Consider the following 110,499-nt stretch of genomic DNA (forward strand, 5'->3'; position numbering starts at 1 on the left):
TCTGCTGCGCTATATAAGACACTGTAACGGAATCTGCTGCACTATATAAGAAACTGTAATGGAATCTGCTGCGCTATATAAGACGCTGCAATGGAATCTGCTGCACTATATAATACACTGTAACGGAATCTGCTGCGCTATATAAGACGCTGTAACGGAATCTGCTGCACTATATAAGAAACTGTAACGGAATCTGCTGCGCTATATAAGACACTGTAACGGAATCTGCTGCGCTATATAAGAAACTGTAACGGAATCTGCTGCGCTAAATAAGACACTAACGGAATCTGCTGCGCTATATAAGACACTGTAACGGAATCTGCTGCGCTATATAAGACGCTGTAACGGAATCTGCTGCGCTATATAAGACGCTGTAACGGAATCTGCTGCGCTATATAAGACGCTGTAACGGAATCTGCTGCGCTATATAAGACGCTGTAACGGAATCTGCTGTGCTATATAAGAACCTGTAATGGAATCTGTTGCGCTATATAAGACGCTGTAACGGAATCTGCTGCGCTATATAAGAACCTGTAATGGAATCTGCTGCGCTATATAAGACGCTGTAACGGAATCTGCTGCGCTATATAAGACACTGTAACGGAATCTGCTGCGTTATATAAGACACTGTAACGGAATCTGCTGCGCTATATAATACACTGTAACAGAATCTGCTGCGCTATATAAGACACTGTAACGGAATCTGCCGCGCTATATAAGACACTGTAACGGAATCTGCCGCGCTATATAAGACACTATAACGGAATCTGCCGCGCTATATAAGACACTGTAACGGAATCTGCCGCGCTATATAAGACACTGTAACGGAATCTGCCGCGCTATATAAGACACTGTAACGGAATCTGCCGCGCTATATAAGACACTGTAACGGAATCTGCTGCGCTATATAAGACACTGTAACGGAATCTGCTGCGCTATATAAGACACTGTAACGGAATCTGCTGCGCTATATAAGACACTGTAACGGAATCTGCTGCGCTATATAAGACACTGTAATGGAATCTGCTGCGCTATGTAAGACACTGTAACGGAATCTGCTGCGCTATATAAGACACTGTAACGGAATCTGCTGCGCTATATAAGACGCTGTAACGGAATCTGCTGCGCTATATAAGACGCTGTAACGGAATCTGCTGCGCTATGTAAGACACTCCAACGGAATCTGCTGCGCTATATAAGACACTGTAATGGAATCTGCTGCGCTATGTAAGACACTGTAACGGAATCTGCTGCGCTATGTAATACACTGTAACGGAATCTGCTGCGCTATAAAAGACACTGTAACGGAATCTGCCGCACTATATAAGACGCTGTAACGGAATCTGCTGCGCTATATAAGAAACTGTAAAGGAATCTGCTGCGTTATATAAGACACTGTAACGGAATCTGCTGCGCTATATAAGACGCTGTAACGGAATCTGCTGCGCTATATAAGAACCTGTAACGGAATCTGCTGTGCTATATAAGACCCTGTAACGGAATCTGCTGCGCTATATAAGACCCTGTAACGGAATCTGCTGCGCTTTATAAGACACTGGAAATAAAGAAATAATACACACTGATGATAGCGTTAATAAGCCTACCTCAGTTTGTCAGCTCCTCTGGAATCATAGTGCCCTACAGTATCAGCAGTACTACAGTCTCAGTAGTATATCACAGCGCCCTACAGTGTTACTGTCACTATCAGCGTCACTATCACAGCACCCTACAGTATCAGTGTAAATATCACAACACCCTACAGTATCACTTTCACAGCACCCTATTGTACCTGCGTCACTATCACAGCGCCCTACAGTATCTGCGTAACTATAACAGTGCCCTACAGTATCAGCGTAACTATCTTATCGCATCACTATCACAGTGCCCTACAGTATCGGCGTCACTATAACAGCGCCCTACAGTATCAGCGTTACTGTCACTATCACAGCACCCTACAGAATCAGCATCACTATCGCATCACTATCACAGCACCCCACAGTATCAGCATTAACATCACAGCACACCTCAGAATCAGCGCTACTGCCACAATGCCCTACAGTATCAGCATTACCCTCACAGCACCCTACAGTGTCAGCATCACTATCACAGCACCCTACAGAATCAGCATCACTATTGCATCACTATCACAGCACCCTGCAGTATCAGCTTCACTATCACAGCACCCTGCAGTATCAGCTTCACTATCACAGCACCCTACAGTATCAACATTAACATCACAGCACCCCTCAGAATCAGTGCTACTGCCACAATGCCCTACAGTATCAGCATTACCATCACAGCACCCTACAGTATCAGCATTACCATCACAGCACCCTATAGCATCAGCAGTACTATCACAGCGTCCTACAGTATCAGCGTAACTATCACAGCACCATACAGCATCAGCGTTACTATCACAGCGCCCTACAGCATCAGCGTTACTATCACAACACCCTACAGTATCAGCGTCACTATCACAGTGCCCAACAGTATCTGTGCCACTATCACAGCGCCCTACAGTATCTGCGTCACTATCACAGCACCCTACAGTATCTGCGTCACTATCACAGCGCCATACAGTATCAGCGTCACTATCACAGTGCCCTACAGTATCTGCGTCACTATCACAGCGCCCTACAGTATCTGCGTCACTATCACAGTGCCCTACAGTATCTGCGTCACTATCACAGCACCCTACAGTATCTGCGTCACTATAACAGCGCCCTACAGTATCAGCGTCACTATCGCAGCTCCCTACAGTATCTGCGTCACTATCACAGTGCCCTACAGTATCTGCGTCACTATCACAGTGCCCTACAGTATCTGCGTAACTATAACAGCGCCCTTCAGTATCAGCGTCACTATCACAGCGCCCTACAGTATCACAGTTACCTTTACAGCATCCTACAGTTTCTGCGTCACTATCACACTGCCCTACAGTATCGTTGTCACACTCACAGCACCCTACAGTATCTGCGTCACTATCACAGCGCCCTACAGTATCTGCATCATTATCACAGCGCCCTACAGTATCTGCGTCACTATAACAGCGCCCTACAGTATCAGCGTCACTATCGCAGCGCCCAACAGTATGTGCGTCACTATCACAGTGCCATACAGTATCAGCGTCACTATCACAGTGCCCTACAGTATCTGCGTCACTATCACAGTGCCCTACAGTATCTGCGTCACTATCACAGCGCCCTACAGTATCTGCGTCACTATCACAGTGCCATACAGTATCAGCGTCACTATCACAGTGCCCTACAGTATCTGCGTCACTATTACAGTGCCCTACAGTATCTGCGTCACTATCACAGCGCCCTACAGTATCTGTGTCACTATCACAGCGCCCTACAGTATCTGCGTAACTATAACAGCGCCCTTCAGTATTAGCGTCACTATCACAGCGCCCTACAGTATCACAGTTACCTTTACAGCATCCTACAGTTTCTGCGTCACTATCACACTGCCCTACAGTATCGTTGTCACACTCACAGCACCCTACAGTATCTGCGTCACTATCACAGCGCCCTACAGTTTCAGCGTAACTATCACAGCGCCCTACAGTATCTGCGTCACTATCACAGCGCCCTTCAGTATCTGCGTCACTATAACAGCGCCCTACAGTATCAGCCTCACTATCACAGCGCCCTTCAGTATCAGCGTCACTATCACAGTGCCCTACAGTATCACAGTTACCTTTACAGCATCCTACAGTTTCTGCGTCACTATCACAGTGCCCTACAGTATCGTTGTCACACTCACAGCACCCTACAGTATCTGCGTCACTATCACAGCACCCTACAGTATCTGCGTCACTATCACAGCGCCCTACAGTATCAGCCTCACTATCACAGCGCCCTACAGTATCTGCGTCACTATCACAGTGCCCTACAGTATCTGCGTAACTATAACAGCGCCCTACAGTATCAGCGTCACTATCGCAGCTCCCTACAGTATCTGCGTCACTATCACAGTGCCCTACAGTATCTGCGTCACTATCACAGTGCCCTACAGTATCTGCGTAACTATAACAGCGCCCTTCAGTATCAGCGTCACTATCACAGCACCCTACAGTATCACAGTTACCTTTACAGCATCCTACAGTTTCTGCGTCACTATCACAGCGCCCTACAGTATCGTTGTCACACTCACAGCACCCTACAGTATCTGCGTCACTATCACAGCGCCCTACAGTATCTGCATCACTATCACAGCGCCCTACAGTATCTGCGTCACTATAACAGCGCCCTACAGTATCAGCGTCACTATCGCAGCGCCCAACAGTATGTGCGTCACTATCACAGTGCCATACAGTATCAGCGTCACTATCACAGTGCCCTACAGTATCTGCGTCACTATCACAGTGCCCTACAGTATCTGCGTCACTATCACAGCGCCCTACAGTATCTGCGTCACTATCACAGTGCCATACAGTATCAGCGTCACTATCACAGTGCCCTACAGTATCTGCGTCACTATTACAGTGCCCTACAGTATCTGCGTCACTATCACAGCGCCCTACAGTATCTGTGTCACTATCACAGCGCCCTACAGTATCTGCGTAACTATAACAGCGCCCTTCAGTATCAGCGTCACTATCACAGCGCCCTACAGTATCACAGTTACCTTTACAGCATCCTACAGTTTCTGCGTCACTATCACACTGCCCTACAGTATCGTTGTCACACTCACAGCACCCTACAGTATCTGCGTCACTATCACAGCGCCCTACAGTTTCAGCGTCACTATCACAGCGCCCTACAGTATCTGCGTCACTATCACAGCGCCCTACAGTATCTGCGTCACTATAACAGCGCCCTACAGTATCAGCCTCACTATCACAGCGCCCTTCAGTATCAGCGTCACTATCACAGTGCCCTACAGTATCACAGTTACCTTTACAGCATCCTACAGTTTCTGCGTCACTATCACAGTGCCCTACAGTATCGTTGTCACACTCACAGCACCCTACAGTATCTGCGTCACTATCACAGCGCCCTACAGTATCAGCGTCACTATCACAGCGCCCTACAGTATCAGCCTCACTATCACAGCGCCCTACAGTATCTGCGTCACTATCACAGTGCCCTACAGTATCTGCGTAACTATAACAGCGCCCTACAGTATCAGCGTCACTATCGCAGCTCCCTACAGTATCTGCGTCACTATCACAGTGCCCTACAGTATCTGCGTCACTATCACAGTGCCCTACAGTATCTGCGTAACTATAACAGCGCCCTTCAGTATCAGCGTCACTATCACAGCACCCTACAGTATCACAGTTACCTTTACAGCATCCTACAGTTTCTGCGTCACTATCACACTGCCCTACAGTATCGTTGTCACACTCACAGCACCCTACAGTATCTGCGTCACTATCACAGCGCCCTACAGTATCTGCATCACTATCACAGCGCCCTACAGTATCTGCGTCACTATAACAGCGCCCTACAGTATCAGCGTCACTATCGCAGCGCCCAACAGTATGTGCGTCACTATCACAGTGCCATACAGTATCAGCGTCACTATCACAGTGCCCTACAGTATCTGCGTCACTATCACAGTGCCCTACAGTATCTGCGTCACTATCACAGCGCCCTACAGTATCTGCGTCACTATCACAGTGCCATACAGTATCAGCGTCACTATCACAGTGCCCTACATTATCTGCGTCACTATTACAGTGCCCTACAGTATCTGCGTCACTATCACAGCGCCCTACAGTATCTGTGTCACTATCACAGCGCCCTACAGTATCTGCGTAACTATAACAGCGCCCTTCAGTATCAGCGTCACTATCACAGCGCCCTACAGTATCACAGTTACCTTTACAGCATCCTACAGTTTCTGCGTCACTATCACACTGCCCTACAGTATCGTTGTCACACTCACAGCACCCTACAGTATCTGCGTCACTATCACAGCGCCCTACAGTTTCAGCGTAACTATCACAGCGCCCTACAGTATCTGCGTCACTATCACAGCGCCCTACAGTATCTGCGTCACTATAACAGCGCCCTACAGTATCAGCCTCACTATCACAGCGCCCTACAGTATCTGCGTCACTATAACAGCGCCCTACAGTATCAGCCTCACTATCACAGCGCCCTTCAGTATCAGCGTCACTATCACAGTGCCCTACAATATCACAGTTACCTTTACAGCATCCTACAGTTTCTGCGTCACTATCACAGTGCCCTACAGTATCGTTGTCACTATCACAGCGCCCTACAGTATCAGCGTCACTATCACAGCGCCCTACAGTATGTATTGGACGGCGTCTCTGCCACGACAATCCCTACATGAAACCCTTCTTCGGTGGCAGTCAGTGACTTTGCTCGCTGCGTGGAATCTCTGTTTCTGCTGATCGCTGTGAGATTGCGTCGGGCTGTGGTGGACACGAGCTGTCACATCTCCCCTTACCGGCTGTGACAGGCCAGACGTGGAGCCGCGAGACGGGGAAAATAGATTTTGCAATGTGGCGCTGTCTGATCCCACTCAATGTTGAATATTTCACAATTACAAGCCTGACTTGCTTATAATGTGGCACAGTTATACCTGACGCTGTCATCACCCTGTCCCTGGTGTGTGTGTGTGTGTGTGTGTGGGGGGGGGTACCGTCATCCGTGTCCATCAAGCCCGCACCGCGGCTGAAAGCACAATATTCCACTGGGGGTAATCCGGGACAAATCTGCCTTTTACCTATTGTCAAAATCTTCAACAACAGATAAAGGGCAAATCCACCTGCAGGCGGCTGTGCGTAACGGGCTACGGATCTCATTCATAGCGGTATCACGAGGCCCGTGACTCACCTGCGCTCTCTGCGGCTCAGCCACGTCTTTATATCATTCTCGCAGGCTTCTGTAATACAGGGGGACAAGTGCGGAGAGCCTACATTATAATTATTATTACCGCTTATTTATATGGCGCCACAAGGGTTCCGCAGCGCCTGAAAGGAAAACATATAAGCAATAACAAGAAAACAATGGCTTACAGGACAAGATGCTGCTGAGAGCACTGGGGCAGATGTACTAAGCCTTAACAAGAGATAAATGTAAGGGTGATAAGGAGAGATAAACGTCCAGCCAATCAGCTCCTTACTGACTTTTTTCAAACACAGCCTGTAACATGGCAGTTAGCAGGTGATTGGCTGGACGTTTATCTCTCCTTATCACCCTGGCATTTATCTCTTGTTAAGGCTTAATACATCTGCCCCACTGAGGTGAATGAGCCTGATGAGGTGACTCGCGCGTACTGTCCTTACACCGGATATGCATCTGCAGTGTTCTGTCCTTACACCAACTATGTCTCTGCATGTTAGTCCTTACACCGGCTGTGTCTCTGCATGTTAGTCCTTACACCGGCTATGTCTCTGCATGTTAGTCCTTACACCGGCTATGTCTCTGCATGTTAGTCCTTACACCGGCTGTGTCTCTGCATGTTAGTCCTTACACCAGCTATGTCTCTGCATGTTAGTCCTTACACCGGCTATGTCTCTGCGTGTTAGTCCTTACACCGGCTGTGTCTCTACATGTTAGTTCTTACATAGGATATATCTGTGCAGTGTTCTGTCCTTACACCAACTATGTCTCTGCGTGTTAGTCCTTACACCGGCTGTGTCTCTGCATGTTAGTCCTTACACCGGCTATGTCTCTGCGTGTTAGTCCTTACACCGGCAATGTCCTTACACCGGATATGCATCTGCAGTGTTCTGTCCTTACACCAACTATGTCTCTGCATGTTAGTCCTTACACCGGCTGTGTCTCTGCGTGTTAGTCCTTACACCGGCTGTGTCTCTACATGTTAGTCCTTACACCGGCTGTGTCTCTGCGTGTTAGTCCTTACACCGGCTATGTCTCTACATGTTAGTCCTTACACCGGCTATGTCTCTGCGTGTTAGTCCTTACACCGGCTATGTCTCTACATGTTAGTCCTTACACCGGCTATGTCTGTGCGTGTTAGTCCTTACACCGGCAATGTCCTTACACCGGATATGCGGATATGCATCTGCAGTGTACTGTTCTTACACTAACTATGTCTCTGCATATTAGTCCTTACACTGGCTATGTCTCTGCATGTTAGTCCTTACACCGGCAATGTCCTTACACCGTATATGCATCTGCAGTGTACTGTTCTTACACTAACTATGTCTCTGCATATTAGTCCTTACACCGGCTATGTCTCTGCATGTTAGTCCTTACACCGGCAATGTCCTTACACCGGATATGCACCTGCAGTGTACTGTCCTTACACCAACTATGTATCTGCATGTTAGTCCTTACACCGGCTATGTCTCTGCATGTTAGTCCTTACACTGGCTATGTCTCTGCATGTTAGTCCTTACACCGGCAATGTCCTTACACCGGATATGCATCTGCAGTGTACTGTCCTTACACCAACTATGTCTCTGCATGTTAGTCCTTACACTGGCTATGTCTCTGCATGTTAGTCCTTACACCGGCTGTATCTCTGCGTGTTAGTCCTTACACCGGCAATGTCCTTACACCGGATATGCACCTGCAGTGTACTGTCCTTACACCAACTATGTCTCTGCATGTTAGTCCTTACACCGGCTATGTCTCTGCATGTTAGTCCTTACACCGGCAATGTCCTTACACCGGATATGCATCTGCAGAGTACTGTCCTTACACTAACTATGTCTCTGAATGTTAGTCCTTACACCGACTGTCTCTGGGATGTGGGACCATTTGTAGACAACAAGAAGATAGACAGCCATTAGGTCGACACCATTAGTTCGACAACTCAATAGGTCGACATGCTTTTAGGTCGACATACCATTAGGTCGACATCTCATTAGGTCGACATACCATTAGGTCGACATGTCATTAGGTCGACATGTCATTAGGTCGACACTGCCATTAGGTCGACAGTGTCTAGGTCGACAGTCAAAAGGTCGACATGGGTTTTTCACTGTTTTTTTGTCGAAATGTCGACACTGTCGACATGGACACAGTTTGAAGTGAACCGCAGCCCCTCGCATCGCTCGCTTCGCTCGCCATGCTTCGGGCATGGTGCCTCGCTGCGCTCGGCACACTATTTTAGGTACTTGTGAGTTATCCGGGCGTCCGATTTTTAAATCGGGTCGGATCGGGACATCGCATCGCATCGCATGCGACCATCGGATGCGATGCGATGCGATGCGATGCGATGACCCGATTTTTCCATAGGAATCAATGTTAAAATGGACTGAGTCCATTTTAACATGGAATTCAATGGGAAAAAGGGTCCTTTTCATACCCCTACTATCCAAGTGGGCATGGAGTTGGATATAAACCTGTGGCGAGCGTAGCGAGCCACCGAGCCCGAAGCGTGGCGAGCGTAGCGAGCCCCGCGAGGGGACACAGAATACCGTCCCCTCGCGGGGCTCGCTTCGCTCGCCACGCTTCGGGCTCGGTGGCTCGCTACGCTCGCCACAGGTTTATATCCAACTCCATGCCCACTTGGATAGTAGGGGTATGAAAAGGACCCCTTTTTCCATAGGAATCATTTTAACATTGATTCCTATGGAAAAATCGGGTCATCGCATCCGATGGTCGCATGCGATGCGATGCGATGCGATGCGATATCGCATCGCATCGCATCTGATTGTATGCCTTAACTTAAGGCATACAATCAAAAAATCGGACGCCCGGATAACTCACAAGTACCCTATTTTATTCTCCCACCATGCCCTAGTGGATAGTAGGGCATGAAATACCGCCTGCCGGCACATGTCGGCTCAAAAAACAGTGAAAAAAAACCATGTCGACCTTTTGACTGTCGACCTAGACACTGTCAACCTAATGGCAGTGTCGACCTAATGACATGTCGACCTAATGACATGTCAACCTAAAGAAATGACGACCTAAAAGCATGTCGACCTATTGAGTTGTCTAACTAATGGTGTCGACCTAATGTCTATCTACTTGTTGTCTACAAATATTCCGGATACCCTGTCTCTGCATGTTAGTCCTTACACCAGCTATGTCTCTGCATGTTAGTCCTTACACCGGCTATGTCTCTACATGTTAGTCCTTACACCGGCCATGTCTCTGCGTGTTAGTCCTTACACCGGCTATGTCTCTGCATGTTAGTCCTTACACCAGCTATGTCTCTGCATGTTAGTCCTTACACCGGCAATGTCCTTACACCGGATATGCATCTGCAGTGTACTATCCTTACACCAACTATGTCTCTGAATGTTAGTCCTTACACCGACTATGTCTCTGCGTGTTAGTCCTTACACCGGCTATGTCTCTGCATGTTAGTCCTTACACCAGCTATGTCTCTGCATGTTAGTCCTTACACCGGCAATGTCCTTACACCGGATATGCATCTGCAGTGTACTATCCTTACACCAACTATGTCTCTGCATGTTAGTCCTTTCACCGGCTGTGTCTCTGCCTGTTAGTCCGTACACCGGCTGTGTCTCTGCATGTTAGTCTTTACACAGGCTATGTCTCTACATGTTAGTTCTTACATAGGATATATCTGTGCAGTGTTCTGTCCTTACACCGGCAATGTCTCTGCCTGTTAGTCCTTACACCTGCAATTTCTTTGCATGTTAGTCTTTACACCAGCTATGTCTCTACATGTTAGTTCTTACACTGGCAATGTCTCTGCCTGTTAGTCCTTACACCAGCAATGTCTATGCATGTTAGTCTTTACACTGCCTATGTCTCCACATCTTAGTCTTCACGATGGCTTTTTTTTCTGCGTGTTAGTCCAAATACCGGGTATGTCTCTGCATGTTAGTCTTTACACTGGAGATGTCTATGCATGTTAGTCCTTACACCAGCTATGTATCTGCATGTTAGTCCTTACACCGGGTATGTCTCTGCGTGTTAGTCTTTACACTATCTATGCCTCTACATGTTAGTCTACACCAGCTCTATCCCTAAATGTTAGTTCTTACACCAGCAACATCTCTGCCTGTTAGTCCTTACACCAGCAATGTCTATGTATGTTACTCTTCACACTGCCTATGTCTCTACATGTTAGTCTTCACAATGGCTATGTCTCTGCTTGTTAGTCCAAACACCGGGGGAATGTCTCTGCATGTAAGTCCTTACACCAGCAATGTCTCTGCGTGTTAGGCTTTACACCGGCTATGTCTCTGCATGTTAGTCCTTACACTGGCTAAGCCTATGAATGTTTGTCCTTACACTGGCTATGCCAATGAATGTTAGTCCTTACACTGGCTATGCCTATGAATGTTAGTAATTATACTGGCTATGCCTATGAATGTTAGTTATTACACTGGCTATGCCTATGAATGTTAGTCCTTACACTGGCTATGCCTATGAATGTTAGTCTTTACACAGGATATGTCTCTGAATGTTAGTCCTTACACTGGATATGTCTCTGCATGTTAGTCCTTACACCAACCATGTCTCTGCATGTTAGTCCTTACACCGAGTATGTCTCTGCATGTTAGTCCTTACACTGGCTATGACTATAAATGTTAGTCCTTACACTGGTTATGCCTATGAATGTTAGTCTTTACACTGGCTATGCCTATGAATGTTAGTAATTACACTGCCTATGCCTATGAAGGTTAGTAATTACACTGCCTATGCCTATGAAGGTTAGTCCTTACACTTGCTATGTCTATGAATGTTAGTAATTACACTGGCTATGCCTATGAATGTTAGTTCTTACACTGGCTATGTCTATGAATGTTAGTAATTACACTGGCTATGCCTATGAATGTTAGTCCTTACACTGGCTATGCCTATGAATGTTAGTTCTAAACACTGGCTATGCCTATGAATGTTAGTCCTTACACTGGCTATGCCTATGAATGTTAGTCTTTACACTGGCTATGCCTATGAATGTTAGTAATTATACTGGCTATGCCTATGAATGTTAGTTATTACACTGGCTATGCCTATGAATGTTAGTCCTTACACTGGCTATGCCTATGAATGTTAGTCTTTACACTGGCTATGCCTATGAATGTTAGTAATTACACTGCCTATGCCTATGAAGGTTAGTCCTTACACTTGCTATGTCTATGAATGTTATTAATTACACTGCCTATGCCTATGAAGGTTAGTTCTTACACTGGCTATGCCTATGAATGTTAGTCCTTACACTGGCTATGCCTATGAATGTTAGTCCTAAACACTGGCTATGCCAATGAATGTTAGTCCTTACACTGGCTATGCCTATGAATGTTAGTCCTTACACTGGCTATGCCTATGAATGTTAGTCTTTACACTGGCTATGCCTATGAATGTTAGTAATTATACTGGCTATGCCTATGCATGTTAGTTATTACACTGGCTATGCCTATGAATGTTAGTTATTACACTGACTATGCCTATGAATGTTAGTCTTTACACAGGATATGTCTCTGCATGTTAGTCCTTACACTGGATATGTCTCTGCATGTTAGTCCTTACACCAACCATGTCTCTGCATGTTAGTCCTTACATCGAGTATGTCTCTGCATGTTAGTCCTTACACTGGCTATGCCTATAAATGTTAGTCCTTACACTGGCTATGCCTATGAATGTTAGTCCTTACACTGGCTATTCCTATAAATGTTAGTCCTAAACACTGGCTATGCCTATGAATGTTAGTCCTTACACTGGCTATGCCTATGAATGTTAGTCTTTACACTGGCTATGCCTATGAATGTTAGTCCTTACACTGGCTATGCCTATGAATGTTAGTAATTATACTGGCTATGCCTATGAATGTTAGTCCTTACACTGGCTATGCCTATGAATGTTAGTCTTTACACTGGATATGTCTCTGCATGTTAGTCCTTACACCGAGTATGTCTCTGCATGTTAGTCCTTACACTGGTTATGCCTATGAATGTTAGTCTTTACACTGGCTATGCCTATGAATGTTAGTAATTACACTGCCTATGCCTATGAAGGTTAGTAATTACACTGGCTATGTCTATGAATGTTAGTAATTACACTGGCTATGCCTATGAATGTTAGTTCTTACACTGGCTATGTCTATGAATGTTAGTAATTACACTGGCTATGCCTATGAATGTTAGTCCTTACACTGGCTATGCCTATAAATGTTAGTCCTAAACACTGGCTATGCCTATGAATGTTAGTCCTTACACTGGCTATGCCTATGAATGTTAGTCTTTACACTGGCTATGCCTATGAATGTTAGTAATTATACTGGCTATGCCTATGAATGTTAGTTATTACACTGGCTATGCCTATGAATGTTAGTCCTTACACTGGCTATGCCTATGAATGTTAGTCTTTACACAGGATATGTCTCTGCATGTTAGTCCTTACACTGGATATGTCTCTGCATGTTAGTCCTTACATCGAGTATGTCTCTGCATGTTAGTCCTTACACTGGCTATGCCTATAAATGTTAGTCTTTACACTGGCTATGTCTATGAATGTAAGTCCTTACACTGGCTATGCCTATGCATGTTAGTACTACACTGGCTATGCCTATGAATGTTAGTCCTTACACTGGCCAAGTCTATGAATGTTAGTCTTTACACTGGCTATGCCTATGAATGTTAGTCTTTACACTGGCTATGCCTATGAATGTTAGTCCTTACACTGGCTATGCCTATGCATGTAAGTACTACACTGGCTAAGCCTAGGAATGTTAGTCTTTACACTGGCTAAGCCTATGAATGTTAGTCCTTACACTGGCCAAGCCTATGAATGTTAGTCCTTACACCGGCTATGCCTATGAATGTTAGTCCTTTACACCGGAGATGACCTCACACCATAAGCAGATTTCCATGATCACTGTGACACCCCGTGGCTGTGTATACTACACAGATCTATATTAGAAGAGAATCACAGACCGCTCTCACATTCTCCTGACTTCATCGTCTATTTGGAACATACTAAATTATCTCCAGTTTTTTTAAGTTGATACATAGCAAACCCTGCTACAATGGTGTATTTCCTACCTCTCTATACCAAACGCTCATGTCCCAACCTTCCATGCTTTGGGTTACCCCAGACCATTCCTTTTTGTCTTAGTCCATCGACCTGTACAGCTGTTTTTTTTATGTTACCTAGGAGACCACACAGCCGTCATCCCACCCAACACCTCTCTCCCTTTCCCAGAGTGATGCAAGACTGAGAAGCCCAACTTAGAAGCTTACGAAACAAGACATCTGCCTGCACACAGCGGCTGCAGATTCCCAGGCATATAAATAAATCCATGTCTGATAATGGAATGACATACCCCCGGTGTAATTCTGTTAGTCTGCCTGGTGATTTTGCAGGTTTTATAACACACGGGAAGCAGATTTCAGTCTTGTTCACACTTGTCTGTTCCTCATCTGGCGTCTGCGAGCGCAGAACATATGGTAAGCCAGCGAAATTCACATTACAGAACACGCCAGCGAAGCTCTGCGGGGCCGGTCTCTATTGATCCCCTATCACGGCGTAACAATAGGTATTGCTTTAATAATCATTCTCCGTACCTGCTGCAGCTATTTCTGCGTTTTTATGCTGTTATAGTTTTCCTGGGAAAACATTTCCTTTTTTTTCTCTCTGAGCCCAGATAAGCGAATTCTATGCATCCTTCCCTTTCTGAAGAGATACGGCTTTAATTTGGTGGCAAATTAAATTCAATACATTTCCGCGAGATGGATATTCACCAGGGGAACAGAACGTACTCTGGCTTTTAAACAATTAGCACAGTCCCAGATGTCTACCCCAAAATGTCATCTTTGGAGGAGGGGGATACCGCATAAGTATATACACGGCACACTTTACCGTTCCCAATTGGAAGAACGAACGTTGACCATTGCCATGTTGGCATTTTGCTTGTGTCGACCGTCGTTTGTTAATGTCGACCAAATGCATGTTGACCATTTGTCAATGTCGACATATTGCATTTTGACGAAGTCTACCTAGGCCACGCTGACCTTTTGGTTGACGACCTAAAACTCATGTAGACCTTTTTATGTGTCGACCGTTGCTGTGTTAAACGTTTGCTGGCGTCAACCTTTTGTCTATGTCGACATTGTCAGTGTTGACATATGGACTGGATACTGATATAAAGAGAGACGCACCCCAATTTTTCCCAGCAATGGGACTTTGGGGGTCATTCAGACCCGCTGGCCGGGCTGCGAATTCACAGCATGAGCGATTATCAAACGAACTTGCGCGGGCGCGGTGCGCAGGGCACCTGTGAGCCGTCCTCCCCGAGGCAGACAGTGAAGGCTAGGGTGATTGACGTCACCAGCGGCCTTCTTCTCCCCACGGCCTTCACAGGGCTGCCCAGCGAGCTGGTCTGAATTAGACCTTTCATGCCCTATTCTAAATATGGATCATATGTTTCTGCTTATTATTATATATATAAAATAATATATATTTTTAATGAATTACATTTTTTTTAATTGATTCGCTGCCGGCTATTAGCCAAATAACCCCGCTCTACCCTACATACATGTGGAGATTCCAGCTGTCATGTTCCGCTGCGGCCCGGGGAAGGGCGAGTGTTATAATAAATCTGGTTTCCGTGCGTAACGCGGCAGAAAAGGAACAAACATCCAGAGAGAAATCTCATTTACTCCCCGGCACAATGTAGGTGACGCTGACATTATAATTATAAATGACCCCTCTCTCGCTCTCTCTTCCTTTTCATTTTTAAATGACTTCTCCACAAAGGAGACTGGAGACGGAGCGCTGGGAGGGAGACTGGGGCTGTGAGAGAACGCACTACTCTAACCGCCCTCGGGGACCCCCCTCATTCTCAAAGGAGGGGTACAAAATGTGGACAATCAAAATATTGACACAGACGTTATGCAATTATCAACATAGCATTTGAGCCCTAACCACAGCCTAACCCCTGCATCAGTTTTACTATTTGGCCATGCTAAAACTGATGCAGGGCATGCTGGGATGTGTAGTTCAGCAACAGCTGGAGTGTCAAGGTTAGCCATCACTGGCCTAACCCATACATTAACACGGATTGTCGACATTGTGCCTGTCGGCATTCTCAGTGTCTACGTCATGTCAATGTCTACATGGTCGTACCGACATTTTGCCTGTCGGCATTTGATATTCTGATGTTGACAGCCAGAGCATGTTGATATTCTGGTGTTGACAACCAAAAATGCGTCAACACTCTGGTGTCGACATTCTGAATGTCTGACTGTAACATATACAATTAGGCACGGCGGAATGTGTAGGGTTTTACTTCTGGAGCCATTCGAATATTTAGCATTTCACCCATGCGGTAAACCCTCTGGTACTGCGACGTGACCCAAAATCGACATAGACACCCAACAAAATGTCACCACCTTTTTTTCATGTTAATCTTTGCCATGTCGATCTACAGTCCCTGTCGACCTAAGCTATGTCAAACTTTTATAGGTGTCGACCTACGGCCTGTCGACATAAGGCTCAATGTATACAGTTTATTGTCTGCGGACGCAGAGAAAGCAACAGGGCGACAGCCACGTCTGTGGCACAAGATGCCGCTCTAAAAATAACTTTTTAAAAAAATGATTCTTGTGGTTGCCCGTGGAAACACAGGAGTGTAATATACAGCCATATTCTGTATATATTTATAAATATATTAGAATTTATTAGATTTAGAAAGTGATTTTTTTTTTAAAATAAAATCTATATTTAATGGTAACGTGGTTCCTGAGCTCCCACGTCGGCAGAAACGAGCTGTGGAGATTCCGCCGTGCGCAGCGATACACTGACAGGATCCTGCCCTCAGCCGCCTCCGCAGCGACGGTTCTTAGAAAGACGTTGTCTTATCATTAAAGCCCCCCCCCCCCCCCCCCCCGCGGATACGCCTATGGGCACATGGCTGTGGTTCTGTTTGCGCTGCCAATAAAATGGTAATAGGATATATAGATATATATTTACAGACGCACCACGCAGGCTGACATAAGTAACCAGCGCCAGTGCTGCAGCCCAGTCTTATTACTGCTACAGCTGGCTGACAATGAGCCCGGGAATCAGGGTAACAAAAACATCCCGTCCCCTAGCTGTTGCTGAACTACACATCCCAGCATGCCCTGCAACAGTTTCAGCATGGCCACATAGCAAAACTGTAGCAGGGCATGCTGGGATGTGTAGTTTAACAACAGCTGGAGGGCCGAAGGTTCCCCATCCCTGCCCTAGACCCGTGCCGTCATCATCCAGGGTAATTACCAAAACTCAGAAAGCCATTAGGCACCATTGTGGAACCACAAGTTCCAGAAAGTCTTGTCAACCATTGACTGCTGGTAGATACTCCCACTTAGCAGTCAGAATGTCGTCTATTACAATGTCCATGTCGACAGCAGGCGATCAACGCTGTAAAAAAAAAAGTTTACACCTGGAAAAAAAAAAGGGCCCACAGGAAAAAAAGTATTAAAAGCACTGATTATTAAAATGAATATAATAAGCTCTACAATTAGGGATGTTAGGGACCTACCCGTTGAGGTAACCGGGAGGAGGTACAGTAGGTTACTCCAGGTTAAATTGCAGAGTTTATTATAATTTGATTGGTCTTAGTGCTTAGAGTGTGCACCTGTATTTTTCTTTTTTTGTCCTGTGTGGCACTACTGGTCTCAGAAGGTGGCTTCTCATGTTTAGAATGAGGGTGTGCAGTACAGCCCCTGCCCCTTTTTAAGCTGGAAAATGTTGACATTATGATTATGTCGACATTGCCATTAGGAATAAGTGCAGGAGTAAAAAGGATTAAATGCCTTTATGACCGGCTGTGCAACAGGGTTCAGGGAGAGCAGGAATACGGGGTGTACAGCTGGAGGAGGGGGGCAGAGAGGGGGATACAGAGAAGATGGAGGGAGAAAGGAGCAGCAATCTAACAATGGGGGACTGAGGGCCTCTAGTGGTGAAAAAGAAAACTGCAGCACACAGAGGAGACAACGGAAAATCAGGATGAATCAATTCATAGCATTGACCAGAAAACAAAAAAAAAATAGAAATACAAATAATTCAAATGCAAAATCATTCTAAAAACAAGAATAATTCAGAAAAAGCCTCAGGAACCAAAACTCAGGGGGAGACAGAGAGAGAGGAGGGGAAGGGGACCCCAATACACATGGGCAGCTGGACAGCGCCACCCTGTGCCAGGCTGATGAGTTGCAGTAACCAAACATGGCACCTAAAAGTAATATACTAGAATGACTGATATATAAGAACAATTTCTAGGCTAGAGCACTAGAGCTTATAGTCTCTTCTGGAAACTTGTTTGAAAAATGACCATTGTTTGGCTGACACTTTATCTCTCTCAAATATAAATGGGTGGTCGTAAGGAACAGACATCCATTTATCCAAGGGATTTCTTTGTTTGGGGCACACTTTTATGATTTTTGAAAAAAAAGTGTTTTTGAGTACTGATGAGTCAAATTATTAATTTAGCTTTTATTAAGTCTTAGATAAAATATGGGGATGCGGTCATTTGGTCTACAGAATTATGGTCGACAGTCATTAGGTCGACACCATTAGGCCGACATGGGAAAATGTCGACATGGGTCTAGGTCGACATGGGAAAAGGTCGACAAGGTTCTAGGTCGAAAGGTCATTAGTTCGACAGGTTGTTAGTTCAACAGGTCATTAATTCGACATTCAAAAGGTCGACATGTTTTTTTTCACTGTTTTTTGAGCCGACATGTGCCGACAGGCGGTATTTCATGCCCTACCATCCACTAGGGAGTGGTGGGAGAATAAAATAGTGTGCCGAGGGCAGCGAGCGATGTGAGGGGATGCGGTGCACTTTAAACTGTGTCCATGTTGACTGTGTTGACATTCAGGTAAAAAAACTGTGAAAAACTCGACCAAGACACTGTTGGACTAATGACCCATCGAACTAACGACCTGTCAAACTAATGACCTTTTGGCCTAGAACCATGTTGACATTTTCCCATGTCGACATAGACCTATGTCGACCTAGTGGTGTCACATGTGAATAATTAAATGAATTTGTATTTTCATGTAATTCCCACCTGATCATTTTAAATAATTTTATATTACCAAACTTTTTTGAGCGCTCCACAAACCCCCCTTTTTTCTTATTTACATATCCTGTTGTTAGGGGACTGAAACCACCCCCCCCCCCTCTGTGTCTGTGTGAGCAGCCTATCCAAAACAGTCCACCTCCTAAGCTCCTTTATCACCTGGGGTGATTCTCTTGTCCTTTTTGACCAGTAGGTGCCTGTCATATTTTATCTAAGACTTAATAAAAGCTAAATTAATAATTTGACTCATCAGTACACAAAAACACTTTTTTTTTTTTTAAATGATAAAACTGTGCCCCAAACAAAGAAATCCCTTGGATGAATGGATGTCTGTTCCTTACTACCACCCATTTATATTTGAGTACTCGCTTATTGGATTTCTGTGGGCACCCTTCAATGAATATTATTTATGAACACAGAGTAACAAATATTCCTCTTATATAGCTGGTTCAGTTTGACATTATCTGGTAATAAAGCAAGTGTCTTGTGCGAGATAAACCTATTACATACTTTATCTCTCTCCAATGCTGAGTACATAGATCCTACACCTCCCAACTCTACAATTTTCTACAACGGGACCTCTGCACGGCCGAAGGTGCGCACGCCTGCTGGCAAGGGGCATGGCCTACACATCGTGTCACTCCTGAGAGGCCACGCCCCATTTTGCTGTGGGGGCATGGCCAGCGGCTGTGAGCTTCTGGCCATGCCCCCAGCCCCTCTGCCTGTGGGAATAGACGCTGTGGCTGTGCACAGGGTCTATTCTCCGCTGGGACACACACACACACACACACTCCCAACTGCCCCTCCCAGCAGCAGGACACTGCTGGCCCCAGGCAGGATGTGGGAATGTCCCCCATAAATGTGACGTTCCCGCGGAAGGCGGGACAGTTGGGAGCTATGAGAGCCTATAGTCCCAGAATTCCAATGGCTTCTGTTAAACACAATCTGCTTGGGAATTTTCCATTTATACCCGTGTAACACCCCTTTCGATTCCATCATTAGGGGTGCCAGTTCCAGATTATAACAACGTGTGAGGTGATCCGGGCCTGACAGGTTCTAGGTGTATGTTCAATGCATGCAACGTCTGTGAGCTCCGGAGTAGTCCTGACAGGGACAGAAATCCCTTTATATGTGTGGGGTGAGCTGATGGAGGAGTATTATCACACAGAGCAGATGATCTCAGGGACAAGCCCAAAGCCTCTCTGCTCAGAACATCATGAGTCATGTGACTGTGGTTGTCATGGAGATACGTGACACCGTGGAAACGCTGCAGAATTGTAAATCATTCACTGCAGCCTGAAGAAACAAACTAAGGGAACTTTGCCATCACCCACCTGCTCCTTAGACCCGGACACAGAGCTGCCAGTTAGCGAATGCCGCTTTACCGACTAAGCACGCCATAAGTAACGCCAATTCTGTGATTATGTTATGTTTATTATGACTGGGTGTGAGCAGAGAGTGTGATAATAACGCCACAGGACATTATATGTATGAGCAGCAGTGGTCAGGCATGTAAGGCCGCTGTCACAGGACACCTGATTTTTGGGGCAGCAGAGTGAAATTGCTGCAGACGCTACACGTACACAAACGTTTATGTCCGGGCACCAGTCACCATCTCGTCTTCCGATGTTTTGCAGATACCAGTGTTTGGACATGGATATCAGGTGCCGATGGTGGCATTAATGTCCCATCCCATCATCACAGAAACATCATGCAGTATCGCCATCAGTCTGGACGGCGCAGTGGGCGTAGCCAGGAGGCTTGCCCAGGCGTATCAGGCGCAGGAGGTAATCCGAGTGCAGAGCGGAGTCTGTCAGGTCGATGAACCGCTTGTAATTCAGCTGCAGCTCCTAAAGTGAGAGACCACAAAGAGGCATTAGATGGGACGCAGAATATGGGCACAGGGACCCCAGGGTGGGGGGGGGGGGGGGTGATTCATTCATACATTGAGCTGCTTTGGATTCAGACATCACACTGGCTCCTGAGGAGGCCGGAATACATAGAGTCCGGGGAGACGCGTTGAGCCATATATCGCTCGCACAGAAATAGTCTAGCACCATTATCGGACCCAGCAACATCATCCGGACGTTATAGAACACCACAGAGAACTGGGAAATACAAGCACCTATATGGGACCCTCAGCCTTATCCCTAATTATTCCTGGATATCTAGTGGATCGCCATCAGGACTCGAGCACGTGGAATGATAGAGTATACTGGGATCTCGGGAGATACAGCTGCATCATTTGGGACATCAGCCACAGGTCGCGCGGTCAACATGGGCTTTTTTCACAGTATTTTGAGTCGACATGTGCCGACAGGCGGTATTTCATGCCCTAACATCCACTAGGGCGTGGTGTGAGAATAAAATAGTGTGCCCGAGTGCAGCGAGGCACTGTGCCCGAAGCATCGCGAGCGCAGCGAGGCACCGTGCCCGAAGCATCGCGAGCGCAGCGAGGCACCGTGCCCGAAGCATCGCGAGCGCAGAGAGGCACCGTGCCCGAAGCATCGCGAGCGCAGCGAGGCACCGTGCCCGAAGCATCGCGAGCGCAGCGAGGCACCGTGCCCGAAGCATCGCGAGCGCAGCGATGCACCGTGCCCGAAGCATCGCGAACTCAGCGAGGCACCGTGCCCGAAGCATCGCGAGCGCAGCGAGGCACCGTGCCCGAAGCATCGCGAGCGCAGCGAGGCACCGTGCCCGAAGCATCGCGAGCGCAGCGAGGCACCGTGCCCGAAGAATCGCGAGCGCAGCGAGGCACCGTGCTCGAAGCATCGCGAGTGCAGCGAGGCACCGTGCTCGAAGCATCGCGAGCGCAGCGAGGCACCGTGCCCGAAGCATCGCGAGCGCAGCGAGGCACCGTGCTCGAAGCATCACGAGGGAAGCGAGGAGGGAAGCACCGGAGCTCTGGTGCTGTCTGTCTATGTCTCTGGTGCTGTGATTTTACCAGGAGCTGCCACTGGTTACTTCCCATCAGTTCTCTTCTGCCCAAAAGACTTGTATTATGTGTGAGGATTGTCCAGCAGAACGTGTATTGGTGCTAATCGGAACACTGGCGAGCATAGTCTTCAGGGAAGATATCCTGTGCTATACTGAAGACCTGTGGGCCAATCAGAACACGGGGGCGGGGCTCCGTGGGTGTTGGGGGCGGGGCTTTGCTCAGTGCCGGCACTTTGAGGGAAAAAAAAAAAACACAGCAAAACATCGTTTTGCTCTGCCATCGATGGAGGGAAACCATCTGGTTCTCCCCCCCCCCATCGATGGCAAAAGTATTCGACATCGGCCACAAACCATTGATGATTTTGAATCATCGATGGCCATCCCTAAGTTCTCGTACCAGCTGGTGAAGGTGATGCGGTGGTACCGTACCTGAAACTGGCACCCAAAGTCCGCCTTCTCCCTGATCACGCCTTCCAGCTGCTCCTGCACCGCACATATCCTGGTACAAGGAGATAGAAGGGTACAGGGGGCAGTTACATCATGTACATAACACTGTCAGGTCAGCAAACACGGAAGGTCCACACAAGCTAAGTCGTTGAGGTAGTGGGGTGCCAGTAGGTACCCCACTACCTCAACGCTGCAATCCAGACGTCAGGCATCAGTCGCCCACAGTACACTGGAAACTGGAGTGGTCCCCACCACTCGTATTCCCTACAAGGCATCAGACATCTTTTGGAGGAAAGCAACCTCTTCAGTTTTGCCTCATTTGGGACCACCAGCCATCATTCTGCTTCAGATATTCCAACATTTGGAGGATCGCCACCCCCATTTGCATCACAAAGGGACATCATATATCACCCGCACCAACTCTTTTAGGCCCAAAAAGAGGGACATTGCACTCAACACCTGTTACTTCCTGTTATATGTTTGCCCTGAGCAGAGGGTCAGTGTTCCCAATTATCTGGAGAGCACCCTTATTGTGAGGTCTGTGTGCTGCCTACTGGGGAAACCTGCCATGCTGTCACCTGAGAACTGCTACTGCTGTCATCTAAGAATTGCCGCGCTGTTATCCTGGTGTGCCGTCTGCCTGCTACACAGAAAGGACCATGGACACCAATGTATCCTTCCATGCTTATTCTAGGTATTGTTATACAGTGGGATGACCCTGGTGTGCATTGTTATATATTATGCATTATTTAGGACAATAGTACAAATACATTGATTACATATAACCAGTGGTAGATTCTTTGTAGTATTGTGTCTTCGAGCCGTGTGATGCTGCTTTCCCACTGCAGACCCGTTTTAAGTTACAGGTAATCTTAAACGGTATTTAGCATTCCCACTGCAGCAGATTACAGTTTTAAATGCCATTTAAGTACCATTCCAATTGCAGGTTAGCTCTTCAAAACGTTTTTACAGCACAAATGAGTGCCTGTGGCTTTAATGGGCTTTAATGGGCCAAAATCTGCATTACTATACATTACTGGCTAATACATAACGTTGGTGGGCAGTGGTGCCAGTTATATATACATTGCTGGCATGTGCCAGCAATGTATATATTACTGCCTTAATAAACATTGGTGGGCAGTGGCTGTGTCTATACTCAGCAAGGAGGAGGAGGGAGCGGCCAGTCAGCCGGGGGGCGGGGCGACCTGTCAGATGTGTGCCAAGTCCGGGGCGTCCTGTCAGATGCCTGCTCTCCGTGCAGCAGTGTGAGCCAGAGCAGACAGCATTAGAGCGGGGCCGGGTGAGTATTGGCAGAGGGAGGGAGCGGGGCGGTGCGGACGAGCGGGGCGGCGCTGGTGAGCGGCGTTGAGTATGGAGCAGGGGGAGGGAGGGAGTGTGCAGGGCGGTCAGCTGGGCTGAAAGTCTCTTATCTTTCAGCCCGGCGGCCGTACACACCTAGCGATGATGGCAGAAAAACCAGCCATCATCGCTAGATGTGCTGGTAAAACCAGCAGACTGCCCACTTTGCTAGCGATGATGCGGGAGCGCGCATCATCGCTAGTCGGCAATCTCTGACGCATACACACTAGGCGATTTTCAGCTGAAAATCGTCAAGTTTGTAAGAATACCGTTTAAGATGCATTCCCATTGCCTCTTAAACGGTAGATTACCGGCTAAAACACTGCTTTGAAAACGGGTTGAAATACCGTTTAACTTTAAACGGTATTTCAACTCTGGCGCTTTCCCACTGCAGCCTTAAACGGTATTTTGCCCTCAAAAATCGGCAATATACCGTTTTAAGGCTGCAGTGGGAAAGGGGCATTACTGTGCATTATGTAAGTGCTGCCCCCTCCCCCGGTTCCCGGCATTACGCCGCATCCAGAGCGCTGACACAGTATAGAGGGCTAGGATGGGGTCGGCAGGTTGATATGTCAACTGTCAGTGGGTCGACCCATGAAAAAGGTTGACGTAGCTTAGGTTAACTTGGTCAAAGGACTAAAAAAAAGGACTTTGTTCACACGACTCTCATTATAATAGTGCGCAGCGAGCCATGCGAGGGAGCGCGCTACGCTTATACGGTCTGTGTCAACATAAACACCCAATAACAATGGAAAACTCACGTCAACCATTTTCCATGTTGAGCTATTGCGTTTTTCTACCTTTTGACTCTGTCAACCTAAGCTGTGTTTGTCATGTGTCTGTCAACCTTAATTGTGTCGACTCTATGAACCATACCCAGCTGGGCCATGGTACAACGAGGAGCACAAGATGCCAAGTGTCTGTGGCCATGTGAGTGCGTGCCTGAGGCCATGTGAGTGCGTGCCGGAGGCCATGTGAGTGCGTGCCTGAGGCCATGTGAGTGCGTGCCTGAGGCCAAGTGAGTGCGTGCCTGAGGCCAAGTGAGTGCGGGCCTGCGGCCATGTGAGTGCGTGCCTGAGGCCATGTGTGTGCGTGCCTGAGGCCATGTGAGTGCGTGCCTGAGGCCATGTGTGTGCGTGCCTGAGGCCATGTGAGTGCGTGCCTGAGGCCATGTGAGTGCGTGCCTGAGGTCATGTGAGTGCGTGCCTGAGGCCATGTGAGTGCGTGCCTGAGGTCATGTGAGTGCGTGCCTGAGGCCATGTGAGTGCGTGCCTGAGGCCATGTGAGTGCGTGCCTGAGGCAATGTGAGTGTGTGTCTGAGGCCATGTGTGTGCGTGTCTGAGGCCATGTGTGTGCGTGTCTGAGGCCATGTGTGTGCGTGTCTGAGGCCATGTGTGTGCGTGCCTGAGGCCATGTGAGTGCTTGTCTGAGGCCATGTGAGTGAGGCCATGTGAGTGCGTGCCTGAGGCCATGTGAGTGCGTGCCTGAGGCCATGTGAGTGCGTGCCTGAGGCCATGTGAGTGTGTATCTGAGGCCATGTTAGTGAGGCCACGTGAGTGCGTGTCTGTGACCATGTGAGTGCGTGTCTGAGGCCATGTGAGTGCGTGCCTGAGGCCATGTGAGTGCGTGTCTGAGGCCATGTTAGTGAGGCCTTGTGAGTGCGTGTCTGTGGCCATGTGAGTGCGTGTCTGAGGCCATGTGAGTGCGTGCCTGAGGCCATGTGAGTGCGTGTCTGAGGCCATGTGAGTGCGTGTCTGTGGCCATGTGAGTGCGTGTCTGAGGCCATGTGTGTGCGTGTCTGAGGCCATGTGAGTGCGTGCCTGAGGCCATGTGAGTGCGTGCCTGAGGCCATGTGAGTGCGTGTCTGAGGCCATGTGAGTGCGTGCCTGAGGCCATGTGAGTGCGTGTCTGAGGCCATGTGTGTGCGTGTCTGAGGCCATGTGTGTGCGTGCCTGAGGCCATGTGTGTGCGTGCCTGAGGCCATGTGAGTGCTTGTCTGAGGCCATGTGAGTGCGTGCCTGAGGCCATGTGAGTGCGTGTCTGAGGCCATGTGAGTGCGTGTCTGAGGCCATGTGAGTGCTTGTCTGAGGCCATGTGAGTGAGGCCATGTGAGTGTGTATCTGAGGCCATGTTAGTGAGGCCATGTGAGTGCGTGTCTGTGACCATGTGAGTGCGTGTCTGAGGCCATGTGAGTGAGGCCATGTGAGTGTGTATCTGAGGCCATGTTAGTGAGGCCATGTGAGTGCGTGTCTGTGACCATGTGAGTGCGTGTCTGAGGCCATGTGAGTGAGGCCATGTGAGTGTGTATCTGAGGCCATGTGAGTGCGTGTCTGAGGCCATGTGAGTGCGTGCCTGAGGCCATGTGAGTGCGTGTCTGTGGCCATGTGAGTGCGTGTCTGTCGCCATGTGAGTGCGTGCCTGAGGCCATGTGAGTGAGGCCATGTGAGTGTGTATCTGAGGCCATGTTAGTGAGGCCATGTGAGTGCGTGTCTGTGACCATGTGAGTGCGTGTCTGTGGCCATGTGAGTGCGTGTCTGTGGCCATGTGAGTGAGGCCATGTGAGTGTGTATCTGAGGCCATGTGAGTGCGTGCCTGAGGCCATGTGAGTGCGTGTCTGTGGCTATGTGAGTGCGTGCCTGAGGCCATGTGAGTGCGTGTCTGTGGCTATGTGAGTGCGTGTCTGTGGCTATGTGAGTGCGTGTCTGTGGCTATGTGAGTGAGGCCATGTGATTGTGTGTCTGAGGCTATGTGAGTGTGTATCTGAGGCCATGTGAGTGAGGCCATGTGAGTGTGAGTGAGTATGAGTGTGTGAGTGCAGCACAGAGTATATAAGGTGATGTGCGTTCCTCACCTCTCTTGGAAAGCCTTTAGTTCCTCCGCCTGCTGCAGTGTCAGTGAGTCTCTCTGTAGCTGCGACTGTCTCCGTTCCTCTGCTACAGCCTCTGCCACCGCTTCCGTCACATGTTCCCTGTAGTGCAGCTGATAACAGAAAGCATTACCGAGAATATACATGTCCTCTACTAGCAGTGTGTATACAGTGTATCTGTACTGGGTATACTGGTCATAGGGCCTGATTCAGCATGGATTGCAAAAGCTAAATGTTTCTCTAATGGACAAAACCATGCTGCACTGCAGGTGGGGCAGATGTAACATGTGCAGTTAGATTTGGGTGACTGTGTACCAGTGCCTGTCCTAGTGACGGTGTAGCAGAGCCTGTACCAGTGACGATGGTGTAGTAGTGCCTGTACCGGTGACGGTGTAGTAGTACCTGTACCAGTGACGATGGTGTAGTAGTGCCTGTACCGGTGACGGTGTAGTAGTACCTGTACCAGTGACGATGGTGTAGTAGTACCTGTACCAGTGACGATGGTGTAGTAGTGCCTGTACCAGTGACGATGGTGTAGTAGTACCTGTACCAGTGACGATGGTGTAGTAGTGCCTGTACCAGTGACGATGGTGTAGTAGTGCCTGTACCGGTGACGATGTAGTAGTACCTGTACCGGTGGCGATGGTGTAGTAGTGCCTGTACCGGTGACGGTGTAGTAGTACCTGTACTGGTGGCGATGGTGTAGTTGTGCATGTACTGGTGACGGTGTAGTAGAGCCTATGGTGGTGGTAGTGTAGCAGTGCATGTACTGGTGGTAGTGTAGCAGTGCATGTACTGGTGACAGTGTAGTAGTCCCTGTGATGGTGGTAGTGTAATAGTGCATGTACTGGTGATGGTGTAGTAGTGCCAGCCCTGGTGACGGTGTAGTAGTGCCTGTACTGGTGATGGTGTAGCAGTGCATGTAATGGTGGTAGTGTAGCAGTGCCTGTACTTGTGATGGTGTAGTAGTGCATGTACTGGTGATGGTGTAGTAGTACCTGTACTGGTGATGGTGTAGTAGTGCCTGTCCTGGTGACGATGGTGTAGTAGTACCTGTACTGGTGATGGTGTTGTAGTGCCTGTAATGGTGGTAGTGTAGCAGTGCATGTACTGGTGACGGTGTAGTAGTGCCTGTACTGGTGATGGTGTAGTAGTGCCTGTAATGGTGGTAGTGTAGCAGTGCCTGTACTTGTGATGGTGTAGTAGTGCATGTACTGGTGATGGTGTAGTAGTACCTGTACTGGTGATGGTGTAGTAGTGCCTGTCCTGGTGACGATGGTGTAGTAGTACCTGTACTGGTGATGGTGTTGTAGTGCCTGTAATGGTGGTAGTGTAGCAGTGCATGTACTGGTGACGGTGTAGTAGTGCCTGTACTGGTGATGGTGTAGTAGTGCCTGTAATGGTGGTAGTGTAGCAGTGCATGTACTAGTGATGGTGTAGTAGTGCCATGCCTGGTGACGATGGTGTAGTAGTGCCTGTAATGGTGGTAGTGTAGTAGTGCATGTACTGGTGACAGTGTAGTAGTGCCTGTAATGGTGGTAGTGTAGTAGTGCCTGTAATGGTGGTAGTGTAGTAGTGCCTGTAATGGTGGTAGTGTAGTATTGCCTGTACTGGTGGTAGTGTAGTAGTGCCTGTACTGGTGGTAGTGTAGCAGTGCATGTACTGGTGACGGTGTAGTAGTGCCTGTAATGGTGGTAGTGTAGCAGTGCCTGTATTTGTGATGGTGTAGCAGTACCTGTCCTGGTGACGATGGTGTAGTAGTGCCTGTAATGGTGGTAGTGTAGTAGTGCCTGTACTGGTGGTAGTGTAGCAGTGCATGTACTGGTGACGGTGTAGTAGTGCCTGTAATGGTGGTAGTGTAGCAGTGCCTGTACTTGTGATGGTGTAGTAGTACCTGTCCTGGTGACGATGGTGTAGTAGTGCATGTACTGGTGGTATTGTAGCAGTGCATGTACTGGTGATGGTGTAGCAGTACCTGTCCTGGTGACGATGGTGTAGTAGTACATGTACTGGTGACAGTGTAGTAGTGCATGTACTGGTGATGGTGTAGTAGTGCATGTACTGGTGATGGTGTAGTAGTGCATGTACTGGTGATGGTGTAGTAGTACCTGTACTGGTGGTAGTGTAGCAGTGCATGTACTGGTGATGGTGTAGTAGTAACTGTACTGGTGGTAGTGTAGCAGTGCATGTACTGGTGATGGTGTAGTAGTACCTGTACTGGTGGTAGTGTAGCAGTGCATGTACTGGTGATGGTGTAGTAGTAACTGTACTGGTGGTAGTGTAGCAGTGCCTGTACTTGTGATGGTGTAGTAGTGCATGTACTGATGACAATGGTGTAGTAGTACCTGTACTGGTGACAGTGTAGTAGTGCCTGTAATGGTGGTAGTGTAGCAGTGCATGTACTGGTGACAGTGTAGTAGTGCATGTACTGGTGATGGTGTAGTAGTACCTGTACTGGTGGTAGTGTAGTAGTGCATGTACTGGTGATGGTGTAGTAGTGCCTGTACTGGTGGTAGTGTAGTAGTGCCTGTACTGGTGGTAGTGTAGTAGTGCCTGTACTGGTGGTAGTGTAGTAGTAAATGTACTGGTGGTTGTGTAGCAGTGCATGTACTGGTGACGGTGTAGTAGTGCATGTACTGGTGATGGTGTAGTAGTGCATGTACTGGTGGTAGTGTAGCAGTGCATGTACTGGTGACAATGGTGTAGTAGTGCCTGTAATGTTGGTAGTGTAGCAGTGCATGTACTGGTGATGGTGTAGCAGTACCTGTCCTGGTGACGATGGTGTAGTAGTGCATGTACTGGTGACAATGGTGTAGTAGTACCTGTACTGGTGGTAGTGTAGCAGTGCATGTACTGGTGATGGTGTAGTAGTACCTGTACTGGTGGTAGTGTAGCAGTGCATGTACTGGTGACGACGGTGTAGTGCATGTACTGGTGGTAGTGTAGCAGTGCATGTACTGGTGACAGTGTAGTAGTGCATGTACTGGTAGTAGTGTAGCAGTGCATGTACTGGTGGTAGTGTAGCAGTGCATGTACTGGTGATGGTATAGTAGTAACTGTACTGGTGACAGTGTAGTAGTGCCTGTACTGGTGGTAGTGTAGCAGTGCATGTACTGGTGGTAGTGTAGTAGTACCTGTACTGGTGGTAGTGTAGCAGTGCATGTACTGGTGATGGTGTAGTAGTAGCTGTACTGGTGGTAGTGTAGTAGTGCATGTGCTGGTGATGGTGTAGTAGTGCCTGTACTGGTGGTAGTGTAGCAGTGCATGTACTGGTGATGGTGTAGTAGTGCCTGTACTGGTGGTAGTGTAGCAGTGCATGTACTGGTGATTGTGTAGTAGTACCTGTACTGGTGGTAGTGTAACAGTGCATGTACTGGTGATGGTGTAGTAGTGCCTGTACTGGTGGTAGTGTAGCAGTGCATGTACTGGTGATGGTGTAGTAGTAACTGTACTGGTGGTAGTGTAGTAGTACCTGTACTGGTGGTAATGTAGTAGTGCATGTACTGGTGGTAGTGTAGCAGTGCATGTACTGGTAATGGTGTAGTAAGTAACTGTACTGGTGGTAGTGTAGTAGTGCATGTACTGGTGGTAGTGTAGTAGTACCTGTACTGGTAGTAGTGTAGCAGTGCATGTACTGGTGGTAGTGTAGCAGTGCATGTACTGGTGGTAGTGTAGCAGTGCCTGTACTGGTGGTAGTGTAGTAGTGCATGTACTGGTGATGGTGTAGTAGTAACTGTACTGGTGGTAGTGTAGCAGTGCATGTACTGGTGATGGTGTAGTAGTAACTGTACTGGTGGTAGTGTAGCAGTGCATGTACTGATGATGGTGTAGTAGTAACTGTACTGGTGGTAGTGTAGCAGTGCATGTACTGGTGATGGTGTAGTAGTAACTGTACTGGTGGTAGTGTAGCAGTGCCTGTACTTGTGATGGTGTAGCAGTACCTGTCCTGGTGACGATGTTGTAGTAGTGCATGTACTGATGACAATGGTGTATTAGTACCTGTACTGGTGACAGTGTAGTAGTGCCTGTAATGGTGGTAGTGTAGTAGTGCAAGTACTGGTGACAGTGTAGTAGTGCATGTACTGGTGATGGTGTAGTAGTACCTGTACTGGTGGTAGTGTAGTAGTGCATGTACTGGTGATGGTGTAGTAGTGCCTGTACTGGTGGTAGTGTAGTAGTGCCTGTACTGGTGGTAGTGTAGTAGTGCCTGTACTGGTGGTAGTGTAGTAGTAACTGTACTGGTGGTTGTGTAGCAGTGCATGTACTGGTGATGGTGTAGTAGTGCATGTACTGGTGGTAGTGTAGCAGTGCATGTACTGGTGACAATGGTGTAGTAGTGCCTGTAATGGTGGTAGTGTAGCAGTGCATGTACTGGTGATGGTGTAGCAGTACCTGTCCTGGTGACGATGGTGTAGAAGTGCATGTACTGGTGACAATGGTGTAGTAGTACCTGTACTGGTGGTAGTGTAGCAGTGCATGTACTGGTGATGGTGTAGTAGTACCTGTACTGGTGGTAGTGTAGCAGTGCATGTACTGGTGACGACGGTGTAGTGCATGTACTGGTGGTAGTGTAGCAGTGCATGTACTGGTGACAGTGTAGTAGTGCATGTACTGGTAGTAGTGTAGCAGTGCATGTACTGGTGGTAGTGTAGCAGTGCATGTACTGGTGATGGTATAGTAGTAACTGTACTGGTGACAGTGTAGTAGTGCATGTACTGGTAGTAGTGTAGCAGTGCATGTACTGGTGGTAGTGTAGCAGTGCATGTACTGGTGACAGTGTAGTAGTGCATGTACTGGTGATGGTGTAGTAGTGCCTGTACTGGTGGTAGTGTAGCAGTGCATGTACTGGTGGTAGTGTAGTAGTACCTGTACTGGTGGTAGTGTAGCAGTGCATGTACTGGTGATGGTGTAGTAGTACCTGTACTGGTGGTAGTGTAGCAGTGCATGTGCTGGTGATGGTGTAGTAGTGCCTGTACTGGTGGTAGTGTAGCAGTGCATGTACTGGTGATGGTGTAGTAGTGCCTGTACTGGTGGTAGTGTAGCAGTGCATGTACTGGTGATGGTGTGGTAGTACCTGTACTGGTGGCAGTGTAACAGTGCATGTACTGGTGATGGTGTAGTAGTGCCTGTACTGGTGGTAGTGTAGCAGTGCATGTACTGGTGATGGTGTAGTAGTAACTGTACTGGTGGTAGTGTAGTAGTACCTGTACTGGTAGTAGTGTAGCAGTGCATGTACTGGTGGTAGTGTAGCAGTGCATGTACTGGTAATGGTGTAGTAGTAACTGTACTGGTGGTAGTGTAGTAGTGCATGTACTGGTGGTAGTGTAGTAGTACCTGTACTGGTAGTAGTGTAGCAGTGCATGTACTGGTGGTAGTGTAGTAGTGCCTGTACTGGTGGTAGTGTAGTAGTGCATGTACTGGTGATGGTGTAGTAGTAACTGTACTGGTGGTAGTGTAGCAGTGCATGTACTGATGATGGTGTAGTAGTAACTGTACTGGTGGTAGTGTAGCAGTGCATGTACTTGTGATGGTGTAGTAGTGCCTGTACTGGTGGTAGTGTAGCAGTGCATGTACTGGTGATGGTGTAGTAGTGCCTGTACTGGTGGTAGTGTAGCAGTGCATGTACTGGTGATGGTGTAGTAGTAACTGTACTGGTGGTAGTGTAGTAGTACCTGTACTGGTAGTAGTGTAGCAGTGCATGTACTGGTGGTAGTGTAGCAGTGCATGTACTGGTAATGGTGTAGTAGTAACTGTACTGGTGGTAGTGTAGCAGTGCATGTGCTGGTGATGGTGTAGTAGTGCCTGTACTGGTGGTAGTGTAGCAGTGCATGTACTGGTGATGGTGTAGTAGTGCCTGTACTGGTGGTAGTGTAGCAGTGCATGTACTGGTGATGGTGTGGTAGTACCTGTACTGGTGGCAGTGTAACAGTGCATGTACTGGTGATGGTGTAGTAGTGCCTGTACTGGTGGTAGTGTAGCAGTGCATGTACTGGTGATGGTGTAGTAGTAACTGTACTGGTGGTAGTGTAGTAGTACCTGTACTGGTGGTAATGTAGTAGTGCATGTACTGGTGGTAGTGTAGCAGTGCATGTACTGGTAATGGTGTAGTAAGTAACTGTACTGGTGGTAGTGTAGTAGTGCATGTACTGGTGGTAGTGTAGTAGTACCTGTACTGGTAGTAGTGTAGCAGTGCATGTACTGGTGGTAGTGTAGCAGTGCATGTACTGGTGGTAGTGTAGCAGTGCCTGTACTGGTGGTAGTGTAGTAGTGCATGTACTGGTGATGGTGTAGTAGTAACTGTACTGGTGGTAGTGTAGCAGTGCATGTACTGGTGATGGTGTAGTAGTAACTGTACTGGTGGTAGTGTAGCAGTGCATGTACTGATGATGGTGTAGTAGTAACTGTACTGGTGGTAGTGTAGCAGTGCATGTACTGGTGATGGTGTAGTAGTAACTGTACTGGTGGTAGTGTAGCAGTGCCTGTACTTGTGATGGTGTAGCAGTACCTGTCCTGGTGACGATGTTGTAGTAGTGCATGTACTGATGACAATGGTGTATTAGTACCTGTACTGGTGACAGTGTAGTAGTGCCTGTAATGGTGGTAGTGTAGTAGTGCATGTACTGGTGACAGTGTAGTAGTGCATGTACTGGTGATGGTGTAGTAGTACCTGTACTGGTGGTAGTGTAGTAGTGCATGTACTGGTGATGGTGTAGTAGTGCCTGTACTGGTGGTAGTGTAGTAGTGCCTGTACTGGTGGTAGTGTAGTAGTGCCTGTACTGGTGGTAGTGTAGTAGTAACTGTACTGGTGGTTGTGTAGCAGTGCATGTACTGGTGATGGTGTAGTAGTGCATGTACTGGTGGTAGTGTAGCAGTGCATGTACTGGTGACAATGGTGTAGTAGTGCCTGTAATGGTGGTAGTGTAGCAGTGCATGTGCTGGTGATGGTGTAGTAGTGCCTGTACTGGTGGTAGTGTAGCAGTGCATGTACTGGTGATGGTGTAGTAGTGCCTGTACTGGTGGTAGTGTAGCAGTGCATGTACTGGTGATGGTGTAGTAGTGCCTGTACTGGTGGTAGTGTAGCAGTGCATGTACTGGTGATGGTGTGGTAGTACCTGTACTGGTGGCAGTGTAACAGTGCATGTACTGGTGATGGTGTAGTAGTGCCTGTACTGGTGGTAGTGTAGCAGTGCATGTACTGGTGATGGTGTAGTAGTAACTGTACTGGTGGTAGTGTAGTAGTACCTGTACTGGTAGTAGTGTAGCAGTGCATGTACTGGTGGTAGTGTAGCAGTGCATGTACTGGTAATGGTGTAGTAGTAACTGTACTGGTGGTAGTGTAGTAGTGCATGTACTGGTGGTAGTGTAGTAGTACCTGTACTGGTAGTAGTGTAGCAGTGCATGTACTGGTGGTAGTGTAGTAGTGCCTGTACTGGTGGTAGTGTAGTAGTGCATGTACTGGTGATGGTGTAGTAGTAACTGTACTGGTGGTAGTGTAGCAGTGCATGTACTGATGATGGTGTAGTAGTAACTGTACTGGTGGTAGTGTAGCAGTGCATGTACTTGTGATGGTGTAGCAGTGCCTGTACTGGTGGTAGTGTAGTAGTGCCTGTACTGGTGGTAATGTAGTAGTGCATGTACTGGTGATGGTGTAGTAGTAACTGTACTGGTGGTAGTGTAGCAGTGCATGTACTGGTGATGGTGTAGTAGTAACTGTACTGGTGGTAGTGTAGCAGTGCATGTACTGATGATGGTGTAGTAGTAACTGTACTGGTGGTAGTGTAGCAGTGCATGTACTGGTGATGGTGTAGTAGTGCCTGTACTGGTGGTAGTGTAGCAGTGCCTGTACTGGTGGTAATGTAGTAGTGCATGTACTGGTGATGGTGTAGTAGTAACTGTACTGGTGGTAGTGTAGCAGTGCATGTACTGGTGATGGTGTAGTAGTAACTGTACTGGTGGTAGTGTAGTAGTGCATGTACTGGTGATGGTGTAGTAGTACCTGTACTGGTAGTAGTGTAGCAGTGCATGTACTGGTGGTAGTGTAGTAGTGCCTGTACTGGTGGTAGTGTAGTAGTGCATGTACTGGTGATGGTGTAGTAGTAACTGTACTGGTGGTAGTGTAGCAGTGCATGTACTGATGATGGTGTAGTAGTAACTGTACTGGTGGTAGTGTAGCAGTGCATGTACTGGTGATGGTGTAGCAGTGCCTGTACTGGTGGTAGTGTAGTAGTGCCTGTACTGGTGGTAATGTAGTAGTGCATGTACTGGTGATGGTGTAGTAGTAACTGTACTGGTGGTAGTGTAGCAGTGCATGTACTGGTGATGGTGTAGTAGTAACTGTACTGGTGGTAGTGTAGCAGTGCATGTACTGATGATGGTGTAGTAGTAACTGTACTGGTGGTAGTGTAGTAGTGCATGTACTGGTGATGGTGTAGTAGTGCCTGTACTGGTGGTAGTGTAGTAGTGCCTGTACTGGTGGTAATGTAGTAGTGCATGTACTGGTGATGGTGTAGTAGTAACTGTACTGGTGGTAGTGTAGCAGTGCATGTACTGGTGATGGTGTAGTAGTAACTGTACTGGTGGTAGTGTAGCAGTGCATGTACTGGTGATGGTGTAGTAGTAACTGTACTGGTGGTAGTGTAGTAGTGCATGTACTGATGATGGTGTAGTAGTAACTGTACTGGTGGTAGTGTAGCAGTGCATGTACTGGTGATGGTGTAGAAGTGCCTGTACTGGTGGTAGTGTAGTAGTGCCTGTACTGGTGGTAATGTAGTAGTGCATGTACTGGTGATGGTGTAGTAGTAACTGTACTGGTGGTAGTGTAGCAGTGCATGTACTGGTGATGGTGTAGTAGTAACTGTACTGGTGGTAGTGTTGCAGTGCATGTACTGATGATGGTGTAGTAGTAACTGTACTGGTGGTAGTGTAGCAGTGCATGTACTGGTGATGGTGTAGCAGTGCCTGTACTGGTGGTAGTGTAGCAGTGCCTGTACTGGTGGTAATGTAGTAGTGCATGTACTGGTGATGGTGTAGTAGTAACTGTACTGGTGGTAGTGTAGTAGTGCATGTACTGGTGGTAGTGTAGCAGTGCATGTACTGGTGGTAGTGTAGTAGTAACTGTACTGGTGGTAATGTAGTAGTGCATGTACTGGTGATGGTGTAGTAGTAACTGTACTGGTGGTAGTGTAGCAGTGCATGTACTGGTGATGGTGTAGTAGTAACTGTACTGGTGGTAGTGTTGCAGTGCATGTACTGGTGATGGTGTAGTAGTAACTGTACTGGTGGTAGTGTAGCAGTGCATGTACTGGTGATGGTGTAGCAGTGCCTGTACTGGTGGTAGTGTAGCAGTGCCTGTACTGGTGGTAATGTAGTAGTGCATGTACTGGTGATGGTGTAGTAGTAACTGTACTGGTGGTAATGTAGTAGTGCATGTACTGGTGATGGTGTAGTAGTGCCTGTACTGGTGGTAATGTAGTAGTGCATGTACTGGTGATGGTGTAGTAGTAACTGTACTGGTGGTAGTGTAGCAGTGCATGTACTGGTGATGGTGTAGTAGTAACTGTACTGGTGGTAGTGTAGCAGTGCATGTACTGGTGGTAGTGTAGTAGTGCCTGTACTGGTGGTAGTGTAGCAGTGCATGTACTGGTGGTAGTGTAGTAGTGCCTGTACTGGTGGTAGTGTAGTAGTGCATGTACTGGTGATGGTGTAGTAGTAACTGTACTGGTGGTAGTGTAGCAGTGCATGTACTGGTGATGGTGTAGTAGTAACTGTACTGGTGGTAGTGTAGCAGTGCATGTACTGGTGGTAGTGTAGTAGTGCCTGTACTGGTGGTAGTGTAGCAGTGCATGTACTGGTGGTAGTGTAGTAGTAACTGTACTGGTGGTAGTGTAGCAGTGCCTGTACTGGTGGTAGTGTAGCAGTGCCTGTACTGGTGGTAATGTAGTAGTGCATGTACTGGTGATGGTGTAGTAGTAACTGTACTGGTGGTAGTGTAGTAGTGCATGTACTGGTGATGGTGTAGTAGTAACTGTACTGGTGGTAGTGTAGTAGTGCATGTACTGGTGACGGTGTAGTAGTAACTGTACTGGTAGTAGTGTAGCAGTGCATGTACTGGTGGTAGTGTAGCAGTGCATGTACTGGTGATGGTGTAGTAGTGCCTGTACTGGTGGTAGTGTAGCAGTGCATGTACTGGTGATGGTGTAGTAGTAACTGTACTGGTGGTAGTGTAGCAGTGCATGTACTGGTGGTAGTGTAGCAGTGCATGTACTGGTGATGGTGTAGTAGTAACTGTACTGGTGGTAGTGTAGCAGTGCATGTACTGGTGATGGTGTAGTAGTGCCTGTACTGGTGGTAGTGTAGCAGTGCATGTACTGGTGGTAGTGTAGCAGTGCATGTACTGGTGATGGTGTAGTAGTACCTGTACTGGTGATGGTGTAGTAGTACCTGTACTGGTGGTAGTGTAGCAGTGCATGTACTGGTGGTAGTGTAGCAGTGCATGTACTGGTGGTAGTGTAGTAGTAACTGTACTGGTGGTAGTGTAGTAGTGCATGTACTGGTGATGGTGTAGTAGTACCTGTACTGGTGGTAGTGTAGTAGTGCATGTACTGGTGGTAGTGTAGCAGTGCATGTACTGGTGGTAGTGTAGCAGTGCCTGTACTGGTGGTAGTGTAGCAGTGCCTGTACTGGTGATGGTGTAGTAGTACCTGTACTGGTGATGGTGTAGTAGTACCTGTACTGGTGGTAGTGTAGCAGTGCATGTACTGGTGGTAGTGTAGCAGTGCATGTACTGGTGGTAGTGTAGTAGTAACTGTACTGGTGGTAGTGTAGCAGTGCATGTACTGGTGATGGTGTAGTAGTGCCTGTACTGGTGGTAGTGTAGCAGTGCATGTGCTGGTGGTAGTGTAGCAGTGCATGTACTGGTGACGGTGTAGTAGTAACTGCACTGGTGGTAGTGTAGCAGTGCATGTACTGGTGATGGTGTAGTAGTACCTGTACTGTTGGTAGTGTAGTAGTGCATGTACTGGTGGTAGTGTAGCAGTGCATGTACTGGTGACGACGGTGTAGTGCATCTCTCACCTCTGCTGCCTCTCTCGCTGCCTGTATCTCCCTCTCCCGCTCTCTCGCTGCCTGTCGTCGTGCCTCCTCCACGGCCTCCTGCACCGCGCCTGTGGACTCTTCCTCCCAGCTCTGCCGCAGTCCCCTCATGTCCTGCTCCATCTCTTGCTGCAGCCGGTGGCGTATCATCCTCATGCGCTCTTCCTCCAGGTGCCGCCTGTTCCTGGCTATCTCCACCAGCTGCCTCTGGAAAGACTGGGGCGCACAGGCAGGACATGGAGCTACTGTGTTAGGGTCACACAAGCCGGTGGCGCACTGCCAATCTGGGGGAAGCTAGTACCCAACCCCTACCACAACCTGCCAGCAAATGGAACCCGGGTGGATTAGCTATGGCGGCGTTATCGCCCTCAAAGGGGGTGGGTGAAGCATCAGGAGTTCGGTGCCTTGGTACAATTATGACCCCCGTGTCCTAAACCCCATAGTACACTGATGGCAAAGATTTTCCACATCCAAACTGCCATTTTTGATCATGAGTGCGTCAACAAATTTTTTTGAAAAACTGCCAGGAAAGCGTCTGTACGAATGTTCAGTGATTGTCAACGTGTGACAGTGGGAGGATAATGGCGTCATTATATGAACCAAGCGGAATAGAAACACGAGACTTTGTATTAGTCAGTCGGCAATGTTTTCTTTAGATTGTGTGACGACGCCTCAGCGGACGTGTCACCTGGAGGGGATGCAGTCCATTTGGCAGACAATCAAAATGCTGACACGTTAAAAAAGCCGACATTTATTATTCCGACAAAATGTATGACATTTAAAATGTCGACATGTTCAAAAGTTGACATGAGTTTTCCCTCGAGCTGAACTGTCACCATCATTCTTCTACCAGAGTATTAGTCATTGGGTCCACCACTTAAGTTCGACAGGCCTTAGGTCGACACCTGAAATAGGTCGACATGGGGAAGGTTGACATAAGTTTTTCAATTTTCTGTCCCCGATGTCGACACACTAAGTGTACCTCGTCTGCTCGTCATGCTTCAAGCACACTATTATATTCTCCCTCCGCGCCCTAGTGGATGATAGGGTACGAAACACCACCTGTCGGCACATGTTGCTAAAAGAAAAGTGAGAAACTCATGTCGACATTTTGACTGTCAACCTTTCCATTGTCAACCTTATGCTTGTTTCGACCTTCAGACCCTTTCGACATTACCCATGTCGACCTATTTCAGGTGTCGACCTTCAGTGGCCAACCCAATGTTTGTCACCACCTAATGACCCGTCTACCCAAGGAAGCCTCTAATAGATGTCTTCTGTAAAGTCCAAATTCTAGCTCCTATGGGAAGACTCTCCTGGCGACACGACCGCTGAGGCGTCGTCACACTATCTCCAGATAACATCGCCGACTGACCAATACAATGTCACCCTAGTTGTCACCGCTGGAGGTAAGGAGCAAGCAGGGCAGAGGTTCTGGCCACTGACCGGGTACTGATTCTGTTAGTCTCCAGGTTCCTCCGCCAGCACCAGGAGCACCTCATAATACCCACCCATTAATAATTCAATACCAGTGCAGAGGTTGGGGTCCGGGGGTACAAAACATAATTTGGGGGGTTGCAGGCATGTCCTAACTATGGCCCTCCAGCTGTTGTGAAACTACAAGTCCCATCATGCCTTGCCACAGTTTTGCTATTAGGAAATGGTAAAACTAAGGCAAGGCATGCTGGGATGTGTAGTTTCACAACAGCTGGAGGGCCGCAGTTTGGACATGCCTGGAGTAGAAAATGCCTCCCTGAGAAAAGCAGTGCACCTCATACCTCATTTTGTTCTCTCAGTGCCTCCTCCTTCTCCTTTTCCATTTTTACAACGGTGGCGCGTAGACTGGCGCACGTCTCGCATGCCGCCATGGGCTGCCCGGAGCTGCGGCCTGTCACAGAGGATAGACACAGCTGTAACCAGGGACAATATACTGTAACCTGTCCCTCACCTACATATAGCCGTGGCAGCCATTTTGTGCACGGATCCAGCCTGTACATTCCCTAGGACCTAGTGACATGACTGAGGTACGAGGCACGTACAATGTGCACACAGGAGATCGAGTCACATATTGCCTGCTGCTGTACCCCCCCATTACTCCACACAGGCCTCTGTATTTGCCTTGACGGAGGTAGGCCTGGATTACAGCGTTTCCACACCTGGACGCCATTTTCCCTGTCTATAGTATATCAGGGCCCCACCTCAGAGAGGACGCACAGCAGAGATGTCTCCTGCGGCCTAGTTCTGCCATATTGGGCTGCTGGCTGCACTCTCCCTGTGCCAATCTATGAGACCAGTACCCTGGTGCAGCAGACAGTCACAGTAACCCCCCACATTCGTGCTCTCTCACAGTCTTGCCGCTTTCACCTCCGCAACATCTCGCGCAGCAGACCCTTCCTCACCACTGACGCGACCAAAATACTCATCCACTCTCTTGTCATCTCCCGCCTTGACTACTGCAACATCCTTCTCTCCGGGCTACCTCTCGTAGTAGTACATCTAGCCGTGTGTCTTAAAAAATGACAGTTTGGAACCAACTGACTGGTACTTTATCTCTCTCTAAAGTTTAATACATCTGCCACAGAATATTCTAAACACAGGTTCCAGACACAGGATACACACGCAGAGTGCCCACATTACCCGGATCGCTGTGCTGGGGTGTACGACGCGAGTGACTGCTGGCCACAGCTGACATAGCGTCAGGGAAAGTGGTTGTACAACTTCTCAGAGACTGCCGGCCACACAGGAACTGTTTACTAGGAGTTTCCTAGGAACGAGAGAGAGAGAGACAGCAGGGAGGGGTCTGCAGAGACAGAGCCTCCTATACTAGCAGAGACCGCAGGACAGAGTGGTGCTGCAACCAATCGGCTCCTGACATTTTTTAAAACACGCACAACAGTCGGGAGCTGATTGGCTGGAGCAATTCCTAGCGATCGATAACAATATCCTCACTGGCTGATCAATCTGACCCATCAGTTCTAAGCTCCCACGAGCAAGGCCCCCTAGTTTTAGCTGACAAGGTAAGCTGAGACTTGTAGTCCCACAACAGATAGGCAGGATACAGGTGGCCAGCTCCTGCTCTATGTAACAGTCTGTGTAGAATGGATAGAAGAGTGAGTAAGACGCCAGAGCACAGCGTGTTATAATCTCACCTGTATCATGAGTGGGGGCAGCGCTGGCCTGTTCGGGTATACGCAGCCTAGCGGACTGCTCTGAATCAGGACCCCAGTTGTCATTTGTGCGTTTACTTGTACAGCTCACTATTCAGCTCAGTTCCATTGTTAACCTTCCCTTCCCCCAAAGCGCTCGGGTGATAATACCCTGCTAATGCCGCATAGCTTGGGGGTGCGGCCTAATAACAAGAGAGGTATGTGACATCACTTGCGGGTGTGCCCAGGTAACAGACACCCCAGCCTGCACAGAATGATCTGGCACCCCCATTTCCCGATGCAGAGAACATTGCTGAGGTGCCCAACTCATTACAGCTGACCAGTGATGGCTGTTGTCACAGCATGGATGGCACAGTGGTTGGCATTGCTGTCAAACAGAACTGAGGTTTTTGGGCTGGAATTCACCAAGGTCCCAACTGTGTGGAGTTTATATGTTCTCCCCTTGCCATGTGGGTCATTCTCAAGCATTTAGAAACATACTGGGTTACTTGGGCGCTACTAGGTGTGTTCATGGGGCAGGGAAAAGAGTGCAAGCTCCACTGGGGCAGATATGAATGACCAACAAGAAGTCAGTTATGAAATAATTAGTAGAAAGGGTAAGCCAGCGGTGGCACTGCCGCACAGACCTCCCCGGGGCGGCTGACCATGAGAACCATGAACAGCACAGTCTGCCCCCCGCCGACTGATGGAACCCTGTATCACTAGACTGGGGACAGTGGTTCAGCCTCTGCATATTAGTCATGTGACCAAGCAGCAGTCGCCCCCTAGAGGATGGGACCAGAGCAGCACCACACCCCAGTACCAGGGCGGGCAAAGGCCTACAGACGGGTCCCAGGGTCTACTCAATGAAGGTGGACATTAAGTCGACTACTGAAGGTTGACATAACCTAGGTCAACAAGGTCAGAAGGATGACACAAGCATTAGGTAGACAATGGAAAGGTCGACACGAGATTGTTACACAGATTTTTGGTCCCAAGTGTCGACATAGTCACCATCTGTGTGTGCCGCGTACACATGCCATGCGTCGGCACACTATTATATTCTCCCACCACGTGAAAAAACTCATGTCACCCTTTTGACTATCGATCTTCCCATTGTAGACTTAATGCTTGTGCCAACCTATTTCTGGTGTTGACCCAAGCCCAGTCGACCAAATATATATGTCAACCTTCATTAGGGTCCAACTAGTGACCATATCCCCTACAAACTGGGTTTCTGCAGGGCTGGCACTGCTGTCATGAGTTCAATTACAGGCAATAACCAACCTGTGTGGGGTTTGTATGTTCTCTCTGCTTGTTTGGCTTTCTGCCCAGGTGCCCCCGATTCCCCCCCACACCCCATATACATGCTGGTAGGTAATACAGAGAATGACGCCCAGAGTGCTGGGTAATATCTGTGCACTAAACATTAATGACATAAGTGTCGCACACTGCCCTCTGGTGGCCAGGATGACAACAACAACCACCGTTCCTGGTCTAGGCCACGCCTCTTCTGTAGTTTCGTCCACTTAAGCCAGGCATGGCTAAACTGTGGCCCTCCAGCTGTTGTGAAACTACACATCCCATCATGCCTTGCCATAGTTGTAGCATTCCCTAATAGCAAAACTACAGCAAGGCATGATAGGACTCGTAGTTTCCCCAACAGCTGGAGGGCCATAGTTTGGACATGCCCAACTTAAGCCCTCACAGCTATGACAAGCTTGTGGTCAGCTCCTGTAGAGAAGGATCATATATTACATTATATTATACACATCAGTGGACCTGACCGAAGAATCCATAGAAATGAATATAAGACATACACAACACACAGACCTGGTACTGGACCGTTTTATTGTGTACAGGCCATACATAAAATGTGTACAGACAACTCGGGTATAAAATATATATACATTATCTCCATATGTACAAAGCAAAGTCATTCCTATACACATCCACCCACAGGGGGCAGTACAGCAGCACCAGGCTGCCATTCTTCCTGTGTACCTCCAGCTGCTGCTGGTCTATGGTAGGGCAGGAACTGATGTATTTTCCAGCATGCCCCTCTCTACTTGGCATCGCTGCTGCCCCCGCACCACCACAGCTGCAGGCAGTTGGTTCCGGTGTCACCACGTTTTGACGTCTCTGCCTCCTGGGTCTCATCACCGCTGTCCTCGTCCTTGGGGAACTGGCGCTGCCCCGATGAAGTGGCCAAGATGGGCATCGATGGATGCAGACTGTGAGCAGAAACAGAGATTGGTTTGGTGAATCCTCTATTTAATATATCTATGCGTTCCAGCAGGGGGAGCCCTAGCACACTGTACTACCAGAAGTCATTCTGTATCACTGCTGAGGGAAGATGTAAGAGCGAAAGCACCAATCAGCTTCATGATCATCATAGGCTGTATTTCACAGACATTTAACACAACGGTTTGGAGACTGTAGATGTGCGTTATGCTGGAACTCTCAGAAAGTGACATCACTGACACTGGTGGGCGGAGTCAATCAGATTAACTGTCATTGCACGCAATCTGATGACATCATTTTTATCACAATGCAGATATAGATAGAGATATCAAGGGGCATCGCGGATGGTGTAATGGTTATAGCATTACTGCCTCACAGCACTGAGGTCATGGGTTCTATCCCCACCATGTGTTATATATACAGGGCAGTACGGATGGTGTAATGGTTAGCATTACTGCCTCACAGCGCTGAGGTCATGGGTTCTATCCCCACCATGTGTTATATATACGGGGCAGTACGGACTGTGTAATGGTTACATTACTGCCTCACAGCGCTGAGGTCATGGGTTCTATCCCCACCATGTGTTATATATACAGGGCAGTACGGATGGTGTAATGGTTACATTACTGCCTCACAGCGCTGAGGTCATGGGTTCTATCCCCACCATGTGTTATATATACGGGGCAGTACGGATGGTGTAATGGTTACATTACTGCCTCACAGCGCTGAGGTCATGGGTTCTATCCCCACCATGTGTTATATATACGGGGCAGTACGGATGGTGTAATGGTTAGCATTACTGCCTCACAGCACTGAGGTCATGGGCTCTATTCCCACCATGTGTTATATATACAGGGCAGTACGGATGGTGTCATGGTTACATTACTGCCTCACAGTGCTGAGGACATGGGTTCTATCCCCACCATGTGTTATATATACGGGGCAGTATGGATGGTGTAATGGTTACATTACTGCCTCACAGCGCTGAGGTCATGGGTTCTATCCCCACCATGTGTTATATATACGGGGCAGTACGGATGGTGTAATGGTTACATTACTGCCCCACAGCACTGAGGTCATGGGTTCTATCCCCACCATGTGTTATATATACGGGGCAGTACGGATGGTGTAGTGGTTAGCATTACTGCCTCACAGCGCTGAGGTCATGGGTTCTATCCCCACCATGTGTTATATATACGGGGCAGTACGGATGGTGTAATGGTTAGCATTACTGCCTCACAGCGCTGAGGTCATGGGTTCTATCCCCACCATGTGTTATATATACGGGGCAGTACGGACGGTGTAATGGTTACATTACTGCCTCACAGCACTGAGGTCATGGGTTCTATCCCCACCATGTGTTATATATATGGGGCAGTACGGATGGTGTAATGGTTACATGGTTAGCATTACTGCCTCACAGCACTGAGGTCATGGGTTCTATCCCCACCATGTGTTATATATATGGGGCAGTACAGACGGTGTAATGGTTATAGCATTACTGCCTCACAGCACTGAGGTCATGGGTTCTATCCCCACCATGTGTTATATATACAGGGCAGTACGGATGGTGTAATGGTTAGCATTACTGCCTCACAGCGCCGAGGTCATGGGTTCTATCCCCACCATGTGTTATATATACAGGGCAGTACGGATGGTGTAATGGTTACATTACTGCCTCACAGCGCTGAGGTCATGGGTTCTATCCCCACCATGTGTTATATATACGGGGCAGTACGGACGGTGTAATGGTTATATTACTGCCTCACAGTACTGAGGTCATGGGTTCTATCCCCACCATGTGTTATATATACGGGGCAGTACGGGCTGTGTAATAGTTACATTACTTCCTCACAGCACTGAGGTCATGGGTTCTATCCCCACCATGTGTTATATATACGGGGCAGTACGGATGGTGTAATGGTTAGAGGTTAGCATTACCGCCTCACAGCACTGTCATGGGTTTGATGCCCACCGTGGCGATAACTGTGCAGAGTTTGTATGTTCTCCCCGTGCTTGCGTGGGTTTCCTCTGGGTACTCCAGTTTCCTCCCACAATCCAAAAATATACTGGTAGGTCAATTGGCTTCAAACTAAATTAACCCTAGAATGTCTGTGTGCGCGTGTACATGTGGTAGGGAATATAGATTGTAAGCTCCACTGGGGCAGGGACTGATGTGAATGTTCAACTATACTCTGTACAGCGCTGCAGAATATGTGTGCGCCATATAAGAAACCGTTTTCCCAAAAACTTCTAGCGAAATGGAAAATGCAGAAGCAATTATCCACTCTGCATAGGGAAATGGGCAACACGGCAACTTCTTCCAATGCAGCATAGACCATTCATTTCATTAGGGCTTTGTTATGAATTCTAGGCAAAAATTATTTCCAGCTCTGCCCAACATTTCCCCAGGAATTTATTTTGCTTCACGGTACTCACCTGACCCCATTCACGCAGTCGCTCTGAGCCTGGAACTGTAGGGTGGGAGAGGAGGTCCCATCCACTGGAGGGGCCAACATGTCCCAGACGGTGACCAGGCCGGCTGTGTCCCCACTGAGCAGATAACGTCCGGAGCTGGTGGGGAGACGGAGTATTAGATCACAAAAACGGGGAGATGTGTGTGTGTGTGTGTGTGTGTGTGTGTGTGTGTGTGTGTGTGTGTGTGTGTGTGTGTGTGTGTGTGTGGGGGGGGGGGGGGGGGGGGGGGGGGTTGCGTTGGAAACTCACATCTCCAGGTCAAAGTATATCCTCTGGTTGGTGTTAACGTTGCGTCTCATGGAGGTCAAGATCTGTCCCGGGTGGCGGACGTCCCAGCACAGGATTTCAGGGTCCTAAGAAGACAAGGAGGACAGGTGTCCGCTTACATCTCTGCCACCATCAACCAATCATCTTACAGAGCTAAACCCCAGGAGGCCCGACGCAGCTCACCAATACGGAACCGAGCGTCTCACCTTCCTGCCTCCGGAGAATATGCAGTGCCCGTCCGGGGAGAACAGCAGGTGGGTGACGCCCCCGTGGCGTCCGTGCAGGACCGCCAGGTCCACCCCTTCATGGCAGGAATAGAGCCCCAGGCACTTGGAGTAGGAACCACAGGCGTATATGTCCTGAGACGGGCTGAACGTGATGCAGGAGATGATCCCGGGCTGGCCCTGCTTCTTATCTGCGCGGGGACACAAAGCCGAACACGGACGTCATGATCGGGGCTATGTCCTACGTCAGGGAACGCTGCTGTGGAGAGCCAGTCATACTCACGGAAAGTGGGGCGAGACTCGCAGTCTCTCCCGGGCCGCGATGTATCGAACACTCGCACCATCTTATCAAACCCGGAGAACAGCCGAGACCCATCCGGTGAGAAGCAGAGAGAGTGTGCGGCGGTGACCTCATCCTGCGCAACACAGAAACACAACCGCTTTATACTGCCCCTCCCACTGCAGCCTGCCCCTCCCCCCTGTAGGGTGGCACAATGAGACCTTACCAGGTGGTTGTACGGCCGATAAGAAGCCTTTAGCTGCCCACTGAAGGCGTCCCACGCGTGGATGGGGTTATCCCGGCTGCTGCTGGCCAGGCTGGAAGTGACATTATGATATAAACCATGAAGGTAGAATACACTGTTCAGCGTTACCCTGACCTCAGTCCTGTGTTACCTCCCTACTCCATTATGGAGAGGAGAAGCTCCGCCTACATCTCCGGGACAATACCCTGATGAGATTCCACGATTGGAACGGAGACTGCAGTGATTTGAGCTGCTGTGACACCAGGCCCCACCCCCTTTGTAGGACTCTCCATGCTGCATTAGTGCAGAGCAGGTTTGCCAAGCTGTCAGTCCCCCTTTGTCTGCTGCTAGAGAAGCTACTCCCCTACACATAAAAGTCAATCAGGAATTTGATTTCATTAAATAAACCTCGCTGCATAATGAGCCACTGAGACGGACTCAGGGGTGAACTCTAGCACCACCTATCGCTTTCCCTGGGTATGGTCATCAGCTCGGAGTGTCGTTACTGATTTGTCTGCTGCGTCTCTGGGCTAATAACATGGCGATACAGGAGACTGTCCTCAGCCGCAGGTCAAACAAGCAGTGTGACCTGCCATGGGTGCGGGGTTACAATAATCCCAGTATTTTGGAACATTAACCACCTGCACAGATACGTGCTGTCCTGCTCCTTCCCTGTGCGATTGCTGTATTATACGTATACACACTTATAGATACAGAGACGGGCACTCACAAGCAGGAGTCCGGGTCAGAAGAATTCATCAGAGGATACCAGCAGTAGTCATATATCGTGTCACCCTCAGCCATGCGGAGAACTGGGCTCTGAGGAAGACAATGAGATTATCTAGTACAGCCTTCCCAAGGTGTGGAACAGTAGCCCTGTCCCTCCCCCTGCAGGGTGACACAGACAGAAGGGAGCTATGAGCCTGTCCCTCCCTCTGCAGGGTGACACAGACAGAACGGAGCTATGAGCCTGCCCCTCCCCCCTGCAGGGTGATACAGACAGCAGGGAGCTATGAGCCTGCCCCTCCCCCTGCAGGGTGACACAGACAGAAGGGAGCTATGAACCTGCCCCTCCCTCTGCAGGGTGACACAGACAGAAGGGAGCTATGAGCCTGCCCCTGCAGGGTGACACAGACAGAAGGGAGCTATGAGCCTGCCCCTCCTCCTGCAGGGTGACACAGACAGAAGGGAGCTATGAGCCTGCCCCTCCCCCTGCAGGGTGACACAGACAGAAGGGAGCTAGGAGCCTGCCCCTCCTCCTGCAGGGTGACAGACAGAAGGGAGCTAGGAGCCTGCCCCTCCTCCTGCAGGGTGACACAGACAGAAGGGAGCTATGAGCCTGCCCCTCCCCCTGCAGGGTGACACAGACAGAAGGGAGCTAGGAGCCTGTCCCTCCCTCTGCAGCGTGACACATAACAGAGGGTGTTCATACCATCTCCTGTAATAAATCCCAGTCGCCCGTGTACAGTTCTGGTGGGAGATTGAATATCCTCAGAACGTTGTCATCACTGTTGGTTAGGATGCAGGATCCGTCCGGGGCCCTGTGGGAACAATGTGTGGTGGAGAAACATAAGGATAGTTTTCCTTAAATCTGTCAGACATGCACACAGGGCTGCTGGAACTTCCTCAGTGTAATACTGACCACTGAGTATCTCACTAGGAAGGTTTGGCCTAGATAGTGATGCTCTATGCAATGTATATATATGCACCTTTACTTCAATCACACAGTGGTGCGTATACATTCAGTAGGCGGTGACATCAGATAAAATGCAATATACAATTTAATGTTAAAATAAATCACTGCCAAGTTTCATTTCTTACTCAATAAATATTTAACAAAATATTACCCTACATGTAGCTAATGCAACCCCCCTCCCCCCAATCACCCATCGTACTCACCACTTGCAGCCCTTCAGGAAGTTCTCTGTGAAGGCGGAGTATTCATTCCACGCTCCGGTCAGCGGCCATGGCTGCTGGGAGAAGTCACACTGCGCTAGGCTGTGGTTGGGAGAGATACGGGAATAGGTTTCTCTAGCACGTGGTAAGGGGTCGGCCATTATACATCGTGGGCCGTAGTGCAGAGCAGCTGGGTTATACGACTACATCAGTAACATTTATATAGCGCCAGCATATGCCGCAGCGATGTACAATTGGGTACCGATGCATTAACGAGACAAGGCAGGAGGTAATAACAGACAGGTAAGAGCGCGGTCTGGTCAAACTTACAAATAGGCTTCCTCTGGAGTCTCTGTGGCGTCGGCTGGGTCATCCATGGCCTCATGGGGTGAACCTTGCATCTCATCAGAGCACACATCACACACTGGGTCGTCCTGGTCCAGGCATGGCTGCTTACAAGGCGTCTCTTCTGTATCCTGACCCTCCTCCTCCACTTCCGCCCTCTCCGGCACCTCCTCAGCCACTTGGGCTGTAGGCCCGTCCACGCCAACACCTCTCTCATAACTGTCCCCATTTGGGTCACTTTCATTTCTTATCAGCCGCTCACTGGAAGCCGAGACGTCCATCTCTTCCGTCCGACTTTCCACATTGCTGTCTGAGCGTCCGGACCCCACCTCAATCTGGTCTGCTGTACCCTCACGTCCATCACCAACAAGGCTTCCTTCCAATACCGCACTGTCTTCCTCCGCCGGCCCTTCTCCTCCGAGTGAGAGGTCTTCCACCATCGCCTCTCCTGCAGCGGCATCATTATTCGCCGGGTCACCTCCAGCCGAGCCGACCTCTGCGCACGCCTCCATACTGACCGCTATACGCACTACAGGGTCAGCAATGAGTCCACATCACCTGCCAAGCACACAGAGACAAGGAATCAGCAGATGGGGCACTGATCGCTACACCTGGTCAGGCAACTGGAAGCAATTTGGCCACCCCTCCCTTCAGACCACTTTGATCACACCTGATGTCACCGGTCTGTCTTCATTTACCTGTAGATTGTAAGCTCCTCAGAGCAGGGCCTTCTTCCTTACCTTAAAGCCCCCCTTCTCTCGTACTTCTATTACAGCTTTCTCCTACATAGCGACAGTCTGTACCCGCAACTCCTCTCACTCGTTATCGCTCATCTCTTGGTATCCCAAAGGCGGCCATCCCTGCTAGTACACGGCCCCTTCTCTGCTCCCTACATCTCAGTTGTATTGTGTTCCATAGACAGCAGAGGCTCATTAAAAAAAGTGGGCACTTCATCAGAAATCAGGAGTACACACAATATAAGCCAGATGCTGACCTCTGGTAACGTGTGTATATATAAAAAAAAAATATATATATATATAATATATATAGCCCTTTTCCCCCCCTTGCTGCACCTGTCCTGCACCTCAGGCTCAAAGGCTGCTCTTCCGAGATATTACCGCTATTATTTACCTCCATCCACCATGTGTAGCAACTCCGGACTCCAGGCACCACACCGGCGACACTTTCACGCTTCCTGGGTCTCCGACCAATCATCGTGCAGCACAGGGGCGGGGCTGGCTACTTCTCCAATGAGGACACGGGAAGCGGAACCAATAGCGACAATGTGTTCTAGAAGGCCGCCCGGGATCTACGCGGACCAATGAGAGGGAGGAGGTGGAAGAGGAAGGAAACGGGCGAACAGGACGGCGGGCGGAAAAGCTTGTGCGGCCATCTTGGTTTTGGCACACGAGGCACGAAAACGCTGTGCGGCCATTTTTGTTTCGGGAAGGCGACTTAGTGCTTAAGAGGCGAGGCTACGATGCTATTGAGCAGATGTGCTGGTGGGTTTCTATTCTCATTATGTTATTATGGTAATTACTGTTACTTTTATGACAGCTTTATTGGTCAGTGAGGTTACTGATATGTTATATTACAGACACACTGTGCATTCTCCTGCAGTACTGTCAGGTATCTCATCTATATAATACTATGGTAAGGTTTATCCCATCCCCTACACGTGTGCAGTGGGAGCTGGGGTTCCCTGCGCCCTTCCAAGGGTTCCCACTGCAGGGCAATGGTACAGACCTTAACCAGAGGCCCATTCTGTACCGGGATAGATATCTATATATATCATCGATGGTTGTGCAAGTCCGATAGTAATTGGTTTTATTTCTAGATTATTTTTGAGCCATCGTTGGCGCAGCCTCATCATCGATCATGGCGCCTTGTGGTGAAAACCCCCCTTCCGCATCAGCGGCAAGTCTGATCGGCAAAGATGGCTATAGGGTCTTTCCTACTGGTGGTTTAAAATCATTGCCCATCGATGGTACAGCCTTGGGTGGCCATCACTGAGCCGGTACAAACTGATAGTTTCCTCCGTTTTAGAGTTGCTACTTAGTAAGTGCATAGGTAAGTACACCTTCTCCTCCACTAGCATCAGGTAACCCACAACTATGGCTTCATCCTGTATGCAGATCACAGTCTACGGCCAGAGATCCGAGGAGAGACCCTCATCCCCAACCTTCCCGATTCCAACACTACATCCAGGTGAATACAAAAACACGTGCTTTTCCCAGACATGAACCACGATTAATATCTCATGAGAAATGTTTATTGGTCTCTGAGGTTCATCGTGAAGAGATCAAGTGCCAGCCAATCAGCTCCTGTCATTTTACAGGTTGCGCTAGAAAATGTGTGCTGGCCACGCCCCCAAACAATGAGTAGCCCTTGTACCTCTGCCCCACCACGCCCCTATATCATCACGCTTGCGCGCCCCGTCCCCCCCCCTCCCCCGTCCCCATCTCATGGAGCTGGCTGCCTTCTCCCATAGAGGGCACCCTGAAAGTAGGCAACCCTGATTTACTAAGATGGAAGTACTATTAAAGACGGGATGTTGTCATAGCAACCAATCACATTGTACGTATTTATTTAGCACCTTCTAGAACAGGCCTGGCCAACCTGTGGCTCTCCAGATGTTGTGCAACTTGTTTGATGTTGTGCTGTTCCTACTTCATCTATATATACAAAAGGCTAATTACTCCTCACCTCTATGAGGCGAAGTACCGCCACTGACCACTAGAGGCCACACAACGGACCACATTACTCCTTTGCGTGCTAAAATGTCATAACAGAAAGAGAAAGCAATTTTTGCAGGGACACTGACCTGTTTCAATCTTGCTGGATGTGGAGAGAGGGTGCTGTGAAGGCAGAGATTGGAGGTAGGAGCAGATAGTGACTGGGGGGGGGGGGGGGGTGGAGAGTTTTTAGGCTGGAAACTGTCACAGCTCAAAGTGAACGTACATTGCAGAAGCCGCCATTTTGTCTAGTTAGTACCAAACTAAAGGAGATTGCCCTTGTCCCTCCTTCTTACTGTCCCTACTTCTGATAACATATTGTACAACAGTTCGGGACTAGTTTATATCGGTAGAAACATTTCCCATACACAGACAGTAATAAACACATGAATATTCAGTGTATTTATGGAGCAGCAAGCAGATGTGATAGGGAAATAAATAACACACAGTATCTCAGATACAGAGGAATCCAGTTATACAGTATATAGAGACTAATTACCAGCCCATCACAATGATATAACAGTAATGTCAGGTGCTTGAATTGCGCCATCTAGTTGCCAGCGGCAGGCAGGTCACTTTGGATAGGACTGTCTCAGGTAGGACACCGGTGGGGACCGTGCTTTATTCGGCTAATATGCGTTGTTATTTCATTATTAGGAGATATAAAATGTTGTTATTTTGTGACTTTTGAGGTTTTTTTGTAACTAGTGACCCACTTGGGAACACTATGGAGAGGGGGGATGGGGGTGACTTATTGATACCTTCTGTCTGTGTCGCCCTGCAGGGGGAGGGGCAGGCTCATAGCTCCCTTCTGTCTGTGTCACCCTGCAGGGGGAGGGGCAAGCTCATAGCTCCCTTCTGTCTGTGTCACCCTGCAGGGGGAGGGGCAGGCTCATAGCTCCCTTATGTCTGTGTCACCCTGCAGTGGGAGGGGCAGGCTCATAGCTCCCTTCTGTCTGTGTCACCCTGCACGGGGAGGGGCAGGCTCATAGCTCCCTTCTGTCTGTGTCACCCTGCAGTGGGAGGGGCAAGCTCATAGCTCCCTCTTGTCTGTGTCACCCTGCAGGGGGAGGGGCAGGCTCATAGCTCCCTCTTGTCTGTGTCACCCTGCAGGGGGAGGGGCAGGCACATAGCTCCCTTCTGTCTGTGTCACCCTGCAGGGGGAGGGGCAGGCTCATAGCTCCCTTCTGTCTGTATCACCCTGCAGGGGGAGGGGCAGGCTCCTAGCTCCCTTCTTTCTGTGTCACCCTGCAGGGGGAGGGGTGGGCTCTGCAGGGGGAGGGGCAAGGTCATAGCTCCCTTCTGTCTGTGTCACCCTGCAGGGGGAGGGGTGGGCTCTGCAGGGGGAGGGGCAGGCACATAGCTCCCTTCTGTCTGTGTCACTGTGTCACCCTGCATGGGGAGGAGGAGGGGTGGGGGTCATCCCTATCTCCTTGGGGTCACCCAGGGGATATAAGAACACACTAATACATGTATAGTAATAACTTCCTAGGTTGCCAGTAGTACAGTTCTGTAATGCTTCATATCGATGTTATTATAACCTGATGAATCCCAGGAAGGTTGCGTGGCTGCTGGTGTTTAGCGTGGCTCCCTGACGTGGTATCCTCAGCGTGATGGTGGTTCCCTTCTGCAGTGAGAAGACTCCTAATGGGCACAGAACAGGGACACTCGGGGTTAATGTTGTCACCGCCGGCACAGTGTCCCTGCTACAGTGTAATAACAAGGACCATTGCCGTGTTATAGTTTGGAGACAGCCTCACCGGAAGTGTAGCAGGTGTTATACGCCTCGTCCTTCGGCATGCTCTGCACGCAGCGCAGCAGAACCTCGCCGTCTCCCGCATCGCCGCCCGCCCGGCTCTGCACCAAGTGACCCATGGTGAATGTGTTATCCCTGTAAAACACCTGGGAAGCAGGAGAGACGGCCCATTAAGCGGGGCAGAGGTGAGGGGTGATGTCATGGGGACATGCGGTGGTCTTACCTGGCTGTATATGAGGTATATCCCGGAGTTCTGCACCTTCACACCGGTACCTTCCACCTCCAGGGATTTCCCCCTTTGCAGGGACACCTTCCACGAGATTATAGTGAAGTCTTGGGAGACTGTGGTCAAAGGGTGGAAGAAGAGGAGTCACATGACGTGTTAATGACATAATAATGCCGCACCATATTTACACATCCTAAACCTACCAGACCCAGACCAGGAATGGGTGTGCTTTGCCCTCTCCTCAGTAAGCTCAATCCTCTATTAGGCTGGCATGATGATGCGCTTCGCAAAGAAATGCATCATATGGACCCAGACCTGCCCACTTCAGAGCAATGCGAAGCGGGATGTGGAACGCTGGCCTACTCCGCTGTATATTACTAAGGGGTCTTATCTGTGTCACATTACATAGGGGGAGATAACCAGACCACTTACAGACATCTGCCCACTCACAGCGGACAATGGCCCTAATTCAGGTTGACTTGGTACCATGCGAAGGCATGTGTAGGACAACACATCGCATCACATGCCTCCGCTGCATGGAATGATTGCTCATGCCTTCACAAATAAAAGACAGTCTCAACTGACGTGGCGGACGGGTGAGCCCCGTTTTCACCCCCGTCCATGCCGTACCTCACCCCCGGCTAGTGTGTAACTCGCCAAAGCCGTGCTTGTACATGCGCAGGCCCCAAAAAATCATAACAGGACCGAATTCTCCCTGTTTCGAGTCATCTTGAATTAGGCCCAATGTTTGGGATGTACGCAACAGACATTCTTTATTACAATGACGGCTGGTGAGAATTGGAGAGATAAAAGCTGTAGGCGTAAGTACGGAATCTTACCATTGGTGAATAATGATTCGGTTGTCAAATGGAGAAGGCAGCGGCTTCCTGCAAAAGAGAACAGATTATATTGTGAGCCTGCACCTGAGCTATCCCTACTTTCCCATACTCACAGGAGGGAGCTAAGAATGGGCGAGTCTAGGATTCGACATAAAGGGCTCAGACAGTAGCCTGCGTGGTGCAGTAATGGGCACCTGAGTTATCCCTACTTTCAAATACTCACAGGAGGGAGCTAAGAATGGGCGGGTCTAGGATATGACATAAGGGGCTCAGACAGTAGCCTGCATGGTGCAGTAATGGGCACCTGAGTTATCCCTACTTTCAAATACTCACAGGAGGGAGCTAAGAATGGGCGGGTCTAGGATATGACATAAGGGGCTCAGACAGTAGCCTGCATGGTGCAGTAATGGGCACCTGAGTTATCCCTACTTTCCCATACTCACAGGAGAGAGCTAAGAATGGGTGGGTCTAGGATATGACATAAGGGGCTCAGACAGTAGCCTGCATGGTGCAGTAATGGGCACCTGAGTTATCCCTACTTTCCCATACTCACAGGAGAGAGCTAAGAATGGGTGGGTCTAGGATATGACATAAGGGGCTCAGACAGTAGCCTGCGTGGTGCAATAATGGGCACCTGAGTTATCCCTACTTTCCCATACTCACAGGAGGGAGCTAAGAATGGGCGGGTCTAGGATATGACATAAGGGGCTCAGACAGTAGCCTGCGTGGTGCAGTAATGGGCACCTGAGTTATCCCTACTTTCCCATACTCACAGGAGGGAGCTAAGAATGGGCGGGTCTAGGATATGACATAAGGGACTCAGACAGTAGCCTGCGTGGTGCAGTAATGGGCACCTGAGTTATCCCTACTTTCCCATACTCACAGGAGGGAGCTAAGAATGGGCGGGTCTAGGATATGACATAAAGGACTCAGACAGTAGCCTGCGTGGTGCAGTAATGGGCACCTGACTTATCCCTACTTTCCCATACTCACGGGAGGGAGCTAAGAATGGGCGGGTCTAGGATATGACATAAGGGACTCAGACAGTAGCCTGCGTGGTGCAGTAATGGGCACCTGAGTTATCCCTACTTTCCTATACTCACAGGAGGGAGCTAAGAATGGGCGGGTCTAGGATATGACATAAGGGACTCAGACAGTAGCCTGCGTGGTGCAGTAATGGTCGCCATTCCCACGAGCCTGCCCCTAGATTTAAAGCTATGGGGAATGCAGCGGAGCAGGAGGGAATGTAGATTTCTGCTGCGGTCCCTCCTGGAACATTCAGATGATACTTAATATCTGCGGCTAATCCTCAAAAACACCCGTAATATTACATAATACATTGGCCCCTTACTGTATCACAGGGCCTGAATCAAAGTGATAAAATAGAGACTGATAAACAACCAGCCAAACAGCTCCTAACTGTCATGTTACAGCCTACATAATACAGTTATGGGGCTGGTTGTTTCCCACTCTCCCTTTTATCACTTTTTGAAGCTTGACACATCTGGCCCATTGTCACTTCCAAATGTGAGTGTGTGTCTCTGAAGCTTGTCACTGTCACACAGTGCTATAATAAGCACAATACGTTATTGTGCTCTTCTGCAGACAAGCGGCTGAGTATCTGGAACACAGCAGTCATCTGTAGAAGTCGCTATGGGCCTGATCAGGCCTGTTAGCAAGGCTGCAATTTCTGCAGATGGACAAAACCATGTGCACTGCAGGTGGGGCAGATGTAACAGGTGCAGAGAGTTAGATTTAGATGAGGTGTGTTCAAACTGAAATGTAAATTGCAGTGTAACGAATTGAGCAGCCAGTATTTACCCTGCACAGAAACATAATAACTCATCCGATTCTAACGCTCTCTGCAGAAGACAATGCAGTTCTTGTCACCTACTGGGTCAATTATGTTGTATCCAGTGACTAACAAGACCACTGTGTACATTTATATGTTGAGTACTAGGTTATTTTACCACTTGGAAAATCCCCGCTAGAAATACTCTGTTTGGCACCGGGACCAATGCTGAAAGTGAAGGCAATGATACTTGTTGGGTACAGTGAGTGTTCCAGAGGATACAGAACCCCAAGAACAAGCATGGAAACCATCAGTGATGCTATAGAGACCCGGCAATATGTCTTAGGATCACAAAGGAGTGACGATCAGTGGGGTCTGGCATAAAAGAAGGTGTTCCACAATGCTAAGCTAGCTGTACGGATTTCACACACAGCAAGTGTGATAGTATACATGATCCCACAACATGGATACTACCACCTTAGGAGTAACACAGATGGTCTGGTTGACCGGTACAAAGATTACTTTGGGAAAGACATCACAATCAATAAAGAAAAGTGAAAGGCTAAGCCGCAGGTGTTTAGAAGGAATGTTGGAGTGTGGCAACAGCTACAGGCTAAGTAGTTCATGTAGGCAGCACTGGAGGGCCAGCAGATGGCGCTGTGTCATAAGTTATTGCAGTCTTTCCTTGCATGTTCGATGGATGGACAGATGAGCACATCCTCCAACACCTTGTGGCAGAATCTTGGGATCTTTCTATTGACTCTGGCACAATAATAAGGTAACAGAACCAGGTGAAGCACATGACAGATGACAGATGTATTATCTCTAGCACAATGCAAGCTGCTGACATCTTTATTGCAGTTGGCTGATGCACTATCGCTGTGTGAGTCAAGGGACCTGGCAGAGGGGGAGCATCAGGAGAGAGGTGGCAGCCCGGTCCCCATCTCACCATTGTGTCTCGGTTTCCTGCTTCCTGGGAGCTCTCTCCTCCTCCGTGTGCACATCGGGGTCTCGCACGTTCTCCTCACCTGAATGCACGGGAGGCAGAAGTAAACCATTGTGCACAATCTAGTCCCACGAACATTTGTATATATTTAGCTTAGAAAATACCCCTAGGGCTGCATCAAAGAATCCCCCACTTGCCCGTTGCGATGATATTAAGTGTGGGCTGTGGATAGATCCACTAGTGGGCTTACAGTCGGAATCATGTTTGTAGGTAAAGCAGAAAATGCACGTCACTGCCTGGGACAAAGCACACTGTCAGGGGAGCAAAGCCATTTATATTGTTTCTGTGCAGAGTAAGTACTGGCTGCTTTTGCATGCAGCCCACAAATGTTACACACCTTTCACATCTCTGTGCCCTATCTTCCACCATTGTGCTGTCACTACTCCCTGTACTACACTTCTGTGCTGTCACTACACCCTGTACCACACTGATACGCTATCACTACTCCCTGCACCACACTGCTGCGCCGTCACTACACCCTGTACCACACTGATGCACCGTCACTACTTCCTGTACCACACTGCTGTGAACGTCACTACACCCTGTACCACACCACTGTGCCGTCACTACATCCTGTACCACACTGATGTGCCGTCACTATACCCTGTTCCACACTGATGTGCCGTCATTACACACTGTACCACACTGATGTGCCGTCATTACACACTGTACCACACTGATGTGCCGTCATTACACACTGTACCACACTGATGCGCCTTCATTACACACTGTACCACACTGATGCACCTTCATTACACACTGTACTACACTTCTGTGCTGTCAAAAACACCCTGTACCACACTTCTGTGCCGTCGCTACTCCCTGTTCCACACTGATACGCATTCACTACTCCCTGCACCACACTGCTGCGCCGACACTACTCCCTGCACCACACTGCTGCGCCGTCACTACAACCCTGTACCACACTGATGCGCCGTCACTACTTCCTGTACCACACTGCTGTGCCGTCACTACACCCTGTACCACACCGCTGTGCCGTCACTACACCCTGTTCCACACTGATGTGCCGTCATTACACCCTGTACCACACTGATGTGCCATCATTACACACTGTACCACACTGCTGTGCCGTCACTACACCCTGTACCACACCGATGTGCCGCCACTACTCCCTGTATCACACTGCTGTGCCGTCACTCTGTGTATCCCTACACCACACTGCTGTACCGTCACTCTGTGTCTCCCTGCATCACACTGCTGTACCGTCACTCTGTGTCCCCCTACAGCACACTGCTGTGCCATCACTCCGTGTCTCCCCACAGCACACTACTGTGCCATCACTCCGTGTATCCCTACACCACACTGCTGTACCGTCACTTCTCCCTGTACCACACTACTGTGCCGTCACTCCGTACCTCCCTGCACCACACCACTGCGCCGTCACTCCATGCCTCCCTGCACCACACCACTGCACCGTCACTCCCTGCCTCCCTGCACCACACTGCTCTGCCGTTACCCTGTGGGGGAATTTACTAAGTTCGGCCAGCCCGGCTAATGGACGGCTTTAGCCGCGATCAGCCGTATTTTCGGCCTGAGAAATTTACATAGCTGCAGAGTTCTCAGGATTCATATTTTCCTATGGTGAAATCATTAGTATTTGGTTGCAGAGTTTACCAGCAGCAAAATATGGATGATGTACTTCTCTGTGTAAAACTAGATGGTCTATTCGTAATGCCGAATTCGGCAGAGCTTGCCATTCATTAAAATTTTTAAAAACGACAACTCGACCCAAATTCGCCCGTTCATAAAGCTGCCGATGTGCAAGTTATGGCAAGGAATAAGATGGAATGGGTGCATTCGTGTTCATTCGATCTCAGTAAATTTCCCTGTGTCCCCCTGCATGACACTTACCTTCATATGTCAATATAAGTTTTTGTTTTGTTATAAAGACAATTTCCTGCGATCTGACAACTTTCCTAACACAAGACGTTCTCACAAAAACAAATGATCATGTTTCCATTAACAATCATTTGACAGGACAGATACTGTACGTACATTAGAGAAATGGTCAAGAGAATGGCAACTACAGTTTAATGCCAAAAAATGCAAAATCATGCACTTGGGTCTCAGAAATCCAAAGACTCAATATAGTATAAATGGCACTATAATGGAAACTACTGAGGAAGAGAGGGATCTAGGTGTCACTATTTCAGGGGACGTAAAAGCAGGTAGGCAATGTAACAAAGCAATGAAGAAGGCAAGTCAGATGCTTGGTTGCATAGGGAGAGGTATCAGCAGTAGAAAGAAAGAAGTAATAATGCCACTGTATAGGTCATTGGTACGACCTCACCTAGAGTATTGTGTTCAGTTATGGAGGCCATATCTTCAGAAGGATATAAATACATTAGAGCAGGGGTGTCAAACTCAAATTCATCGGGGGCTGCATCAGCAGTTTGGTCACCCTCAAAGGGCCGCTCCCCCAAAAAGTACAAATGACAGAAAACTTGTACAAGGTGTACTTTAAAGCAGTATGAAACAGGACATGCATATAACAATAATGCGATAACAAAAATGGTGGGCCATCAATACAGAGCTATGCTGCAGAAATTTAATTCCACATCCAGTACTATTTATATTGAGGTGCAGGGTTCAGTGGTAGACAGGGACAGAAGGTACAGAGCTGCCTTAGGGATGCTAGAGGAGGTGACACCATTTTGGGAAAGACATTTTAATGTGGGCTAGCAAGATAGACACGCAGTGACTAGAGGAGAGCATGGCCTGGTGTGTAAAGGTCACCCTCAGTGACAGGGATCCCCACGTACAGCGACCAGCCCGAGCTATACACTACTAACCTATTTCAGTCAGCCGCCTCGCACACACGGTTACCGCTACTACCAGCAGTCCAGCACGGATCGCCAGCTGCGTGATGTTCCAGTCCCAGCAACCAACCCCGCAGCTCCGGCGAGCGAGCGAGTGCGCGCGGGGTGGGTGAGAGGAGGTGGCCTAGGCAGGAGCTGGGACACACTGCCCCTGCGTGCTATCTCCTCGAGCGGGCCACATGACGAGGTCTGGTGGGCCGGATTTGGCCCGCGGGCCTTGTGTTTGACACCCGTGCATTAGAGAGTGTACAAAGAAGAGCAACTAAAATGGTGCATGGCCTACATCACAAAACCTACCAAGAAAGACTAAAAGATCTTAATATGTATACTTTGGAGCAGAGAAGGGAAAGGGGGGACATGATAGAAACTTTCAAATATATCAAGGGTTTTAATAAGGTTCAGGTGGGAGACATTCTTCACAGGAAGAGGAGCAACAGAACACGAGGACATGCACTGACACTAGAGGGAGGAAGGTACAGGTGGGAGACATTCTCCACAGGAAGAGGAGCAGCAGAACACGAGGACATGCACTGACACTGGAGGGAGGAAGGTACAGGTGGGAGACATTCCTCACAGGAAGAGGAGCAACAGAACACAAGGACATGCACTGACACTAGAGGGAGGAAGGTACAGGTAGGAGACATTCCTCACAGGAAGAGGAGCAGCAGAACACGAGGACATGCACTGACACTGGAGGGAGGAAGGTACAGGTGGGAGACATTCCTCACAGGAAGAGGAGCAACAGAACACAAGGACATGCACTGACACTAGGGGGAGGAAGGTACAGGTGGGAGACATTCTTCACAGGAAGAGGAGCAGCAGAACACGAGGACATGCACTGACACTAGAGGGAGGAAGGTACAGGTGGGAGACATTCCTCACAGGGGCCCTTATTCTGGTTGGTGCGGCCAGAGCCGCACACGGTGCTCTGGCCGCACAAACCAATCCCCGCCCACGAGACGGATCGCCACGGCCGTCCGTACACGGACGGCTGGCGATCCGCATAAAAATGGTGGGGCGTACGCCTCCACCATGGTGGGAGCTGCCCCCTGCATTCGATGGTCGACGACCATCGAAGGCAGGGCCGCACGCTCCCCCCGCTCACGCAAGCTTATAGCACACGGACAATCGTCCGTGTGAAAGCTTGTATTTGGGCGGAGAGCTGACATCCGGCGATGTCAGCTTTCCGCCCCCATCAGGGGCGTCATAGCCTCATTACCATGCATACGCCCCGCGTTTGCATGGGAACGCCCATGAAACGCTGGGCGTATACATAGGGTAATGAGGCTATTAAGCCCCTCACGCCCCTATACGCCCCCTTTGCGGCGTCTAAATTTTTTCCTCGGCGAATTCCCCTGCACATGCGCAGAGTGACCTCTGCGCATGTGCAGAGTGTAAACATCGGCGGTACGGCCGCACGCGGGCCGTACCGCCCAGATCAAAATAAGGGCCAGGAAGAGGAGCGACAGAACACGAGGACATGCACTGACACTAGAGGGAGGAAGATTCAGGGGAAATTTGAGGAAGAATTACTTCACAGAAAGAGTAGTAGATAAGTGGAATAGCCTACCATCAGAGGTGGTAGACGCAAATACAGTAGTACAATGTAATCATGCTTGGGATAGGCATATTGATATCCTTACAAAAAAATAAGGATCAAATATGGTTTGAGGTAACATGTTTAAAAAAAGGGGCAGACTAGATGGGCCAAGAGGTTCTTATCTGCCGTCAAATTCTATGTAGCGATCCACATAGATGCGTCCCTGTCACACCTTCCCTCTCTGATTTAACTATTACTGCGTGTAAGTAACTCTGTGTCACGTTTGCCTATGGCAGTCTGGTGAGAGCTGCTGCAGGTACAGGGTGGGGTGGAATTAGGACACCTGTGAGGTATTTCTCCTGCATATACCTACTGTAATGAGCACAGTACTATATCTCCCTGAGGACCTCCTAGTGTTAGTTAGTGTACTTCCAAATCCTACTTATACGATATGCTGGCATCTACATTAAGCATTTGGTTAGGGCATGATTGAGGGGGATGTAACCCTGTAACAGGACAACGACTAAAAGAATCTCCAACATAGTCACCTACCTCCAACCTGGAGTCCTCCTTAGTCCTCCGCAGCAGGGACAGTTCTCTCTGCAGGTTCCCAAGGTGGATGGACTGTTGTACCAGAGCAATAAGGCACAGGAGGACACCCAGCCAAGCTCCCGGTCCTGCCCACAGACTCCTGGCCAGCTCCGGCAGCACCCTGGCTGGTGGTACCTGGGGCATGGTATGCCCTGCTTGGCCGAGTGCAAATTGAGGAAGGAGATAGGGAGGGCGTGACGGGGACCAGGGGATTAAGGGATTATTGCATCGTAATCTGAGGCAGACTGGGGGAAATGGGGAGTGTTTGTCTATAAGGATGAGATATGGTATAATGGGGTGCAGTGAAGACAGCGAGGCAGAGACCCAAGTTGGGATTATCCCGGGAATATAGTCTCCGGAGGACAGAGGGAAAACACGTTTCTCAGCCAAAGGGGAAAGACGGTTAGAAATTGAGCAACGAAACTGAAAGTGGACGAGGAGAGAAGAGGAATTAACTGCAGAGAGGGAGAGAGAGGTGGTCTGAGGGTCGGGGTGGTGCTGGGTGGAGCAGGGGATACCCAGTGTAGGTGACGGAGTATATGATACGATGCCGATTCTCCCCCCTGGGACTGCTTATTCCCTCTCCCTCAGGTAAGGCTCGCTCAGTAATCAATTAGGCAGAGGGAAGCGACTGGTTAAATGACTCATCAGGAAAACTCTGATATGCAAATCAGGCGGCATTTAGGGAAAGGCTGAGCTGTCCCGTACACCTCTGGCAGTGTCCTGTCTAACGCACAAGGCACAATGAGAGGCACACTGCCAGGGGAATAAAGGGGGATGAAGTGTCAGCTGTTTGAGCGAGCACCCATTGTCACAGACACGTGCATATAACGATCACATCTCAGTGGTAATGTCTCAGGTAAGCATTCTTCGCCTGTCCAGTGTTTGTTGGACTGCACGTACCAGCATTACCTGCCAGAAAAATACAGCAGACAGCACTGCAATCAAGGGCTAATCAATAAAAATATGGGCAGGGGTGTAATGGGAGATGATTTTCGCGGCTGGGAGAAAGTAGAATGTCTGACTTTTACCTGGAACTCGGCCAATGTAATGGTGTGTCTTTAACGGTCCAAATAAAAATCGCATCGACTTCTCGCGGGACTTTCAGAACAGAAAGAGTCCAATTTATTCCCCCCCCCATAAAATGCATCTTATTCACATTGCTTTGCTGATTAAAATGATATGCAGCATGACTATATTCTGTGTATATGACACACAAGCAGAGTATGCTGATTAAACTGATATGGTGCGTGCCTATATTCTGTATGTAATTGCAAATGTATCAAAACATTATGCTGCAGTGTTTTCCTGCCAAGCACTGTAACATAATTTGATATGCAGATAAAGCCGCTGCATACCTATATTCTATGTGTAATTGCAACTGTATGTGCATACAAAATGTTATTTGGCTTGCCGATAGTATGTATGTTGTTACAACTGTATCTGCATACAAAATGTTATGCTACAGTGTTTTCCAGCCAAACACTGTAACATAATTTGGTATGCAGATACAGTTGCAATTACACACAGAATAGAGGCAAGCCACATAACATAAACACTAAAACGTATTACCGCGTCCCCTTGCATGGCTTGCTGCGCTCACCATGCTCGGAACACTATTTTATTCTCCCACCATGCCCCAGTGGATGGTAGGGCATGAAATACCGCCTGTTGACATAGAGACCGAAACGTAGTACCGCGTCACCTCACATGGCTCACTGCGCTCGCCATGCCTCGGGCACACTATTCTCCCACCATGCCCTAGTGGATGGTAGAGCATGAAATACTGCCTGTCGGCACATGTCGTGTCAACATGGACACCGAAATGTACCACCGCGTCCCCTCGCATGGCTCACTGCAAAAACATGTCAAACTAATGACCCTGTTGACCTTACCCACGTCAACCTAATTACCATGTCGACCTTAAATCATGTCGACCTTCCTGCACGTCTACCTTAACTCATGTCAACCTAATGCTTGTCTACCATCATGCTGGTGACCCAATGACCAAATCGCATCTGCAGTTATATACAGAATATGGGAATGCTGCATATCATTTGAATCAGCAGATGCTGCTTGTGCATCCTGTTAAACACATTATTTCTGACTTTTTAAAGCGGTTTTGTGTCAGATTTTGTAACTCGGACTCCATTACATTGGGCAGTATTCAATGTGATTATTCTCCGTGCATGGCGAGCGGTTTTTTTTGCTCGCCGTGCACTCGCCATGTTTTTGCGGAGATTCTCCATGTTTGGAGATTCTCCGTCACGGCACTTTATACATTATTCAATGTGACTGATACTCGCCACCCCTCGCGGCGAGTATCAGCCAATCCGGCGTATGAGGTGACGCCGCAGAGAGCCTGAGGACGGCGGCAGGCAGGGAGATGGAAGTCTCCCTGCCTGCCCCAGAACCCGATCGTGCATATGTAATGATCGGGTGCAGTGAATATATGAATATCTAATGAGCGGCCCCCTGCTGGCTGCTCTGTGTAAAAAAAAAATATATATAAATATATATTTTTTAAATTAAATATATATTCATGTGCACATGAATAAAAATATCATGCCCTTTCGCAGATTAAAATTCCTGATTTTTTTACACCAAAATTAAAACAAAAAACCTTTTATTGTAAAAGTTCATATTCCACTTCTCCATGAAAAGATGGAGAATTGCTACACGGAGAGACACGGCGAAAATCACTTAGAAAGACGTCGAGAAGTGCACGTTGAATAGGGTTGCTCGCTTTTTGAGAGCAAAAGTCTCCGCCCAACGCCAGAAAAGCACAAACAAAAATAAAACACAGAGAATTTTTCTCATTGAATACTGCCCATTGACAGAGTCCTGTTTTTAACATGGTAAAACATCTGGATCCGACTTTTTACTGGGCTGCGCTATATAAGACACTGTAACGGAATCTGCTGCGCTATATAAGACACTGTAACGGAATCTGCTGCGCTATATAAGACACTGTAACGGAATCTGCTGCGTTATATAAGACACTGTAACGGAATCTGCTGCACTATATAAGACACTGTAACGGAATCTGCTGCGCTATATAAGACACTGTAACGGAATCTGCTGCGCTATATAAGACACTGTAACGGAATCTGCTGCGCTATATAAGACGCTGTAACGGAATCTGCTGCGCTATATAAGACACTGTAACGGAATCTGCTGCCCTATATAAGACGCTGTAACGGAATCTGCTGCGCTATATAAGACGCTGTAACGGAATCTGCTGCGCTATATAAGACACTGTAACGGAATCTGCTGCGTTATATAAGACACTGTAACGGAATCTGCTGCACTATATAAGACACTGTAACGGAATCTGCTGCGCTATATAAGACACTGTAACGGAATCTGCTGCGCTATATAAGACACTGTAACGGAATCTGCTGCGCTATATAAGACGCTGTAACGGAATCTGCTGCGCTATATAAGACGCTGTAACGGAATCTGCTGCGCTATATAAGACGCTGTAACGGAATCTGCTGCACTATATAAGACACTGTAATGGAATCTGCTGCGCTATATAAGACACTGTAACGGAATCTGCTGCGCTATATAAGACACTGTAATGGAATCTGCTGCGCTATATAAGACACTGTAACGGAATCTGCTGCGCTATATAAGACGCTGTAACGGAATCTGCTGCACTATATAAGACACTGTAACGGAATCTGCTGCGCTATATAAGACACTGTAACGGAATCTGCTGCGCTATATAAGACACTGTAACGGAATCTGCTGCGCTATATAAGACGCTGTAACGGAATCTGCTGCGCTATATAAGACACTGTAACGGAATCTGCTGCCCTATATAAGACGCTGTAACGGAATCTGCTGCGCTATATAAGACGCTGTAACGGAATCTGCTGCGCTATATAAGACGCTGTAACGGAATCTGCTGCACTATATAAGACACTGTAATGGAATCTGCTGCGCTATATAAGACACTGTAACGGAATCTGCTGCGCTATATAAGACACTGTAATGGAATCTGCTGCGCTATATAAGACACTGTAACGGAATCTGCTGCGCTATATAAGACGCTGTAACGGAATCTGCTGCGCTATATAAGACACTGTAACGGAATCTGCTGCGTTATATAAGACACTGTAACGGAATCTGCTGCACTATATAAGACACTGTAACGGAATCTGCTGCGCTATATAAGACACTGTAACGGAATCTGCTGCGCTATATAAGACACTGTAACGGAATCTGCTGCGCTATATAAGACGCTGTAACGGAATCTGCTGCGCTATATAAGACACTGTAACGGAATCTGCTGCCCTATATAAGACGCTGTAACGGAATCTGCTGCGCTATATAAGACGCTGTAACGGAATCTGCTGCGCTATATAAGACGCTGTAACGGAATCTGCTGCACTATATAAGACACTGTAATGGAATCTGCTGCGCTATATAAGACACTGTAACGGAATCTGCTGCGCTATATAAGACACTGTAATGGAATCTGCTGCGCTATATAAGACACTGTAACGGAATCTGCTGCGCTATATAAGACGCTGTAACGGAATCTGCTGCGCTATATAAGACGCTGTAACGGAATCTGCTGCGCTATATAAGACGCTGTAACGGAATCTGCTGCGCTATATAAGACACTAACGGAATCTGCTGCACTATATAAGACGCTGTAACGGAATCTGCTGCGCTATATAAGATACTGTAACAGAATCTGCTGCGCTATATAAGACGCTGTAACGGAATCTTCTGCGCTATATAAGACACTGTAACGGAATCTGCTGCGCTATATAAGAAACTGTAATGGAATCTGCTGCGCTATATAAGACGCTGTAACGGAATCTGCTGCGCTATATAAGACGCTGTAATGGAATCTGCTGCGCTATATAAGACACTGTAACGGAATCTGCTGCGCTATATAAGACACTGTAACGGAATCTGCTGCGCTATATAAGACACTGTAACGGAATCTGCTGCGCTATATAAGACACTGTAACGGAATCTGCTGCGCTATATAAGACACTGTAACGGAATCTGCTGCGCTATATAAGACGCTGTAACGGAATCTGCTGCGCTATATAAGACACTGTAACGGAATCTGCTGCGCTATATGACACTGTAACGGAATCTGCTGCGCTATATAAGACGCTGTAACGGAATCTGCTGCACTATATAAGACGCTGTAACGGAATCTGCTGCGCTATATAAGACCCTGTAACGGAATCTGCTGCGCTATATAAGAACCTGTAACGGAATCTGCTGCGCTATATAAGACCCTGTAACGGAATCTGCTGCGCTATATAAGACGCTGTAACGGAATCTGCTGCGCAATATAAGATGCTGTAACGGAATCTGCTGCGCTATATAAGACGCTGTAACGGAATCTGCTGCGCAATATAAGACACTGTAACGGAATCTGCTGCGCTATATAAGACACTGTAACGGAATCTGCTGCGCTATATAAGGCACTGTAACGGAATCTGCTGCGCTATATAAAACGCTGTAACGGAATCTGCTGCACTATATAAGACGCTGTAACGGAATCTGCTGCGCTATATAAGACGCTGTAACGGAATCTGCTGCGCTATATAAGAACCTGTAACGGAATCTGCTGCGCTATATAAGACCCTGTAACGGAATCTGCTGCGCTATATAAGACGCTGTAACGGAATCTGCTGCGCTATATAAGACACTGTAACGGAATCTGCTGCGCTATATAAGACTCTGTAACGGAATCTGCTGCGCTATATAAGACGCTGTAACGGAATCTGCTGCGCTATATAAGACACTGTAACGGAATCTGCTGCGCTATATAAGACGCTGTAACGGAATATACTGCGCTATATAAGACACTGTAACGGAATCTGCTGCGCTATATAAGACGCTGTAACGGAATCTGCTGCGCAATATAAGATGCTGTAACGGAATCTGCTGCGCTATATAAGACGCTGTAACGGAATCTGCTGCGCAATATAAGATGCTGTAACGGAATCTGCTGCGCTATATAAGACACTGTAACGGAATCTGCTGCGCTATATAAGACACTGTAACGGAATCTGCTGCGCTATATAAGACACTGTAACGGAATCTGCTGCGCTATATAAGACGCTGTAACGGAATATACTGCGCTATATAAGACACGGTAATGGAATCTGCTGCTCTATATAAGACGCTGTAACGGAATCTGCTGCGCTATATAAGACACTGTAACGGAATCTGCTGCGCTATATAAGACACTGTAACGGAATCTGCTGCGCTATATAAGACACTGTAACGGAATCTGCTGCGCTATATAAGACGCTGTAACGGAATATACTGCGCTATATAAGACTCTGTAACGGAATCTGCTGCGCTATATAAGACCCTGTAACTGAATCTGCTGCGCTATATAACACACTGTAACGGAATCTGCTGCGCTATATAAGACACTGTAACGGAATCTGCCGCGCTATATAAGACTCTGTAACGGAATCTGCTGCGCTATATAAGACACTGTAACGGAATCTGCTGCGCTATATAAGACCCTGTAACGGAATCTGCTGCGCTATATAAGACGCTGTAACGGAATCTGCTGCGCTATATAAGACACTGTAAATAATAATAAATATATTTTATTAAGAGGTGGTGGCATCTGATTCAGAGATAAGAAAATGCTGGCTGGTGGCTCTGGGATTTGTAGTGCCCCAAACACTGTATAACATCAGATTACAGCAGCCAGGGACAAGAGATCATGGAATTAGACCCACTGCTTTATCAATACCTTCCAGCTGTCATCCTAACCCTCTGTTCCATGCTCACTTCTACCCCCTTCTGTGTCACCTCTGTCTGTCTGCCCCTCCCCTTTAGAGTGCAAGCTCTGACAAGCAGGGCCCTCTCTGGGTTTGAAAAAATGACAGTTGGGAGCCGTGTGGCTGGTTGTTTTTTGCTCTTCATTTTATACATTTTTGAAGCTTGATACATCTGGCCCAGGGTCTGATTGGTTGTTATGGGTAACGCACATCTCCAATAGAACCTCCCATCGTAGTAACTTTACCAGATAGAGTATTTCCCACACGTTACTCCCTACAACAGCACATAACCTCAGGTCTCTGCCTCCCTAATGATTATCTCATGGTCCGGTCCCCTGCTGCAGTAATGTGTATATACCTTCTACCTGTCCGGCATTGTCTTGTGCTGTAAGTCACTGTTTTCCTGTTTGGCTCATATATGTACAGTTATAGGCGCTGCAGAACCCTTGTTGCGCCGTATAAATAATAATGAAAACAATATGAGTGGTGGTCTATGCTTGGAGAGAGATATATGGGTCTACACATGAAGCAATGAAAACAGTGGAGAAGTGAGCCAGTGGAGTAGTTGCTCATGGCAACCAATCAGCTGCTCTGTATAATTTGATAGAATGTACTCGATAAATGTTACTTCAAAGCTGATGGTTGCCACTGGCTCTTATAGAATGGCTCTGAATGACTGACCTCACGTGTAGAAAAAGGGGGCGTGGCTTCATGGGTTGGACACAGGTTGGGGGACATACAGACTCCACACAGATAGGGCAGTCCTGGAAATGAAACCCAAGACCTCCGTGCTAATGTGGGTGTAATATATTGGCTTGGTGTAATGTGTAGTATAACTGCCTCACAGCACTGAGGTCTTGGGTTTGATTTCCAGGACTGCACTATCTGTGTGGAGTCTGTATGTTCCCCCCATGTGTTGCGTCCAACCCATGAAGCCACGCCCCCTTTTGTGGTGCATGAGGTCAGTCTTTCAGAGCCGCACCAGGTGCCATTGGGGTAAATGACGCCCCTGGGTAAGGAATATTGAATGTTAGCTCTAATGGGGCTGATTCACACATGGATGCCAAAAACACTGCCACTGTGTCTCTGTGCGCTACAATTCTTAGGCCTACTGACTGGCCCTTACCAGGAATCAGCGCCATGAGCAGCACACTGGAAAAGGGGTAAATCTCTTCTACTGCAATCAGCCTGTTACTGTACAGTTCTGAAAACCTGGACTGGAGCGTTGTGCCTGAGAGCCCACCCCTCTCCCCCCAAGCATGCCCATGGCTTTGCAGCGAACCAGGTTCTGCTGCCTGGCTGAGGCTGGATGGCTCCTTCTTAATCGTGTAATGGGATCACCCGCGTGACCATCGCCCACCTGGGTCATCCTCGAGTTACTCAGGGTGACCGGATAAATCACGCTGCTGGTGACAGCGAAGTTTTGGCGCGGCCCTGTTTTCTCAAGTCACGCTGCGGCTTTTGGGGTACCGCAAGCAACATCGCAGAACCTGATGTGAACAGAAGCCATCCGAGATGTGCTGCAGTCAGTAATTACAATACCAGGCTATGTATAAAATATAGTTTTAATATAAAGTGATCAGTAATATATGAATTCAGCCAGGTGATGTCCTGTATAAAACATCGATGATCAGGAACAGTCCATGCAGTGTCTCTGAGAGGATGGGGGGGTGCAGTGGGATCTGGTAGGTACCGCGGCACTGCGTAGCTACTGGCTGCACATCCTGATCCCGCTAGCCCTGTAATACATTATTGTGTCTCTTCGGGTCATTAAGTCGACAGTATTTAGCTGAACGGTCAAAAGGTGGACACATGATAAAGGTCAATACTGTCGACGTAATGGCTGCATACCGTCTCTGCAGACCCCTGATACTATTTATCTGATATAGTTATAATATGTGTCCTGTAGTCCTGATATATATATCACACACGCATACATACATACATACATACATATACACACAGAGTAAAGGCGTTGGTGCACACTCGTGTTCTTTCCCGCATCTTTGGCTCCGCAGTAATGTCTCAGGATCAGTCCCGAGGCATGCTGGGTAAGTACTACACGCAGGATGTGAGTGTGAGTGCAGCTGCTGGCATATTAATTACAGTACGCACCAGGGACAGCACCCGCCCGGGTTGTGGTAAGCACAGAACACGCGGTAAGGCAGCATAGGCGGCTTGTGCCGATGGTGTAATTTCACCCTATGAGGGGGCGACAGAAACTATAAGTATAAATGGGGGATTATGATCCATGTTAGTTCCTGTAGAACCTTGTTAAACTGGGACACGAATCATTTATATTCTGTTTAAGAACTGTGGGCCTCATTCAGGAGTGGACGCTACAGCAAACAGCGATAATGTCAGCCTTTCCCTTGTGCGCCAACTTGCGACAGAGCCCAAGCACTGAGATCCCCATTTATAGTGATCGGTGCAACTGCACCTGTGTTTCTGAGCATGCCGCCATCGGTGCACCACCAACATCTGCAAAAACCTAAGACCTGCTCCGTGTTTCCTTCTGAAAATCAAATAGACATGGCCTCTGACGTTCCACAACACACTCGTGGCACTGTAATAGCACGCCATAGGGCGCCTCCCAGTAACCACCCTGATGCAAGAAACTTTGTAAACAACATACAGGAACCATCATGGTGGTTTTTAGGACACAGTAGCGAATAATCATTCATAGCGCCAATGTCAGCACTGCGCTCACATCTGAATCAGGCCTGTGTACCATTGTCTGTATCGCACATGTTTAGTCGTCTTGCAACATGCATGACCTGTTGTGTGCATACTGTAGTTGCTATCCAGAACAGCAAAACATACATTGCCCACAATAAACCATTGTAAAACCGCTTGTGGTTCCCTTATCTGAGCACAGTCCTCCTTTGTCTTCACATAAATTCTAGTCCCTTCATTCCTAACCACCTCTGCTTGCTACCACCGCCTCAGAGCTTCTGCCACTTGCATTTCCCTTTTCATGTGAATTTATGGTTTGCGCTACGGAAAGTTCTGCTTTGTCTTTGGTTAAAGTTTTCCATTGACCTCGATCCTGAAAAATACATGTTCCTTCACTTGCATTGCTTCTAGTCATGTCCTTATCTCTGGCGGTATTGAAGACTATTCTGATTCTAGATTTGGCTCGGACAATGACGTTGCTGACCCAGTTATTCCCATTGCGTGATCTACAGCACAGTCTGCAATCTTGATCTTCCGCCGACTTCGGACTATAATACAGTCTAGACTTTCTCATGTATGTGCTGTTTTGCAATAAACTCTCCAGAACTGGAATTTAAGCACATAGTGGTTTATATCTGGTGGTGGTCTTCTCATTTTCTGGATGTGTAATACTATTTATTGGTTAATATTCGATCCGGCATCTGGAGTTACAGTGCATCCAATCTCTGTAGTCCTTCATTTGAGGTGTCCTCCAGAATCATCTGCCACCATATATGAAATGATCTCTGGCGCCTATAGTCCAGATATGGAGTAGTAAAGTCTAGAAGGGGACAGAAATTCTTTCTATCTTTCCTCTTCCACCCCCTATAAAGCCAAGCTTCAGTGAACCTGGAAGAGTCCAAAGTAGGTGAGGAAATGATCTACTCGCAAGCTGGCCTTGGGGATGGTGCTGATACGAAGGGAGTTGCGGGGTTGAAGTACCACAAGCCCAGAAACGCTGCAGTCACGGATACTGGCGGCGGTAGTAGAAAATTCTTGTAGGCAGCGGAATATCAGATTGCCATCCAGGTGTAGGTCCAGCTTGATGTAGCTGCTGCGCTCCTCATTGAAATGCACCTAGAGGGGCAGACATAAAAAGATTGGTAGAAATGAGGAAACCATCTTCAAAAATTAACTGACTAGAAGTGAAGTGTATATACTTGATGTGGTGGTGAACAACAAAAGGAGGGTATATATGCATAAATATGAGGTGGGAAGAGAGAGGAACATGATGAAGACAGTTGTAGGGCAGAACGTGGTAGTAAAGAGGGTATATATGAGTAAAGATGTGATAGGTAGAGAGAAACATGATCTAGACAGTGGTAGGGCAAAACGTGGTAGTAAGGAGGGTTATATGAGTAAGGATGTGATGGGAAGAGAGAGAAACATGATGTAGACAGTGGTAGGGTAGAACGTGGGGGTATATATGAGTAAAGATGTGGTAGGTAGAGAGAGAAACATGATGTAGACAGTGGAAGGGCAAAACGTGGTAGTAAGTAGGGTATATATGAGTAAGGATGTGGTAGGTAGAGAAAGGGACATGATGTAGACAGCGGAAGGACAGAACATGGTAGTAAGGAGGGTATATATGAGTAAGGATGTGGTAGGTAGAGAGAGGAACATGATGTAGACAGTGGAAGGACAGAACATGGTAGTAAGGAGGGAATATATGAGTAAGGATGTGGTAGGTAGAGAGAGGAACATGATGTAGACAGTGGAAGGGCAAAACGTGGTAGTAAGTAGGGTATATATGAGTAAGGATGTGGTAGGTAGAGAAAGGGACATGATGTAGACAGCGGAAGGACAGAACATGGTAGTAAGGAGGGTATATATGAGTAAGGATGTAGTAGTTAGAGAGAGGGACATGATGTAGACAGTGGAAGGGCAGAATGTGGTAGTAAGGAGGGTATATATGAGTAAGGATTGGGTAGGGAGAGAGAGGGACATGATGTAGACAGTGGAAGGACAGAATGTGGTAGTAAGGAGGGTATATATGAGTAAGGATGTGGTAGGTAGAGAGAGGAACATGATGTAGACAGTGAAAGGGCAGAATATGGTAGTAAGGAGGGTATATATGAGTAAGGATGTGGTAGGGAGAGAGAGGGACATGATGTAGACAGCGGAAGGACAGAACATGGTAGTAGGGAGGGTATATATGCGTAAGGATGTGGCAGGTAGAGAGAGGGACATGATGTAGACAGTGGAAGGGCGGAATGTGGTAGTAAGGAGGGTATATATGAGTAAGGATGTGGTAGTTAGAGAGAGGAACATGATGTAGACAGCAGAAGGCGAGAACATGGTAGTAAGGAGGGTATATATGAGTAAGGATGTGGTAGGGAGAGAGAGGGACATGATGTAGACAGTGGAAGGACAGAATGTGGTAGTAAGGAGGGTATATATGAGTAAGGATGTGGTAGGTAGAGAGAGGGACATGATGTAGACAGTGGAAGGGCAGAATGTCGCAGTAAGGAGGGTATATATGAGTAAGGATGTGGTAGGTAGAGAGAGGGACATGATGTAGACAGTGGAAGGACAGAATGTGGTAGTAAGGAGGGTATATATGAGTAAGGATGTGGTAGGTAGAGAGAGGGACATGCCGGGTCTTATTGTTCCACAGCAGAATCCAAGGTACTTGTGTAATTTCACGGCTCCCACGATGTGCATCGTACAGGGAAAAATCGCATCGCATGAGATCGCATGCCATATGATGCGATGCGATGTCATTTTTCACAGAAATTATGGACATGAGTTGACATCATGTAAAATGCACCCCAAATGTCATTTTTCACACTGTACCACCCCCACTATCAACGCCAACCCGAAGCGTGGTGAGCGCAGCGAGGCCGCGAGGGGTGGCGGTACGCGTCCTACGACCTTTTTATACCCCCACTATCCACATCAGCGTGGAGTTGAGAATAGAAAGTGTGACGAGCGCAGCGAGCCCCGCGAGGGGACGCGGATACCTGTGAAGCCCGCGAGGGCTCGCTGCGCTCACCACGCTTCGGGCTCACTTTCTATTCTCCACGCCGACGTGGATAGTGGGAGTATGAAAAGGTCGTAGGACGCGTACCGTCGCCCCTCGCGGGCTCGCTGCACTTGCCACGCTTCGGGTTGGCGTTAATAGTGGGGGTGGTACAGTGTGAAAAATGACATTTTTGGGTGCATTTTACATGATGTCAACTCATGTCCATAATTTCTGTGAAAAATGACATCGCATCGCATCAGATCGCATGAGATGCGATCTCATGTGATTCTATAAAAATGCATAAAAACACGGGAAAATCGCATCGCATGCCATCGCATGCCATCGCATGCCACTACATATTGCATGCGATGGGAGCCGTGAAAGTACACAAGTACCGAATCCAATATTCTTGTTTTTACACTTCAAAAGATATCAAACAGGCGCCCACCGCGCAGGGGTGCCGGGAATAGCCCGGGCTTCATATCTGGCCTTGGGAGGTCCCCACTCCCCCAGGGACCCTGGCCAGGGCTAACCAGTCAATGGCATGGCTGTGGGACATTGTAGTAAAGTGTCTATTACACAGAGAAGCATTGCACGGATCTCACTGTAGTAATAATTATTCATATTTATTAAACAGTACATGAGAATAAATAAGCATTATTGTTATAATTGAGCGGGGTTAAGTAACTTAAGATGAGAAGATGTCCTTCATAGGTGGAGAGAGTGTGAGTTGGCTGTGGATGGAAGAGTGAGTGATGATGATGATAAAGAAGACGACACAGTAATAGATCCCCTGAGGTGTTAGACCCCTCACCTGACAATACAGATAGTACAGCCCTTTCTGGCTCACGATAAACTCCCCACTTCCATCATTGTATCTGGCGGGGCTGGTTGAGTTCCGTGGGACCTCAGTCCAGTAACGGATAGTACCATTAATATCTGTAATAGTAAAGGTTATACAGTACATTTTGGGTTCCACATTGAAATGAGAGAGAAACACAGCTGTGCAGTACTTACCCGAATTCATCTGTGTTCCGCCCTTTGGTGATTTAACTGTAAAGTCATAAAGAGAGGGTGGAGATGTAATGTGGGCTTGAGCAATGCAACAATTAGAGATCCGGTAGATGAGGTCTTAGTAATATATGTTAACGGAAGATGTGAATAATAACGGTGTAGGAGAAAGTGCTGTATTTATGAGTGTTAATGGGTAATATATTGGCCATAATAATCAGGCATATAAAGAAGCAGTTCCATGTTATGTCTCTATAAAGAATGTACAGGGCCGTTTCTAGACAATTTAGCTCCCAGGGCAAAGAAAGAAAAATGCGCCCCCCCCCCCCCCCCCCCAAATACATAACATGACATAGAAGAAATTGCACGCGCCTACGGCGCGCGCGTCAAAGTAGGGGGTGTGGTTTATTTTAAAAGGGGTGTGGTTTAATATAAGGGTCGTGGTCTAGCAGGAAAACTATTACCTTACATCTCACTTTTGCAACCTGCATGTCCCGACATTGGTTACCGCAGGAATTGTCATTGTCCTCCCGCACTTAAGTTGGCGGGCTGAAGGCCACACAGTGACATAAAAATATAAAGGCCCATACAGTGACGTAGGGCGGGATGTATTAATATACATCGCCGCCCTTCGCCTGGCAGCCGCCGCGATGCTGCCGCATAGGTACACATATGCGGCTAACATCGGGTTGCGGTGACAGAGACCCCCGCGATACCTGTGATGTGGTCTGCGGGGGTCTCCGTCACATCCCGGCGGCTGCCAGTGTCCCCCTGCGTCTCCTCCTCCCCCCTGCAGCCGGATGTCCTGCCGGCTGTGACACCTGGGGGAGGAGATCAAAGGAGGACGGGGGGAGGGGGGGGCGCGCGGACGGCAGACGGCGAAAGACACCAATGTGGCGATACCGTGCCTAGCGAAAACGGGGCGGACGGGTATTGATACATAGGAAAATACGGTAAAACGGGTGTTTTACCGCATTTTCCCATTAGTACATCCCGCCCCTAGTACGCTTCACAGATCAAGGCCAAACAATGACAGGCTACTTAAATCATTATACACTATTTATCCATGATGCCAATTACACATGACGCCGCATACCGTGTTGACAATTACACATTATGTCGCACACCGTGATGACAATTACAAATTATGTCGCACACCATGATGACAATTACACATTATGTCACACACACCGTGATGACAATTACACATTATGTCGCACACCATGATGCCCATTAGACCCCACACTGTGATGGCAATTAAACAATTACTCCCCACACCGTAATGCCTATTACACATTCTGACCCACGCGCCGCTGCCGCACAACAGATGCCGTTTACTAATATGCCCCAAGTGCCAGATATGCCCCCACAGTGCCATACATATATGCCCCCACAGTGCCATACATATATGCCCCCACAGTGCCATACACATATGCCCCCACTGTGCCACACATATATGCCCCACAGTGCCAAATATGCCCCCACAGTGGCACACATATGCCCCCACAGTGGCACACATATGCCCCCACGGTGCCACAAATATGCCCCCACGGTGCCACGGATATGCCCCCACGGTGCCACGGATACGCCCCAACAGTGCCACACATATGCCCCCACAGTGCCACATATTCCCCCAAAGTGCCACACATATGCCCCCACAGTGTCACACATATGCCCCAAAGTGCTAGAAGCAGCACAACTCACTGACTGGGTCTCCCCCTCCGCTGCCATCGTTGTTGTTGCTGCTGCTGCTTTGCTTTCCTGGGGAGGGGAGGGGAGCGGAGCGCATCGCACGCCTCTCCTTCATAGCTCGCGGGCTGGCTCCTGATTGGCTGCCGGCCCGCGAGCTCACTGATTGGCTGACAGCCCAGTGAGCGAGGGGAAGGAGAGGCGCGCGATGCGCTCCCCTTCCCTGGGAAATCAGCTGGGCGCTTGAGCGGCGCTTGTGGCGGCCGGGGAGAGGGGGAAGAAGGGAGGCAGCAGCGTTGGGGGGAGCTGACGGGCGCCCCGGCTGTTAACAGAGGCGGACAAGCCATGCGGCGCCCCGGGCTGCTGCACGGCTTGTCCGCCTCTAGAAACGGCCCTGAGAATGTATTACCTTCGTAATGAGCTGCTGAAATTGGTTTACGATTATTTGTTCGATTCTTCTTATCCTTTGCTGGGAAAGGAATCAAAAAAATGCAAGTGATTAAATATAACCCCACATTATGACACAGAAACACTGTTATGGCTGCTTGAAAGTGACATCTGGTTCTCAGTGTTAATCCCGTGAGATATCCTTATAAAAGAGTTCCAGCTTCCAGCATATTTATTTATTAACAGTTTCTTACATAGCGCACACATATTCTGCAGCGCTGATCATTGTCCTGTGACATGTTCCTACATTCGTATCCTATGTATGTAAGAACAATTCGCAGGACTTCATTTTTCACATGTGCTGGAGCCTGGTTATCTGAACATCTCAAAGAACTGGAGTGACTAATTATTGGAATGATCCAACATTTGAGTTCTTGATGGAAACGGCTATGTGAATGTGTCCAGGATTACCAGCACAGTTAAGGGGATAAGTAAGTCAGGAGTGTCACTCAAAGGGATAAGTATCAGCTGTGAGTTTTGGTGGTACTGACCTATTTAAACAAAAACAAGAACTTGAGTCTTCACTACCAAAGTTTTAACTTCTCAAGGTTTGTGAACGAATGTAAGTACTAGATTAATCAAGATTTCTGAGAAACTCATGCCATGCCTCCATCAAAGGAGTTTTCTGAGGTACACATGCCATGCCACTATCAAAAAAACATGCCATGTCTCCATCATAGGAGATTTCTGATGATTGCATGCTATGCCTCCATCATATAATATTATTGAGGAACACATTCCATGCCTCCATCATAGGAGATCTCTGAGGAACACATTCCATGCCTCCATCATAGAGGAGGAACACATTCCATGCCTCCATCATGGGAGATCTCTGAGGAAAACAATCCATGCCTCCATCATAGAATATTATTGAGGGACACAATCAATGCCTCCATCATAGGAGATCTCCGAGGAACACATTCCATGCCTCGATCATAGAATATCATTAAGGAACACATTCCATGCCTCCATTATAGGAGATCTCTGAGGAACACATTTCATGCCTCCATCATAGAATATTATTGAGGAACACATTCCAATATTATTGAGGAACACATTCCATGCCCTCATCATAGGAGAGTCTTGAGGAACATATTCCATACCCTCATCATAGGAGATTCTTGAGGAACACGTGCCATGCCTCCATCAAATACATTTTCTGATGAACATGTCATGCCTCATTATAGGATATAATTGAGAAACAGATGCCATGCCATGATTAATAGAGATTCTTGAGGAACACATGCCATGCCTCCATCATAGAACATTATTGATGAACACCTTCCATACTTCCATCATAGGAGATCTCTGAGGAACACCTTCCATGCCTCCATCAAAGGACATTATTGAGGAACATATTCCATGCCATCATCATAGGAGATTCATGAGGAACACATTCCATGCTTCCATCAAATATGTTTTCTGAGGAACATGTCATACCTCCATTATAGGATATAATTGAGGAACAGATGCCATGTTACAATTAATAGAGATTCTTGAGGAACAGATGCCATGCCACGATTAATAGAGATTCTTGAGGAACACATGCCATGCCTCCACCAAAAGAACATGCCATGTCTCTATGATAGATTTCAAAGGAATGTATGCTCAGTTGACCTCCCATGCACAGGTCAACTGAGATTTCTGAGGAACACATGCTCTCCATTGACGATAATTCTGAAGACCAGATTTCATGCTTCCATCATAGCAGTTTTCTGTCAAACCCATGCCATGCTCGATCATAGATTTCTGATGATTGTATGCCACGATTTTTAGATACATTGGCCTTCTCCAGCTCCTGTCAGACATTCACAGACACAGTGTATGAATCGGCAACAGTCAACTCCATTGTTACTTTCCCCAGAGTGGTTGTCCAACGAAAACCACTCAAAGAGTAACACATAAAATATTCCCACGGGTGTAGACATCATAGGCATGTCAGGGAATGGTAGAAAGGAAAACATCTTCCATTAATAATAAACTATTGGTCAAATGATAACTGTATCCTGTATATAAAGTGTCTTTCTTGTAAGTGTAAGTTCATCAAGGACAGGTAATCTGTTCACAAGGTGTTACCGTGAATTAAAGTTCTCGCCATATTTAATCTGTTTTTGACATAAAATTTATATTTCTATAACAACTACGAGTTCCCCAAATCACAGTAATATATGTGTAGTATGTATGCTTAACTGGTGTGCTTTGGGGCATGTAGTTCTGTGCAAGTTCTCCCTCTTATCTTTTGCATTACGTTTGTCTATCTGGTCTATAACCCTATTTATCTGGCCGAGGTATGACCTCTAAGAGGTGAAGAACCTCCACTGACCACTAGAGGCCACTCCACTGACCAAAGTTCTCCTTTTTCTGCTAAAAGATGTAATAACAGAAAGTGAAAGCCGTTTTTGACGGGCATTGTATATAGAGTACATCAGTAGTATATTGTGAGGGGTCAGCTCACAGACCCCCGGGGTTAGTGTTCCTGGACATAACCTCCCTTCTAATTACCTGCACGCCTGTGACGTCTTCTCTCCTCCGTTAGCTTCTGATACAGAAACTGGTGTTTTTCCCAGACATTCTGATAAAAGATCTGTAAGGCAGAGAATACTGTGTACATCATTGTGTCACCAATCACACGTCATCATGTGTTGTTACTATATACTACATGACTATATAAATGCTTTTATGTTATTTTACATTTTATACGAAAAAAAGGAAAAGAAAGAGGCTGTTTTGTGGGACGCACACTGATACGATTAAGATAAAACTTAGCTTTTAATAAATTTATTTTCAAATTCCCTTTTAATAATTTGAGGGAAATAGTAGTGAAATAAAGAAGTTAAAATCACGGACACACGCAAAACCACATGTAACATACACACATATATAGTGCTTGAAAAATAAAGGGGTGTATTTTAAAACCACAGCGATGTGTTACTGGAAATATTGTATTTATTATAGCACACCCTTGTAGGGATACAGTTATCACTTGTAGCCTTAATTGGCTTGAATGTCTAGTGATATTCAGATTGGGGAGATTTCAGCTCCTGAGTATATAGTGATTATTAATGTGAATTTATTTATATGAATCAGATGTAATTCAACAGTACTCAGCTGCCACCTAGTGGTGGTTAACTAGCTGGAAATATTCACATCACTATAATCAGATCTTATTCAGGTTAATATAGCAATAATTTGCTTAACAGGCTATTTTAAACAGATAACCTGACTCTATAGGTGCAGTTCGTTTTCTATAATGCTGCTACCTATCCGTCTCCCCAGGTCTGCCTGCACCCTTAATAGGTATGCAGTACTGCCATTTTAACTGATCATTACAATGGGTTAAATAATGCTAATACATATTCCAGTAAACAATCTTCCTACACGTGTTTCACTAAACAGCTTTCTCAAGGCCTTGAGAAAGCTGTTTAGTGAAACACGTGTAGGTTTTGTCCATCTAAGAAGGATTTTGTCAGAAAGAGTGAACCAAAATAAGGCCCTATATATGTGTGTATGTTACATGTGGTTTTGTGTGTATCCGTGATTTTAACTTCTTTATTTCACTACTATTTCCCTCAAATTATTAAAAGGGAATTTGAAAATAAATTTATTAAAAGCTAAGTTTTATCTTAATCGTATCAGTGTGCGTCCCACAAAACAGTCCCTTTCTTTTCCTTTTTTTCGTATAAAATGTTCAGCCTATGACTGTTGGGTACAGCACCCCCCAAATCTCAAATGTAATATAGGGGTTCTCTCTAAAAACTACTAATTTTCTCTTAAAGAACATATGAGAAAATTTATTTAAATAGTGTGCAGGCCTGCTACTAGCCACTTAAATGTGGCAACCTGACATCTATGTTATTTTACATGCAGGGTAAACACTGTTCGCTTCTGTCCGTAGCCCACAAATGCTGAGGTTATGGTATAAAGGATCAACATCAATAGGTCAACACCTTATAGTCAATATGCAAATGGTCGACATAGGCAAAGGTCGACACAAGTAAAAGGTTGACATGAGTTTTTCATGTTTTTATGGTGTCAGATTGTAGATTTCTTCACAAGGACCTCAAATTAGTGTTCCGCATCCTCTCCCTGCGCTCGGAACCCTTTACTGAGTCATCACGGCAGTGACAGCCCATTACAGCGGCCGACATTCACACAAAGTGCTCGATACCCCATAGTACCCCACTACTTTGACCCCTTGGTGTACCTTTATAATAGGATTGACCCCTTGGTGTACCTTTATAATAGGATTGTCCCCTTGGTGTACCTATATAATAGGATTGACCCCCTAGGTGTACCTATATAATAGGATTGACCCCTAGGTGTACCTATATAATAGGATTGACCCCTAGGTGTACCTTTATAATAGGATTGTCCCCTTGGTGTACCTATATAATAGGATTGACCCCCTAGGTGTACCTTTATAATAGGATTGACCCCTAGGTGTACCTATATAATAGGATTGACCCCTAGGTGTACCTATATAATAGGATTGCCCCCTTGGTGCACCTTTATAATAGGATTGACCCCTAGGTGTACCTATATAATAGGATTGACCCCTAGGTGTACCTATATAATAGGATTGCCCCGTAGGTGTACCTTTATAATAGGATTGACCCCTTGGTGCACCTTTATAATAGGATTGACCCCTAGGTGTACCTATATAATAGGATTGATCCCTTGGTGCACCTTTATAATAGGATTGACCCCTAGGTGTACCTTTATAATAGGATTGACCCCTAGGTGTACCTTTATAATAGGATTGACCCCTTGGTGCACCTTTATAATAGGATTGACCCCTAGTTGCACCTTTATAATAGGATTGACCCCTAGGTGCACCTTTTATAATAGGCTTGACCCCTAGGTGCACCTTTATAATAGGATTGACCCCTAGGTGTACCTTTATAATAGGATTGACCCCTAGGTGTACCTTTATAATAGGATTGACCCCTTGGTGTAACTATATAATAGGATTGACCCCTAGGTGTACCTTTATAATAGGATTGGCCCCTAGGTGCACCTTTATAATAGGATTGACCCCTTGGTGCACCATTATAATAGGATTGACCCCTAGGTGTACCTTTATAATAGGATTGACCCCTAGGTGTACCTTTATAATAGGATTGACCCCTAGGTGTACCTTTATAATAGGATTGACCCCTAGGTGAACCTATATATAATAGGATTGTCCCCTTGGTGCACCTTTATAATAGGATTGACCCCTAGGTGTACCTTTATAATAGGATTGACCCCTAAGTGTACCTTTATAATAGGATTGACCCCTAGGTGTACCTTTATAATAGGATTGACCCCTAGGTGTACCTATATAATAGGATTAATCCCTAGGTGTACCTATATAATAGGATTGACCCCTTGGTGTACCTATATAATAGGATTGACCCCTTGGTGTACCTTTATAATAGGATTGACCCCTTGGTGTACCTATATAATAGGATTGACCCTTTGGTGTACCTATATAATAGGATTGACCCCATTGTGTACCTATATAATAGGATTGACCCCATTGTGTACAATTATAATAGGATTGACCCCATGGTGTACCTCTGTAATAGGATTGACCCCTTGGTGTACCTCTATAATAGGATTGACCCCATGGTGTACCTCTATAATAGGATTGACCCCTAGGTGTACCTCTATAATAGGATTGACCCCATGGTGTATCTTTATAATAGGCTTGACCCCAGTGTGTACCTATATAATACGATTGTCCCCTTGGTGCACCTTTATAATAGGCTTGACCCCATGGTGTACCATTATAATAGAATTGACCCCATGGTGTACCATTATAATATGATTGGCCCCTTGGTTAGGGATAACAATCCTGGGTCAGCTTTTCAATCCTAGGATTCAGGATTGAAAAACGCTCAGTCCCAGGATTGCCAGGATACCCGGGATTGAGTCCCCCCCCACCTCCCCAAACCAGCCACCCCGCAGTTTTACTTACATGGGGCTGGCAGTCAGAAGCATGGTGGAGCCAGCGGGGCGAGGTGCGGAGGAGAGGTGGTGGCAGCAGGGAGCGGTGCGGAGGAGAGGTGGTGGCAGCAGAGAGCGGTGCGGAGGAGAGGTGGTGGCAGCAGGGAGCATTGTGGAGGAGAGGTGGTGGCAGCAGGGAACGGTGCGGAGGAGAGGTGGTGGCAGCGGGGAGCGGTGCGGAGGAGAGGTGGTGGCAGCAGGGAGATGTATGGAGGAGAGGTGGTGGCAGCAGGGAGTGGTGCGGAGGAGAGGTGGTGGCAGTTGGGAGCGCTGCGGAGGAGAGGTGGTGGCAGCGGGGAGCGGTGCAGGATTGTGCAGTGAGCGTCTTATAAACTGTAACACACTGACAGCATGAGAGCTCATACTGCTGCCCGGGAGGGAGGAAGTTGGGGGGTTGAACCAGTGCCCCCATGGGCCCATCCAGCAAGCCCGGGTCCATCCAGTAATAAGTACCCTCCCCGGAGGACATGCACATGGTTTGATTTATGTTTTTGCACACGGTGAGATTTGCCATTCAATTTTGACTATATAGTCAACATTGAATCGGTATCGCATAGACATTGAATGGAGATAAACATAGTTTTAATCTTTTAATCTCGTATCAATGTGCGCTCCCATTTAGTTGAAATCGAATAACCAAATAGACAGTGCAGCCATGACTGTATCGCATAGATCTGTCAAAATCAAATGCGCGCGTTTGGCTTACCGTGTGATCGATACCGATATGATCCCAATTGAATCGGGGTCGAATAGCAAGGCTATCACATCTTGTGTACATACCATTAGTCTATTTTTCTGTTCAACTGTGCCCATATAGCCAAAATCTAATCGAAATCAGATCAAAATCGAATGCTTTTCAGCCACATTCGATGCCGATTCAAGCTCCAGTTTAGTCTTTATCAAATAGAAAAATAGCCTGTGCAGGGAAGACTATATAGCACGGGGAGCGATGTTTTGCGTCTGAGCATGTCGGCATGGTGTTTGATTTCCCATGGGTACGCCCAGCGTTTCACGCACTGCCGGCTCCTCCCCCACTTAGGGCCATGAATATTGCCAGGTGTATAAGCCCGATCCTGTTTTGGACAATACTAGGGCCCTAATTCTGTTTAACCAATAAGCTGCGAACATCTTATTGTTACTAGTGGAAGAATCTGAGGTGTGTAAGGAGAACACTGCCAAATGGGCCGTACATTAAATAGATTAACAGTGAATCCAAAAGTCAACTAACAATCTCTAAAGCAGTTTAGCAAATAAAAAGGAAGTGTATATAGCTGTGTCATGGTGAGCGAGGATGTATCCGGACCAGTGCTGTGAGGGGCAGTGTATATCTCTGTTTGTCATGGTGAGCGAGGATGTATCCAGACCAGTCCTGTGAGGGGCAGTGTATATCTCTGTGTGTTATAGTGAGCAAGGATGTATCCAGACCAGTCCTGTGAGAGGCAGTGTATATCTCTGTGTGTTATAGTGAGCGAGGACGTATCCTGACCAGTCCTGTGAGGGGCAGTGTATATCTCTGTTTGTCATGGTGAGCGAGGATGTATCCGGACCAGTCCTGTGAGGGGCAGTGTATATCTCTGTGTCATGGTGAGCGAGGGTGTATCCGGACCAGTGCTGTGAGGGGCAGTGTATATAGCTGTGTCATGGTGAGCGAGGATGTATCCGGACCAGTGCTGTGAGGGGCAGTGTATATCTCTGTTTGTCATGGTGAGCGAGGATGTATCCAGACCAGTCCTGTGAGGGGCAGTGTATATCTCTGTGTGTTATAGTGAGCGAGGATGTATCCAGACCAGTCCTGTGAGAGGCAGTGTATATCTCTGTGTGTTATAGTGAGCGAGGACGTATCCTGACCAGTCCTGTGAGGGGCAGTGTATATCTCTGTTTGTCATGGTGAGCGAGGATGTATCCGGACCAGTCCTGTGAGGGGCAGTGTATATCTCTGTGTCATGGTGAGCGAGGGTGTATCCGGACCAGTGCTGTGAGGGGCAGTGTATATAGCTGTGTCATGGTGAGCGAGGGTGTATCCGGACCAGTGCTGTGAGGGGCAGTGTATATAGATGTGTCATGGTGAGCGAGGGTGAGCGAGGGTGTATCCGGACCAGTGCTGTGAGGGGCAGTGTATATAGCTGTGTCATGGTGAGCGAGGATGTATCCGGACCAGTGCTGTGAGGGGCAGTGTATATATATGTGTCATGGTGAGCGAGGGTGTATCCGGACCAGTGCTGTGAGGGGCAGTGTATATAGCTGTGTCATGGTGAGCGAGGGTGTATCCGGACCAGTGCTGTGAGGGGCAGTGTATATAGCTGTGTCATGGTGAGCGAGGGTGTATCCGGACCAGTGCTGTGAGGGGCAGTGTATATAGCTGTGTCATAGTGAGCGAGGGTGTATCCGGACCAGTGCTGTGAGGGGCAGTGTATATAGCTGTGTCATGGTGAGCGAGGGTGTATCCGGACCAGTGCTGTGAGGGGCAGTGTATATAGCTGTGTCATGGTGAGCGAGGGTGTGTCCGGACCAGTGCTGTGAGGGGCAGTGTATATAGCTGTGTCATGGTGAGCGAGGGTGTATCCGGACCAGTGCTGTGAGGGGCAGTGTATATAGCTGTGTCATGGTGAGCGAGGGTGTATCCGGACCAGTGCTGTGAGGGGCAGTGTATATAGCTGTGTCATGGTGAGCGAGGGTGTATCCGGACCAGTCCTGTGAGGGGCAGTGTATATAGCTGTGTCATGGTGAGCGAGGGTGTATCCGGACCAGTGCTGTGAGGGGCAGTGTATATAGCTGTGTCATGGTGAGCGAGGGTGTATCCGGACCAGTCCTGTGAGATGCAGTGTATATAGCTGTGTCATGGTGAGCGAGGGTGTATCCGGACCAGTGCTGTGAGGGGCAGTGTATATCTCTGTGTCATGGTGAATGAGGGTGTATCCGGACCAGTGCTGTGAGGGGCAGTGTATATAGCTGTGTCATGGTGAGCGAGGGTGTATCCGGACCAGTGCTGTGAGGGGCAGTGTATATATCTGTGTCATGGTGAGTGAGTGTGTATCCGGACCAATCCTGTGAGGGGCAGTGTATAGCTATGTGTCATGGTGAGCGAGGGTGTATCCGGACCAGTGCTGTGAGGGGTAGTGTATATCTCTATGTGTCATGGTGAGCGAAGGTGTATCCAGACCAGTCCTGTGAGGGGCAGTGTATATCTCTGTCATGGTGAGCGAGGGTGTATCCGGACCAGTCCCATGAGGGGTAGTGTAAATCTATGTGTGTCACGGTGAGCGATGGTGTTTTCGGACCAGTCCTGTGAGGGGCAGTGTATATCTCTGTGTGTCATGGTGAGCTAGGATGTACCCAGACCAGTCCTGTGAGGGGCAGTGTATATCTCTGTGTGTCATGGTGAGCGAGGATGTATCCAGACCAGTCCTGTGAGGGGCAGTGTATATCTCTGTTTGTCATGGTGAGCCAGGATGTATCCAGACCAGTCCCGTGAGGGGCAGTGTATATCTCTGTTTGTCATGGTGAGCGAGGATGTATCCAGACCAGTCCCGTGAGGGGCAGTGTATATCTCTGTTTGTCATGGTGAGCGAGGATGTATCCAGACCAGTCCTGTGAGGGGCAGTGTATATCTCTGATCACTTACCTGAGTATCGGAGCCGAGATCTTGCCGAGGATGCACCTGAAAGGTATACAGATAAAATGTATTTGTAAGATGACAGATGTGTATGTATTTGGCTGCTATGATGACATCAGACATGACTGACAGCCGGCGCTGTGGACCAGTATTTCCTCACATTGGCAGAACCACAGGTGGGATGATCCATACTGCCTCTTACTGTCTGTTCTGTATAATGCATAGTGTTCTGCAGTATACAGGGCCGGATTAAAGGGGTGGCACAGGGGGTCAGTACCCCTGGGCCACCCTCTATCTAGGGGATCCCTGTGGTTGGCATGTTTTTTTTTTTTAAACATTTTTTTTTTTAGCTAAAAGTTTTGTACATGGAGTGGGGTAGTGCTGCAGCTTCACCTATCTGCCAGTGTGACAATGATTAATGGTGCTGAGCATCGGGAGCCAAGGCACACTGACTACACAAGTGTGCAGTGCATTACTAGGAGTTAACTAAGTCCCACGAGACTATACACAAGAGGTCAGATGCTGAGAGGCTTGTGCTGAGCTCTGCTTGGTGGAGCTCATCATATGCTTCTCAGGCCCATGGAGGACAGCAGCAGCAGCCTCATCATGGGAGGATTTTTAATCACAGTTAGCGCTGAGAATGTCAGGGCTCCTACAGAGTAAGGTACAGAGGGACAGACACAGGCTTTTCATGTGGTATTTTATATATACTGTATATATATATATATATATATATATATATATATTTATTTATATTAATCCCCCCCCCCATTCAGTTACCCATTGACCAAGTTTATACTGACTTTACTCTGTGTTTTGACAGTGTAATATTCTCCCATGCAGTTTGCGGCCAGTAATGACAAGTGGGAGGGGGCCCCCCTGTTTGAAGTGCCCCAGGCCCCCCAAAGGCTTAATCCGGCCCTAGCTGGTGCACAGCTAACTGTCACATATCCCATACCCCTTAGCTAGTGCATAGTTGCAGTCATTACTAACTGTCACATTTCCAAGACCACCTAGCTGGTGCACAGGTGTAGTCATTACTAACTGTTACATTTCCCATACCCCTTAACTAGTGCACAGGTGCAGTCATTTCTAACTGTCACATTTCCCATACCCCTTTGCTGGTGCACAGGTGCAGTCATTACTAACTGTCACATTTCCCAGACCATCTAGCTGGTGCACAGGTGCAGTCATTACTAACTGTCACATTTCCCAGACCATCTAGCTGGTGCACAGGTGCAGTCATTACTAACTGTCACACATCCCATTCCCCTTAGCTGGTGCACAGGTGCAGTCATTACTGTCACATTCCCCAGACCACCTAGCTGGTGCACAGGTGTAGTCATTACTGTCACATTCCCCAGACCACCTAGCTGGTGCACAGGTGCAGTCATTACTAACTGTCACATTTTCAAACCTGCTGCATTCATTCCCACTATAGATCCACAGGTTGCCTGAAACACATGAGCTGTTGGTAGATCTTGAGGACAATACCAATACCAATGCTTAAACTTAGTTTGCATTGTCCGATTATTTTGGCTGTCCCGACAATTTTTCATCAAATCAAAGACCCCAATATAAGGGGCGTGACCAGCCACCCGAGGGTGTGGCTAGTCAGCAGAAGGGGTGTGGCCAGCCGCTACACAGGGACTTTGCCAACCATCAAAGAAAACCATGCATCCAAAAAAATAAATATATTTGTGCCACTTTCATTTACTCTGATTTAGCAGAAGTCCCCTTACCTGCTGCTGCTGTGCCCATCCTTGGCACAGGCTCTGCCCCCAGGCGGTGGTTGTCAGTAGCAGATTGAGGGAAGCAAGGTACAGTGCAGTGCCCCCTAGTGCCAGAGCTAAGAGCAGCAGTGGTAGCATTGCTGCTCTGCCCACTGCACCTTTCCTACTCCAGCGAGACATTGATGCCAGGCCGTCCCCTTTATCCTAACTCGCCCTGTGACCTTGCATCGCTGGAGCTGACGGGCACGCTGAACCGGTAACACTTAGAGACCGGTGGCCGTTGCATTGAGTCCCGGCCTGGAAAACTGTCAGTGTTTTGTATCTCGTTCCCCAGCAAGACCGGAGAATACGGGTGGCTAATGCTGGCCTCCCATTGGCCACTCTCTCCGCAGCTTCACGCAGAATGAATGGCCCTCACCGCCAACCTCTGTCTCTTTTAAATCCCAGGAGACAAACAGGGTGTCCGAGCTTTAAAATCCAGAAAAGTTATGTGTCAGACAGTCAGTCCTGTTGCAATAGACCACTGGGTGGCACAGAAATGACCCGTCGCGATGGTGTTGACCAGAGTGCGGCCATATTGTACCATGTTCTTTCCCCGTGAGAACTTTGCGTAAGTCCAGTGAAAGTCTTATATATAGAATGTAAGCTCCGAGGCCTCTGCTGGGGGTGGAAGTGGTAATTGCACGAGAGGGACTTATGGGGGTAACATGGCCGGGGTAGGAGAAGAGTCGGAACCCGGGATTTGCAGGAGGAAGAGGGAGCAGGCGGAGGAATCCTGTCCGCTGCTTCGGAAACCTCTGTGTGTTTTTCTTCTCCCTGGACCGGCTCCAAGGAAGGAGAGTGAGAAAGAATGACAGGAAACAGAGAGAAGGGAGGGGGAGCAAAACAGAAGATGTTGGAGGGAGAGGAGGAGCGACAAGGAGAGGAGATTGGCAGGCAGATTGCTGAGTGTGCAGATAGCACTGGGGCTGCAGGGAGATAATATGCAGCAGGGACGGAGGAGGGTGTGTGTGTGTGTGTGTGTGTGTGTGTGTGTGTGTGTGCACGCAGCTCGTATCACACCTGTACATGCGTGTGAGCGTTTATACTGCGTGTGTGGTCTCAGAGGCCGCAGGGGAATACGGTCTGGGGCTAGTTACAAAAGGGGCCTGGACTGGCCATGCTGCAGCGCTGCAGGTGGGGCAGATGTAACATCAGTAATCACAAAAACTGCTCACAGATTCCGTGATTTTTTTTACCTACTCCAATTTAAAGATCCACTGGACGGCACCCGCACGTTACAGAGCGTTTCAGTCTAGGAAGGATTATCATGGCACTGTGATGGTCTGCGAATCTGTTACCGTAGGCTAGCAGCCCTCCAGCCTGAATCACCAATCACAATCACTATGAGAAGTGGTACTGTGCTGCTATCCATACATACAGAATAATAGCAGATACTGAGAATTATACCCAGCATACATACTATGAGAAGTGGTACTGTGCTGCTATCCATACCTACAGAATAATAGCAGATACTGAGAATTATACCCAGCATACATACTATGAGGAGTGGTACTGTGCTGCTATCCATACATACAGAATAATAGAAGATACTGAGAATTATACCCGGCGTACATACTATGAGGAGTGGTACTGTGCTGCTATCCATACCTACAGAAAAATAGCAGATACTGAGAATTATACCCGGCGTACATACTATGAGAAGTGATACTGTGCTGCTATCCATACCTACAGAATAATAGCGGATACTGAGAATTATACCCGGCGTACATACTATGAGAAGTGACACTGTGCTGCTATCCATACATACAGAATAATAGCGGATACTGAGAATTATACCCGGCGTACATACTATGAGAAGTGATACTGTGCTGCTATCCATACCTACAGAATAATAGCGGATACTGAGAATTATACCCGGCGTACATACTATGAGAAGTGGTACTGTGCTGCTATCCATACCTACAGAATAATAGCGGATACTGAGAATTATACCCGGCATACATACTAGGAGAAGTGATACTGTGCTGCTATCCATACCTACAGAATAATAGCAGATACTGAGAATTATACCCGGCATACATACTATGAGAAGTGGTACTGTGCTGCTATCCATACATACAGAATAATAGCAGATACTGAGAATTATACCCGGCATACATACTATGAGAAGTGATACTGTGCTGCTATCCATACCTACAGAATAATAGCAGATACTGAGAATTACACCCGGCATACATACTATGAGAAGTGATACTGTGCTGCTATCCATACATACAGAATAATAGCAGATACTGCGAATTATACCCGGCATACATACTATGACAAGTGATACTGTGCTGTTATCCATACATACAGAATAATAGCAGATACTGAGAATTACACCCGGCATACATACTATGAGAAGTGATACTGTGCTGCTATCCATACATACAGAATAATAGCAGATACTGAGAATTACACCGGGCATACATACTATGAGAAGTGATACTGTGCTGTTATCCATACATACAGAATGATAGCAGATACTGAGAATTATACCCAGCATACATACTATGAGAAGTGGTACTGTGCTGCTATCCATACATACAGAATGATAGCAGATACTGAGAATTATACCCAGCATACATACTATGAGAAGTTGTACTGTGCTGCTATCCATACATACAGAATAATAGCAGATACTGAGAATTATACCCGGCATACATACTATGAGAAGTTGTACTGTGCTGCTATCCATACATACAGAATAATAGTAGATACTGAGAATTATACCCGGCATACATACTATGAGAAGTGATACTGTGCTGCTCTCCATACATACAGAATAATAGCAGATACTGAGAATTATACCCGGCATACATACTATGAGAAGTGATACTGTGCTGCTATCCATACCTACAGAATAATAGCAGATACTGAGAATTATACCCGGTATACATACTATGAGAAGTTGTACTGTGCTGCTATCCATACCTACAGAATAATAGCAGATACTGAGAATTATACCCGATATACATACTATGAGAAGTGATACTGTGCTGTTATCCATACATACAGAATAATAGAATATACTGAGAATTATACCCGATATGCATACTATGAGAAGTGATACTGTGCTGTTATCCATACATACAGAATAATAGAAGATACTGAGAATTATACCCAGCATACATACTATGAGAAGTGGTACTGTGCTGTTATCCATACATACAGAATAATAGCAGATACTTAGAATTATACCCAACATACATACTATGAGAAGTGATACTGTGCTGCTATCCATACCTACAGAATAATAGCAGATACTGAGAATTACAACCAGCATACATACTATTGGAAGTGATACTGTGCTGTAATCCATACATACAGAATAATAGCAGATACTGAGAATTATACCCAGCATACATACTATGAGAAGTTGTACTGTGCTGTTATCCATACATACAGAATAATAGCAGATACTTAGAATTATACCCAACATACATGCTATGAGAAGTGGTACTGTGCTGCTATCCATACATACAGAATAATAGCAGATACTTAGAATTATACCCAGCATACATACTAGGAGAAGTGATACTGTGCTGCTATCCATACCTACAGAATAGCAGATACTGAGAATTACACCCAGCATACATACTAGGGGAAGTGGTACTGTTCTGCTATCCATACATACAGAATAATAGCAGATACTGAGAATTACACCCAGCATACATACTATTGGAAGTGATCCTGTGCTGCTATCCATACCTACAGAATAATGTCAGATACTGAGAATTATACCCAGCATACATACTATGAGAAGTTGTACTGTGCTGTTATCCATACATACAGAATAATGTCAGATACTGAGAATTATACCCTGCACACATACTATGGGAAGTGGTACTGTGCTGTTCTCCATACATACAGAATAATAGCAGATACTGAGAATTATACCCAGCATATATACCATGCGAAGTGATACTGTGATGTTATCCATACATACAGAATACTAGCAGATACTGAGAATTATACCCAGTATACATACTATCATACCTCCCAACTTCTGCGAGGCCGAAAAGGGCGCGCGACCTCGAGAAAAGGGGGCCTCACGGGATGACGCGTCCTCCGGTTACGCCAGCGTTTTCGCCGCTCGTCGGCGCTGAATAGACGCTGTGCGCATGCGCACAGCATCTATTCTTGGCAGGCTGGGGGTCTCCCAACTGTCCCCCCCCCCACCACGGGACAATGGCGGCCCCGGGCGGGACGCGGCAACGTCCCCGAATATCGGGACGTTCCCGCGGTAAGCGGGACAGTTGGGAGGGATGTACTATGAGAAGTGATACTGTTCTGTTATCCATACATATAGAATAATGTCAGATACTGAGAACTATACCCAACATACATACTAGGAGAAGTGATACTGTGCTGTTTTCCATACATACAGAATAATAGCAGATACTGAGAATTACACCCAGCATACATACTATTGGAAGTGATACTTTGCTGTAATCCATACATACAGAATAATAGCAGATACTGAGAATTATACCCGGTATATATACTATGAGAAGTGATACTGTGCTGTTATCCATACATATAGAATAATGTCAGATACTGAGAATTATACCCAGCATACATACTATGAGGAGTGGTACTGTGCTGTTATCTATACCTACAGAATAATAGCAGATACTGAGAATTATACCCAGTATACATACTATGACAAGTGATACTGTGCTGCTATCCATATATACAGAATAATGTCAGATACTGAGAATTATACCCAGCATACATACTATGAGGAGTGGTACTGTGCTGTTATCTATACCTACAGAATAATAGCAGATACCGAGAATTATACCCAGCATACATACTATGACAAATGATACTGTGCTGTAATCCATACATACAGTATAATGTCAGATACTGAGAATTATCCCCGGCATACATACTATGGGAAGTGGTACTGTGCTGTTATCCATACATACAGAATAATGTCAGATACTGAGAATTATACCCGGTATACATACTATGAGAAGTGATACTGTGCTGTTATCCATACATACAGAATAATAGCAGATACTGAGAATTATACCCAGCATACATACTATGAGGAGTGGTACTGTGCTGTTATCTATACCTACAGAATAATAGCAGATACCGAGAATTATACCCAGCATACATACTATGACAAGTGATACTGTGCTGTTATCCATACATACAGAATAATGTCAGATACTGAGAATTATACCCAGCATACATACTATGAGAAGTGGTACTGTGCTGCTATCCATACATACAGAATAATAGCAGATACTTAGAATTATACCCAGCATACATACTAGGAGAAGTGATACTGTGCTGCTATCCATACCTACAGAATAGCAGATACTGAGAATTACACCCAGCATACATACTAGGGGAAGTGGTACTGTTCTGCTATCCATACATACAGAATAATAGCAGATACTGAGAATTACACCCAGCATACATACTATTGGAAGTGATCCTGTGCTGCTATCCATACCTACAGAATAATGTCAGATACTGAGAATTATACCCAGCATACATACTATGAGAAGTTGTACTGTGCTGTTATCCATACATACAGAATAATGTCAGATACTGAGAATTATACCCTGCACACATACTATGGGAAGTGGTACTGTGCTGTTTTCCATACATACAGAATAATAGCAGATACTGAGAATTATACCCAGCATATATACCATGCGAAGTGATACTGTGATGTTATCCATACATACAGAATACTAGCAGATACTGAGAATTATACCCAGTATACATACTATCATACCTCCCAACTTCTGCGAGGCCGAAAAGGGCGCGCGACCTCGAGAAAAGGGGGCCTCACGGGATGACGCGTCCTCCGGTTACGCCAGCGTTTTCGCCGCTCGTCGGCGCTGAATAGACGCTGTGCGCATGCGCACAGCATCTATTCTTGGCAGGCTGGGGGTCTCCCAACTGTCCCCCCCCACCACGGGACAATGGCGGCCCCGGGCGGGACGCGGCAACGTCCCCGAATATCGGGACGTTCCCGCGGTAAGCGGGACAGTTGGGAGGGATGTACTATGAGAAGTGATACTGTTCTGTTATCCATACATATAGAATAATGTCAGATACTGAGAACTATACCCAACATACATACTAGGAGAAGTGATACTGTGCTGTTTTCCATACATACAGAATAATAGCAGATACTGAGAATTACACCCAGCATACATACTATTGGAAGTGATACTTTGCTGTAATCCATACATACAGAATAATAGCAGATACTGAGAATTATACCCGGTATATATACTATGAGAAGTGATACTGTGCTGTTATCCATACATATAGAATAATGTCAGATACTGAGAATTATACCCAGCATACATACTATGAGGAGTGGTACTGTGCTGTTATCTATACCTACAGAATAATAGCAGATACTGAGAATTATACCCAGTATACATACTATGACAAGTGATACTGTGCTGCTATCCATATATACAGAATAATGTCAGATACTGAGAATTATACCCAGCATACATACTATGAGGAGTGGTACTGTGCTGTTATCTATACCTACAGAATAATAGCAGATACCGAGAATTATACCCAGCATACATACTATGACAAATGATACTGTGCTGTAATCCATACATACAGTATAATGTCAGATACTGAGAATTATCCCCGGCATACATACTATGGGAAGTGGTACTGTGCTGTTATCCATACATACAGAATAATGTCAGATACTGAGAATTATACCCGGTATACATACTATGAGAAGTGATACTGTGCTGTTATCCATACATACAGAATAATAGCAGATACTGAGAATTATACCCAGCATACATACTATGAGGAGTGGTACTGTGCTGTTATCTATACCTACAGAATAATAGCAGATACCGAGAATTATACCCAGTATACATACTATGACAAGTGATACTGTGCTGTTATCCATACATACAGAATAATGTCAGATACTGAGAATTATACCCAGCATACATACTATGAGAAGTGGTACTGTGCTGCTATCCATACATACAGAATAATAGTAGATACTGAGAATTATACCCGGCATACATACTATGAGAAGTGATACTGTGCTGCTCTCCATACATACAGAATAATAGCAGATACTGAGAATTATACCCAGCATACATACTATGAGAAGTGGTACTGTACGGTTACAGAATAATGGCAATACGGTTATTTAGCCTCCAGTATTGCTACTTCTTATTCCCGCGGCATCGGGAATTGGATGCGACCAAACACTGCGATTTTGACAAAATAACCATAATGGCACCGTGTGTACACACCATAAGAGTTGCTATTTTACAGTTATCCCCTCATACAATATAATCCCAGATACTGAGGACATGCAGAATACGTCCACCCTACGCTGGGAACAGGATCCTAATAGGCCCCGTCTGTGCGTGTAGGGAGCAGCGGTGAATGATACGTTTGCCTGCCAAATATGTGTGGCTGCAGCGGGAGCGGCTGACCTCTGAGTTACTGGAAACAGAGGGGGATCAGAGGGGCAGAGGATTCATAGAAACAGACAGACGCAGGGAAAGGGAAGATTAACACAAAGACGTTACACTCTAAGGGGGTGTTTGAATAAGTAAAAACCGGACCCGGACAAGACCCCAGTGCTGTCCGGTTTGGGGGCGGGATATGGTCGTTAGGTTGACACTATTTAGGTTGACATGCATTTTGTCACCCACTGAAGGTCGACATGGCTTAGGTTGACACATAAAATCGGTCGACAGAGTTGGAAGGTCAAGGGTTTTTAGCAGGCGGTATTATAGAATAGTATGCCGAGCTCCCAACTGTCATCATAATCGACACGGTCACCATCCAAGTGTACCGTGTCGATTATGCCGACATTTGGGCCAAATGAAATTAAAAATCTCATGTCGACCTTTTGACTGTTGACCTTATCCAGGTCGACCTATTTCAGGTGTCGACCTAAGCCCAATGACCCTAGGGGGGCCCTAGTGCATGGATACAGGGCGGCTGTCGGCCTGGAAATCCTGATACTGCTGGGTTATTTGTCACCATAGCCAGGAGAGTATACTGACATTAGGTCGACAGTATCGACGTGAGTTTTTCATGCGATGGGACGCGGTACACTAATACACTGTCCATGTTGACCTACGTCGACATACACACACAAAACGTGAAAACCTCATGTTGATCTTTTGACCATGTCGACATTTTGACCATGTCAGCATAATGCATGTCAACCTTTTTCACGTGTTGACCTTGTCGACCTGGACACTGTCCACCTAAGGACCCATTCCCAGCTGGCAGAAGGGGGCATGTTATTGCTGGCTGTCAGCCATACGCCATGCAGTACAGCCCTTGGCATGTGTAATGTGTAGGCTTCATCCTGTTACAGTATTGAGAGGCTAGACACTTGGTAAGTCACGGGATAGCAGTATATCAATGTGGTGGTAGTTGGCAACATATTGGATATGGCCAGACCTGCATCAGTTGTAACCCGACACCTCGTGAGCCAGTCCAAACACCGGCTGCTTGTGGCAATGCGATGGGACTTATCAGAGATGGAACGGGGCAAGATAGCGGTTGGCTGACGTATGGGACAATCCATATCTAAAGTCCTGAAAGTCAACGTTCCTCAATCAATGGTGTCTCATGTGTACCGGTATAGATCATGGAAGGCATTACCACCCACCATGGACAGTGCACTGACCACGCGTGCTTAATGATCGCTACCAGTGACGCCTGGCCAGAATCATCACTGATACACAACCTACGCTACATCCACATTCAATGCAGGAGGTACCAGAAGCTTATCCAGCAGGTGTTCCATGGGATATGTGAGCAGAAGGCCAAACCAGACCTCATGGCTCAACATCTCACCAGATGTCCTCTGGTCATTTGTTGAATCCACACCATGTTGGGTTACAGCACTCTCCCTGGCTAGGGGGCCCTATATAATACTAGGCACCCATCCCTAGACTTGTGGCACATCGGTGTATATCAGTTAGTGGAATCGTCTGATTGCTCACAGGGGCAGACATAAGAGGACACGTTAAATATCATACAGAAGCAAAAAAGGGGCCTTCAGAAGGATTTCCATGTTGTCTAATGTCACATCATGTTTTATGTAGATGTTCAATATATGCAAACTCCCTAAACATAAACATATATGAGAACCTGGTGGTCAACATTGGTATTGCAATTTTATTTTATTTTTTCCCACATTTTATTTTTTGGCGGTGAATTAGTTATTGACCTTTCCACAAACCGGAATACAAGTCCAAGGTGAGGCCTTGCTATTCAGTCTTCACAACCAGAATAGGATTATTACAGAACCACTTATCCATAGATAGGAATTGGTCCACAGGTGTTATAGAAAGGGGGCTCCCTAGATTCTTTGGGCTTGATGTGCTGGGGACATGTGCTCTTGGGATTCAGCAGAGGTCTTCTGGGCTGGAACTCCATGCAGAGATTATCTCTGGCCCTGGGGTGGCTTTGTGGATCCTCAATTCCTTCCATTTATGGGAATGTTTTCAGGTCAAGGATTCGCCAGATGCCTGTTCAGGGTAATGCACCGTGGCTCCTGGCCTGGAGTATTCTGATTCCTGGAGATTAGTGGAGTGGGTGGATCTCAGAACAGAGTCTTGATGAGGTTTTGGTCTTTTAAGTCCTGCAGGGTCTGAGCGTGGAGGTGGGTGAGGTCCGACAGCTCCTCCCAGACTATAATCATCAAAAGAGAGAAGCTGTCAGAGAGAGAGCATGGTTCTAAGGAAACATGGACAAAGGTGAGGGTGTAAAGTACAGGGAGAGAAGACAGAAGAAGGGCATGGAGATATGGAGGAGACACCACTAGAGGTCCATGTAGGAGCCTACCATAGCCGTACAACGGCGTTCCTCTGGCTTCTCGTAGCAGGAGACAGTGGAAGAAACTGACCAATGCCCCCGATGAGAGGGACCTCTCTGACAGCGGAAGAGACCTCAAGTAGGCAAAGTCCACAGCGAGAGGGTTCCGTGGAGGTGGAGAAACACAAAGGGAGACTAAGTCCCACACAATGTGCCACACGCCAACATCTGTGGGGAGACCATGATAATAGTTGTGACCAGAAACTAGAATGCTGAATTTACATTTATATACATTGTGCGACGCTGGCGCCATGTTTCCCTGTGTACAGGATTGCAGCTGATTGCAGATATGTGTTCCGAGAACGGCCATGACGAGCCTTTAGACGCCATTCCCCATTACCTATCCCCAGATGGTCTCTTCCTGTTAAACAACCTGGTCAATAGGTCAACAGTCAAGAGATCTGGTCAACATGGTCAACGAAGCAAGATGGTCGAGATTTATTTTTTTCTTTTATAAACGTTCTCATTCTTTCCGCATCCACGCGGACTCCAATTGGGAATTATAAAGTGTCTGAAGCATGGCAAGCTGGGGGTCTGTGTGTCCATTGTGATTCCATGTGTCGAAAACTACAAATTGACACCAAGAAAACCTAAAAAACTCATGTCACCCTTTCAAGTGATGATCATGTCCTCGACCTTTTGACAATGTTGGCCTTGCCCATGTTGGCCACTTGGGTTCAACCTAGATAGTGTTGACCTTTTGACTCTTAACCTCTTATACCTCAGCCCACAAAGGTACTTTGGCGTATGCGCAGTGCAATCGCGCCACATTCGCAGTCTGCTGGTGATGGTTTGGAGGTGCTGGGCAGTTGGGGGTGCTGGGGAACTGCCAGGACTTGCAGATACTTGTCCATTCATATATATTAATGATGTTTAGGGGATGCTCCAGATTAGGGTCTGCAGCACAGTTCAAAATTCAAATACGGGAGGCCACACCCACTGCCATTCTTAACTGACTCACTGGCAGTGGGTGTGCCTCCCCTTTTGAATTTTGGGCTGCGCTGCAGCCGTTCCTTTGGAGACACCACTGATCGGGTGCCGGACGACTCACCGACAGTCGGGATTCCGACAGTCATTACTCTGACATCGGAATCCCTACTGCTCCCTCGTGGGGGTCCACGACCCCAATAGAGGGAGAATAAAATAGGTGGCGTGCGCAGCTCGCCACCATGCCCGCAGCGTGGCGAGTGCAGCAAGCCCGCAAGGGGCTTCATTGCGCTCGCCCCGCTGTTCAGTCGGGATTCCGACTGTCGGGGTGTTATACCACACCCCACTGAACATGTTATTGTTTTAACAGGAAGTTTGCAAACGTTGCGCAATAATCTGACGCGCTGATGATTAACCGGCACGTGCTGCTGTGACTGTCTGTAAGCAGTATGGAGAGAAGGAAACCACAACATGAGACCAAGTGCCTCATTCAGAGGGGGGCATAGTAACTCAGCAGCCACCTACAAGGTTCTGTGATCCGCCGCTGCAAAAGAGGACGCAGCACCGGATCACCCACGTAAGATTCGTCATCTAAATAATCTTGTGGTTACTCGGATAACCATGGACGCAGCCACCCGCTCCAGCTCACCCAGAAATCCTGATGTCATAAGACCTGCTTCAGGTTTGTTAGCAAGGCAAAAAACACAGATTTGGGCAAAACCATGCTGCACTGCAGATGGAGCAGATGTAACATGTGCAGAGAGAGATAGATTTGTTTGAGTTATTTTGTTTCTGTGCAGGGTAAATACCGGATGCTTTAGATCTCAATTTGAACACACCCCACCCAAATCTAACCCTCTCTGCACATGTTACATCTGCCTCACCTGCAGGGCAGCATGGTTTTGCCCAGTTGTGAGCTGAATCAGGCCCATAGACCGGTGGCTTTCACGTATAGAATATCGCATGTGTGTCACCTTTAGTGTCCCACTCAGAGTAAGATGGCAGCGCCAGTGGTGAGTCTTTGTCGTAGAGTTCTGTGCCAGTAAAACGCTGATGGTTTGACCTCACCCAAACATACGGGCGGCCATACTTCGCGTACGCGGCCAGCAGAAAAAGGGTGCAGTGCGTTTCCTGAAATGACAGAGTAGGAAGAGAGATGGGAATAGGGGCAGGCAGGAGATCATCTAAGGAAATACATGGGGGTTATATATCAGGTATGATGCTGGCTCTCTGGGCAGATCATTTTACCCCTTTCCACCCCCTTAGGAGCCAAATTTCGATAAAATCCCTGCTTAGTGGCAGCAAATAACTGTCACAGTTCCCAGACAGTTTCCGCTAGATTCACTTCTGTTTTTGGACTTTTCCTATCATGCACTGGGTCCGCGTATACCTGGAGGGGGACTATAAATCTGTGGCGAGCAAAATAAAAGAAAATAACTCACAATTACAGATAAAATAAAACTGCGGTGAGGGCATCTAACAACTACCAACCTCTCCTAATGTCACATCCTGGTCATAAAACAGAAGTGGATCCAGACACAACCATTTCCACACCACCTGCAGGTCACATGTTCCAGGTCACCCGGCAGGTGCACGGAGAGAGTTCATCAACTGTCACCTTTTCCAGAGCACAATGGTGATGCATTTTAAATGTCAGACAAATGTATTGGCACATGAGCAGTAGCTGATGAAGACTGTGGTGCATGTTAGTAGTGGATGATGGGGATCTTGGTATTTCAGCTGAAGATGATGAGGATGAGGAGGAGGTTTGTAATGCAGAAGCTGAAGCTGCTGAGAATTTTGGTGCAGAAAGCCATGGGTATTAGGATATATAAATAGCCTTGGCGAGAGATAAACTACCAGCCAATCATCTCCTAACTACCATGTTACAAGCTGCATTTGAAAAATGACAGTTAGGAGTGATGTGGCTAGTACTTTATCTGTAATGTTGGCGTCAGGCACCACAAGGGCAGGACGGCCAGAAACGGGCGGTCTAGTGGCAGGAGGGTGGCCTGCATGGTGCCTCTTACCGGAATAGCAATTTCCCTGTCACAGGGGGAGGCAGGAGGTAGCAGAGCAGAGGACCTGGAGAAAGAGAGACACATAGTTATTTCCTAGCCGGGATTGACTCTATGATAAGGGACACAAGTACGTATAGTGTATATATACCGGGGTGTGGATGGGTCACTGCCATATGTCGGTAGGTTACAGCTGGTGTCACTGCTGACGGACCCTGGTGAGCGGGCCGGTGGGCAGCTCTGAGAGGCAGACAGGGTGAGAGGGTATAAGAGGCTGTAGGGTAAGGTAAGAGGACGGTCACCGCCATATCCGGGTACTCACCAGGTCATCGTTCACCACAGTCAGCAAGATCTCCTCTCTACCCCTCAGCCAGGGCTGGAAGTATCGGAACCCCTGGACCAGGGACATATAAGCGGTGTATGTGTTAATGCTCTCATCTAAATAGTCCCCCCATCTACATAGTCTCCCCCATCTAAATAGTCTCCCCCCTCTACATAGTCTCCCCCATCTAAATAGTCTCCCCCCTCTACATAGTCTCCCCCATCTACATAGTCTCCCCCATCTAAATAGTCCCCCCCATCTACATAGTCTCCCCCATCTACATAGTCTCCCCCATCTAAATAGTCTCCCCCATAGACATAGTCTCCCCCATAGACATAGTCTCCCCCCTCTACATAGTCTCCCCCCTCTACATAGTCTCCCCCATCTAAATAGTCTCCCCCATCTAAATAGTCTCCCCCCTCTACATAGTCTCCCCCATCTAAATAGTCTCCCCACTGACTGGGAATACCCAGACAGGGTGAGTACCCCTGCACACTATCCCCGATGCACGGCTATCCCCGATGCACGGCTATCCCCGATGCACGGCTATCCCCGATGCACGGCTATCCCCGATGCACGGCTATCCACGATGCACGGCTATCCACGATGCACGGCTATCCCCGATGCACGGCTATCCCCGATGCACGACTATCCACGATGCACGACTATCCCCGATGCACGACTATCCCCGATGCATACTATCGGATGTCGGGTATGAAATAGTCGGCTCGAAAAAACGTGAAAAACTCATGTTGGCCTCTTGGCTGTTGACATTCCCAGTGTCTATTTAATGCTTATGTCTACCTTCCGGCATGTCGATGTATTTTATGCGTCGACTTAAGCCCAGTCGAACCTTTAGTTGACAGTGTCAACCTAGCAACCGTATCCGCTGTGCACGCTGAGCTGCACTACCATACACTGTCTGGTGATAGCCTGCGCCACTCTACGCCATTCGGGCATTGCCTGCTGACTGAGTGGGCACCCTCTGTGCATGGGTCACACGGCGAGATGGAGGAGAATCACCTGTAATGAACCCAGGAGAGCCAGGTCTGAGAGGAAGTGCTGCAGCCTCTGATGTTCCGCATCCTACCGGGACACAAAACGCGCCGCATTATAACATTTCCGCTGCACAGACATGATTGTACCGACAGTCACACAATGCACACCGAAATACCGGGCCTCATTCTGCTCCGTCTGCGGCTGCGCCCATCTTTGCAGAGTTCCCATTTTTGGTACACAGGGCGCAGAGCTGCAACAGACTGTCAGTGATTGGTTGTATGCTGCCACCTAAGGGGGCTGGAGGGGACGGCAACCGTATCCAATGGTGTCACAGTGGTCCAATGCTGCGCAATGATCTGATGCTGCATCCTACATGCAGAGCGACAGCCGCTCCAACCGCACCTGAATCAGGCCCGTTGTGAACGTTAGGGGCGGCCCACAGCACTTAATGGTTAACCCTTTTCCTGACAGTATTTGGGACTACATTTCACCTCAGGGAGTGTCACATATATTTCCAGTGTTACTTACCTTTTTCCCCCCTCGGTAACTGGTTTAGTACCACAGGCTGGAAACCACACGCGGTCACGCCACAGGGCACAGTCACAGGGGTGACCATTGTCACGTGTCACTGACCAGCCTGAGATCTGTGATGTCACTAACTAGCCGCGGCGCATCCAGAAAACCTACTTGTCTTGTTTTATAAACCAATTATCTCGAGGAAGAGGACAGATGCAACCGGTTGCCATGGGATACTGCCGCTTTGAGTACCAAACCCCAGGTTATGGTATAAGCCCCTATGGGAGGACTCACCAGGGCGGGGTGATTAGTTTGTCTAGTTACAGAGGGTCTTTTATGTGGACCCTTTTATCAGCCCAGGTTTCCCCCGGTAACTGCGGCCCGTCAAAACAGACGGTCCGAAGAATTAGAGGGGAGGAAGGAAAGCCCCTGATTGCGGCAATTTACCAAGAAAATAAATAAAAACTGAATGTTTGTGCCGCAGCGGTAAGGTGTAAGGGGTAACTTTTACACCCATGCCTCACCCCTCCACCATCCAGGTATAGCGGTGCTGCGAGAACTGGCGATTGGTCCTTTTTGCCACATGATAAGTCTGCCCATTAGTACTCTCCACAGTCCACAACATACTAAAGAAGCAGAACATACAGATAATAACACGCTACATACATAATACATGTATGTAGAAGGCACTGCCTCCAACCTCTGTGAAGGGGACAATCTGGAACTGTGTTATCTCTCTGCACCATGAACCCGCAGGAACATACGTGGTTATGTGCTGGGGGTTGCTACATATATGTGCTTAGGTAGCAGGTGTCATGGCACACGGGCTGCAGTGTGGGGGATGCGGGATTGACACTGGACTCACCCTGCAGCTTCTCATGATGCCGTCACAGCTGGGGGACACAGATGGGGGAGTACCAGCCTCACAGTGTCACATTGTTGTCTTCTGGGTCCGCCCTCTATTCATGTCCCCCTGTGTCTAGTAATCAGCTCTCTCCTCCCTGTATTGTCTGTATCACTCTCCTCCTCCTCCTCCTCCTTCTCTGCTGTGTGCTTGCCCCCCTCCTTGCTAAATCCTAACATCCAGCAGTGGCTGGCCTAGGGCACGCAGATAGAGCAGCATGCAGTGCAGCAGGGTTGGTTACAGTGAGATAGTATGCACCTGTGCGCACTTAGGTAGAATGATGATATTCTAGAAAACATTACAAATGGATTCGATCACTTAGTGGCAAAACCGTGGATGTGTTTAGTGCACCTGTGTGATGTATTTAGACACACAGTCCACCCACACTCCAAAGTATGCAAAGAAGTGGTCAAAAAATCTGGCGCAAACAGTTCTGTTACTACAGAATAATTGGTCTAAATATTTGACACTCCAATAAGTGTTTTTGCAGCTCTCAATTGGGGACTTCTGTGTACCCCAAAGAACAAAACAACTCTAAATTACCAAAAAAGATAATAAGAGCGCAATATAGGTACCAATATTTAATAATTAATTCATATATATTAATACAAATTCAACAATCATAAAATTGCATACTTTAAAACATATACATTAAAAAACATAATATTTAGGCAGATCAATGGTAACCATGCAGGGTGAGTGTAAATTGGATATGGCCACAAGAACTCAGTCCAATGGCACTAATATTTAATGTAGAATTTCAATTACACAGAGTCCTGCTCCAGGTGTAAATAGTATTTGTAATCCACAGGATGTTTTAATCACAGGACCCTTCAGGGTCAGTTGCAGTTTTAAGGTGTAAATATAATTCTCAGTCCATAGACACCTCAGTGTCTAGTATTGTTAATCCTTAGACCGATAAAGATGCGCATACGAATCTGCACACTCCAGCAGACAGTAAACGTTATAGATGGTATGTCTATATATCTGCGGAGACACAGTAACAATACAGTGTGGCTTTTAGGAAAAGACTGCCGGCTCTTACCAGACCTCGGTCGGGAGCTTGAGTTGATGTTACCGTCTGTAGTGATGAAGCGCACGGCTGTGTGCGTGCTCGCTTCTCAGACCGAGTCTCCGATATCAGCTGTCCGTCCGCACCTCTCAGGGAGTTAATTCCCGATTCTCAGCGCTGTTTTACAAGTTGCAGTCCGAGATAGGTGCTGCGGTTTCTCCTGCTGTTTTGGGGTCCGTGCTGTGGAGTACACCTGAGGCTCCAGGTGGTGAACACCTCTTAACCAACCCTGCAGGTACAATGATCTGTCCAGAAATGCCTTGACGCGTTTCTCTGCCTTGCTCTCTGGCAGTTTCCTCAGAAGGTTTTAACCCATAAGGGCATGGAGGTCCTTTTTAAAAGATCAACTGACCAATCATTCTGGGCAGTTAATTATCACACGCATGTGACAGCTATTAACAATCAATCAGACCCTTTGTCTGTATTACACCAGTAAAAAAACACATTTGTGTCAATACTTGTTTGCAATGGCAAGTCTCTAAATACGTTCATAGCAATATTTATATTTATAGAGTGGGACACATTAGGTCAAAATCATATAAAGAGGAAAAAGAAACAAATTATATAGTAGAAAGACGCAAATATACAGATATCAATTTTTTAGAGAGATGTCAATGAGCTACTGATACACACGGAATACTCATATCAATCAGGTTGTGCTCTGTGGCACACCTCATAGTGCAACAGTCTCATATATCACTAGGTCCCTGGTTCAAATCCCTCATCTAACCACCTTAACCGGTGGGGAGTTTTTTTATTTATATATTATTATTAATTTATTGTGTAGCAGTATTCCTTGTTTTTTTTAAATTCTTATCAATATTAAAAAAAAACATAATTAAAGCAGAACAGCAAATCTCAGAACTCTGTGTTTTCTAATTATTCCATCCAAACAGCCTATTATGCTGCAGCGATGTAGCAGTCTAAGCTAAAGGGTCAATCCTGAGCTGGGTCCTGCAAGCCGCTGCCACTAGAAACCAGCACCGTAAATTCATTTGCAACCCAATTCCAAACTATGTAGAGGTGTAAATGATGTAGGACAGGTATGTGTAGGTGTAATGATGTAGGACAGGTATATGGAGGTGTAAATAATGTAGGACAGGTATGGGGAGCTGTAAATGATGTAGAACAGGTACGTAGAGATGTAAATGATGTGGGACAGGTATGTAGAGGTGTAAATAATGTGGGACAGGTATGGGGAGGTGTAAATGATGCGGGACAGGTATGTAGAGGTGTAAATGATGCGGGACAGGTATGTAGAGGTGTAAATGATGCGGGACAGGTATGTGGAGGTGTAAATGATGCGGGACAGGTATGTAGAGGTGTAAATGATGCGGGACAGGTATGTAGAGGTGTAAATGATGCGGGACAGGTATGTAGAGGTATAAATGATGCGGGACAGGTATGTAGAGGTGTAAATGATGCGGGACAGGTATGGGGAGGTGTAAATGATGCGGGATAGGTATGTAGAGGTGTAAATGATGTGGGACAGGTATATAGAGGTGTAAATGATATAGGACAGGTATGTAGAGGTGTAAATGATGCGGGACAGGTATGTAGAGGTGTAAATGATGCGGGATAGGTATGTAGAGGTGTAAATGATGCGGGACAGGTATGGGGAGGTGTAAATGATGCGGGACAGGTATGTGGAGGTGTAAATGATGCGGGACAGGTATGTGGAGGTGTAAATGATGCGGGACAGGTATGTGGAGGTGTAAATGATGCGGGACAGGTATGTAGAGGTGTAAATGATGCGGGACAGGTATGTAGAGGTGTAAATGATGCGGGACAGGTATGTGGAGGTGTAAATGATGCGGGACAGGTATGTAGAGGTGTAAATGATGCGGGACAGGTATGTAGAGGTGTAAATGATGCGGGACAGGTATGTAGAGGTGTAAATGATGCGGGACAGGTATGGGGAGGTGTAAATGATGCGGGACAGGTATGGGGAGGTGTAAATGATGTGGGACCGGTATGTAGAGGTGTAAATGATGTGGGACAGGTATGTGGTGGTGTAAATGATGTTGGACAGGTATGTAGAGGTGTAAATGATGTGGGACAGGTGTGTAGAGGTGTAAATGATGCGGGACAGGTATGGGGAGGTGTAAATGATGCGGGACAGGTATGTAGAGGTGTAAATGATGCGGGACAGGTATGTAGAGGTGTAAATGATGCGGGACAGGTATGTGGAGGTGTAAATGATGCGGGACAGGTATGTAGAGGTGTAAATGATGCGGGACAGGTATGTAGAGGTGTAAATGATGCGGGACAGGTATGTAGAGGTGTAAATGATGCGGGACAGGTATGGGGAGGTGTAAATGATGTGGGACAGGTATGTAGAGGTGTAAATGATGTGGGACAGGTATGGGGAGGTGTAAATGATGTGGGACAGGTATGGGGAGGTGTAAATGATGTGGGATAGGTATGTAGAGGTGTAAATGATGTGGGATAGGTATGTAGAGGTGTAAATGATGTGGGACAGGTATGGGGAGGTGTAAATGATGTGGGACAGGTATGTAGAGGTGTAAATGATGTGGGACAGGTATGTAGAGGTGTAAATGATGTGGGGACGGGTATGTAGAGGTGTAATCACCCCCCCCCCCCCAAACACTTTAATGCAATGCTGACTTTGTGGCGCTTTGTTTACCTCGCAGATGACACCAGGATGTACTATGGGAGGAAGTCTGCGGCTATGTGATGCTCTGAGTAATGTTTTGCTGGAAAATCTTATCTTGTCCCTGATTGTCTAAAAAAAAAAAAACATTTGGGTTGTCCCGCAGTGTGATGGGTTCCCTCAAAATGTCTTGCTACTGGGAGATTCTGAAAGCCCCACTGTGAGCTGAAGGGTCCAAAAGCTTTCCTGATGGAGGACCTGTGTCGGTTGAGTCTCTTCATCACCCGTCTTTTGGATCCAACAAACCCCTGATGTTTGCCCTTACAAAGAACCACACATTTCATTCTCATACACTCAAACCTTCAGTACAAACTTTTCTGAGGGTGTTGATGGAATACGGTTCGGTTTGACTCTCCTATCACAACTTCACCAAAGAGGGATGTGATGCAATACAATCATTACGAAATGACAGAGCCCTGGTCCCTTGCTCTGCAGATATAGGTGGATATATAATCTTACCTGGATTTGCCTGGTTTCTGGTTGATCATGTCCAATCAGCCAATCCTTTGGCTGACATCAGTGCCGTTTGTTGCCGGTGTCTTTTGACTGATGAGCCAGGCGACTTTCCAGTAAGTATATGTGTCACATTGGGTTGGGTGCAAAATACCAAGATGGCCGACCTTCCCTCCAGTAGGTACAGAGAACATCTCACAACATGCGGTCAGTGGCTGTGATTTTGGTGATATTGGTTTATAATCCTTCTATTATTGTTCAAGCACAATAAGTTGTTGTACTCTCCTGGTCCAGCAGGCTGGTTACTATGTGTGTAGGTGCAATACGTCGGCTACCTTGGTTTACAGACCGTTGTGTTCAGAATTATTTTATAACACGACGTTCATCTTTTTTTATAAGGATTAGACTTGAATGATGAACGTAAGTACACAGGAGATCTGCCATTAGCCCACCGGCTGCCCCTGACTACCCAACTCCAGAAGACACAACCCATCCGGGCCGGATATTTCTCTTTATCATATAAATGGGGTTTTATTCAGAACTCGCACATAATAGAGATCATATCACTGTAAATATATTAGTGTTCCCGCTAGGCTGTTTTAGCGGGATGCTGCGCCCTGCCTGATTTTTAAAGGGCAAAATGCACCCTTCATCCCTGGCAGCTCCCCGCTAAAACAGCCTGCCTCCTACTCCTCTGGTGGTACCAGGGAAGCCCGGCACCGCAGTAGAAAGCGATGCCCGGCGCTTCCCCGGCAGTGCAGAGCCTTCGGGCCGGGCCCGCCTCTTTTCTTGACGATGGCAGCCGGGCCCGCCCCTTTTCGTCACGGCAGGGCCCGGGCCTGCCCCTTTTGTGACGTCGGTGGCCCGGGACCGCCCAGAACAGTGATGTCGGCAGGCCCGGTCCGCCCCGGATACACTGGCTGGAGACGGACTGCACCCACGGAGATTACTGGACCTTTCTGGGGATTCTACACTGGATCCCAGTGGCAGCCTAACTCAGGATTACACCTAGACATGTATACGTATATCCACAGCACTTACATGGTATAATGAATAACTGTGCAGTCCAGGTCCCCTCCTCCTGAATATATTCTATATTATGTGTACACACCTGAAGGTCAGAGACTCCTTCAGTCTGGATTAGCACCCCTCCAACCTGTCCCGATGTTTTTAAAGTAGGGACCTAGCATTTGAAGACTGCACAGTGGTATAGCCAAACTACAGGTAAGATCCTTATTATATAGCAAGTCAGATCTGGGGTGAGCTTTTTGGGTTTGGGGCACCCTGGGTTGCACTCTAAACCACTTTGGGCCACCACCATTTAACATTCTCCAGCTATCCACCAATCAGCATGCCTACAGCTTATTCACTGTTTAGCTGCAGGCTAGGAGGCAGAAAGAGAATGCTGGACTCTGATTGGTGGATAGCTCCATCCACCAATCAATCAGCATGCCTACAGTCATTCACTGTCTGATACCAGGTTGGAAGCAGGAAGAGAATGCTGGACTCTGATTGGTGGATAGCTCCAGCCATTCACCAATCAGTATGCCTACAGACATTCACTGCCTGGCTGCAGGCTGGGAAGCAGGAAGAGATTGCTGCCAGCTCTGTCTGTGTGGGATTCACAATCATGGCGACCAGGCAGCTTCTCC

General features: G+C 47.5%; 3 protein-coding genes and 1 pseudogene across 5 annotated transcripts; all 4 read right to left on the reverse strand.

Moving 5' to 3' along the window:
• Positions 1-20,257: 20,257 nt before the first annotated feature.
• Positions 20,258-41,814, reverse strand: LOC146072861 (uncharacterized). The gene is made up of 6 exons (XM_083180047.1): positions 40,290-41,814; positions 39,431-39,540; positions 37,635-37,868; positions 26,547-26,674; positions 22,319-22,388; positions 20,258-20,802 (listed from the first exon to the last, which is right to left on the reverse strand). Exons 1-6 carry the CDS (start codon positions 40,342-40,344, stop codon positions 20,662-20,664), a joined length of 738 nt encoding a protein of 245 aa, XP_083036173.1. The 5' UTR covers positions 40,345-41,814; the 3' UTR covers positions 20,258-20,661.
• Positions 41,815-42,630: 816 nt separating this feature from the next.
• Positions 42,631-50,056, reverse strand: WRAP53 (WD repeat containing antisense to TP53). Its single transcript, XM_083185673.1, has 11 exons — positions 49,908-50,056; positions 48,762-49,334; positions 48,435-48,533; positions 47,968-48,076; positions 47,266-47,354; positions 46,518-46,608; positions 46,295-46,427; positions 45,994-46,202; positions 45,770-45,873; positions 45,482-45,616; positions 42,631-43,032 (listed from the first exon to the last, which is right to left on the reverse strand). Exons 2-11 carry the CDS (start codon positions 49,286-49,288, stop codon positions 42,864-42,866), a joined length of 1,665 nt encoding a protein of 554 aa, XP_083041799.1. The 5' UTR covers positions 49,289-49,334; positions 49,908-50,056; the 3' UTR covers positions 42,631-42,863.
• Positions 50,057-51,900: 1,844 nt separating this feature from the next.
• Positions 51,901-90,014, reverse strand: LOC146073388 (uncharacterized; annotated as a pseudogene). Its single transcript, XR_014473278.1, has 14 exons — positions 89,057-90,014; positions 87,324-87,359; positions 80,213-80,294; positions 77,673-77,732; positions 75,581-75,616; positions 75,378-75,502; positions 72,448-72,675; positions 67,178-67,225; positions 62,063-62,599; positions 57,074-57,152; positions 54,333-54,380; positions 53,491-53,609; positions 53,272-53,413; positions 51,901-53,155 (listed from the first exon to the last, which is right to left on the reverse strand). The product of XR_014473278.1 is annotated as an uncharacterized LOC146073388 (transcript).
• An 8,229-nt stretch (positions 90,015-98,243) lies between these two features.
• LOC146075955 (uncharacterized) lies at positions 98,244-104,807 on the reverse strand. Of its 2 annotated transcripts, XM_083185674.1 has the most exons (8): positions 104,610-104,807; positions 103,253-103,315; positions 102,230-102,301; positions 102,059-102,147; positions 101,920-101,974; positions 100,864-101,020; positions 98,933-99,130; positions 98,244-98,779 (listed from the first exon to the last, which is right to left on the reverse strand). In XM_083185674.1, the coding sequence occupies exons 1-8, from the start codon at positions 104,622-104,624 to the stop codon at positions 98,691-98,693; spliced, it is 738 nt and encodes a 245-aa protein (XP_083041800.1). In that variant the 5' UTR covers positions 104,625-104,807; the 3' UTR covers positions 98,244-98,690. The 2 variants fall into 2 exon arrangements, with proteins under 2 accessions (XP_083041800.1, XP_083041801.1); XM_083185675.1 differs by lacking the exon at positions 104,610-104,807 and having other exon boundaries at positions 103,193-103,267.
• Positions 104,808-110,499: the final 5,692 nt, after the last annotated feature.

This window comes from Crinia signifera, chromosome 4 (assembly GCF_055691185.1).
Source record: "Crinia signifera chromosome 4, ASM5569118v1, whole genome shotgun sequence".
In the NCBI taxonomy this organism is placed as follows: Eukaryota; Metazoa; Chordata; class Amphibia; order Anura; family Myobatrachidae; genus Crinia; species Crinia signifera.

Excerpts from the sequence above, each read along its gene's own strand:
- LOC146072861 (XM_083180047.1), bottom strand. The coding sequence starts at position 40,344 with ATGTCAGCTGTGGCCAGCAGTCACTCGCGTCGTACACCCCAGCACAGC. Across the intron at positions 39,541-40,289 it reads ACCCCAGCACAGCGATCCGG|GCCGCAGCTCCGGGCAGCCC; the intron begins GTAATGTGGGCA and ends CCTCTGTGACAG. Across the intron at positions 26,675-37,634 it reads CAGCGAGAGAGGCAGCAGAG|CTGCACTACAGGGAACATGT; the intron begins GTGAGAGATGCA and ends TTCTGTTATCAG.
- LOC146075955 (XM_083185674.1), bottom strand. Across the intron at positions 101,975-102,058 it reads AGTGACCCATCCACACCCCG|GTCCTCTGCTCTGCTACCTC; the intron begins GTATATATACAC and ends CTCTTTCTCCAG. Across the intron at positions 101,021-101,919 it reads ACAGGGAAATTGCTATTCCG|GAAACGCACTGCACCCTTTT; the intron begins GTAAGAGGCACC and ends CTGTCATTTCAG.
- WRAP53 (XM_083185673.1), bottom strand. The coding sequence starts at position 49,288 with ATGGAGGCGTGCGCAGAGGTCGGCTCGGCTGGAGGTGACCCGGCGAAT. Across the intron at positions 46,428-46,517 it reads ATCGGCCGTACAACCACCTG|GATGAGGTCACCGCCGCACA; the intron begins GTAAGGTCTCAT and ends TGTGTTGCGCAG. Across the intron at positions 43,033-45,481 it reads GACTGCGTGAATGGGGTCAG|TCTGCATCCATCGATGCCCA; the intron begins GTGAGTACCGTG and ends TTCTGCTCACAG.